This window comes from Mesocricetus auratus, unplaced genomic scaffold (genome assembly GCF_017639785.1).
Source record: "Mesocricetus auratus isolate SY011 unplaced genomic scaffold, BCM_Maur_2.0 Super-Scaffold_100029, whole genome shotgun sequence".
NCBI lineage: Eukaryota > Metazoa > Chordata > Mammalia > Rodentia > Cricetidae > Mesocricetus > Mesocricetus auratus.
Window position 1 is genome coordinate 1438962 of NW_024429210.1, and position 144179 is coordinate 1583140.

Sequence of the window (144179 nt, forward strand, 5' to 3'; positions counted from 1 at the left end):
TCTCAGTTTAACAATGTACCCCATTTTTAAATTGGATTATTTGGGTTTTTGATGTCTAGTTTCTTGAGTTCTTTATATATTTTTGATATTAGATGTTTATTCTGTGGCCTTCTGCTTTATCTTATTGATGGTGCCCTTTGCTTAAAGAAGCTTTTCAGCTTCATGAGTTCCTACTTATTAATTGTTGATCTTAGTGGCTGTGCTATTTGTGCTATGCTCAGAGAGTTGTTTCCTGTGCCAATGCATTCAAGGGTGTTCCCCCATTTTCTCCTCTATCACGTTCAGAACAAAAAGAAGAACTCACATTCAAAAGGAATAGACAGCAAGAAACAATCAAATTCAGGGCTAAAAAGCAGTAAAATAGAAACAGACAAATGAAAATAATACAAAGAATCAATGAAACAAAGAGTTGATTCCTTGAGAAAATCAACAAGATAGGCAAACCTTTATCCAAACTAACTAGAATACAGACAGAATATCCAAATTAATAAAATCAGAAACAAAAGGAAGTTATAACAACAGGCACAAGGAAAATCCAGAGACTCATAAGTACATACTGTTAAAACCCATACTCCACCGAATTGGAAAATCTAAAAGAAATGGATATGTTTCTCAATAGTTACTACTTGCCAAAGTTAAATCTAAAGCAGATAAACAATTTAAATAGACCTATAACCCCTAGTGAAATAGAAGCAATCATTAAAAGTTCCTCAACCAAACCAAAACAAAAAACCCTAGAACAACAACAAAAAACCCCCACAGTGCTAGACAGTTTTAGAGCAAAATTCTAAAGACTTTCAAAGAAGATTTAATGCTAAGGCTCCTCAAATTACTGCACAACATAGAAACAGATGGAACATTGCCCCAGATCATTTTATGAAGTCCCACATACCCTGACACGCAGATCACATAAAGACCCTGTAAAGAAAGAGAATTAGAGACCAATTTCCCTTATGATTATAAATGCAAATACACTCAATAACATGCTTGCAATCCCAATCCAAGAACACATGAAAAAAAAATCACCCAACATGCTAAAGTAGGCTTCATCCCAGACATGCAGGAATGGTTCAATATATGAGAATCAATAAATGCAATACACCATATAAACAAACTGAAAGAAAATATAAGCTACTCATCTCATTTGGCGTTGAGAAGTATTTGGCAAAATCTAACACCTTTTCATGACAAGTCAGAATACCCTTTCTTCGGAGCAGTCCCTTCAGAGCTCCAGCTGTCACCTGACTTCCCAATGAATCAGGTTACCTTTCCCTTCCAAGCTGTCCTATTGCAGATCCAGCCTCCAGAGCTGTCCCTTTGCAGGGCCTGGCTACCTTTCCCCCAAGAGCTGTAACATTTGCAGTAACCTCATGTATGTGATTTGACTTAAGGCTCACTTCACGAGATGGCATACTTGACGTTGCTTGGGTGACCAAGAACCTGAGACTAGATGGCCCAGGGTCCTAGGATAAAACCAAATTATACTCATCTAAAAACAAAACAGAAAATGTAGCAATAAAATGACTCCCAGTGATATTCTATTATACAAATGGATCAGTGCCTTGCTCAGCCATCATCAGAGAAGCTTACCTCGGAAGCAGATGAGAACAAATACAGAGACCCACAGCCAGACATTATACAGAGAGTAAGAGATCTTTCAGCACTCAGACCTAAGAAGGATCTCCAAATCCCTCCCCTCATAGTTTTGGGGACCCCATAGAAGGGGAGGGGAGGCAGAAAAAGCATAATAGCCAGAAGGGATGGAAGACACCAGGAGATCAAATCCCTCTAAATCAATGTAAGCAAAGTTCATGTGAACTCACATAGAGACTGAATCAGTGTGCACAGGTCTGCATGGGTCTGCATCAGGCCCTCTGCATATATGCTATAGCATTAAGTTGACTGTTCTTGTGGGATTTCTGAGTGTGGCAATGAGGGGGGTCACTGTTTCTTGTGCCTTTTCTTGGGCTCTTCCTTCTGTTCGTTTGTTTTTTCCAATTCCAATGTGTTAGTTTTTGTTTTATCTTTTTGTATTTTACTATATTCCCTCAGAAGTCTATTTGTGTGCTGGAGAGACTGCTCAGTGGTTAAGGGTGCTCTCGCAGAAGTCCTCACTTCAATTCCCAACAACCATCTGGTGCCTCACAGTTATTTCTGGTGAGATATGATGCCCGTTCTTGGCATTCAGACAGAGCACTCATATACATATAACACATAAATAAATACTAAAAAAAGTCTGTTTTTTAGTGAGAGACAGAACGGGCATGGATCTAGATGGGAGGGAAGGTGGGGAGGAACTAGAGGAATAGAGGGACAGGAAACCGTAATCAGGATATATTATGTGTGGGAACAAAGTGTTTTCAGGCTCTGTGGTTAAGAACACTGACTGCTCTTTCAGAGGACCTGGTTTCAATGCCCAGCACCTACATGGCAGTTTACAACTGTTTGTAATTCCAGGATCCAACTCCCTCACGCAGACAAACCTACAGGCAAAAGACCAATAAAGTAAAATAAATAATTTTAAAAGGATTGTAATAAAGTAGCTGGGTGGTGATAGCACATGTCTTTAATCCCTGCACTTGGGAGGCAGAGGCAGGTGGATCTCTTTGAGTTCAAGGCCAGCCTGGTCTACAGAGTGCGTTTCAGGACAGCCAGGATTGTTTCACAGAGAAACACTGTCTCAACCCCTCCCCCAAACCATAAAAACAAAAAAAGTATAAAGTAAATGAAAATAATCTTAAAAAACCAAAAACCCCACACAGCTTGTCTTTATGTTTATGACTTAAAATTACCTATGGTCTCATCAGGGTGTTATCGTTTCCAAAACAGGATCATAGGTATCCTTGGGTGTATCTATTTTAAATATTGACATCCATTTGAATTATTTTCTTCCACACATGTAATCTAAGACCTCTTGTTTGTTTGTTTGTTTGTTTGTTTTTTGCTTGACTTCTTTTAAATAGAGTCTTATTTAACCCAGACTGGCCTGAACTTGCTCTGCAGACAAGCAACCAAACTCCTGGTCTTTGGAGTGCTGCCAATGCGAGGCTACAGCACTTTGCCAGCTCTAAGCATTCTGCTCGTGGCATTCATTTCTAGCCCCGTGTGTACTGTGATATATGTGGGTTAATTTATGCTGCCTTAATTTGCAATTTGTTTTTACAATTTCTTTTGGTTCTTTGTTGAATTGATTACTTTCTTCTTATTTCAGGAGAAACTTAAGCTTGAGTACTTCTAATATAATAGTTTTTAGGGTGGTATGGAAAGGGAAACCAGAAATATAAAAAAGAAATATTAAAATCCCTCAGACCACAGATGAATGTGGATTTTCGGGTTGTTTTTATTTCTTTTTAAATATATAATGTTTTTGTTTCTTTTTAATGTTTAAGAGTTTTTTTTCCAATTTGTTTTACTTCTTTTGGTGCGTGAGTGTTTTGCCTGCATGCACTTATACACGCATGTGCATGCAGTTTCCCTCACAGGTCAGAAAAAACGTCTCAGATCCCGTGGACTAGACTTAGGTATGCTTGTGAGCCACCATGTGAGTGCTGGGAACTGAACCCGGGTTTTCTGCAAGAACAGTTAAGTTTTCTGAACCAGTGAGCTCTCTCTCCAGTCCCTGGACTTGTTTTGTTTTAAGGTAAGTTATTTCTATGTAGTTGTGCTGGAAATTTGTTATGTGACCCAGATTAACTTCAACCCAAAATCTTATTTATGCCTTTGATTCCTGAAGTCAGAGCTTACATATGTGTGATCTACAGCTGTAAGCTAGAACCTAGATTTTTAAAGTTAATTTTTCCATACACTATATTTTGGTCATATTCTTTCCCTCCCCCAATTCATCCTGGATCCTTCCCACCTCCCTACCCACTCAACATCATGTTCTTTTTCTCTCAAAAAATAAAAACTGAAAACCAAATCAGGGCAGGGCGTTGGTGGCACGCCTTTAATCCCAGCACTCGGGAGGCAGAGGCAGGCGGATCTCTGTGAGTTCGAGGCCAGGCTGGACCGACAGCCTCCAAAACAGAGAAACCCTGTCTCGTAAAAACAAAAAAAAAAAAAAAAACCAAATCAACCCACCAACCAAACAAACAAACAAAAAAAGCCCTGGTAAGATGCAAATACCCAAACAAAACAAATGAAACAAAAAACCCCATAAAAACATGGAGTCTATTTTGTGTTGGCGAAGTACTTCTGAGGACAGAACCTGCCCTGGAGTGTGGGTCTGTCAACAACCAGTGACACTGCACTGGAGTAAAAAGTTATTTCCCCTTTCCAGCAGGCATCAGTTGCAAATAGCTCTCTGGGTTAGGAGTGAGACTTTAGAGTCCACCCCACCCCCTTCCCAGCCCTGGGCTGGACTTGGTTTGTATTTGTTTTAACTGTTTCTTTTCTTCTCTGTCTCCCATTTTAAATCAAAGTTATACAAACAATTTCTACAGTAAGTCAAAAAGTTTTAGTTGAAAGTCTGGTGCCGCCACCTTGGGGCTGATCCCGATTTCCCTTAGTGAGCAAGATGAAATCTCAGCTGCTATGCACTGATATGAGATTTCCATGGTGTGATTACCTGTCAACTCCCCAAACACTGATTTTTGTAAGTGAAAAGCTTTGTTTTTTATAATCAAACTTACAAAATAAATTTTCCATCAGATAGTCTCGCGTTAGGTTCATATGACAAGTGGGAAAATCTTTGATTGTTAGCTAGTAATCCATGAGAAACTAGTGATTATTTAGGTTTCCTCCACCTCCTGGCTTGGTATGATGGTGTTCCTCTACCTAATCATGTGATTACTCAACTTAAATTATATTGAATTATATGTAAATAATTAATATATAATTATATATGTGATTTATATATAATTATCTATATAAAATAGATTTTTCCATACAATATATTCTGGTGTGGTTTTCCCTTTCACACAACTCCTCCGAGATTGTCTCCACACAAACTCGCACCCTTTTTCTCTCTGTCTTTCTTTAGAAAACAAACAGGCAAGCAAAACCTCAAACAAAATAAGCTTAAAAAAAGAAAAAATTAAAGACAAAGTACAAGAAACACACACACACACACACGCCATAAAAAATTGTAAACTTTAGCATATAAGTAAAAGGCCAAAAAGACAAAAAAAATGCTCATCATCCTATGAAACAAAAAAATCTATAAAAATACCATTGAGTTTATTTTGTGTTGGCATCTACTGCTTGACATGGGATCTACCCATTACTTGGTTAATATCTCCAGTGCAACTCCATTGGAGAAAACTAAATTTTCCTTGGCAAGCAGTTGTTAATGGGAGGTAGTTCCTGGGTTCAACCCACTTCCTCTCTCAGCACTGGGAACCCATTTGGCTTGAACCTATACTGGCTCTATGTAATGCTGCCACAGTCTTTGTGAGTTCATATATATATATATATATATATATATATATATATATATATATATATAACTCTGCACATCATCCAGTTGTGAATTTCTGTACTCCAAGAGTAAACTTCTCTAAGGATGGATGAGCGAGACACTCATCTATGGGTATAGCAGAATATTATTAAGAGTTATTTGATCGCTATGTTCCTTTAGCAGAACAGTAGTATTTGGTTTCCCTCTAGGCCTAAGGGCTATCTAGTCTCAGGTTCTTGGCCACCTGGTCAGTGTCAGGCATGGGTCCAAGCCCATGGAGTGGGTCATTCAATCCAATCAGATGGTTGCTAACTCCCACAACTTTTGTGCAACCATTGTACCAGTATACCTTAAGGGCAAGTCACATTGCAGATTGCAGGGTTTGTAGCTGGGTTGGAAGTTACATTTCTCCTCTGTTGGTGTGAAGAGTACCTTCCTATACCATAAATACTATTCACTAGGGATGAATGTTCTAGGTAGATACCAGTTCAACTTTTCCAAATAGGACCTTATTATCAGTTTGTGGAGCCCAATTAATAGCCTTGACAATAGCCTGAGTTGTTTGGCTTTTTTTTTTTTTGTGGGATCTCTTTGGCCAATGACTTAACTAGATGTATGTCATTCCTGGTTCTGTATGTAGGTAACTACAATCGGGACATTGTCTGCCCTATTGTTTGGGGACTTTATTTACATTTCTTTCACATATGTGCATTTTATAAGAAGATTCTAATGTAATAGGTTTCCATATGATCCCTCAAATGGTCCTTAGTGATAATTGTCCTTCCCTGTTTCTCCCTCCCTGTTTAATCCTCTTGCTCTAATACCCACCCACCATGTCTCTCCATAACCATATATTCTATTTCTCCTTCCCTGGGAGATCCTCCCAACTAGTCCCTTACTCTATGCCTAACCTATGTGGCTATGCTACTTATAGCATGCCTACCAAAGGTTGAGAGAACATCCATAGATAAGAGAACCCAATGAAATGATCTTTTTGGGTCTGGGTTATGTCAATCGGATTATTTTTTTCTAGCTTCATTCATTTACTTGTGAATTTCATAATTTGATTTGTTAAGATTTGAATAATATCTTATGGTGTTAATGCACTATGTTTTCATTACCCATTCATGTGTTAATGGGCATCTATGTTGTTTCAATTTCTGGCTACTATGAATAGAGCAGCAATGAACATGTATTAGTGAGTGTCTCTGTAGCTGGGTATAGAGTCCTTTGGGTATATGCCCAAGAGTGGTTCAGGAGGATCTTGAGGTAGATCTGTTCCTAGCTTCTGGAGGAACTACCTCGGATTCCTATGATTACTAGTAGTGGGTATACAAATTTTCACTCCCACTAACAATGGGTGAGTATTTTGTAATCCCACATCCACACCAGCATGAGCTGCCATTTATTTTATTCATCTTGGCCATTCTGACAGGTATAAGATGAAATCTCCCAATAATTTTGATTTGTATTTCCCTGATAACTAAGGATGTTGAACATTTAAGTGTTTCTCAAATGCTTTTGTTTCATATTTTGAGAACTCTGTTTAGTTCTGTACCCATTTTTAATTACATTATTTAAATTCTTGTAGAATTTTTAAAATTCTACACACACACACACACACACACACACACACACACACACTGGATATTAACCTTTTATTGGATGTGTACTTGGTGAAAATCTTTTCCCATTATATAACCTTCCATTTTGTACAGATGATGGTGTCATTTGTCATATAGAAGTTTTTCAATTTCATGAGGTTCTATTTGTTAATTGCTTGTTCTTTGCTTGTTTGTTTTTTAAGACAGGGTCTCTCTACATAACCGTGGCTGTCCTGGCACTCACAGTGTAGACCAAACTAGCCTGGAATGGACAGAGTTCTATTTGTCTTCGCCTCCCGAGTGTTAGGATTAAAGGTGTGTGTCAACATGTCAGGCCCTGTTTATTGTTTTCTTAGTGCCTGTGTTATCAGTTCCTGTTCAGAAAGCTTTTTTCTATACTAATGAGTTCAAGACTATTCACCACTTTCTCCTCCATCAGATTCAGAATATCTGGCCTTGTGCTGAGCTCCGTGACACACTTGGAGTTGGTGATAAATATGAATCTGTTTACATTCTTTTACATTCAGCCAATCAATTTGACTAAAACCTATTGCTGAAGATGCTGTCTTTTTTCTTGTGTATATGTTTGGCTTCTTTATAAAAAATCATTTGTCTATAGGTTTGTGGATTTATGTCTGGATCTTCAGTTAGATTACATTGGTCAATGTGTATGTTTTTTATAAAGGCAACATGCTGTTTTTTATTACTATAGCTCTGTAATACAACCTGAAATTGAGGGTGGTGATGTTGCCAGCAGTTCTTTTATGATTAAGGACTGTTTTAGCTATCCTGTGGTTTTTGTGTTTATATGTGAAGTTAACGATTATTTTTTTCAGTTTTTATGAGATTGTGTTGAAAGTTTGAAGGTTATTGTATTGAATCTGTAGCATGATTTTGGTAGGATGCCTGTTTTCACAATATTAATCTTACTGATTCATGAGCATGGGAGATTTTCACATCTTCTGATGTCTTCTTTAAATTCTTTCTTCAATGTCTTAATTTTTTATTTAGTCATGGATTTAAAATTTATTGAGCCAGCCACATGTATGTAATATGTACATAGTATGTATGCAGTAGTTGTATTAGGTAGTATTTACTGCTATGAACTGTGCAGATTATAGAGCTTTTCTATGGATGCTGGATTCTCAACTGGACAGAGGTAATAAACCTATTGTAATCCTATTCATACATCACAAACAGAACTATTTGGGAGACTGTTTTGTAGGTGGAATTTTCCTGATTTGATTGCCTGCTCCCAAATAACTGGCAGCCACTTCCCAAATAACTGACTCAGAGACTTAGTATAAATTATGAATGCTCACCGAATAGCTCACTCAGGCTTGTTACTCCCTAACTCTTATGTTTAAATTAACCCATATTTCTTAACTGTGCTTTGCCTTGTGGATCATGACTTGTTTCCTGCCATCCTGCTTCCTCAGTGGCTGACTGGCATCTCCCTGACTCTGCCCTTCTCTCATCCTTCTCCTAGTTTGGTTATCCTGCCTGTAATGCCTGCCTGGCTATTTGCCAACCAGACTTTTAGCAAAGCAATTCGATTGAGAAATCTTCACAGTGTACAAAGGGTTGTTCCACAGCACTGCTCTATATTGTAGAATTTGGAACCATCCATTTATACTTCTGTGAAGTTCCACCTGTGTGCCTCAGGCCTATAATAAAAATGACCAACTCAGGGGACATTGCTTAGAGTGGAGCTGGTTACCCCTGTTTAAACACTCTAGGTCTGGGCTTGAAGCTCAGAGGACTTTGGAGTTGATCTATGTGGAGCCCAGAGAACTATTTTTATATTGTTGGTGATAAGTACTGAGGGCCCAACTTTAATATAACAGTGAAACCCTTTCCACTTACCCTTTGTTTTTGAGGGTCGCTTTCACTGTTTTGCCCAGACTGGCCTGGAGTCAGTTCATGTTCATGTGGGAGCCATGCTACCACACCTGTCACCAAAGCACCCTTTCCTTTAATTGACTGATTAATTAATTTAAAATTCACTTTTATTTCATGTATTTTTCTTGCATGTATGTATATTTACTGCCCGTGTGTCTGGTGCCTACAGAGTACAGAAAAGTGGGCTGGATCCCCTTAAACTGAAATTATGGGTGATTGTGAGCCACCATGTGAGCTGCCAACTGAATCTAGGTCTTCCGCAAGGGTTATTTATTTATTTATTTTTTGGTTTTACGAGACACGGTTTCTCTGTATTGTTTTGGAGGCTGTCGGTCCAGCCTGGCCTCGAACTCACAGAGATCCGTCTGCCTCTGCCTCCCAAGTGCTGGGATTAAAGGCGTGTTCCACCACCGCCAGGCTGCAATGGCTCTTAACAACTGAGCATGCTTTGCTTTCCTTTTAGTGTGTGTGTGTGTGTGTGTGTGTGTGTGCGCGTGCGCGTGCGTGTGCGTGCATATGTGTGTGATGAGGCCAGCGTGCTAGGCTAATGACCTACTGCGGGTCTGTGACCCCACCCCGGGGAACTAACATTTTAGATGATTTAAGGAGGGCAAAGAGAGCTAGAGCATTTTTGCTTGGGGTTGGTCAAGTTGCAAAGTTAGAACAGTGTGCTGGTTGGCCTATTGCCTTTGTTCTTCCTTTGAAGCTTTGGATTTTTCAAACTTCTTGCCAGACTGGTTTTTGTCTCATCTGAACCAACTAGTCAAGTGAAGATGGTGGAGGCCCACTTCGAGCCTGTGGCACCTATGACTGTACAGCCGCTGTGGTTGAAACTGATTTAGAACCGCCCAGGGTGGAACACCCATGCCAGCCACTTTCTTCATCTTTACATCCTGCCCTTGACCTTAGGAAAGTCAGAGAAGCAATTTCTGTTTATATACGAGGTGAGCAGGCAAGATTGGCTCGTGCACAAATGAGTTCATCACAGGGGAGGCTTGGGCTTTTTGAGAGAAATTTGAGCAAATCAGCTACTTGGTGTCTCTCTTCCTCCAGGCCCTCTCGGTGTCTTCCCTTGAGTGTTCATCTTCAGCAGTGTTAGCTGTTCTCATACTCTGCACAGACTGGACTGACTCAAGTTCCAGATGCTCAAATTTTTGCCCTTTTGAATTTTTTATTTATTGCTTTTATTGTATGTGAGTGTTCTGCCCCTTGTAAGTGTGCAATGTGCATGCAACACCTGTAGAGGCCAGAAGAGATCACATGGTGCTCTGGAACTAGTATAGGGCGGTTGGGTCACTATGTGGGTATTGGAGAAGAAACCTGGGTCCTTGGTAACAGTACTGATGCCTGCCTGCCTGCCCACCCTCATTTTGTTTTTCTAGACAGGGTTTCTCTGTATTGCTTTGGGACTGCTCCTGGCACTAGCTCTGTAGACCAGGCTGGCCTTGAACTCATAGAGATCTGTTGAGTGCAGGCTTCCCGCCAGCCTGGTTCCAGAGCCGCATCAGTCCCAAATAAACACACAGGAGGCTATATTAATTATGAAGCTGTTGGCCGTTTGCTTGGTTTCTTACTGGCTATCTCTGACTTAAGTATTTACCCCATAATTGTAAATCTAAGTATTTTTCTTACTGGAGAAAGGGTCCGGACCTTTCTCTTTCCTAGAATCCTCCTTGATGCCTAGGCCCACCTATCTTGCTTCCCTATTGGCCAACAGTGCTTTATTCAACAACCAATAAGAGACAGATGCACAGACTGGCATCTCCCATCAGAGATCCACCTGCCTCTGCTTCCTGAGTGGGAGTGCTGGGATTAAAGGTGTGCACCACCAATGCCCAGCTGGTATCGATGTTCTTAATTGCTAAACCATCTCTTTAGCCCCTCAAACTATTTTTTAAAAAATGTCTTATTTTTGACTATCATACTTGGGCATTCAAGTATGTCACATTCCCTCTGCTGGACTTACACGAGCTTTTGATATGGGCGCTGGGAACCATACTTTGGAGCCATGCTCTTAATTGCTGACCGATCTTTCTGGTTCCAAACCTTTTTTTTTTTCCTATGTGTTTGCCTGCATGTATGTCCTTGTACCATTTGCATGCAGTGTTTGCGGAGGCCAGAATAGAGCATCGGATCCCCTGGACCTGGGTTTACAGAGGACTGTGTGCTGCCACGTGGGAAGCAAATCTAGCTCTCTGCAAGGGCAGCCTGTGCTTTTAACTGCTACATCTTCCAATTGTAGCTTAAATTTTATTAAAACTTTATTATTTTATTATTATTATTATTTTGGTTTTACGAGACAGGGTTTCTCTGTATTGTTTTGGAGGCTGTTGGTCCAGCCCGGCCTCAAACTCACAGACATCTGCCTGCCTCTGCCTCCAGAGTGCTGGGATTAAAGGCTGTGTCTGCCAGGCCTGGCGGTGAGCAGCTGGGTCCTAGTGCTTGACAGGTGTAAGCCGGAATGTAGTAGTTTCCGCAGCATATCAAGATCAAGGCTAGCCTGAGTTACATGCGATGGGCTCAAAACGCATACCGCCTCCATCTCAAAACATCACGTAGTCCAGGCTAGCCTCAAACTCAGACTCCATCTGCCTCTGCTTCCTGAGTGTTGGGATTACCTGTATGGTTTACCATGCCCAGCTTGGACATGGTTTTTCTGACTTGGTATACTCATGAACTCAGTCTTCGTAGTTCCCATTTGAACTGAGAATATAAACATTTTTTTCTTTTGCCAATCATATCTTCCTGAAAGTTTGGAGTTGGCGTCCTGTCCTGTGCTAAGTCAGGGTTATACAATAAGGCATAGGATAGAGCCGTTTCTCTCTTCTCAGAAATGTACTCAGCAAGGTGTTAAGTAACAACGAAGGAAAAACACACATAGTTTGATTTCGAATTTGAGTCTCATTACTCTTCAAATTTTACACAGGCAAGAATGATATTTAAGGCATTCATTTATCTGAACAAGTGCATCAATTTTAGTATGGCATTGATGGATTTAGCAACAGCTGCAAGTCTCTAATCTGCTTTATTGGGCTGTTTTGGAACTGGGGGAGAAAGCTCTTGCACAACTTGGCAGGGAAAAACGTGAGGGTGTGAGAAAGCCCAGAAAGTGTTTCCACACAGGATGGTAGCCTGTCTTACAGATCCCGGCTCAGCGGCCATAGAGGCGGAGCTCCGTGGGGCCAACCAGCTCCGAACTACAGTTCCCAGAAGGCCTTGCGAGCCCAGGAGGGAAGCGGGGCCGCGCCAGGAAAGGCGCGAGCGAGGAAGCGAGCGGAGGCGGACGCCGCTGCCCACCTCGGCGGTCCGGTTGGTTGCTGTCGGTGCGGCGGACTGATTCGGCGTAGCACCCTCGGGTCCCGAGCGCCGGCCGCCGCGAGCTCGCTCCTTGTCCCGCGGGCCCGGCCAGGGTCGGGATGTAGGGCGCGGGGCGCGGAGGCCGCGGGCGCGGCGGGGGCTTGGCGGAGGCCGTGCCGAGGATGGAGAGAGCGATGGAGCAGCTCAACCGTCTGACGCGCTCGCTGCGCCGCGCGCGCACCGTGGAGCTGCCGGAGGGTGAGGCGCCCCGAGAACGCGCACCCCGCTTTCGGGGGGCTGGCGGGCGGCGCGGGCGCGGGCGTCCCGGCTGCTCGCCGGAGTTGGGTCCGAGCGGAAGTGCCCGGGCGCTGCCCCGCGCCGGGAAAGGGTGCGGTGGCGCCTCGGACGGGCGCGGCTGGGCACTCTCAGTGCTTTCTTAAGCTGCGGATGAGCCTGACGGACTCGTCTTTTTTTTTTTTTTTTTTTTTTTGCTATGGGGCTATGGGGCGCCGCTCTGTTTTGACAGTAGACAAGGCTGTCAGACACCTGACAGGTATTTCTGACGCGCTGTTGGTGTAGTTGGCATTCCTTCGGGAGGCGTTGCCTGCCTTCATCAGTCAGTCATGAAGACGTGCTGAGTGGGCTGGGTGAATTCACACAGAGGAATATAAGAACTGTTCCGGACTTTGGCTTTGGAAAACTCCAAATAAAGGAGATTGGGGGTGGGGAAGCCAGATTGTTTGCTGTCTTGTGAAGTCAGGCGTTTTGGTGACCGTGGGAGATGTTTATAGCCCAGGCTGGCTGCAAACTTGGGAGCCTTGCTGCCTCAGCCTTGCAAGTATTGGGATTTCAGGCATTCGCTTACCCTTCCTTGCGTAGTTTGTTTTAGTCCATTTCCTCTAAAAGTTTGTTTCAATTAGCTGCGGAGAGTGATGGGAGAAATGTGGAATTGGCGAATTTGGAGGTAATTTTCTTGAAAAATTTTGTTCTCTGATTCTGAGTAGAGAAAGCTTCTGGCAGCATTTCCCCAGAAGTTTTTATGTATTTGTTGCTTTTCTAGAATGAAGCAATTGATTTAAAATAGTCCCGATTTTAGGAAGCAAACTTCAGCATCAACGTCCTCTATGTCCACCTGTGAATTCTTTCACTCAGGGCTGCTCTCACTTTTTTCTGATGTCAGCTGATAAAAGTCTGTGTGTGCTGTCTATTGACATTGCTGTTTGTATTGCTAACTTGCTTCCAGTATTTTGCATAAATGTTTGATAATATTTCCTGGTTTTAAAATTAGTATCTATTTGTAGAAATTTTTGATAATTAAAATAAAAAATCTTCCATTCCACTCCCCGTAGTAAACAATGTTAGCTTTTTCTTTACATATTGCATACAGTATTTTCATTTAGAAAACATCACAGGTGTCTACCCCTAAATATGTTTAATGATTTGACAGGACATGGTACGATGCATGAAACAAAACTTGCATCTAATTTTTCTTAAACTGACTGTATGAGGAACAGCTTTTTATTTAAGACTCAGTCTTCAACTTCCTTAGTGTTTGTTGAGCAGGATTTTAATTATATAATCAACATTTAAAAGACTTTAATTATCCATTTCTTAGCCTGTTCTTTGGGAAGTTGTAGTCAGCAGTCTGAGTGCTTGGAAATTTGAATACTACAACTAAAAATAAAGTGTTTTCCCTTGTTGCTAGGCAAGAATGGTATATTTCTTACATCGTCTCTGTGATTACAAATGTTCATTTGATTACAATGAATTTGTTCATTTTGTTCCTTGAATTTATATGTCTTTCAGTTTTGATGAATCTTTGAGTTATCATAGTTTGGCTCTTTCAGGTAGATCATGCCTAGGGCATTCTATTTTTCAGTTTTTCAATTTTTTATTATTATTGTTATTTTTCATATCCCAACTGCAGTTTCCCCTCTCTCCTTCCAGTCCCTTTCCCCTCCCTCCTCTCTGTGGTCCCCCCCCCGTTTCTCTTCAGAAAAGGGGAGGCCTCCCATGGATACCAACCAAACGTATATTAAATTCTAGTAAGATTTGGCACCTCTCCTCGTATTAAGACTGAACTGGGCAATGCGGTATGAGGAAAAGGGTCCCTGAAGCCAGCAAAAGAGTCAGGGACAGCCTTTCCTCCCACTGTTCAGAATCACACAAGGCAAACAAATTACACAGTTGCCACATATATGCAGAGGACCTAGCTCAGTCCCATGCAGGCTCCCTGGTTGTAGGTTCAATCTCTGTGAGCAGTTTGTGAGCCCAGGTTAGTTGATTCTCTTCATTTTCTTGTGATGTCATTGACCCCTCTGGCTCCTATAATCCTTCCTCCCCATTTCCGGAAGGTTCCTTGAGCTCAGCCTAATGTTTGGCTGCTGGTCTTTGCATCTAATTCCATCAGTTGCTGAATGAAGCCACTCTGATGACAGTTGGGCTAGGCACCATCTGTGAGTATAAAAGGCTATGGTTAGGAATCATTGATTTTTTTTTTTTTTTTTTTTTTTTTTTTTTGCCAGTTCTGTTTGGTTCTATCCTTGGTCTGTAGGTCGGGAGCGGGGTAGGAAGGATAAGAACAGGAGGGATCAGGTGGAGGGAGAATGGAGGGAGAGAATATTAGGAGAGACAACTGGGATTGGTGGGGCATCTTGGGGACAAACTAGAAACCTGTGCAGTGTAAACTCCCAGGAATCTACAAAAGTGACCCTAGTTGAGACTCCTAGCATTGAGGGATACGGAGCCTGAACCAGACATCTCCTATGACCAGGCAAGGCTACCAGTTTCTGATTATTCCAAATAAAGCTGCTTTGAACATAGTTGATCTTAGTGCCTGTGCTATTGGTGTTCTGTTCAGAAAGTTGTCTCCTGTGCCAATGAGTTCAAGCCTATTCCCTACTTTCTCTTCTACCAGGTTCTGTGTGTGTCTGGATTTATGTTGAGGTCTTTGATCACTTTGAACTTGAATTTTGCACAGGGTGATAGATATGAATCTATTTGCATTTTTGTACATGCTAACGCTCAGCTAGATCAGCACCCTTAGTTGATGATGGTTTCTTTTTTTCATTGTATGCTTCTGGCTTTTTTTTGTTGTTGTTGTTGAAAATCATGTGTCCATAGATGTGTGGATTTATGTATGGGTTTTCAATTCAATTCCATTGATCAACCAATATCATCTGGTTTTTATTACTATGGCTCTGTAGTAGAGCTTGAAATCAAGGATGGTGATAGCTCTAGAAGTTCTTTTATCTTACAGGATTGCTTTAAGTATCTTGTTTTTCCTCCATATGAAGTTGAGTATTCTTTTTAGATCTCTAAAGAATTGTTTTGGAATTTTAATGGGGATTGCATTGAATATTTAGATTGCTTTTAGTAGAATGACCATTTTTACTGTGTTAATCCTATCTATCCATGAGTGTGGGAGATCTTTATTTTTGTGTATCTTGAGAGTGTGCATAAGTGTGTTCGAGTGGCCTTGAGGGTCAGAAGAGGAGGTCACATCACTTGGAGTTAGAGTTAGAGGTACTTGTGAGCCGCCTGACGTGGATACCAGGATCCCAACTCTGCTTCTTCTGAAGAGCAGTTGCTGTTCTTTACCCCCGAGCCTGCTTTCCATTCTGTTCCAGTTTTATTTTTTTCATCTTTACACTACTTGGTTTTGGTCGCCTCCCTCTTCCATCCCCTCTCTCCCATCTCCCTGCCCTTTATCCCTGCTTAAGTCAGTCCTTCCCCAGTATTCCTCCTTTTATTTTCATAACTCATTTGTTCTTTTGCCCTACCTACTCCTGTCTCTTAAAACCTCCTTTTCCACTCCTCTGGCTTTTGTCCTTTGAGAGAAAAGGTTTCACTCTGTAGCCCAGGCTGGCCTGGAGCTCACTGTATAGCAGTCCTCTTGAGTACTGTGATGATGGGTAGATCCACCATGCCTGGTATACATTTAAGAATTTAAAATTATTTTAGCACATACACACTTTTATGAGAAGAATGGTATGTGTATGAAATGATTGGTTGGCCCTCAGAACTCTTAGCCAACCCCAATCTGCCTGCTGTAAACCTCCTGCCTGAACCTTCAATACCAAACTATGCTTAATTACAATAAAACATGTCTTTAAAAATAGTCTTTGGTAATAAAATGTCACTTTTTAAAGTTACAGGAAGTACTAGGTCTCCAATTTTGTCTTTAGCTTGTAGACCAGCTAAGCTTTTCTTTGACAGTGTAGAAGGCACAGGCAGCAAGAGAGACAGAAATTCTGTGTTGTGAAATCTAGCCGGGCGGTGGTGGCGCACGCCTTTAATCCCAGCACTCGGGAGGCAGAGGCAGGCGGATCTCTGTGAGTTCGAGACCGGGCTGTGTTGTGAAATCTTCAGTTCTACATTCTTCCCTTATCCAGTCTCTTTACTTTTTATGTGCAGCTAGAAAACTAATGGTTTGTGCCATTGTTGCAGAAGTAGGAGATACTTTAATTCTTCTTATGTTTGTTTTTACTCAGATAACGAAACTGCTGTTTACACATTGATGCCAATGGTTATGGCTGATCAGCACAGGTAAGGATACAGCCTTTCTAATTTATGCCATCATGCTTTTCTCTTGTTGATTTTGAACAGGGCTGTATTAGTTGTCATTCATCAGTTAGAGAACTGTTGGGATTAATAACTCTTGATAAAGAGCTCTTAACTTGATTCAATATGTTCTAAAAATGTTTTTACTATTTACATGTCAGTTCGTCTTTTTATCTTCTTTTGGGGTATAGGTCTGTTTCTGAACTCCTGTCAAATTCAAAATTTGATGTCAATTATGCCTTTGGACGTGTGAAGAGAAGCTTGCTTCACATTGCAGCAAAGTAAGCCTGAGATTTGTCCTTACACTCTGGTCTAGAGCAAGAATGTAAGCCTTGAATCTGTCTTGACAGATACAAGCTATGGGGAAAAAAGGGAGTTGGCAGCCTTGTTCACCCTTGGTGTGCTGTGTACCCCCTTTGTAAATTGTGAGCTGTGATGTGGAACTCATGCCTCATGCTCATGTGATCTAGCTTGTTTTAGGTGAGGCATAGGGATTGTCTAGATGTATAGCATGTGCAGTCACCAGCGATTGCTTTCCCTTACCACTGGAAGGGATAGGCCTGTTGCTCAGCTCTTCTATTCTTACCAGGATCGGAGTATTGTTTTTATCCACATCCTGGCACTGACTGACCAGGATCTGTCTTGCTTTCAGGACTGAGGTGGCAGTCTTGAATCTAATTGTTCATGATTAACTAGCTCCCAGAAAGTCAACAATATTGTATAGTTTCTTTTAGAAACTAATTGTGTTTTTGCATTATTTGAACTTCATAGTAGAATGTAACATCTTGAAGGCAGAGGATAATTAATTTTTGTTATGAGTTAAGTAGGAGATAAACTGGGACCTTAAAAATAATGATTTTGATAGATTTTGTTTTTAAATTTTTGTCTAGAATGGCTGTTTGTTGAATGTATCTGCTTTTTAATATTGTTTTAGCTGTGGATCTGTGGAATGCCTGGTTCTTCTATTGAAGAAAGGAGCAAATCCCAACTATCAAGACATTTCAGGCTGTACACCCCTTCATCTGGCTGCTAGAAACGGGTAAACTTCATTCTTCATTCTTCACGCCAACAGTCCTGACTAAAGTATTCAAGGATTTCATTCTTCTTTTAAGGACGTATGCTTACTTTTTCTCTTTAGAAATATTAAATTTGTAAATGATAACAAGATAAATCTTGTAAATGGAGGGTTGTTATTACTTGATAAAAGGACAATCCACTTTGTGTTTTTCTCGTTAATCTTTCCACTTTCCTTGGCCTATTTCTAAAACGATTTAGTTAATTTTATTAGTGGATTTTAATTATTAATATATTACACAATTTATAGTTGTTGGAGAGTGAGTTATATAAGAGTAATCTTTCTAGTGAAGGGTAACTCTTAATACTAAAGCTATTCTTTATTCTGTTATTTACTGACAGTGTAGTAGCTATATGTCCAACCACTGATCTTTATCCTCACCTCGTTTCTCATTTCTCTGTCATCTTAGTTGCTCTTCTTGCTGCCCTAATAAAGTGCTATGACAAAAGCAGCTAAGGGAGAAAGGGCTTACTTTGCTGAGGGTTTTAGTTTCTCCTGGTGTGGGAGTGAAGGTGCAGCTGGAGGGGCTGATCACATCACATCCATAGGCAGGAATCGTGATTTTAGTCAGAGTGCTGAAGATCTTCCACAGGATTCTAGACCAAGTAGAGTTTGACAGCTGAAGTTAGCCATCACAGCCGTGAAAAAGTTTCCTAAGTAAAAGCGTTAAAAGGAGATAATAAAACTCACACAGTACTAGTATTTCCAAATGTGAAAACCTAAAGATGGTATATTAGGTACATTGTTGGCTTCTTCTTGATAATTCTGGTCATTATTGATTTATATCATTGCTATTGTGTGCTATTTTATGCCTTACTATGCCTTTTATGGTGTTTTCTTGTCTTTTTGGGCCTGTTATTTCAGGTGTTACATCTCTTTGCCTTTATCCCATGTGCTGGTTAGTTCTTTGTCAACTTGACACAGGTAGAGTCATTTGGAAAGAAGAGAACTTCAGTGGAGAAAATGCTTCAAACATACTGGCTTGTAGGGAAGGCTCCAGGGCATTTTCTTGATTAATGATTGTTGTGGGAGGAACTACCCCACCGTGGGTAGTGCCAGGGAAGGGCAGGTGATCCTGAGTTGTATGAGTAGCGTCCCCCCATGGTCTGTTTCAGTTGTTGCCTTGAGTTACTGCTTGGACTTCCTCACTGGTTGATTGTGACTGAGGTATGTCATCCAAAATAACCCTGTCATCCCCAAATTGGTCAGCATTTTAACAAAGCAGTAGAAAGTGAACTAGAACACACTGGTATTTATTTGCTTATTAAAATTCTGTCGGAATAAGAAATGGTATCAAAATGATGGAAATAAAATTTAAAATGAAAACAAGCAGTCTTTGATCTAGGCCTTGATGAATTTAAATTTATAAATCTTTTTCAAACGTTGTAAATTTTCTCTGTCAGTATACTTGTTGTATATCTTTAATCTTACAGATATTTTTGTTTTCTGTTCTGGTCAGGAATTTTATATAATTGAAGTAGCTACAAATATGAAATGGCTATGGAGATAAAATTGTCTATCTTATCAACTTGAGGCCGAATTTTTTCATATACGTGTATATATTGAACCAAGACAATACGAACCATAGTTAAATCTAGTTTGGGTAGGGGAAAGGTATAGTAGTTGATCTAAAGTGTATTTGATATGCCCCACATCATGAATAAGCCAATTTTATTGTTTACCTTTTGGATAGATAACAAAGGACCAACTTATTTGTATATTAGATATGTTGCAGTATGTCATATCCAAAGTCATAAAATTATTCATTACCTTTTAGATACATTAATTATATTGGTAGGATAATGGCAGAGATCTTTCTTGAATGGCTACATATCTTATAGCGTTTCTGAACAACTACAAAGGAAAGGATAGCTTGGCACACAAGAGGGATGAAAACGTTCTCTCAGACACACAGTGTGTGAAGATCGTGGAATAGGTGTCAAACTCAAAGACAGAATGGTCTTGGTCTTCTAGAAAGAATATTCAGGTACAGCTCTTATGAAGTAAAAGCCTTGTAAGTAGAACATACAAAGAACTTTTGATCATTCTTGTTAGCAGTAATTGAAAAAAGTTAACATTTTGAAGGTTCAGAAGTAGGGCAGATAATGCATAATTCACTTAGCAGTCAGCAAGATGAAAAGTTGCGGACGACTTATTCTCTACTTTGGATGCCTTCCTTATGTCTACCAAGAATACGTGTGATGTTCAATACTTTTCAATACTTAAATACCTTAACTTTTATTGCTCATTGAATATCTGCCTTGCTCAGTATGGAAGTGCTTACTGAGTGTTTGGTAAACCACCGAGTATTCAATACTTCTGGAACAGTAGTTTCAGAGATAGCTTTTTACTATAATTGTATTATGAAATCATATTTGTCCATATTGAAGTATAATGAATGTAAGAATTTTGTCTTCTTGGCTGGTTCAGTTTTCTTTTGCCTCCTCAACTGTCGATGTGAGATGCATAGTATATGTCTGTTAGTCTGCTTTAGTGTTTGTATTTCTTCTGTCACCATTAGTGCTGTCTTGTATTGCCCCTCTCCTTTTAAATACAAGATCTTTGTAGCTCAAGCTGGTTCAAATTTTCATCAATTCTCCTGAATTAGGCTCTTAAGTAGTAGGATTGTAGGTGAGAGCCATCATGCCCAACAGCTTTCTAATATAAGTCCCATTAATCTTTTTATAGGGCTATGTGTCACTTAGGTCACTATAAGCTTCCTTAATTTATTATCTGTGCTGGAAAATAGTTGTCTCTTTAAGTGGGAGATCCAGGCTTACTCACGATTATATGAAAAATTAAAAGGAAAGACTTTGAAATAATCATTTATCTGTAGGTTACAGATTGGTCAGATTTGAAACATGATTTTAAAAACATTGGAAGGGTAAATTATGAGTTCATAAAGAGCAAAACTAGCATTAGTATTTTAACTGTAAATTTTAGCAAAAGAACTGCTCAGTTGTTGGGTTGTTTTGACAGAGACTGTGGAAAGTAGTGATAGTGGTTATTAAATAAGAAAGGTAGGATATGTTTTCCTTCTGTCTTGTCCTGTACCTTCTGCAATTTGGTTTTAGAAGGGGGCACATTACTCATTGTTACTTTGCTTCAACAAGCCCACCTTAAATGCTCTTTCCCTGACCTGTTTCCACCCGACTGCTTATTTTGGAGCTATGCCAGCAGTCTACATTGGAGTCTGGATAGGTTTTAGAACTCCATCTGGATGAACATAGTCACAAGCATACATTTGGAACAGCATTTAAAAAAAATAGTAATTGTGGTTGGACTTTCTTTGGATCGCCAGCTCCCAAATAATGACACAGAAACTTATTAACTTTGTCCTTAGCTTAGGCTTGTTCTCAGCTTGCCCTCATAACTTGAATTAATCCATTTATGTTAATCTACCTTCTGCTATGTGACTCCTCACCTCTCCTGAATGTAGGGTATATCGGATTTCCTCCATGTCTCCCTCTTCATTCCTTTCCAGAGCTCCTATTTTTACTTTGATGTCCCTCCTATCTTCTCCTACCTACCTATTGGCTGTTCAGCTCTTTATTAAACCAATCAAAAGGTGTCTTGGTAGAGACACATATTCCCAGTATTCAAAAAGATTATCCCACAACAATTTTATTATTTTGAGAATTTTGTACTTGAGTACTGTATCTTTATCATGCCCACCCCTCCTCTTTCCCATCCAACTCCTCTCCTGTCCGCTTACCAAGTTCATGATCTTTTAATCATTGTTATTACATGTATATACATACATGTGCATAATACTAACTAGGATTGGATCAGGCTATAAGGAAGTTTTGTGAGCAACCTCAGGTTAACTGAGTTCATTTTGCTTTGCTGTATGCATGGTTGTTCAGTGCTGAACACTCATCTCTTTAGGAGATTGGCTCTGTCTCTTTGCAGGCATTGACCACCTGTTAGCTCCTCATCTGAGGTGAGACTGGAATTTCCCATCTACATTGTCATGTCAATTGGTATTGGCACTATGCTGGTCTTGTTTAATTGTTGTTGGTCATAGATGTAGCTTCCTTGTTATATACTGAAGACACTATCACATAGAAAATACTCTGTTTTTTTGGCTTATGTAGTCCTTCTATCCCAGTTGTGTGAGTTTCCCTGAGTCTGAGATACAGGGTTTTGCATATGTGTCAATTGGGGTTGGGTATTAGTCACTTAGAGCTGTCAGATGCGTTTCTTATGATTGTGTTTATTATGAATTTCTAAGATCTTTACAAACAATGTTTAGATAGAAATTGTGAGAATAAATGCAAACTTCAACATTTATTCAGTTTTATTTTCTATTTCTTTGCAGAAATAGAAATGCAGATTTTTAAATGAATTTTAGCCTTGTTTCAAGAGGCAGAAATCAAAACAAAAAAAGTAGTTGTTTTGCTATGCAAGCTATTTATACTCAGGTTGAAGGTTTATAATCAATTGGTAAACTTTTATTAAGAATTTATATGTAACTGGCTACGTTTGGCACTAACTTGATTGAACAATTATATAATCCATGACACAAAAAAGTATTTGAACTAGTTGAGTAAATATATGTTATGTACTGCATATGTTTGGTATACTGCTATATATATCAAGCAATACATACATGCTATATTATGACTTAGTCAATTAGATTGTAAATAACTTGATGTTACAGGTTATAGCATAGCTTCTAAATTCAGTACTGAATATCTATCAGTTACCTGTGTTTCTCTGTCTCCTAAGTAGAGTGCCGTGTGAAGGATAGCAGTAGAATGAATCTTTAGAAAGCATGTGGTTCCATCATGTTCACAGGAATCTTGAGCAGTCATTAGTGGGGGTGAGTTGAAGATATAAATATTAGATAGTAACTAGGAATGGATAAAGTTACGGGGAGTTTTGAGAGCAAAATGAAGTGCGTAGTTAGTTAAATAGACACCTTCAAGGACACACAAAGATCAAGGACACACAACGATCATTGAGTACATGAGAAGATGCTTAGCATTAGCATGTACTGATATTTTGTTTATGATCTAACAAATAAAGCTTGAGTGAAGATCAGAGTACAAAGCTAGTCACACTAGTCATCTATGGATGCCAGGCAGTGGTGGTACACACTTTCATCCTAACACTTGAGAGGTAGATATCTGTTAATTCAAGGTGACCCTGAGCTAAAAGAGAAACAGAGCTCACACAATGGTGATGTCAGCACTTGGGATCCCACGCCTTTAATCCCAGCACTAGAGAGGAATATAAGGCAGGAGGAGACAGGAGCTCAGTGCAGTCTGAGGAGCAGTGCAGTCTGGAGATGCAGTCTGAGGACAGGATCGCCCTGTCGATCTGAGCATTGGTAAAGGTGAGAGCTCTCTAGTGGCTGGCCGCTTTGCTTCTCTGATCTTCAGCTTTAACCCCAATATCTGTCTCTGGGTTTTTATTATTAATACCAATTAGAATTCATGTTACATCACTAGTTAGGAAATGAAGAACTAATGAAGTACCAGCTGTCAAAGAACACAACCATGAAAGAAGACATGGCAGGCTGTGGAGAAATTGCAGCCCATGTGGTGGCAATGTAAGGTGGTAAAGCTGCTGTGAAGAGCAATGTGATAGTGCCTCACATTTCACAGTAGAATTTCTGTGTGGTCTAGCCCTTTTACATCCAAAATACTCAAAATAATCAAAAGCAAGCGCCAGAAAGTTTTGTTATTGTATGAATGTCAACATTGTGTATAATTTTAAGATATGGAAGTAGCCAAGTGCCTATCAGTTGATGAATGGATGAGGAAAATTTAGTATATACAGATAACAGAATATTTTTCAACCTTAGAAGACATGATAATTAAAATACCGTATAGATCTGTACACTTAAAAATGGTTAAGATGAACTGGGCGTGCCTTTTGCCTTAGTACTTGGGAGGCAGAGGCATGCAGATCTCTGAGTCTGAGGCCGTCCTGGTCTACATGGTGAACTGCAGTCCATTCAGCCAGGGCTGTGTATTGAGATCCTGTCTCGAAGAATCAGTCAATCCATCAAGCAAATAAAAATGGTTAAGATGATAAATTTTATTTAGATATGTAATAATTTTTTTAAAATGTAGGTAGAGAGGGGGACATTTTACCAATACTCTTGATTATGTTTTTTAATCTTACTGGGTATCAAATCCAGGGTCTCAAACATGCTAAACAAATGCTTTACCATCATGTTATATTCCCAGCCTGATCTTGTGTTTATAATTTGTCTTAGTATTTTAAACATTTTGCAATCAAGAATGTAGGGATACAACAATGTGGTATTTTGTGGTGTCCATTGTATTTCTTCTTAAATTTCAAATGAAGATTGTTACTCCACTTAGTTAGCCAAAGCTTGAAATTTCTAGTAATTTGATTTATTTAGTCAAGAGTAGAAATTCCTCAGAAGTTTGGATGATAAATTTGTTTCAATGAAATAAAAAACGAATTATGTTGTTTCTTTACTCTGTTATTTGGGTAGTTTTCTATTTTATTTCAAAATAGTGTTTATTTACATATTGAATCTGTAGTTTGAAACTGTCGATAGAGATATCTGATATTGATAGTTATAATCTGATACTGTTTCTATGTAGTATTTCAGTCAAATAGTTGTCATTTGTACATTTTTCATCTTAGTTATCTGTTACTGTTTTTTTTTTCTTTTCAGACAGAAGAAATGCATGAGTAAATTACTGGAATACAGTGCAGATGTCAACATTTGTAATAATGAAGGCCTTACAGCAGTATGTACTATCAATTTTATCTGAAGTTTTAAAAAATACTCTAGAAAATAATGGTGAATGTGCTGCTAAGCAAATTATAGTACAAGTGTTTCTGCAGGTTACTTCTGTAAAGTGCTTGTGAGGTACGCAATGAGTTTACTAAGAAAAGTAATATTCACTATGTTCATTTCTTCTCTATATTTATAGCTTTCATTTATTTTCAAGCCTTATTCCTGTAGTTCCTGTCAGTGACTTTTAAGGGAGTTTTTCTGTGTGTATTACCAGCTGTACTGGGCATGGTGGCGCATGCCTTTAATCCCAGCACTTGGGAGGCAGAGGCAGTTACAGCTCTGTGAGTTCAAGTGTGAGACCAGTCTTGTCTACATAGTGAGGTCCAGGATAGCCAGGATTACATAGAGAAACTATGTCTCAAGAAATCAAATATAAAGCAAAAAAAAAAAAAAAAAAAAACAAACCCAGGTATTTTACCAGTTCATTATACAAGAGTTATTTTCCATATGCCTTTAGGTAACAAAGAGAATAGAGTTCACTATATATACCTGGTACTCTGATAAACACTATTAATCCATATCCTTTCAGGTTTGTTTTATTGTAATTAAAACAGTAGTTTTTAAAATCTGTTTTGCTGTTAATCATTTTTGATGCAAAAATAAGTTAGTATACTTTTGGTTTATATACTGGGAAATGGTATTAGATACTGCTGAAGGGATTGTTAAAAATCACAAAATTTTAATCAAATAATTACAATTCATTTGAATAGTATTTATTTTTGAAGTAGAGATAAAGTAATGTGATTACTGCGGAACTTCTTTGAAGACATAGCAGAAGGTATGGCTCAACTCCCATATGTTGGGATTTCAAAGGTGTCCTACCATACCTAGCTTTTATTACATTTTTTTTTTAACGTGTGGCATAAGAGAAAGCTTCCGTGAGACTTGAAGTGTTAGTGGTTTAGTATAGAGTGGAACCAGTCATGAACAGGAATCAGCAATTCCTGTGAAAAAAATCCCAATTTGTATATATTAGCAGTATAATAGCATCTACTCATAAGGTGATCTTGCATTTAGAATATAGCTTACGGAACTTCTGTTTCTCTCTTATCTTGATGGGCAGGTTCCTTCAAAACTGCTCTTTTGCTGTTATTTCAGTGGGGGTGTGTTAAAGCTGAAAGATATGTAATCAGTCTGCACTTTAAAGACATGGAAGTATACCTTAATATTTGTAATGAAAAAAAAAGTCAAGTGAAAACTGTGTGTAATATCTAGTCTGAAATTGTCGGCCCCCCCACTCCAAGTTTTAGTTCTGAGGATTGAACTTGGAGCCTGTATGTGCTGAACAGGAGTTTAACAATGCACCATGATGTTGGTTTTTGTGCTGCTTAGTTTTTGTCAACTTGACACCCACAAATCAAAGTCACCTGGCAAGCAGGACCCTCACTTAAGGATTTGCCTCCATCAGACTGGACTGTGGGCGTGTTAGAGGAGGCGTTCTTTTATTTTAAGGATTAAAATAAAAAAAAAACCTGATGTGTACGTATGAGGGCAGTGTCTACAGAATCTGGAGACACTGGATCTCTCTGGAGTGGCCCCATGTGGGCAATGGGAACCAACTTTGGGTCCTCTGTAAGACTAGTACACACTCTTCACTACCAAGCCCTTGCTCCAACTCCAATACTGCCCTCCCCCTCCGTCTCCTCCTTCCAAATCCTGCCATATATCCTTCTCTGTTCCCCTTTTAATTCGTGGCCTCTGTTTTCACTAATTGCTATTGCATGCATATATGTGTGCCACCCACATAAGGCCACTCCGGAGAGATCCAATGTCTGTGGCCTCTGTAAACACTATACTCATATACACATCATTTTTAAAATTTAGATTAAAAATAAGAAACAGAATGCCTCCTGACATCCTCACAGTCCAGTCTGATGGAGGCAGATCCTGAATTGAGGGTCCATCTTGTCAGGTGATTTGTGATTTGCATCAAGTTGACAAGTAAGCAGCACAGACAGCATTACCTGTAGCCTGCCTGCACACACACACACACACACACACACACACACACACACACACACACACACATGCCTCTTCAGTCAGTAGGATGTTACTTGTGTGCATGTTTTTAGGACTGACTGTTTGGCATTGGACTACCTGTTGCTGTGCCCTTCCGTGAGGAAGACTACCACTGCTTCCTCCTGCTTTCCTCCTTTGCCTGTATTTCTTTGTGGACAGATGAAGTCTAGCATCTTCTTGATTAGGGATTGATGTGGAAGACCCAGCCCACTGTGGATAGTACTGTCCCTGGGCAGGTAGACCTGGACTGTAAGAAAAGTGGAAGAGCCCGGCAAGGGAAGCAGGTCAGTAAGCAGTGTTCCTCCATGCTCTGTGCTTGAGTTCCTGCCTCCAGGTTTCTGCTTGGGTTCCTGTCTTAACTTCCTTCAGTGATATGGAACTGTGAGCCAAATAAATCCTTCCCTTGCAAGTTGGTTTAGGTCAGTGTTTTATTACAGCTACAGAAAAGCAAACTGGAATAGTCCTTTTTGAGACAGGATTTCTTTCCTTTTTTGAAACAGGGTTTCTGTATAGCCCTAGCTGTCCTGGAAATTACTGTGTAGACCAGGCTGGCCTGGATCTCAGACAAATCTGCCTTCACTTTGCCAGTGCTGCTATTGAAGGTGTGTTCCTGTTACTGGGTTCCTTGTAAATTGGGCTAGCCTCAGTTTACTACATGGCTAAGGCTGGTTTTGAATTCCTGATCTTCCTGCCCCTACCTACCAGTGCTTCGGTAACAGGTTTGTTCCCCAGCTTCCTCTATTTTTCCTAATTGGAAATTTAACATTCTCTTTCAGTGGTGTAAGTATTTTATAGTTCTTTTTAAAGGTATTATTACATATTTTATTATTAGTGTAGGCTATATTTTCTGTTTATAACTACAGGAAGTATGTTTTATTTGAATGTCCATTTGCTTCTGGGAAAGAAAGGATACTGTTTTCTCCAGCAACAGCTGTGTTTAGAGGCCAGTGTCATCAGAGAAACAAAGTATTTGGTGATCTACTGTTTTGAGTCCTTCAATTCTTGGTAACATCTTGATGCATTTGTTTTGTTTTTCTCATTTAAAAGCAGGAAAAAACTGTTATAGTATCTTTTTTGAATATTGTATTCAGCAGAGAAGTAGCATTGTTTATATACTGACTTTTAAGGAAACACTGTTGCACAAATGCTAATAATGAGATGACTTCACAGATTCACTGGCTGGCTGTGAATGGGAGGACAGAGCTACTCCATGACCTTGTACAACATGTCAGTGATGTGGATGTTGAGGATGCGATGGGGCAGACAGCACTGCATGTAGCCTGCCAGAATGGGCACAAAACGGTAAATTCCTCCCTGAAGATATTAAAGAAAATGCATATATTTGTTTTAAAAATTTTTGAATCCATGAATTTTTCATTTTGCATTGTCGCAAAATACTGTTTTCTATTTTGTATGGCTTTTTGATTAACATTCTATCTGGGTGAAGGCAATAGAAAATAGTGCTTTTGCCTTTGCTCAGAATAGTTACAATTTTGATTTTATTTCTGGTATTGTTTTTAGTAAATGACTATCTTTTATTATATCTTTACATAATAAAAGCATATCTTTGCATGTATTTTAAACAATTATGTTTAATCTCAGCCTTAACACTCTTTCCTGCCAGCTGCCTGTGTCCCATCGCTTTTCAGCCACCAAATAACACACGAGACAATATATATATTATGAAGCTGTTGTCCATTTGCTATGGTTTCTTAATGGCTAGCTCTGACTTAATTATTAACCCATAATTACTAACAGACATTTTTATAAGGTCTTATCTTACCGAGGACACAGCCTCATGTGTCCTCTCTTCCCGGGATTACATGGCGACTCCCTACTCTTGACTACATTTCCCAGAGTCCTCCTTGACTCCTAGTCCCTAATTATGTGTTAATTATGGAATCAGTGAGGTGAATATTGATAATGCTTTGTAAGATTTCCAGTTGTATTATCATACTTTCTGTTTTCTCCACCTGATGGAAGTAACTTTATGCAGATTTCTGTAATTCTGCATTTGTTCTGTTGTATTACCTTCATGTTGTTGTCTAGACATTTAATTGGTAATAGTTTTTTCATTAGGAAACTGCTGCTTTGTATAAAGATGGAGAGCTTAAGGTTCTAGATTTTCTATTTTACTGTATTTCATGTTCTGTTTATGCTGTTTTTTTCCCACATTTAACCTTGCTAGCTAGCCATAACATTAACAAGATGAGCTGCAGGCAAGTCATTACCAATAACTAAAAAAGTTCATTTGTACATCTACATGTAGGTGCATACTTTTATTTATTTCATTTTGTTTTTGAGACAGACTCACTATGTAGCCCTGGCTGGCAGGGGCCTCCCTATAAAGATCAGGACTCAGAGTAACCTCCTGTGTCTGTCTCCTGAGAGGTGGGATATGGGCATAACCGCTGTGCCCATTCACATGTGTTCATTTATTTTGTTCCAGTTCTCAGTCTTACCGCTTTCGTTGGGAGACAGTACCGAGATGTAGATTCCCGTTTCTGTGTGTGCGTGCATGAGTGCATGCAACCCCTTTCTTTGACTTTGAGTTAGGGTCTTCCCTTGGCCTCAGTTCACTAAGTAGGTTAGGCTGGCTGACCATTGAACCCAGTTGATTTGACAGTACATGCTTCCCAGGAGCTAGGATTACAAACTGCGTCATCACACCTGTCTGTTTTTCACCAGGTACTGGCCTTTTTTAAGATGGTGAGGCTGAGGTTAATTTGTGTTTAATAAGACCTGGGGAAAAGAGGGATGTAAGATCTTTTTTTCTTTTTCTTGGAATGTCTTCTGAATAACATTGTTTATCTGTAGATTTTTTGTTTTTAATCATCTGAAAAATATCCAAGCATTTTTAAGTAGCATTTCTTCTCACCAGTTCATCATTTCTTCCATTCTCTCATCGATATTATTGGATTTAAAAAATATATGTGAAAAAAATGAAGTGTCTTGATTCGAGTGACTCAGCCCCCACGGCCTTGTGCATGTAGTGCTCATTGCCTGAGCTGTGTGCGCAGTCCTGGGGGCTGGGTTTTAGAGGAATTACTGCATATTAGAAAATGAGTCTCTGGTAGCCCCCAAAGGATAGGAAAAAGAACTGACTTTAATGTCAGCATTCTGCCATACCAGATGAACAGTGTCACTTGCTAAGACTTAGAAACTTCATATTTATTTAGGAACTCCTGGTGTTAGAACTGGAAGAAACCCACAGAAGCTAGCTTCAGCAGTTAAAAGTTAGTGTAGAAACAAGAGTTAGTAAGAAAATCTTGATTTAAAATATACCTGGAAGCTGTATTAAAAATTTAGGCTTTCCTTTTAAGGTTATTGAAAGTTAGGTTGTGTAGCAGTATTCCATGTGACTTCCATGCTGAAGCAGGCATTGTAAACTGATGGAGAAGTCCTCGTAGCCATTGACATTGAGTGGTTGAGTGCTCAGAGGGTTCGGAGTGCACCTGCATTCATTGGGTCTAAAATACTCTCAACATTCTAGGAATGTTCTTGGCTGTTAAAATAGTCACTTTCTTTTTGCATTTCTAGGACAGACCTGACTGTCCAGGAACTTTACTGTAGACCAGGCTAACCTCAGAGATCCTCCTGCCTCTGCCTTCCAAGTTCCGAATTAATAGTGTGTGCCAGCTGCCCCTGGCAATGTATATGTATTATAGAACAAAATATAAAACTTTAAAGGGGAAAGAAACTCTATTAAAATATCTTTGAAAAATCTTACCAGCTATTTCAAATTGAAAAGAAAATAATAAATTTCACTGTAATTTGCCCTTTAATTTCATTTTAGAGTAAATCACATGAGTTGATGACAACATTTAAATAAATGCCAAAGAACTCAAAAGCTTGTGGAGTTTACAAATAAATATGTATTCTTATCTTTTTGAAAAGAAATACTTTTTTTTTCAGATTTATACTCTTTTTCTAAAGGATAAAAGACTTGGAAAACAGTTTCATTTTTTCCATGATTAGGAATTTGGGCCTGGTGTTGGGGAGTTAGCTCAGTGGTTAGGTGTAAAACATTGACTTTGGTTCTAAGCTCTGATGGGGTAAAAGCAGAAAAGCATACTTTATCATGGCTGCCTATAGATGTAGCTGTTTCACAGAGGTAGCTGTACAAGTTTCTTCATCCTCTTAGTAGAAAAAAGTGCTTGGAGGCAGTACATTTTCCTTTTTGTCCTTCCGGCGTAAAGTACAGTGATTTTAAGTATCTTCTTTCCTATTTAAGATGACCAGATGAAAGAAATAAGCATAATTCCTTAATGATTTGATTTTTATATGAGTTTTTTCCTCACACTAACTCATACATTGTGTTATTAGGTATGTAATATCAGTTTCATTATTTTGAACATTAGTTTAAATATGGTCATTATGTTGTCTTTGTCAACTTTTCTTCCCTACACTAGTTCTCTTACAGTATTTCTGTCTAGTAATGACGTAATTAAGGACAGTGTTATGAACACTTTAGAGGACACTTAGAGAAATAATATGTGTTGCTATTACCACCATTAATATCCATGACGTGATTATGGAACAGCCCAAAGAGGACTGTCTGAATCCTTTACCTTACACAAGAAGCTAGGCTCATTGTGTAATCATTTGATTTGTTGTCGTTGTTGGTTGTTCATTAATTTCATTACTAGAAGTGACAGTAAAATTTTTGTCCACATACAAACACACAATTCACTCAGATTTTTCTGTTCAAAAACTGAACTTAACTTTTTGGTAAGCTTTTTGTTATTGGGTTCTTTAAGATTTTTAAATGTGTTGAGTTGCCATAAATGATTGATTGGAAATTTTTGGATTTAGAAAACCCATGAACTGTTAGTCTAAATGTACATATTAGAATATAAAGAGGATTAAATACTAAACCACAATTTGTTTCAAAATAAGTTCTACTTTTAAAAGAATAAATTTTAATCCCTAAATTTGTACAACCTAATACATGAAGCTTCTCAGACAATATAAAACTATGGCTAAGCCCTTGTTTGGGTGGATTTGTGCTCATGGAACTTAGTGATTGTTTGATACTGCTGTGTACAGACTCACTTCCAGACTTGTTAGGCTTCATTGCCACTTTAGTTTGTTCTGTTGGTATCTTAAGCCGGCTTCCAACTTTCCCCCATCTACCAGACAGCCATGCATACTTCGTTGGAAGAATTTGTAAAACATTGATCTGATTTTGCCTTGAGGAATACATTGGTAGGAGGACCAATGTTTCAGAATATGTTTTGTTTATTCCAATGCTAGGATTCTCCTTTAACTGCTGACACTGTTTTCTTACACAACTGAATAGTAATGACTTTAATTGGTTATCAAGTAAGAGTCAAAGAGCTCAGTAGGTTTAGAAGGACAGGCTTGTTCCATGGGACCAAACTAGGCCCTCCATATGAAGGAGACAGTTGTGAATCTTGGTCTATCCGAGGGGCCCCTGACAGTAGGACCATGATCTACCCCTGGTGCAAGAACTAGCCTTAGCCTGTTAGAGCCCATTCCCTATGAGGGGGATGCCATGCTCAGACTTAACGCAGCAGGGAGGGGCTTGGTCCTCATCCAACTTAATGTGTCAGACTTTGTTGACTCCCCATGGGAGCCCTTACCTGTTGGGAGGAGTCGATGCGGGACTGGACGGCTGGGGGGAAGGTGATGGCAGGGGGAGGAGGATTAAAAAGAAGGACAAGCTTGTAAAGAAGCTATGAAACTTGTCACTGAGTATGGAACTGGCAGTTTTTCTTAGCATATAAATTATTTACCTTTGCTGTAAATTATATTAGAATTATCTAGTAGAAATGGTGCTTTTGTGGTTGTTTTATTCCTTTTGTAAATGGTAATATTACAGCTTAGATGTTTGCGCAGTTTTACTGTTTAGTATCTGTTCCCATACGGTCTGATCAGTGTTATTTCTGAGAGTTGGATGATAAAGCAGAGCTGTTTGGATTTCTGTGACTTGCAGTCTGTCAGTATATTGGGTACAGATGATCTCATTACTACCTTAAATTGCATGTTAGTGTTCTTCTTGGAAGGTTATAACGTCTCTTAAAAATGCTTTTCTTAAGGATCCCTTCCCATATGGGAATCCTTTCTTTTCTCCCCCACTTTCCTCTAAGCAGCTTTTCATTCTATAAGGGGAAGGGACCTATGGTTTGCATAATCAGGGACTACGAGCTGAATAGGTTTTTCTTTTTTTACACAGAGTCTTTCTGTGTCTTGGCCTCACTGATCTAGATATCAGACTGGCCTTAAAGTCAGAGATCCTAGCCTCTGCCTCCTGGGGTACATGCATGCACCACCTACCCAGAAAAATTCTAACTTTAAAAACAGTGTTTGTGTGTATGTGTCTCTGCGTGACCATGTGTGTGGAGATGAGCGGACAAGTGTGAAGTTAGTTCTTCCTCCTTATGTGGGTTCTAGGAACTGAACTCAGCTTGTCACGCTGCAAGAACTTTCTCCACCAAGCCTTCTCTCTGTCCCTGAAACTCTTAACTTTTTAAAGAGCTTACTTATTTGCTGCTATAATTTTGACACGCAAAAAATGACTTCAGTTGAGTATAGTTTAAGAGTTATATTTGTAAAATTAACTTGGAAATAAAATATATAGGCAAGACATACTCTAAAGTAAAGGGAACTCCGGTTTATTTTCTGGGTGGCACTGACCACCACTTAGCATGCTGTGCATTTGTTTATTTGATGTCTTGGTTTCTTTTTCCTCATTGCAATGTAACTTTCACGAAAAGGGTTTTAGCCGGGCATGGTGGCACACGTCTTTAATCGCAGCATGGAGGAGGCAGAGGCAAGTGGGTCTGGAGTTTGAGGCCAGCCTGGTCTACATAGTGAGGTCCAGGCCAGTCTGGGTTGCATAGTTAGATCTATCTCAAAAGATGGCATTTTCCCTTTCTTTCTTGTAACTCTGGTATTTAAAATTGTTTATAGCAGGGTCTCTTTTTTGAGGGTGTATAATGTATAGTGTTACGATAAAACTTGAGGGGAACCTTGTCGATTCCATGGCAGGCAAGGGTGACTGAGGTAGAGGGACAAACATGCCAGGCAGACAGAGCTTAGTGAGAGGTTTTATTAGAAAGGGGAGGGAAGGGGGAAGGAAAGGCAAAAGAGGTAAAGAGACACGGAGACAGAGAGAGGACAGAAGGGAAGAGGAGATAGGAAAAGTCCTGTCTGCCCCAGGGGAACAGCAGGAAAGGGAGAGTGAAAAGAGAGCATAAGTGGGCAGGATCTTTCTTTTAAAGGGGTCCTTTGCACCTGCGCACAGACTACTGAAGCCATGGAACCCTGGGCTGACCAGGGTACTGCCTGAGTGCATTGTGCCAGGTGACAGGGGCAGGCCAGCGTAATGCTTGAATCCTTATATACAGTGTAAATGTAAATTACTGTCTCTGCATGTGTTCATGTATATGTGTTTGCCTATATGTGGAGGCCTGAGGTTGAGATTGGGCTATCTTCCTTGATTAGTCTCCCATTCTGTTTATGAAACAGGGTCTCTTGTTGAATCTTGATCCACCAATGCCAGTTATTTTGCCTTGGGAATCCCGTGTCTACCTTCTGAGTGCTAGAATTTGTAGGAGTGAATGCCACAAAGCTACCCGCCCAACGGGGGCTGGAGAGATGGCTCAGAGGTTAAGAGCACTGACTGCTCTTCCAGAGGTCCTGAGTTCAATTCCCAGCAACCACATGGTGGCTCACAACCATCTACAATTCAATCTGGCGCCCAACGTGGGACTGTAGGAGTGAATGCCACAGGAATTCAGTTAGCTGCTATGTACTTTTATGTGGGCTTCAAGGGATCCCTCCAATTTATCCATTGAGCCATCTCTCCAGTCCCTAGCAGGTTTTTTTTTTTTTCATTCCATTTGCAACCTTTCTCAAAAGCCTGAGAAATTTTTACACAACCTCTATTATATCATTACATAAAATAGGTATACAATTAAAATATTTATTGATAATAAATAGTAAATAAAGTTTAAAAACAATTCTTTTATATAAATAAAATTTTACTGTTTATTAAGATGAAGGCAGATTTTTGTGTTATTAAGGTGAATTTGTGTTATTAATAGTTGGCTAGATATTTAATACTACATGATGTAGAGCATCTTCAGTATTTTTTCAGAGTTAGTATTTTTCTGTACATTCAGTGTTGAGAATGCTGTTTTGCATGAATACATAGTACAAAATGTCAGAAGTATATTTAGGGCCATTTCAGAAGTTATCACAAATCAGAGTTCATTTAACTTTCTCTTTTTAAAACAAAGCCTTTGAAAGGATATTCCTTTTTGGGGGGTTTCTTTTTATTTTCTTCCTTTTTTTTTATTTAGGTTAGAAACAAGCTTGCTTCACATGTCAATCCCAGCTCCCTCTCCCTCACCACCTTCCCCACCCTCCCCACCAGGCCCCCCAGTCTCCCACCCAATCTCCACTCCGATCCCGGGGGGGGGGAGGAGGCCCTCCATGGAGGATCTCCAGAGTCTGTTACTTCATCCAGGGTAGTTGCAGTCCCCAAATAACACACAAGACACTATATTAATTATGAAGCTGTTGGCTATTTGCTTGGTTTTTTATCTGCTAGGTCTGACTTGAATATCAACCCATAATTACTCATATATATTTTACAAGAACTTATCTTTGCTAGGACCCACTCCTGCTGTGTCCATTCCTCCTAGGAGTCACATGGCGACTAGCATCTTCACTACATTTCCCAGAATCCTCCTAGACTCCTGGTCCCACCTATCTTGCTTCCCTGTTGGCCAACAGTGGTTTATTGACATATACACAGGACTCTCCCATCACTGAGCTACATTGTTTGAGCCAGTTTTGGTTGTTTTAGCTAGTTTTATGGTAAGTGCAATGCTGTGTGTTTAGAAGCGAGGTTTCAGGGAAGTTATATGATTTATCATGTTCGAGTGCTTCCAGAAACAGCTCAGATTCATTACACATTTAAATTTGAACTAATATTTGGTCATCGCACATTCAGAAACCTTTTATTGTGGTCAAATTTTTCATGATTCCCTGCATCCAATGAATATGATTTAGTCTACAGAACATAATAAGCAAGAATTTGATTGTTCAATGGAACTTAAATGAAGTGGCATTTTGTCCATTATTTTCATATATGATTATTTATCATTTTGTCCCTTTTGTATCTTTAAGTGGAATAGATATTGGTATCTTCTTTTCTTTTTCTTTGAGTGGGGTGGTTCATTGGGGGGTTTCAAGATGAGGTTTTTCTGTGTAGCTCTGTCTGTCTTGGAACTTGCTTTGTAGACCAGGCTAGCTTCGAACTGACAGATCTTCCTGCCTCTGCCTCCTGGGATTACAGGCTTTTGCCACTACCACCCAGCTAATTTTTAGTGCTTTTATGACTGTTGAGTCTTGAAATGTTGCTAAGGCTGGGCAGCAAATACGTCAGTGTAATTTTATGTAGGTTTTATTTCCTTTGATATTTCACTTCTAGATCATGAGAATACTTTGTTAGCAAGAAAAAGAGTTTGCTGTTGCAGTTAGGCATTTTGCTTTATCATTGACACTATATTGTCTCTGCATTATTTAATTCAGGCATAACAAGGGCTTCAGGAAATCTCACCTCCCCATCAGGGCTCAACAGGACCTGCCAGAACTGTGGTGTGTGCCTTTGTTGCCCTAAGTTCTTCTTAGATCCTTTTACAATTGAATTCTCTTTACTTGCCTGCAGAAGAGTGGTGACTGGAGAGTTAGAGAAACCCTGTGATTAGGTTACTTCTGACTTTCTTGCTGCTTTTCCTATTATGGTATGGAATTAATAGTTGATTGAGTTTTGACTGTCATTTCCCTTAATGTTTTAGAGCTTCCATAAAAAGAGATCAGCAAACAATTAAGAAAATTAGTGTTTGATGACCTTTCAGTCACTTTAATGCTGTAAGAATTAGAAGAGGAATTTTTTGTATTCAGATTATTATGTATACATTTTTCCCTTCCTGTTAGACCAAGTAGTTTCCCCCTATTTTTCTGTAGGTAAGATTTACCTACAAGTGAATCCTTAAAACCTTTCTCCTTTAACAGTTGCATAGCTGCCTGCTGTGGGTGCTTTGAAGTGAATTTAGGTCTTCTGGAAGAGCAGCAAATGTTCTTAACCACTGAGCCATCTCTCCAGTCCATACTGAGGATATTAATTGGTATAATTTTATTAAATAAGGAAGAAAAATACCTACCCTGATGGAAAAGAAAATGCTAGAATAAGCAATTACCACTACCTTAATCAAGTGTGTTTTGTTAATATTTTTCTAGGACATGCAACGATATAGCAAGTACATAAGAAATGAATGAATTTTTAATGTCTGTAGGATATTCGAGGATATGACAGGAACATTGACAATTCGTGTTGCAAGTCTTGTTTTTTTGCTATGATTTCCTTGAAGATAGTCTAACCACTTCATTCAAAATAGTACAGGAATATGTCTATGGATAAATTAATTTTATCCTGTAAGCTCTATAGTATAAATGAAAAAGTAGAAGCACTGTAAAAGTGTATGGCATTAGAAATGGCTTTATTTAAAAACCAAATAAGCAACTCTTTAGCTCTTAGTTGGCCACTCTGTAGACACTGGTAAGGACTAGTGCATAGGCACGTTCTTTTTTGTCTTACACTGCTGAGATGAACCATCCTGACAAACAATAGATGAAGTGAGCAGTGATTTATTCAGCTTATGAGTCCAGGTTGTACTCATTACTTCAGGAATGTCATGGCAGCAGGAGCTAGAGACCTCTGCTCACACCATCTCCGCAGTCAAGAGCCGCTCACATAGTCTCCACAGTCAAGAGCCGAGGGAAGTGCACCAGTCCAGCTTGCTTCTTCTCAGCCACCTTTCTTCACTCCCCGCAGTTCAGGACCCAGCCCATGAAATGGTGCCGTGAATATTCAGTGTGAGTCTTCCTGCATTAATTGGCATTTAAGACAGTCCATCACAGACATTTCTACAGACCAACCTGGTAAAAGCAGTCAATTGAAACTCTTCCCAGGGGATTCTAAGTTATGGCAAGTTGACATTTAAAAGTAAATAACATTCTATAATCAATGTAGTTTATAATGATAAAACTTTGGAGTAATATGAATTCATAAAACATTGGGATATTTTGCTTCCTAGAAGATAGGATAATGATTTGATGATGGGCTTAGGTTTTAACCTCTGTGTTATTGTGTGATAGAGTACAAATTATCTTTTGGGATACAGACTATCTTACAGAAGTGGCAATATTAAATGAATTGATAGGTGTTTGGGTACATGTTAAGGTTATTCAATTATTATACCATTATGTAGTTTTAACTATATGTATATACATAAATAGTACATTTTGATATTTTAGCTTTTATGTTGTTAGGTTTGAGGTACATGTGAACCTTTTCTTTCCATATGGGCATTTTGTCTGCACATATGCCCGTGCAACACATGCATGCCTAGTGCACTAAGAGGGCGTCAGTTCCCCTGCACTGGCTTTGGAGATGGTTGTAGTACTGGGAATGGAACCTGGGTCCTCTGGAAGAGCAGCCAGTACTCTTAATCTCTGAGCCATGTCTCTAGGCCCTGAATATGTATTTTCAGTGTACTTGCTTTCATCACTCTTGAATCTTCTGGGAGATTGTTCATTTTCTGTAATTCTGTAATGTAGTGAACACTAACTGCTGCCCATCTCACTCCTGCTTTGAGATCAGATGCAGCTGTTGGGGTAGAAATACGAAAGTAGAGGTTTTGGCCAAAATGCTCATATAAGCCCTTTCTTGATAAGCAGGGACCCAAATGTGCATGCTGTGTATACTTATGCATGCTTACGTGGAGGCCAGAGGAGGGTGCAGGTAAAGCCATCTCTTACTGCTGTGTACCTTAGTTGTCAGGTAGACTGGCTACCTTTAAGTCTTTTACCAAAATCTTTAAAAAAAAATCATGATAGTTCCTTAAACTCTCTTTCTTTTAACCAAGGTCACCGGAAATGGTGAAATTCAAGTTTTAAGCTTGTCTTTGGTGCATATAATAAGTTGATATGGCTGTTTTTCAGCTTTTGACACTTGTATATTAATTGTTTCTTTATGGATTTACACATTTTCTTTAGGCAGTGTTAGTTTATATATTGTTAAGTAATTTTTTTTGCTGATGAGTCAAGTTGTAAACACTTTTAAAAATATATTTTATTGGAAAATTATTTTTCGTACAATATATTCTGATCACAGCTTCCTCTCTCCTAGCTCCTCCCAGATCCTTCCTACCTCTGTGCCCACTCAACTTCACTCCCTTTCTTTTTCTTTCTTTTTAGAAAACAAACAAAGCAATTGGAGAATAACAACAGGAACACAAGAAACACAGAATGCATGCACACACAAAAGCAAAATTCATAAAAACACTGTAATATGTAAGCGAAAGCTCAGTAAGGCAAAAAATATCCCCAAGAAGCAATTTGAGAGTAGACATCTATAAAAATACCATTGAGTTCATTCTGTGTTGGTCATTTACTGCACGGCATGGGACCTATCCTTAAGTGGTTAATATCCCCAGTGAAATTTCTTTGGAGAAAACTAAATTTTCTTTGGCAAGCAGTTGTCAGTGGGAGATAGCTTCTGGGTTAGGGTTAGGAGCTTGTGTCTACTTTCCTTCCCAGTGCTGGGACCCCATCTGACTTGACCCCTGTGCAGACCCCTGTAATTGCTGCCAGTGCCTGAGTTTATATGTGCATCAGTCCTGTTATGTCTGAAAGACACTGTTTTCTTGGTGCTTTCCATCCCCTTGGCTGTTATAGTCTTTTTACCTCTTTTCCTGAACCCTATGGAGAAAATTTGATAAAGGCCAGTCATTAGACTCTTCAAGTTAGTAATTGACTTTATGCGTCTGTGTCTGTATGTTGTATGATGTGTTGTGTGTGTCTATGTGGTGTGCTGTATGATGTATTATGGGTGTGTCTGTGGTATGTTGTGTTATGTGTTGTGTGTGTCTGTGTGGTGTGCTATATGTTGTATTATGGGTGTGTCTGTGGTGTGTCATGTGATGTGTTATGTGTGTCTCTGTGGTGTGCTGTATGATGTGTTATGGGTGTGTTATATCTCCCTGTAATGTCACAGTGCTGTTGTCTACAAAGACAAGTTTGTTAGATAACTTGCCAATTCTGTTTTTTCCCTAATCTAGAACATTTCTGTGTTGAATTTTTTTTAAATTTTGGTTTCTATATAGTCTGCTTTTTGTCTTAATTCCTTTTGGGGGGGTAGCAAAGGGTCCCCTAGCTTCTACTTTTGAGAAAGAAGTATTTTAGTTATGAAAAAATAATATAGGCAAGTACATTTTGGCCATATATTTGAGTATTAGCATGAATGACTAGAGATTTATACTTTTGAAATAATTTAAAAACTTGAAGGTGCCAGGTGTTGGTGGTGCACTCCTTTAATCCCAGCACTTGGGAGGCAGAGGCAGGTGGATCTCTGTGAGTTCCAGGTCAGCCTGGTCTACAGAGGGAGTGCCAGGAGAGGCTCCAAAGCTATACAGAGAAACCCTGACTTGAACAAACAAACAAACAAACAAACAAAACCCCCCAAAAAACAAAAACTTGAAGGCTTTAAAAAATGATTCCAGTGTTACATTTATGGAGTTTAGTATTAGTCTGAACTTCCTACTAGGGATTTCACATTGATCTTACTTTGCTACAGTTCTTCAAACTTGTTCACACCATATCTTTCTAAATGTTAGTGGGATTGCTATTTCTTCTATAAAATTGTGAATTTTCTTGTTTTCTAAATTTCCTACCCTTGTTCCATGGTTAAAATCCATTTTCTCCCCTTTAAAGTGTATCTTATTCCCTTCTCCTCCTCTTGTCCCTCTCTCCCTCCATCCATCCTGCCTTTTTGAGACAGGGTTTTGCTATATAGTTCATGCCAACCTCCAACACTTGCTTTGTAGCCCAGGCTGGCCTCACACTTGGGACAGCCTAGTTCACCTCCTGAGAGTTGAGGCTGTAGGCATGGACCACTTGGTTAGGCACAGACATTTTTTTTTCTTGTGGCTCCCTTTATTTTCTCTATTTTTCTGAGTTTTGTTTTTATTTGATTTTTTTTATCTCCAGGTTTGACATTTGTTTTAGTTGTATTTTAAATATTGTCTGTCTGTTCATATTTAATAGTAAACTACTAAGGGGCCTTGACTAGGAACATTGTATGCGGAATGAATTTATTATTGCCTGGCTTAGCTGTAACACCGAGGTGTCTAGTGACACTGTCCATATTTTGTTCTCATTTTTTTGTGTGTGTGACTGCTGCCAGCAAATGGTGTAATTTTTTTCTATATTCTGATGTTAACTCACTAGCTAACCAATAGCATCCTCTCTTCCCTAGTCATAAGAATCAGAATATCTCCTGGTATTGCCAGATGCTCACAGTGGACAACTTGCTGCCCGGCTCACTGTGCTCTTGTCTTCTTTCTGCTTTCTCCTGTGTGGGTGTACATTGTGATTTTGTATTGATTTAGGACTAGGGTTTGGAGCACCAATATGTATGGCCAATCCACAAGGAATATTAAAAAGCTTTCATTCCAAAGCTGTGTCATTTTTAATGTCATTATATGCTTTCTTTGTCCTGGCACCCACCCTCCTCCCCCACCAGGAGAAACTCAAATGAGGACCATAGAAGTAAAATTAGAAAACATTAGTTTTGAGGTTTTTCAGGCGGGCTTTGTTCTGTCCTGAATCTCAGTTGGGTAGTTTTATGATTTTGTGTGAACTCCTTTTCTCTTGGTAGGAGTCAGACGACTATAGGGGAGAGGGTACATATGATTGAGTTTCAGAGAATTTGAGCCAGGCTGGAGTCTTGTTGATTGGGAAAGGGCTTCTTTGCTTTTAACATGTTGTATAACAATTATACTCGGGCTTTGGGAGAACTGCAGCTCTGTGTCCTTTTTTTTTTCTGCAAGAGGTAAAAAGTTTTAGTTTTAAAATTTAGATATCTAAAAGTACGTGTCCAGATAGCTAGTCTTACATAGTTTGCAACATTAAATAGTTATAAATAAAATTTCACTTCCTTGGTTTCACTAGCCACCTTTCGAGTCTGAGTAGTCCAGTGACTGTTGACTGTCCTATGATTGAGGGTTTTCCAGGCAGCACATTTTGTGTCACACTGACCGTTCCACACAGATCATGGAGTACCCAAGTGTCAGTGAGCTTTTTATAGGGTTGGGTTTGTTCACCATCACACATCATGAGACTGCACATTCATTTTCTTTTTAAAGCTTCAAATTGTGGAAAGAATTCTTAGGTGTATTAAAATTCTAGTAACTGTGTCTTTGGTTTGACTCCGTGGCTTTACTTTTAACCTTTCCCCCCACAGACGGTGCAGTGCTTGTTAGACAGTGGTGCGGATATCAACAGGCCGAACGTGTCAGGAGCCACTCCACTGTACTTTGCCTGCAGGTATGACGCTTTGTGTTTTCAGACATGCTGTCCTTAACTGTATTCTCACACAAATATTTGTGTATGTTTTCTCAAGCTCTCTTATTTTCCCACCGATGCTTTGCTGTCATTGAGCATGATAAATACTCTGTTACTTAATTGCAGGAGAGAAAGCATTTTCTGTTAATGTCATCATTGCTATTTTGTGATAAGATCTTCTCTATAGCCCAGGCTTGTGTAAAACTCTACAGTGTAGCTCATAGCTGACCTCAACTTCAAGTCCTCTTCCCGTCTCCATAATGCTGGGGCTAAGTGTGAGTCATTACGCTCAGCATTTCATTTGGTTGCCAGTGCCTTGATCTTACTGGTAGAGCTGTTTTTCTTTACTTGACTACTTCAGTTTTAGGACTGAGCAGTAATCCAGTGAGTTCCATAGCTGATTAAATACCTAGATCTGTTCCCTTGGCATAAACTGTTGAATATGACTTGGTATGTGTAATGTATTCTGTTTTTTCACTACTTCTTGGTTATTTTTCTTCACCTGCTCATTTGTTTTCTAACTCTAGTAAAGTCTTGTAGAGGACTTGCCTAGCACTGGCAAGGCTGTTCTATCATTCTCAGCACCAGGGCAGTGAAAAAGCCAACCCAACACCAGCAACACAAAGCAAATCCTGGGGAATAATATAATAATTATATATGTACACTTGTACCCTTTCAAATATACCTCTATGTGCTTGTAATATGTCATAATAGATGTAGTTTGTAGTTAGGAACAGTGTAGAGAACTACTACAATGATTCTTTTTGCTCTATAGTCCTATAGTTGTCCCTTGGTATACTTGGGGATTGGTTCTAGAACAACTTCCCTCCCCTGATGAATAGCTAAATCTAATATAAAGTTCTTTATGTAAAACGCCAAAGTATTTATATATAATCTTTCTCCATAGCTTAATCATCTCTTATTATCTATATCTACTATAAATGTTGTGCAGATAATTCTACTGTGTTGTTTGAGTAATGATAAGAGATAAGTTTGTACATATTAAGTACCGGTACAACTGTTATATGTGTGACTGTATTTTCAGTCTGTCAATATGGCTAATTATATGTGACAATGGCTAATTACATGTCAGTTGTAATATTCACTCATTTAGATTTTTATAGAGATTCTAGAAATTTCTCACCCTTTTTTATATCAATTAAAATTATTTATTTTTATTTTATGTGTATGGGTGTTTTGTAAATGCTTGGTATCTGAGGAGCCCAGAAGAGGGTGTCCCATCTTCTGGAATGAAGTCACAGACAGGTGTTACCTGTCATATGAATGCTGTGAATTGGACCTGCATCCTTTGCAAGAGCAGCAAGCACTCTTATGTTCTGAGCCATCTTTATATCATTTTGCTAGAAGTTAATTTTCAACAGAAAGATGTACCTTTTTCTTGTTTCTCCTTGATGTCTCTGATATTCCCTTGATCAGACTGATACAGATCATCTATTAATTTTAATTTTATCAATCTTAATTGTGTGTCCGTCCATGGCGGTATGTACACATAATGATAGGTGCCTGTGGAGGTCGGAAGAGGGTGTCAGATGCCCTGGAGCTCTAGTTAGAGGTGATTGTCACTGACCTGCTGTTCTGGAAATTGAATTCAGGTCCTCTGCAAGAGCAGTACATACTTTTAGCTACTGAGCTTTCTCTCCAACATTCTGAAACCCTTTATATGAGGCTGTTTCCAAAGCACTGTAGTGATTCTTTTATATATTTTATATATATATATATTATTTTTTAAAATTACAATCATACAATCATATCATTTCTATCCTTCCCTCACTCCATCCCCTCCCATGCAACCCTACTTGTCCTCTCTCAAAAACAATGGCCTCTTTTTGTTTGATTGTTGTTACACTCTCTCTCTCTCTCTCTCTCTCTCTCTCTCTCTCTCTCTCTCTCTCTCTCTCTCTCTCTCTCTCCACCCTGTCTCTTTCCTAAGTATGTAAATATGACCTCTATGTATATGATCTTTTAAATTTAAATTGTGTGAATTGTGAAACTTAATGAAGCTGTTATATTCAAGGGGCTTTTATGTACAAGAGGTTTTTTATTTTATTTATTTATTTTTCAGTTTAAATTTAGATAAGAAACAAGGTTGCTTCACAAGTCAATTCCAGGGCCCTCTCCCTTTCCCTCCCTCCTCCTGTGCCCTCCCCCAACCCCCCCCCCCCATTATCCCCTCATTTCCCCAGGGAGGGTGAGGCCCTCCATGGGGGTGTCCATAGTCTGTCATTTCATATAGGGCAGGGCCTAGACCCTTTCCCAAGAGTTCAGGGTGAGTGCATCTCACATTGTTGGATGGGAGTCCAAAGTCCGTGTGTATACTCGGGATGGGTACTGATCTGCTGCCCAAGGCTCAATAGATTTCCTAGGCCTCCTCACTGACACCCAGATTCAGGGGGTCTTGATCAGTCCCATGCTGGATTCCCAGGCTGATGCCTGGGATTCAAGAGTTAACCTTTGTCAGGTCAGCCGTACAAGAAGTTTTTTATTTTTAGTGTTTTAGTTCATGTCTGAGTTCAGTAGTGTCTAATTCTTAAGATTTGATTGGCTGATAATCAATTCCATGATGACATGAATTTATGGAAAATATTTGCTTGGGTTTCTGGAATAATATTCTACCTTTTAAGATTAAAAATTTTTGAACATCTTATTTATGATTTTTTTTTGTATGGGTGTTTTGCCTGTATATCTATCTATATACCATGTGTGTGAAGTGCCTTGGGAGGCCAGAAGAGGGTGTCAGATCCCCTGGAACTGGAGTTACAAACTGTTGTGAGCCACCATTGGGTGCTGGGAATTGAACCTGGTTCCTCTGGAAGAGCAACCAGTGCCTTTAACTGCTGAGTCATCTCTCCATCCCATTTACTTTTAAAAATTTTCCCAGCCGGGCATTGGTGGCGCACGCCTTTAATCCCAGCACTCGGGAGGCAGAGGCAGGCGGATCTCTGTGAGTTCGAGGCCAGCCTGTTCTACAAAGTGAGTTCCAGTACAGCCTCCAAAGCTACAGAGAAACCCTGTCTCGAAAAACCAAAAAAAAAAAAAATTTCCCATATTCTATCTTGGCTGTTTATTTTTAGATTAGATATTCCTTTGAAGCGCCCGATTTGATTGTTAACAGGCCAGTTGTATTATAAAAATCTCAGACTTTAACATGGCCAGAATATAGCATCTTAGTTTTCTCTTTGTATCTTTCTTATGCCTGTTGACATCCTCCTTATTTATTGCAGAAGTCAGATCATTATTTATTAGTACTCTCCGACTCTGAACTTGGACCCTATTCTTAATAGTAAGTTCTTTAAAGTCTGCCTTCAGAACAGGTTCTGTGTCTCTAGACTCTCTTTAAAATGACTTTCAAATCTACCTAGGCTCTCTGACTCCACTTTTGCTCCCCTTTAGTAAGTGTCTTCCTCAGCAAAGAGATCTTTGATCCAGACTGGCCTCAACCTTGTGATCCTCATGCTTCTGCCTCCCTTGTGCTTGGATTACAGACCTGTATTGCCAAACCTGGTGTCACGGTGTGGTTTTTGTTGCTGTGATAAAACACTAAAAGCACTTGGGAAAGAAAGGGTTTATTTGGTTTACATATGCTGGGTCATACAGTACATTAAGGAAAGCCAAAGAAAAATGGGAGGCAGAAAGTTGGAGGCAGGAACTGAATCAGACTCTGGAGGAGCTCTCTTTCCTGGCTTGCTCTTCATAGCTCACTCAGCCTGCTGTTACTCGCCACCTGTGGCCAGCAGCCCAGGGTGACTCTGCCTATAGTGAACTGCACAGGTCAGATTCGTATCAATCATTAGTTTAAGATGATGCCCTACAGACTTGCCTACATCATATTTAATGGAGGCATTTTCTTAATTGAACTCTAGCTTGTGTCACATTGACAGTAAGAACTGACCAGAACACCTGACTTTAAGTGGCTTTTTAGAAGCACAGTTCTGATCAATTTAAATAGATCTCTTATCAAATTTGCTGTTGTTGTATCATAGTATTGTCTTCAGAGCATTTTGTAATTTCCACCTACTTATTTACTGTTTGTAGTCTATCTCCACTTCAGTGAAAGCAAAAAGAGTGTTTTTTTGTGCCCACCCTTTCTAACATTTGTAAGTATTTTGTACTGAGATATGTGTGTTTGTGAGTGAATCCTTCTAGTTACATGCAAAACAATGAATTAAAAAAGTTAATGCAACATTATATTAGCACGTAGAACTGAATACTAGAATATTCTTAAAAGATTGTTTTAAAATTATTTATTCCTTGTACTATCATGTTCTTATAAAGAGTATTATCTCAATCAGTATAAAAATGAGTCTTTCTAGGGAGTGAGTTAGTTTTCTTTAACGGTGTGACCCCTCGTAGGCTGACTACTTTGTGCTGGACAGTTCCACACCCAGAGTATGTCGTTGGCACATGTTGAACTCAATGCGTTATTGAAATAAAATAACAAAAAGAAAAGAAAAGGACATGAAATTTCGGGGAGGGCCTGGAAGGTTTAGGAGGAAGATATGTATTAAAGTATAGAATTAATAGAAATATTGTATATCCATATAAAACTACCCTTAATTTTTTATAAAAAATAATTGCTTATTCAGTAAACTTCCCTTATTATTTGGCTTAAAAATTCTTTGTGCCCCCAAATAATGCTAAAATATAGTCAACTGTTCAAAACATCAACCTACTGGGGGTAGAGTGTGTGGGTAACTTCAAAATACACTGCAGCGCTTTCCATTGAGCTTACTCTTACTCCATTCGTATCTTAGCTACAAAGCATTACATATCATCTTGTGTGTTTCTGTGTATTTTAGTGGATATAATTGTAAAGCTGGATGGATACAGTTATAAAGATGGCTATTAAAAACAGCTGGTAATTAAAAAAAGCTGGCCATGATAGCGCTGGTCTGTAGTTTCAGTAATCAAGAGGCAGAGGCAAGTGGATCTCTGTAATTCAAGGCTATCCTGGTTTACAAAGCATATTTCAGGCCTTTTGGGGCTACATAGTGAGACCCTGTCTCAAAAATTAAAATATTCTTTCTGTATCTCTTAATTGGATTTACAACTCTGCAGCTCTGTCATAGGATAGTTGTAAACTGTTACAGTTTTACATATATGGCACTTGGAGCACTAATTGCTCTTCACATTTTTTATGTTACAAGCAGTTGCTTTTTGGTTTTAATCCATGTTTGAAATGAAATGTCACTGCATTGTAAGTGTGATCGTTAGGTAGTTTTAGAAATTCAGCTTTCTCAAAATGTTGTAGTGGCATTTTGTTTTCTTTTATGCTAGGTATTCTTTTTTAAAACAAATTATTTCTATAATTTTCTTTTAAAAAGATTTAAAAATTTTATGTGTGTTTTGCCTGCTTCTATGTGTTTGTATCATGTGAGTGCCTAGGTCCTAGGTCAGAAAAGGGCATTAGATTCTCTGGAACTCCAGTAACAGATGACTGGGAGCTACTATGTGGGTGCTGGGAACCAACCCCCGATCTTCTGCAAGAGTGGCCAATGCTCTTAACTGTGGAGCCATCTCTCCAGCCCCAAGATTTACTTTACTTTAAATTGTGTGTGTGCCCACATACATCACCAGAGTGCTAGTGCCTGCAGGTACCATAGGTGTTGGAACCCTCTGGCCCTGGAGTTCCAGGCATTGTAAACCAGCTGACATAGGTGGCCTGGGAACCGAGTCTAGATAACTCTTAGCCCCCAAGCTGTCTCTTCAGCCCTCATGCTAATAGTTGGTTTTGCTGTATGTGGCAAAACATTTTATATGGAGGCTTTAAGAAACAAATTGATGTATCTACTATTTAATTGTTGTTCTTCAGCAATTGCATTTTCTCTTGAAACAGTGGGTGAACCTTTTCAAAAGAAACTTAGGCAGATCAGATTAAGCACAGTTGATTTGCACAGAGAGCACTTCATAAACTGGATAGTACTCAAACCAGAAGTGATTCAGAGAGCTGTATGCTACCAGTGTCTGCACAGTGAGCTCTCAGGCTAAATGTGGATGATGACCTGAGTGGCTGCAGCAGTGCTTTGGGCTTATCTGAGCATGATTGGATGGATTGGCTGAAACCTAATCTGTGAATATGGGGTAAAACACAGTTTGTCCCACTTACCACACAGATGAGGCGTTTTCCTCCCCACCAGGAGCCAACACTTGATTATGCAGTGGCCAACAGTTGAACAGGTCTTACACCAACTATTGGCTGACGGTGTCTGATCCTACAAGTGTGGGCTCGTCCCAGTAGAATTCTCTGCACTTAGGGACTTGGCACCATATGCAGTCTCTGAATTGGCTGCTGGCTGGGCTTCCTAGGACTGCCTCCTTGGGTTTGGGTAATTTGCTAGAGTGGCACAGAGGACTCAGGGCAACACCGTGTTTGTGTTCTGAAAGGTATTTTAAGGGACACAAGTAAGCACCAGGCACAGAGACCCGGAAGGCAAGGTCTGGAAGCTCTCAAGCGTAGGTGCTTCAGTTCTTGTAGAATTGAGAGGCACTGTCCTCAGGGCACTTGGATGGCTTCTTTGTCAACTACCTTCTTCTCGCTAACCATAAGTTCTTCAAGTCCTGACTTTTTCTTTTAAATGGAAACTTCATTGTGTTGGCAAGGTTGAAACATGGACAATGAAAGTGTTATTGGCCCGAAAGGACTGTGACTTAGTATATTAGGACACGGTGGCAATCCCAGCAGGGTGTGTCTGTGTAGAGTCTTCATGGCCTTTTGGAGAGCATCCTTTTTTCTTGGGTAACAGCTGGGCACCTTCTGAAAGGGGATCTTGTGCTGGCTCCTTGCTCAAATAGAGCAGAAAAATGTCAGAGCACTAGTACAGGTTTAGCTTCTGTGACTCACCTAGGGAAGTTTGCTTTTAGGAAACAAGGAGCAGGGTTAGGAAGGGCCATAGAGTACTGAAGAGCTTTGGTCCCAGCATTCTAGCAAATAAGTGCCTTTTACTTGATTGTTCCAAAACTCCTTCAACCTTACTTTTCTAGTTATTTAAGATATAACAAGGAATTATGTAAGAACTAGGAAGTGTGGATGAACACATGTGGTGCGCGTGTAAGTGCACACACACACACATCCTGTCACATCTGAATATTTGTTATGACCAGTGCACTTGTACTTGCTTATTTACTGTTAGGTTGCAGTTTGTTTCCTAGGAGCTCAAGTACAGGTACAGTTTTAGGATAATGGTTTCCTGCCTATTTGACAACTGTTAAAGAAGTGTCCCTGGAGACAGAGGACTGAGACAATATTTGTGACCTGCTATATTATAGGAAGTTGTTTTAGGTTTCTACTTGCTTTTCTGTATCATTCATTCTTTAATGCTTGTCTATCAAGTGTATGAAATACTAAGTTAAAGCTTATAGTATAATTTATAGAATGTGATGTGTACATGTTATAAGTCAACTACCATTCTTGATGTTGTTGAACTAGTGACTCTTTAGATATTGACAGTTCAGGGGCTGGAGAGATGACACAGCAGTTACAAGCACTTGTTCTTACAGAGGACCAGTGTTAGTTTCCCAGCACCCACATGGGGGCTAACAGCCATCTGTAGCTCAGTTCTGAAGGATCTGACTTCCTCTTGACTTCTGAGGGCACAAGGCACATACATGGTGCACACATATATGCAGGGAAAACATACATACAAAATAAATGTAAAAAAATTGAAAATTGACAGATTAATTGGAAAGATTGAACACATGGACATTAATCAATTGTAAAATTATTGAAATTTGATAACATTTATAAAACCAATTATACTACAGAGAGTCACTGTCTTCTAACATAGATTAATCTTACCTTCATTACTTTCAGGTTTTATTTTTGGGCATGATAAAGAGCAGGCTAGCATAGGACAGCATGAATTAACCACTGTTAAAATAGCTGTGTAATGTTTTCCTGGCACTACCAGTTTAATAACACTGATGCCTGATGAAGACTTCTGAGCCTCCTGTTTGAGGCCTGTTATGTTACAGATGTAAGACTGAGACAGAATTGCCCTGAGTTTGGGACCAGCCTGGAATATAGAGTGAGACTCTTCTTGTTGAACATTAATAGTAATGCTAATTACTGTTGTTTTCAGAGGACTGATGTACTGTCTTTTTTTCTTGTATGTTTTGTGCACTATTATTTAAAGTTTTATTTATTTATTTTATCTATTGGGTGTTTTGCCTGAATGTACATCACTATACCACTTAAGTGCTTTGTGCCCACAGAGGGCAGAAGAGTGTATTGTGTATTGTATCCCTTGGACCTTGGAACTGGAGTTTCACTCAGTTGTGAACCTCTATGTAGATACTGGGAATTGAACACAGGTCCTCTGGAAGAGCAGCCTAACTGCTGAGCCATCTCTCTAGCTAGCCCTCTATATGCTATTCTTAAGTTAGCTCTGGTCCCTTGGTACATATATCAGCGAAGGTAGTTACTGTTATAGATTATCAACAGAATAATAAAACCTATTATAATTGTTCTTTGTGGCACTAGATTCATAGTAGGACACCATGAGTGTTTAATTCAAATTGGCTGTAAGTTATTTTTTTTACAGTAAAATTTAGTTGAAATACAACAATGAGGTTGTTTTTTAATTTGTTTCCATTTTTGGAAATCTGTGTAGTCTTTATTTCTGTGAAGCAATGTGCCTCTGTAGAGGAGACTAGTGATCTCATTTATAGAGAACAAGTAACAGAGAGGGAGGACTGATGATCAAAGGGATTAAGACTGGGCTGGTTTAACCCCCAGAAACAGCTGACCAGACAAAGGTTAACTCTTGAATCCCAGGCATCAGCCTGGGAATCCAGCATGGGACTGATCAAGACCCCCTGAATCTGGGTGTCAGTGAAGAGGCCTAGGGAATCTATTGAGCCTTGGGCAGCAGATCAGTACCCATCCCAAGTATACACACGGACTTTGGACTCCCATAGAACAATGTGAGGTGCACTCTCACCCTGAACTCTTGGGGAAGGGTCTAGGCCCTGCCCTATATGAAATGACAGACTATGGACACCCCCATGGAGGGCCTCACCCTCCCTGGGGAAATGAGGGGATAACGGGGGGAGGGGGGTTGGGGGGAGGGCACGGAAGGAAGGGAGGGAATGGGAGAGGGACCTGGAACTGACTTGTGAAGCAACCTTGTTTCTTATCTAAATTTAAACTGGAAAATAAAATTTAAAAAAAAGATTAGATTTTTAATTTGGTTCTATTTCCATGCAGTCATGGTCAGAGAGATACTGCACAGATTCTTCTGTTACGAGGAGCCAAATATTTACCAGATAAAAATGGAGTAACCCCTCTAGATTTATGTGTGCAGGTATGCTTTTAATATATTATTATGAGCCCATTTATGATAGAAATTATAAATAACAAATCATGTTTTTCGTAAATGAGAGTGCAAAGATGTTTGGCCTGTGAAAATTATGATATTTAAAAGTTTGTTTTTCAACGTGAGTAATTGTGAATCTTGCTTTTAGGGTGGATATGGAGAGACTTGCGAAGTATTAATTCAGTATCACCCAAGGCTTTTCCAGACTATTGTTCAAATGACACAGAATGAAGACCTTCGGGAAAACATGGTAGCTTAAGTTTGCTATTAGGTTGCAAATGAATAATAGTAATTCTGTTGTCATGATTGTTTTAGTAACTTGAGTTTGTTGTACATTATGTAACTATGAATTATAGTTAGCCCTTAGTATATGGGGATTCGGTGGCCAAAAATCAATCAATTGTTGATCAAAAATACTATAATTAATCTTGGATAGACTCTTTGCCATTATTTCCTAAAGAATATGATATAATAGTTATTTACATAGCACTTTCATTTTATTAGGCATGATAAATTAAGTGAAGGTGATTTCAAGTTAATAAGAGAATATGAACTAAATATATGCACTTATATAAAATACTTGAGCATCTATAAGTTTTGGGTATGTGGGGACAAATGGTAATTGGGTACCAGGAATTTTGAGTAAGTGTATATAACAGTGTATCTTGTCTGATGTTTGGCCCTCTGGATCATTTGTCTGGCTCTTTGGTCTCTCCTTAAGATAACTCTTCTTCATGGGTAGAGGAAAAGGAAGTGAAGGAGGAACGTTGTGTAATGACCAGTGACCACTTGCTCACTGAGCTCGTTTTCCTGTTGTTTTTGTGGTCCTGTGATATGAACCCAGGGTCTCCTGAATTCTGCTGAGCTACATCCCCAGCTCGAGATTAGTGTTTTTAATAGGGTTACTCATGGAAAAGTTGCAGACTTGGGAACCTTTGTAAACATTAGAAGTTTAGAATTAAATTTCTGCGTATATATTTGATTTCCCTTGTGTATCTTTTTAACTGGATAATTTAAAAAATTTTTCCTTATTAGCTCTTAAGTTTATGTAAAGCAAACTAACTGTAAAGTTCCTGATTTTAGTTTGCTGGTTTCAAGGTATTTATTAAACTAGTATATGTGTGCATTTTGAAAGAACTTAATGATGTGTAATCACTTTGTTTTTAATTGATATCAAACCAGTTACGACAAGTTCTGGAGCACTTGTCTCAGCAGAGTGAAAGCCAGTACCTAAAGATTCTGACAAGCCTTGCTGAAGTGGCTACAACAAATGGTCATAAACTGCTTAGGTAAGCATTTCTGTAAAGCAGTAGAGAGTAGTGTCTGTCTGCTTCATCTCCTGAATAATTAGATATCTTTTGTCATTGGTGAGGTGTTTAAAATTTTTGCTGACTTACTATATTAGTTAACTTTTCTAAACTGTGATGAAACACCATGTCTTTGGCAACTTAGAGAAGGATTTACTTGGGTTAAGGTTACAGAGGGATAGGAGTCCATCATGACAGGAAAGCATTGGCAGCAAGCCGCAGATGAGCAAGCTGGAGCAGCAGCTCAGGGCTCACACCGTGGCTTGAAAGCAGACGCTGGAGCAGGTTCTATATGCACTGTTAAACTCCCAGAGCCCCCTCCAGCTTCCAACTTCCCCAAAGAGCCTCCAACTCCAGACCAAGCATGCCAAGACTGTGCGGGATCGCTTTCAAACCACACACTGGCTGTTCTTTGTTTTGCTTAAAAAAGGCCTGGATGATCAGCTCTTGTTCAAGAGACTTTTAAAGAAACCGAGAGCATATGAATTTTGGCATGTGTGTATGGAATTTAATCCAAATCTTGGGTGTGGTCATGCTTCCTTTCAGTCCAGGCAAGTGGGAGGTGGAAATAGGAGGGCCCGGAGTTCAGGGTAGTCTCAACTACGTAGTTTGTGGCTAACCTGGGCTACATGAGAATGTGAATGTGAATCTCTGATTTAGCAAAATTGGCAACATCCCATTATTTAACCTTTCAGTATTCCTTCATGTTTCATTATAAAGTTGTTTGTTTTTTTTTCTGCACTTTCCCTCCCCCTACTCCAGGTCTTAATTCTTTTAGAGGTTAAATGGTTTCAATAACTTATTGCTACATCTAAGGACTTAAGCTTAATGTTACTTGACTTTTATATGTAGCTTATATTTATGCTGTACTTCTTTGTATGCAATTAGTACTCCAATTAGGGGAACAGGCAGCTATTACCAAGTACTTAGTTTGTTACTGTTCCTTAGCGTATGGATTTGACCCTCTTCTAAATTAGATGCATTCTTTGTATTTCTACAGTGACAGTTTTTGATAACCTTCCACCTCCATAGTTGCTACTGAACCTTTTACTTTCCAGCCCCATATAAAAGATGTGAATAGAAAGCTACATTGTCAGGTTTACTATTACTCATTGTTCCTGGGAACGTTTTGTGTACCTAAGATGAAAGTCTTTCTGCCCTAGCCCCTGCCTTCTTTTTCTGGATAGGGTCTTGCTGTGAAGCCCAAACTGGCTTTGAACATGTTATCCTCATGTTTCATGCCCTAGTGTAGGAATACATCTGGGAGCTACTTATTTCTAGCTACTTTCTGTGCCATACCCTGTACTTGAAAGGCCTTCTGCTAATTCATACGACCAGCTTGTTTGTTTGTTTTTCCTAATTTGCTTTTGATAACCTCTAGGAAGCACTTTTAGATTCTTCACCTATAAGACTCATTGAAGTTGAGATTACCATAATGAGCTCTTTTCACTTTATTCTAGTTATTCCCAGTATCTCTTGTATTTGATGAAACCTAAGTTTTAGACAGGCTAATTAAAACACAGTACAAAAGAAGTGGAGGGGGAGGAATGGGGACTGTATTTGATCAAAGTACATTGTGTGCATATATGAAATTCTGAATAAAAAGCGTATGTAGTTATTTCTTTTCAGCTTCTTTATTATATGAGTTATAATTTGTGACAAAATAATAATTATTTTTTATAAAACAGAAAACAAAAAACATGGTCTATGGGCTTTGGAGTCAGCCAAATTAAGGTGTAAGTTCAGATGGTGTTTACTAACCGTGTGATCTCAGCAACACACTTTTTGGAGTTCCCTTCACTGTTCACCAGTACATCTGTTGCATGGTTTTGAGTGCCTGCTGTTTATCAGGCCGATTGTTGGGTGATTATGAATAAAACACATGATGTCTTCCTCTACTGAATTTATACTTTAGTTGAGATTTTATTCCATTTTTTAAAAAGTCAATGTTAGAATGAACTGAGATAAATGTATATGGAGAAGGCAAAGTAAACTTGATGAGTAAATTTGCACAAAAGCGTTCTCTTCTGCTCAAAAGTTTATGCAGCTTTTGGTCTTTTATTTCTTTTTTCCCCCCTCTGTCCCAGTAGTTATAGAAGATGACTGATGTTAGAAGTTCAAAATAAATTCAATTTCTGAACACAAAATCTTATTGTGATTCTCAGTTTGGTTTAATGTTAGCTGAATTGGTCTTTGATTTTCATGGTTGAGAATATTTACAATGTTGATGTAGTTATAAGACAATCCACTATATAGGTAATGACCCTGGAGCAGATGATTGGTAACATTAGCATACAATTTGTGACTTTGTGTGAATTCTTCATTCCTACTAGTCTGAGGGAATATAGAGTTATGGATAGAGTTATGGGGCTTCAACCTCTCAGTTAAGATGGTTGTATTGTGTGTTGACCTAGAATGTAATGTTTATATTATTGCTCCTCTGGGAAATATTTCCAGAGTTCTAAACAATTGGTTTAATTTATAGGTATACTTTTAGACATGAGCTAATTGCTAAAGTTTGTATCCAAAGATACCATCTATTTTGTCGGGGTAATTTTCTTCATAGTTCGTGCTGTGATCATTGGTTATATTCTAGGTGGTTACAAACTAGAAACCTGTTTATTGTTAACACAAATAATATATAGTTAATTAGTATATAACAACATATTAATACTATATTTCTGTTCAACAAACCATTCTGTCTCCTAGAATGGAAAGAGATTATGCCACAGATAATTCATAAAACCGATGGGTGGTAGGCTAAATATACTTTAAAATAAGTATTTGATGATGAATTTTTTTGACTGCACCTAATCTGTTTATGTTTTAACTTTTTTCATTTTCAGCTTATCTAGCAATTATGATGCTCAAATGAAGAGCCTTTTAAGGATTGTGAGGATCTTTTGTCATGTCTTTCGAATTGGCCCCTCATCTCCCAGTAATGGAATTGATATGGGCTACAATGGGAATAAAACTCCAAGAAGCCAGGTGTTCAAGGTCAGAGAAGTAGTTGTTAGTAAGGTAGATGTAAAAGAGATGACTGTAACACAGCCTGCATTCCTTAATCAGAACCTCCTGTACAGGATTTAAGTTTGCTTCATAACTTGGGTCACATAGTTTCTCTTCCTTCTCAGTCTAATGAATAGGATTTAATTGGTAAGTTCTTTAATATTTTTCTTACACATAAATTGATCTCATTAATGTTTTTTTAATGATAGAGATATTTAGTATTAAGGTAATTGCACTGAATCTCAGGTTTGCTTATTTATTTTACACAGTATAAGATGTTGACATGAGGGCCATCTTTGTGCTGTAGAAGCATGTGACCTACTGAATTAATCCTAGCTTATGTTTTACTTTTTACTTGGAGACAGGATCTCATTAAATTGGTTAGACTGACCTGTTCCTTGTTCTGTAGCTCAGGAAGGCCTTAAACTTGACCTCACCCTGCCCCTCCTAAATAGCTGGGATTACAAGATATAACCACCAGGTCTGGCTCAAATAATGAGTTCCAATGCATAATGTAAGCCATCATTTAAAAAAAGTCTCACTAGAAGAGAAAGCAACCTAGTTTTGTTCAATTTTATTATGAATATGCTATGTGTTTGTGTTTGTATTTTAGAAGAAAGACTACTTTTTAAAAAAAAGATGTATTTATTATGTATACAGCGTTCTACCTGCATGTGTGCTTACAGGACAGAAGAAGGCACCAGATCTCATTATAGATGGTTGTGAGCCACCATGTGGTTGCTGGGAATTGAATTCAGGACATCTGGGAAGAGCAGCCAGTGCTCTTAACCTCTGCACCATCTCTTCAGCCCTGCTTCTTTTTCTTAATAGTTCTGTTAACAATTTCTGGGATTATTTTCATGAAGAATATTTGGGATTAAAAAAATGATTTATTTATCTATGTACCTTGGTGTTTTGCCTGAATGTATGTCTGTGTGAGGGTGTTGGATCTCCTGAAAATGGAGTTACAAACAGTTGAGAGCTGCCGTGTGACTGCTAGGAACTGAACCTGGGTCCTCTGAAAGAGCAGCCAGTGCTGAGCCCTCTAGCCCATATTTGGGATTTTTTTTAAAAAGTAATTTACATTACTTTGGCTGCCTTTTTTGTTTGTTTCTAAGATCTATCTATCTTTATTTAATATATGAGTGCTCTATCTGCATGTATGGCCTTTATGCCGAAAGAGGGCATCAGATTCCATTATAGATGGTTGTGAGTCATTATGTGGTTGCTGGGAATTGAAGTGAGGTCCTCTGGAAGAACAGCCAGTGCTCTTAACTGCTGAGCCGTCTCTTCAGCCCTGTAGGCTTCCTTTCCTAATACAAGCATACATGTCATTGTTGTTACCCATGTCAAATTATAAGTTTATAAATTAACTGCCTATATTGCTATTATTTTTTGCTATATATTTAATAAAAGACCATGGCTTGTAGTAGTAACAACAAAAAAGAATATCTTGTGCACAGCAGTGTTCCACTGAATGCCTTTTATTTTTTATAATTTTTACGGGTACTTTTTCTCAAGAGGTTTCTGTACTATAAACTTTAGTTCTGAGGTTCATGAAGACATCATTCTTGCAACAATGTTTAGGTTATTGTTCCAAGGAGCAACACAAATGGTTTTTTTTAATATAGTATCACTTAGTTGAAAATATTTATTGTCTATAAAATTTGAGTCTGAATTAGTTATATGCTAAATAATTCTGACCTATCTTACATGAAACTTTTGATACACTTAACAGATGAGTGGTTTGCAGGCATTTAAAAATTATCTGTGTATTATTGTTGATGATGAGTGTATTGGGATGCAGGCTTGTGTTGGTGAAAAGGCGACTGACTCTCTCCTTTCTGCCTTGCTGTGTGTTCTGAGCATTGAGCTCATGTAGCAAGCACTTTACCTGTTGAACAGCTTGCTGGTCAACCTTGCATCTTGAGTGCTAAGAGTGGTGGGATAGCCCATAGGGAGAACTGCCTAAGTGTCTTTATCCACTGTTTACCCCCCCTTTTGAAATCAGAACAGAAAAGATGCTTTTCAGCTGTACACATTTGTTTGAAATCAGAACAGAAAAGATGCTTTTCAGCTGTACACATTTGTTTGAAATCAGAACAGAAAAGATACTTTTCAGCTGTACACATTTGTTTGAAATCAGAACAGAAAAGATACTCTTCAGTTGTACACATTTTGTTTGAAACCAGAACAGAAAAGATACTCTTCAGCTGTACACATTTGTTTGAAACCAGAACAGAAAAGATACTTTTCAGCTGTACACATTTGTTTGCAATCAGAACAGAAAAGATACTTTTCAGCTGTACACATTTGTTTCCTTTTACTTCTTTCCCCCTCCTTTGTGCCACCTTGTGGAAGAAGGGAATGAAGCATTTTTTCATTCAGACTGGATTTCATGTACAACTTCCTTTAGTTAGGACTGCCAGTTTACTTTTTTTGTAACATTTGACCTAGGTGAACCATCTGCTCTTTTGTCAGCGTTGTTTTAAGTGAGTTGCTCCACATCATAGCATATGAAGATGTTCTTAATGTATTCTGGCATGGCTCACTGTATTAGGACTGATTCTATGCCTGATTTTACTTTCTACTCATCTGTAATGATAAATAGAAAAATCATACTAGGTATAGGCAATAGTCATTGTTCTCAGTATAGATTTTTTTTTCATTATTCTTGAAATTTGAGTCTGTCTTGCTAGTGGGCTCTGTGTAAGCACATGACACTTGGTTTAATGCTAGTTTTCTACATAATCAGTACAGGCTTAACTAAAAAATTATGTCAAAGGTATTGTTTCCCACCTTGTGTCTTTTCAGTGTTTTAAATATAAGACCTCATATATGCTAGGTGACATGTTTTTTTCTTTGTTTAATGAAATCCAGACTTTGTATTTTGTCATATTTATTGGTTTTCTTTCCTTTTATGTTATTTTGTTGTAGTGGGAAATGACCTCAGGACCTCATATATATTTTAGGCAAGCACTCACTAAGCTGTATTCTGATTGCTTAATCTTTTTAATTAATAATTTTTTATACAGAATTTTGATCGTGTTGCCTTCCAACTCCTCCCAGATCCCCCCATATAACTTTATGTTCATTATCTTTCTTCTTTCTCCCCTTCTTCCCTGTCTTTCTCAATCAAATAAAAATCAATAAATCAACAAGAGAAAACATTATAGAACAAAAAGATCCCCCCAAAAACCCCAAAACCCAAACCAAACCGAAGTTTGTTTTGTGCTGACCAACTCCTCCTGAACATGGGCCTTCCCTGCTGTGTGATTGATAAACCTAGTGTCACTGCATTGTAGAAAACTGATTTTCCCTTTCACACCAAGTGTCAATTGCAGATAGCTTCTTCATTAGGAGTGGCACTCCATGTCAACTTCCCCCTCTCAGTGCTGGGATCCTGTCTGGCTTATACCTATGTAAAGGCTTGTGTATGCTGCTGCTGCAGTCTCTGAGTCCAAGTGTGTGTCATTCCTGTTGTGTCTGGAAGACACTATTTCCTTGGAGTCATCCATTACCATTGGCTCTTCATGTATTTTTGCCTTCTGTTTTGGACAGATCCCTGAACCTTGAGGGGAGGGTGTTGATGGAGACATCCAATTTAAGAGCTGAGTTATTCAAGAACTCTCATTCTTTGTAAGTGTTTGATTGTGGGTCTTTGTATTTGTCCCAGTCTGCTTCAGGAGCAAACTTCTCTGTTGATGATTGAGCTAGGCACTGGCCTATGAGTATAGCAGAATTTCTTTAGGAGTCATTTTATTGCTGTATTTTATTTTTGTTATTATTGGCTTTTTTCTTTTTTTAGAACAGTATTATTTGGTTTTATCCTAGATCTCTAGGCCATCTAGTCTCAGTTTTGGTCACTTAGGCAGTGTTGGGTATTGGTTCTAGATCATGAGTGGGGCTTAGGTCAGATCAGATATTGGTTGGCTGCACCTATAAGCTTGGTGCCACCATTGCCATAGCCTATCTTGAAGTCAGGATATCATTGTAGATCAAAGGGTTGGTATTGGCATTTCTCTTTTGGGAGCCTGCAGAGTACTTTCTCTTATCAAAGATACTAGAACATAGGAATGAAGATTCTGTGTAAGTACCAGCTCAACTTTTCCGTGTTCAATGAATGCTGTAGGTGTTTTCTTCAACAATAAGACCTTGCTGTCAGTCACTATGTAAATAGCAACCTCTAGTTTTGACAGTAACCTGGTTTGTTTAATGTTCCCTTTTACCAGATGCTCTAATAGATGTAACTCATTCATGATACTGGAAGTTTCATTTGGTGACAAGAGATGGCCAGTTGAACCCTGTCTCCCTCACTATTTGGCAGTTTTATTTAGCTATCCATCATAATGTGTATATTTTAGCTGTGTTAGCTTTCTGTCCTCATCAGATGGCACTTATTTTTAGCTCTCTCTCTTATTCCCCCAGCCCCTTTCATCTCCCTGTTCCCTTCCCCTCTTTACTCCATCCACCTATACTCTTCTCCCCTACCTGCATCCATCCACAACTATCTATTCTGTGTCCCTTTCCTAGGGAGATCTGTCTGTTCACTCTAGTTCCTTACTTTATGTGAACCTTATGTGGCTCTATGGATTGTAGCTTGGTATCATTGACCCAGCCATTTAAAAAAGTCATGAAATTCACATATAAATATGGAATTAAAAATTATCATTTTGAGTATGATAATTCTGGAAAGACAAATATGGTTATGTATTTGAGATGATCGTGTGGTTTTTGTTTTCCTGTTTGCTTACTTTTTTTCCTCCTTTTTTTAAAAAAATTAAGTTAGAAACAAGCTTGCTTTACATGTCAATTCCAGCTATGTTTTTCAGTTTGCATATGTTGAACCAATCCTCTGTCTCTGAGATGAACCCTACTTGATCATGGTGGTTATTATTTTTGATATGTTCTTGATTTGGTCTGCAAGTATTTAAAAATAAAATGTATTAAAAAATAAAATGCTATAGTGTTTTAGTTAGGGTTTTTATGGTTGTAAAGAAACACCATGACCATGGCAACTCCTTTTTTTGGGGGGGTGGGTTCAAGACAGGGTTACCCTCTGTAGCTTTGAAGCCTGTCCTGGAATTAGCTCTTATAGACCAGGCTGGTTTCAAACACAGGGATCTGCCTGCCTGTGCCTCCCAAGTGCTGGGACTAAAGGAGTGTACCACCACCGCCTGGCTGACCACGGCAACTCTTATAAAGTAAAACATTTACTTGGGGTGGCTTGCTTACAGTTCCAGAGGATCAGTCCATCCATTATCATCATGACGGAGAGTGTATGGTGGCGTGCAGGCAGATGTAGTGCTGGAAAAATAGTCAAGAATCTTACATCTTTCAGGCAACAGGAAGTCAACTGAAAGTCATGCTGTGAGAAGCTTGAACAAAAGAGATCTCAAAGTGTGCCCTCACTGTGACACACTTCCTCCAACAAGGCCACAGCTCCTAATATTGCCACTCCTCTTGGGGACCATTTTCTTTCAAACCACCACATATAGAAATTAAGTATTAACTGTTAAAGTTTCTGTTAGTCTTTTTACAGCTTTATGAATTAACTTTCCCATCTGTGAGTGATAGGGAAATCATCTAACTTCTTGTGTATATAGATAAAGTAGAAACTGTATGTTGCTCTCCATTCATGTGAAGTTTGTTGTGGGTGATCAAGTTGTAAAACATTTGTTAAATTGTAATGTTAGACTGGATACATGTTTTAAATTTACTACATTCTGTGATGGCCCCTCCAGGTGTAGATGGGCTCAAGGCTCAAATATTTGCTCCTCATGGCTTAGTGCTCTTTCCTCCCTCTCTGTGCGGGTGGGGCCGTGGCTCAGGTGGTCTTTCCTCCCTATTGGTGCAGGTGGGGCCGTGGCTCAGGTGGTCTTTCCTCCCTCGCGGTGCAGGTGGGGCCGTGGCTCAGGTGGTCTTTCCTCCCTCGCGGTGCAGGTGGGGCCGTGGCTCAGGTGGTCTTTCCTCCCTCGCGGTGCAGGTGGGGCCGTGGCTCAGGTGGTCTTTCCTCCCTCTCAGTGCGGGTGGGGCCGTGGCTCAGGTAGTCTTTCTTCTCTCTTGGTGCAGGTGGGGCCGTGGCTCAGGTGGTCTTTCCTCCCTCTCAGTGCAGGTGGGGCCGTGGCTCAGGTGGTCTTTCCTCCCTCTCGGTGCAGGTGGGGCCGTGGCTCAGGTGGTCTTTCCTCACTCTCGGTGCAGGTGGGGCCGTGGCTCCAGAGATCGTTCCTCTTGGAGCAGGCAGGGTTGAGGCTGAGGCTATGTCTTCCGTGTTCACATAGTTTCTGGAAGCTGCTACTATGACTGGAGCCCATTGCACTGCTGACACTGTCTCCCGTCAAGGCCTGGGCCATCATGGAACTGGCATTGTTTACTGGCACCTGCGAGTCTCTTCTTAAGATTGTTTCTGGAAGCTGTCGCTGTCAATGCTTCGGGGCCACTGATGTGATCTCCCTCTCTCTCCCAGATTCTGGGTGGACTGCTCTGCTGCTGATGCATTCGCTTGTTCTCTCTCTCTCTCTCTCTCTCTCTCTCTCTCTCTCTCTCTCTCTCTCTCTCTCTCTCTCTCTCTCTCTCTCTCTCTCTCTCTCTCTCTCTCTCTCAGTGTCTCTTTCTCTTCTCTGTCTCCGTCTCTCCTTTCTCTTCTCTCCCTCTGTCTCTGTCTCTGTCTCCTCTTTCTCTCTCCGTCTCTCTTTTCTGTCTCTGTATCTCTGTCTCTCTTCTCCATTTCTGTCTCTGTCTGTATCTCTCCTTTCTCTTCTCTCTCTCCTCTCCCTCTCCTCTTTCTCTCTATCTCTGTGTCTCTGTCTCTCTTTTCTCTTCTCTCTCTCCTCTCTGCCTCTGTCTCTCCTCTCTCTCCTGGACTGCCGGCTTGGCTGATGACATGATGATCTCTCTCTTACACCCGGTTTCTGGACCCTTGAGTGTGTTTTTAGTCATTATTAATTATCTGATTTGTTTTAAATGTCCTTTACATTAATCTTAGCACTGCACTATTCTTTCAGCGTTAAGAGGTTTTTATCTAGTGTCCGGCAACTTTGGAATATTTGAGGGTGAATGTTGTTTTTGTTGTTGGACTAGTGAGCATTGGCAAGAAAGTTAGAATTCTCATGTGCTGATGTTCCTTGTTCTTCCTGTGAGTAGTAAGCTGTGACTTAAGTTTCATACAATTGTAACTTGAAAGAAGTTTTCAGAAGTCAAGAAAAAATTGAGTAATTTAGCTTATAGCTTAGAGCTTTTTTGGCATTTGACATTATCTAGTTGAGAACAGGACTTGAAAGTGCTAAGATATTTTTGAATTTAAATTGGCTTTCCTGTCAGATCAACTTTACTTCAGCATATCTTGACATCAAAAAAGACTCCCAGTAAGCTTGGGGTTATGTATGTATCATATATAATGTGTATTATTCTTAGTGTATAAATTAAGGTTGTTTGTGAATCACATGATTATGTCATATCAGTATTGCTGTGCATAGAAATGTAATTTTGTGGTTGTAATTTCTCAGTTTATGAAGTGAGCAGTTATTTTGATAGTGCTTGATATTGTTGGATTTTCCAGCCTGGTTCCACAGTTGCTTTACCCTAAATAAACATACAGAGACTTAGAATAATTTAAAAACTGTTGGCCGATGACTAGACTTCTTACTGGCTACTTCTTTCTTGATTATTAACTCATAACTGTTAGTCTATGTATTTTCACGTGGTCTTGGCTTACCAGAGAATGTCAGGACCTTTTTGGCGGCTACATGACGTTTCTTCTGGCCTCCCTTTTTCCCTCCGTCTCTGTCTCTTCCTTCTTCTCATAACCCTACCTATACTTCCTGCCTGGCCAATCAGTGTTTTATTCATCACCCAATAAGAGAAACATATACAGAAGGACATCCCCCATCAGCTTGACATTTCCTATTTATTTTTATTTTTTTATTTTATTTTTATTTGATTTGTTTCTTTAAAAAATTACTCTGTGTGTATGGATGTTTTGTCTGTGTACCACATACATGCCTGGTATACACAGAGTCCAGCAGAGGGTGTTGAATCCCTGGAACTGGAGTTGTGGGTGCCTGTGATTTACCATGTGTGTGCTGAGAACAGAACCTGAATCTTCTTGACCATCTGCCAGTGCTCTTACCTGCTGAGTCATCTCACCACCCCAGCTCATCTTTGCAGCAGCAGTTGGTATACATGTTTTGTATCCAGTGTAATTTGTTGTCTATAAATAAGTATTGCCAGCACAATAGTTATGTCATGTAGTAGTTTATTTAAATTTTTTATGCTCAGAATCAAGCCTAGAGCCCTTGTACCTACTAGACAAATGGTGTACCAGAGAGCTATACTCTCAGCCCCAATACCTTATTTCTTATTTTCATATTATTCTCTTTTTTTGCCTGTGGTTATTTATTATAGTTAGAGATTTGTTATTTTCACAATGTTCACTTTATTCTTCCATTTTTAAAAAAATTTCTTTGCTGTAATACTATATTTCAGTCTCTAGCTTTTCAATATTTTTGTCATGATCATTTTGATTTAGAGGCCAGTTACTCTTTTCTTGTGTTGGAGTGGTTTGACAGGGTCCCTGTTCTTCCACTTGGAAGTTCACTTCTGAAGGAAGATTAGGTAGTTTGCTGGCATAAAGAGATGAAAAAGACTGGATAGATGGTTTAATGTTTTATCATGACGAAAAGCTCTTGGATTGTGATTAGAACCCTAAGATACTTTCAGTGATGACCTCATGTTGTTTGTGTCATCTGGTTGGTTCTTAAGGAGCAGGGATTCTAAGTCTTCCAACCATAAGGGCTAACTGTTGAAAACCCTCTGTAGGGAGAGGGCACCCATTTCACCTTCATTGGAGGTAAAATGAATTTCACTATAAAGAAGATGCACTGGTCTCCTTCATACCCTGAGCATAGTATTTATTGAGTTAGTAAATCGGACTTTTGTTTGGTGTAGTTGTAATTAATTTAATTTTGATTTTTGTTTCAGTAAGTAAAATTCTCAGGTTTACAGAAAGCTGTGTGGTGAAGATATTGTTATTAATAGATACCGTGAAGATTTCCCTGGCAGAGCAGGCTATTTAAACATTTTCTGAGGTTGCAAATATGGTTGGTTCCTGAAATCAAGGGAACTTAGTTGTTACTTTTTAGGTGAGGTATTTTAAGGGGAGTTCTTTTTAAATGCTTGACCCAGTTTGTAGTGTCTATAATTATTCAGTATTCAAAATGATATGAAATGTTCACTTGGAGAAAGACAGATGATTATTTTTTTGTTTTTTTGTTTTGTTTTGTTTTCAAGACAGGATTCCTCTGTGTAGTTCTGGCTGTCCTGGAACTCACTTTGTAGACCAGGCTGGCTTTGAACTCACAGAGATCCACTTGCCTCTGCCTTCCAAGTGCTGGGATTAAATGCAGGCATGTGCCACCACCTCCTGACTACAGGTTATTGTTAATAGGAATATTTAAAATACTGTGTACAATGATGGGCTATTTAACCTATACTTTCAGTAGCTGGGCATGTATATTTTTCTGCATTTCATAAACTAATTGTTATATGTCATTTGTATTTCATCTCTGATAGCTAGTCTGTCATGACATGGTTTAAACAAAATGTAATATATGATTACCCAAAAGAAAACATTTCACTTCTCAATAGGAGTATTCAGTATTTAGAAGTAAGACCCAGTTTATCTCCAGCTCCTGTTTGCCTGTAATTCTAGTACTTGAGATGTAAATGCAGGAAAATTTGTAGCCCAAGGCTGTCTTGACTATATATGTAGTTAGAAGCTACCCTAGGACTCTGCTTCAAAATTTAGGAAAAGGAGAACAACAACAATAATAGTTTGCTAAGGACTAGGTAGAGGTGCAGGATAGCAAAGTGTGTGCTTAGCATGCTTGAGATGCTTGAGGTGGGTTTGATATCTGGTACCGGGGGAAAAGAATCCCACAATATCCTAGTATGTCTTTTTAATATTGAACATTCATTTTAAAATTTTTACTACCTTTTAAAAATTGTGTGTTCACACGTGTGCATATATCCATGTGTGTGTGCCAAGGTATGTGTATAGAGATTAGAAAAGAACCTTCAGAGTCAGTTTTCTCATTCCTATATGTCCTAGGAATTGATTGAATGCATGTTGTCAAATGTGGTGGGAAGTGTCCTAATTTGCTGAGAAATCTTCCTGTCCTGTTAAGTCTCTAAGTTTGATAGCTCAGTCATTATATTTCATGTCTTAAAAATTCCTGGTTATTGGGGCTAGAGGGATGACTCATCAGTTAAGAGCACTTGCTGCTCTTCTAGAGGATTCCAGTTCAATTTCTAATACCCACATGGTAGCTCACAATCATCTGTGACTCAAGGCCCAGGGTATCGGACGACCTCTTCTGGCTTCATTAGGCACTGCATGCACGTGGTACCCAGATATGGATGTAGACAAAACACTCATGCTAAAGTAACAATTCTAAAAAGTACTAATTACTAGAGGTGAATTGTATGTGTAAGTATATCTTAATATGTACATATTATATATTATCATATTATAAATTATAAAAATAGGAATACTTTTCAAGAAGTACTGAATAGTTCATTAAGTTCTTTTGGAATTCTCAGGTTTTTAAATTAAAATAATACTTCTGTTTGAAAATTATTGAAATGATAAATGTTAGGGGATTATTAAAGCAGTAGGCAGTTTAAAATTATGTATTTGAAAATGATTGCTTATAAATTTTTGTTAGATTTTATTTTCCTTGTTTTCTAAGGAATAATACATATACAAGTTTTTCTGTAAATGAGTAAATTTATTTATTTCTTATACTCTCCATCTGGATATGAGATTTTAGTTTTTGTCTTTTTTCTTTAAAAATCATGCACTTTAAGAATAGTGTTTAATAAGCCCATTTCTTTTCTTTTTAGCCTTTGGAATTGCTTTGGCACTCATTAGATGAATGGTTAGTTTTAATAGCCACAGAGTTAATGAAAAACAAAAAGGACTCAACGGATATCACTTCTATTTTACTGAAACAAAAAGGCCAGGATCAGGGTGCCACTTCCATTTCACCATTTGACCCTTCTGGACCTGGGAGCTGTGAACACCTGTCCACAGGCACAGGGGACTCTGCAGCAGATGTGCTCTCAGGGAGTCAGGAAGCCCGTGCAGACTGTCAGGATGTTGTTGCTATGACAGCCAACCGACTAAGTGCTGTCATCCAAGCTTTTTACATGTGCTGTTCTTGTCAGATGCCTCCAGGGTAAGAAAGTTTTGACTTAATATATTTTTCCTTTGCTAGATGAAGAAAAGCTGCAATAATTTTGTAATTTTAGTAAAAACAAATAGAATTTGTTGGTTTTTTTATGCCCTATTCTCATTGTTTTAGGATACTTATTGCACTAATATAAAGCTAGTAAAAATATTTAAATTTTGTGAAAGTATATGTATTTATTTTTATGTAAATTTTGAATGCTACTTCATAAAGGGCTGCAGAAAAATTTACAATTTCCAGAAGTCCCTTGTTTATATCATTTGTTAACAACAAGTTGCCTGTGTTACTTCATTGTGCATACTGACTTGGTGACCTCAGTTGCAAAGGAATATGTGTATCTAAGCTCTTCTTTTGGTCCAGGAGCCAGTCCCACTTTATATGTACTTACTGATTTGGATATTATATCGCTACCTTTGTCTTTGTATTCTGATTGCTTTTCCCCTTCCCCACCCAGAATGACTTCTCCTCGATTTATTGAGTTTGTCTGCAAACACGATGAAGTGTTAAAATGCTTTGTGAATAGGTAAGGCTTTCTAGGATTTTCTGTCTTGGCAGCCTTTTCTCTCTGCCTTTTTTATTTCTACTTATATATACTTATTTAAACAGAAAAAAATAATTTTGTTGCCTTTCAAAATGTGGTCACCAACAAAATTATAGCAGGTAGAGGTATATATGTTCTTTCCTTGTACTTGAGTATTGCATATCTGAGTTTATATTTCACTCAATGCTAATTATTGTTCTTTTTATGTTTCTTTTAGAAATCCCAAAATTATATTTGATCATTTTCACTTTCTTCTTGAATGCCCTGAGTTGATGTCAAGATTCATGCATATCATAAAAGCACAGGTACAGGCATTCTTTATCTTGTTGATATAATAAAATAAAATATTTTTATAAAATAAATTATTTATAAATTATTTTTAATTTTAAAATTCTGGGTTTGTTTTGTTTTGCTTTTTGGTTTTTTTCTAGAAAGGCTCCTCTGTGTAACAGTCCTGGCTGTCCAGGAACTCACTTTGTAGATCAGGTTGGTCTTGAACGCATAGAGATTCACCTGCCTGTGCCTCCTGAGCTGGGATTAAAGGCAAGCACAACCACCACCCAGCTAAAATGCTGTTATTTTTTTTTAAAAGTGTTATTTTATTATTTTGTGCATATGGGTGTTTTGCCTGTCTGTATGTCTGTTTCATGTGGTGTCTGGTCCTGTGGAGGCCAGAATTGGGTATTAGATTCTCTAAACTGGATTTATGGACTGCCATGTGGATGCTGGGAATTGAACCCTTGTCCTCTGAACCGCTGAGCCAATTTTCAGATTTTGAGTTTTGTTTAGGAGTTTTCTTTGGGTGTTGCAGTGAGAGGAGATTTCAAAAAAGGAAGAAGATTTTTAAGTAACTTTGGAAAAGTTGAAAGATGTGTGAAATTTTAATTTGCGTGAAAGAGGATGAACATTTTGATCACTGTTCAGATCGGTGCATGGAAATAGGAAAGTGTGTCGTGTAGGTGAGAAGAAACAGTTCTAAAATGCACATCTTGCTCATACACTACAGAGCTTTGATGGAGAGGTTAAAAAAAAGTCTCATTTGTTTCCTGGACTGTTTGTTAATCCCACTACCACAATTGAAAGCCAAATTTGATGCATGCTTTAATTAAATACGGGCCAGTATTTAAGGTTTCCGGAAGATGGTCCCAAATCAGGGTTTATAGCAGATTACGTATTTTCCATCAGATCCAACCAGGGGCAAGGATACATCCTGATGTATTTCCTGCCTGTGAACCTCCCACCCACATGTGATCAAGAACATCTAGTGTCAGCTGTGTCAAACAAACTTGTTTAAGGGAGTAAAGGACAAATGGCTTAATTTCTCCCATAAACAGTAGCCTCCAGTGTTTCAGGAACTCTCTGTCCTTGACTTGTTGGTCAGAGATATTTTTGTTTCATGAATTTCTTAGGCATAGTAGTTAAAACTTCAAATGTAACTTTGGCTCTCAAAGTTAGAAGTGAGTGCTTCAGGAAAACGAGATTATCCTACTATACACATGTACATGTGTACCCCCCCACACACATCTGATTTCAAAAGCTCTCCTTAATAGTATTTGTACAGAAATATAAAATCTCTCCCCTCGTTAACCACTGGTCACCTGGAAACCACAAATGGAAGAAGTTGGCTATCTTTTAGTAAAGGTAGTTAGTAATTATTAATTGTTGTTTTTCCTATTGTTGCAAGAAAATACCCTGACAGGAAGTAACTAAGATAGGAAGTGTTAGGGTTGCTATTGCTGTGATAAGACGCCATGACCAAAGCAAGTTGGGAAGGAAAGGTTTATTTGACTTACACAGTCACATTGCTGTTCATCAGGACAGGAACTCAAACAGCAGGAGCCTAGAGGCAGCAGCTGATGCAGAGACCTTATTCCTCATGGTTTCCTCGGAACCTTTCTTACAGAACTGAGGACTACTGACCCAGGCATGGCACCACCCACAATGGGCGAGCCTTCCCCATCAGTCACTAATTAAGAAAATGCCCTACAGACCTCCCTACAGCCCAATCTTATTGGGGTATTTTCTCAATTAAGGCTCCCCCTTCTGAAATGACTCTACCATGTATCAAGTTGGTTAAAAAACATATATGAAAATCTTCAAGTATACTTCACATTTCACTGTTAATAGTAGTTATATATACACAGATGTTCACATAGTTAGTGTATGTATTATATACACGTATAAAATCAGTGTATGTTACTCCAACAAATATTTAGCTCAAAAACTAACATTATAGTTTAGCTTGAAACCCAGTATTTAGTATAAGTGAAGTGAAGAGTTTTGATGATACTTTGAAAGCTGCTGGAAGAATGTCCTCCTTTGGGTATTGATACTGGCCATGTTTATCCCTTCCCACCTTGGGCTCTGTGCTCCTGCACCACCTGGAGCTTTCCTTTGACTTCTCAAGTTGTATGAAGAACTTGCCAAGCAGATCCTCAGTCTTGCTCTCTGGTCATGACATCTTCCTTCTTGTCTTGTGCTCTCTAGCAAAACCCTCATCTCTCTCCATTGCAGCTTGGTTCATGGTTGGTCAGTTAGAGAACAGTTAGGTGTTTATTTCCAAGCCCCTGATAATTGTATTTCACAGCAATTTTAAATTCAGGATAAATAGCACCTTATTGTCTTTTCACAGTGCCTTCTGGGAGTGTAGCATTAAGTTGTGGGGGCAAAAGTTCACCCCAGCATGTGTCTGTCAGTAAGTTCTATCTCTAGCTTTTCACTGTCCCTCCCGCTGCAGAGGTATACGTCTTTCAGATTGACTTGGCTATTCTTCCTTCCTCCTACAAGCAGGACCCCATCACAGCTTCCTGTACACTCTTCCTTTAGACTGTGCTCGCTTTGATTACCTTATTTGCCTTGGGTCCTCTAACCAAGTGACCACACGAGTGGTAATCTGGAACAGGAACAGGGTTCTTGACCTCTTAACCCAAGAACTGACAGTAAGAGCCTGCACATATTTGCAGAAGTGTCAAGACACCTGTGTTAGAGGGAAGTGATAGTACAGATTGTAGATGGATATACTGTCGAGATTGACTGTGGACCTCATCAGTTGAGAGTACTTCAGAGTCTCATTTATTGTTAGTGTCTTCCTCTTATGGAGTTTGGTTGCTAAGGGACCATGGCAGTTCTGTTTTGATTAATAGTTCAGAACATATAGTCAATTTTTATGTTTCACATGTCTCTTCCCATAATGTATCTGATTTTAATCAAATGCTTGACCAATTATACATAGGCATAAGATGGTAAATAGGGGACTTTCCTGAAAACCTTACTTGAGGAAACAATTACTGCTCATGTGCCTAAAACTGGTTCAGGCCAGATTTATTCTATTTTTTGTACTGGATATATTAGGAGTGCACCTGAATGAAGTCTATACTGGAGTGCATATAGCTCAATATAGGTGGGGATTTTGAGTTGTTTCTGAGGTTTCTTGGTGCATTGTTTGGAGAGACGTGTGTGTGCATACTATGTGCAGATGAAGAACTAGGCTGTTGAGCAGTTAGTAGGGATATGTATGCATAGGCAGAACTAAATAAGGTTCCAGACTGAAGTGTCTCCTACACTTGATTGTCTCAGCTCCTGTATCTTTTACATGGATCTCACTGCTGCTAATTATGTGCTTAGTTCACTTTCACATCATCCCTCCTTCAGCATGTTAGGATGCAGCTCCAGTTATGCCAGTACCTTTGCTGCATCTCCCGAGGGACCCAGTTCTTCTGTGCTTTTCTCTTTATCTCCCTTAAATTGATGTGCCTGTTTTCCTGTGTCCTGAGCAAGTTCTATCCAACTTTACATCATAGTTCAAACTGTGATCCTGTGAAGCTGCTGTCCTCATCCTTTGCATAATTTTTCAATCTTTAGTAACTTTGCTTGACACTGATGAGAACTTGGTATTGTGTACATATTATTTTCTGTATTACCTTCTTTTTTAACTACATCAAGAAGTTCTCATCTGAAATTAAAATTTGCTGCTCTTATATACTCAAGTAACCTGCAGTATTTGCATATACTATATCTTTAATATTAATTTCTGATTAATCATAAAAATTAGAGATGATTTGAGTTTGCTTTCTCTGGCAGATGAGTAAATGTAGTAAAATTCTCAAGAGTTTTTAATTTTCTGCTTTTAAGGTAAAGGAAGGGAAGGCTGAAAGATACTAAAATATCCATTGCCTAAATTCCTAAGGGAATAAAATAAGAATAAGCTAGGCATAAAAGATGAATCTTAAAAAATCTTTTAGTTATGTGTATGTGTGTATGTCTGTGTTGTTATGTGCATGGGAGTGCAGGTGCTTGTGGAAGCCAAAAGAGAATCCCCAAGGCTGGAGTGACTGGCATTTGTGAGCCATCTGGTAGAGTTCTGGGATCTAACTCGAGTCCTCTACAGGAACTGAATGTACTTAACTACTGAGCTATTTCTCAAGCTCAGAAGTTTAATATTTGAAAAATTAAATGAAATAGTAAATTTTTGGGTATGAAAATGTATTCATATAAGCATTATTTGGCTTAAAAGGAATTTAGAGTATATTACTTATATATCTGATGTTGAGTTCTTTGATATAATTTATCAGTTTTTGTTGAAAACATAGGAATTAAATAATTAGGTAAGGTATTTTAATTAATATCACTTCTTTGTGAATGTTTATTGAAAAGTCAGAACACTAATGATTGCATTTTTCCCCTCTGATCTGATAATTAGGTGGTTTAAATACTGATAACATATTTTTAATGTCATTTTTTGGGGTAGCCATTTAAAGATCGCTGTGAATGGTTCTATGAACATTTACACTCAGGACAGCCAGATTCAGACATGGTACACAGGCCAGTGAATGAAAATGATATTCTCCTGGTTCACAGAGGTATGTTTGACAAAAAAAAAAACCAAAAAAAAAACAAAAAAACTGATAGATGGATAAGCCATAAAGTAGTTATTATTGTAAGTTTTAATATGTTAAAATTAACCAATGCTACATATTTAGATTCTATTTTTAGGAGTAGCTGTGAAATTGTGTCAAAAGCAAATTGTGCAAAGCTAAAGCAGGGGATTGCTGTCCGATTTCATGGAGAGGAAGGCATGGTGGGTATATAAAATATCCTAACACACTTACAAAGTTAAATATTTATCTGATAAATTAAGTCATTGAGTATCATTTAAATTTTGGTATTATTTAAGAGAAAATGTTTAAGTGCAGTATATTTCTATTGTTGCTAAATTTTATTTTCTTGAATTCAGGGTCAAGGTGTTGTGCGTGAGTGGTTTGATATTCTGTCCAATGAGATAGTCAATCCTGATTATGCACTGTTTACCCAGTCAGCAGATGGTAAGTCATGCTGTGACCTTTCTGTGACTTCCATGTTCATCAAACTATGTCAGAGAATTTTGTCTTTGATTCCTTTAACAGTCCTGTTGTCCTGGTAGATGCTGCCATGTCATTGAAGAGAAAACTTGAAGTTCAGAGTTTTGTCCTCACATAGCCTTCTTCTAAACAGTTTCCAAATGCTAGTCTCAAGGCCCTGAAAACTTCTTTAGAACTTTAAAATTTGTTCAAGAGTTGTCTGTTACTTTATTACCACTCTTAGTTAATGTTTTCTTGTATAAAATGGTAGTAGGTAGACTTTAAAGAAGTCTTTATTTGAAAACAAGAATTGCTAATCCTATTTGTATTTCCAAGTTGTAAAGTCTATTGATAATGAAAATCAAAGTGTAGTATTTGTGATGTTACATCTTAATTCATTTCTTTATACTGGCATTATTTTAAGTCCTTTTAAGAGATTCAAGTCAGGCAACTCAAAAGTGTGCACTTTGGTTGGAGAGATGGCTCAGCCCTTAAGTCTAGGCTCACAACTAAAAATAAAAAGCATGTATTTAACCTTATAAGATGAACCACTTATTTTTGGAAATGGTTCTTGCAACCTATGTAAAGATATAATTTGATACTGCAAACTAAATGCTAGTTTGAGAGGTATATTTGAGAACTATCTAACTTAATAAAGACATATTTGAAGTGAAGATAGATTTCAGTTTTCAAATGCTTTGTATGGTTGCTTATTTTTCCTGGAAATATTTTTCTCCTGTATTTGCTCTTGTGGAAGAAGAGAATATCTTACTATTTATAACTTTTGACTGCTCCACCAAAGTGGCAACAAGTGCCTATTGAATGATTAGTGTTCAGGGAAGCTCCAGATGGGCCACAGGGAGGGCAGAGGGTATTTGCTGACCCGTGCCTCTGGTACACCTGGGTTAATGGAAATCACGTGGGGATGTGAAACTGCCTGCTTCAACTCTGTTACCTCTGACTGTTTGCTGTGAAGTGAATTTGGTGTTCGTGATTTTTATGACGAGTTTAATAAAACAACAAGTTGAATTATATAGGCTTTTTTTAAAGCTACTATAGACTTCTCTGTGTAGTATCTTACTCTGAGTCAGTTGAGTTGACATGTGGAGTCATTAGAAGTACTTCCTAAGTGATGCAGGGGAGAGCAGAGTGTGTGTAATCATACAGACAAAGGTTTTGATGGGTTCATTTTGTAATTCATCCAAGTCTTCTCTTGGGGGTTAATAGTAGTAGTAACATAAAAGTCAGGTAGAATATTCCTTGTTATTACGTGTGGTTGTCATGAAGGAATGACATTTGGGATTTAAGAATTCTTGATGTGGGAATTGTTTAGTTAGACCTAATGTCTTTAGTATTGTTTAAAAAACTTGTTTTCTTATCAAATTAAGATAGAGACACAATGTAGTTCAGTTATTAAGTTTGGCCTCTGCAATGATAGTAGATGTGAATCCTGGTTCAGTCACTTTGTTTCCTGTGAATATTGGGTCAGGAACTAAACCATTCTGAACCTCAGACTCCTCACCTAACTAATCATGATGAGTTATCTGTATTTAGAATAAGAATTTAGTAAGGTGATACATGAAAACACATTAGAGTGTGAAGTAAATATTAGATGTCTTACTTTTGTTTTTGAGATATTTTCTCTTGTGTAATAGAATTTCTATCTGAAAAATGTTCACTATTTCTTGAAAAATATAAACCATTTTGTTTGAAAAATAATCAGATTTTAAATTGTTTTTAGATTTTTGTTTTTGTTTTTGGAGACAGAGTTTAACCCTGGCTATCCTAGAACTTGCTCTGTAGACCAGGCTGGCCTCAAACTCAGAGATCCGCCTGCCTTTGTCCTCCCAAGTGCTGGGATAAAAGGCATGCACCACCACTGCCGAGCTTAAAAACTTTTTAGATTTTTAAAAATTATTTTTAATATGTGTATCTATGTGGGTATGTTCATGCAAATGCAGATGATCATAGATGCCAGAGGCATCAGACTTCCCTGGAGCTGGAGTTACAGGCAACTGTGAGCTACCAGATGTGGGCTCTGAGAACTGAACTCTGGTCTTCTGGAAGAGCAGATGTGCTCCTTACCACTGAGCATCTCTCCAACCTAGTTAAACAGTTTTTGATACTGAAACTAAGAAGCTGGCAGGCTCACAGATATATTTAATTATAATGTTTAACACAAACTTTATTGTTTTAAGTAGTTTAAGTAAAAAAATTCTTTCCTGAAAATTTTTGCTTATGTAATATTTTTAAATTTTCTTTTATCTATTCTTTTTAAGAACCTAGTTTTCTCAGAAACTTGTTAGTGAAAGAATGTGCAGAGGTAGGAGAAGAAAATAGAGTCACCAAAATCTTTGCTGGTACATCTATAATCCATTACTTAGCCAGGAAAAAATGATTATTTTCAGCATATTTTATAGAATTATGGTTATATTTATCTTTGAAGTCTTTGCTACTGTTGTCACATCTTGCCTTGGGATAGGAAATTATTGTGAGAGGCAGCTCAGAGTGAATGATGTGTTTTGCTTGCCTACTAAATCATTCAAGTATAAGTTTCCAAATTTGTTACTTCACAGCTATAGACAGGTCACAGCAGTTTTGTCCAGTGTTGCATGGGCAAATCAAATATTTATAAAAACACCAAGTGAATTGTTGTCAAAATAAGTATTTGAAGTGATTAGACATTTCATTTTCTAATACCTACCCACGTTTCTTTGCTGCTATTTTATTAGTTTTATCAGTTAGGCTTCGTTTTAGTCTTGTGGTCCAGAATGGTAGTGTAAAGCGTGAACTCACTGTATATGTTACTAGATGAATGAGTAAATTTGTAATCCATGTTAATGACCAGAGAAAAGTATTGAAGAAGCAATAAAGTCAAGATGTGGCTTTAGATCTTGCCATTGTACTAGTTGTTGTAAAATATAAAATTCACCTTCGAATACATTTGAAAGTAGATCATGTGCTGGTATTAAGTACATTTGCTGTGCTATGCATCTGTCTTTTCCATCAGCCGAAGGAGAGACTCTGTACCTTTGGTTCAGCTCCTTCCAGTTTCAAGTAACACTAAGTTATTGTGACGTTCTAAATTTGTCTGTTCCATATAGTTCATAGAAATGAATCACACTGCTATGTAGGTTTTAGCAGTAATCACATCCTTGCTGTAGTTGTCTAAACTTGATTATTTGTCTTTTGAAAGATTTGGATGAGTTTTAGATGTAGTAGATTTTCTGATTGTTAGTAGGCATTAATTGGCATCACATTCACTGTTTAGGTCTATTACTAAAGAATGGCTATTTCCATCGTAATGTGTATCATAATATGCAAAATCTAGTGAGTACTGGGCATGTATAGATGAATGAAGTAGTATCTGCCCAAGTTTATAGCTGAATAGCTACTGCCACAGTACCTGGAAAAATTTATATATATGTGTGTGATCTTTTACTGTGTTTTACCAGGATCTCTTTGATATAAGACAGATATTTTTATAACTTTCTGTACATAGATTATTCTGAGAAGTGTGAATTAATGGTTTTCTTTTATACTCCAATTTTCTGTGTCTATACATTCCACAAAGAACTGCATAATGTCACTATGGCCTTTGAGTTAGGTATGGATAAATTTACCTGCATTGAATTGTTCTCTCTTGTGCATATGGATCATACTACTTTGTATTTATTTCAATAGGAACAACTTTTCAGCCCAATAGCAACTCCTATGTCAACCCCGATCACTTGAACTATTTCCGGTTTGCTGGACAGATCTTGGGATTAGCTTTGAATCACAGGCAATTGGTCAATATTTACTTCACGCGATCATTCTACAAGCACATTCTCGGTATGGGTTTATTCCTTCCGTGGACATTCGCATTGCTGTTATCACAGCTTTTTAAAGAGAACTGATAAGCATTGCCATTTTTGTTGAAATAATTGCTGTTCTGATTTGAGGCCATATGTGTTTCTAAGATATCTGGGGGTTGGAGGGAGAGGAAAATGTCCTTTTAAGGAGGAGCACTTTTAGACTTTTCCCACTTCCATTTGAGTGTGGATACGCTTATATAAAGCATCCATTTTTATGTGAGTGTACCTGAAGTAATTGTCAATTCTGAAGCTTATAAGAGGTTCCTAAATAGCTGTTCCAAAGAAAGACTGCATTGTAGCAATGTAGAAGGAACAGCAGCTTCATTTAATGGACTTCTAAATTTAGAAATTAGTGTCCATTTAAAACATGCTCAAATTTGATTAAAGTTTGCTGTTTTTCAGAGTATCTGTAGAGGGCAGCATTTTACCACTAAATACATAAAGGAAAGTCAGAAACATGTATTCTAACTGTTGGTTTTGCAATTTTTTTTAAGGTATTCCTGTAAATTACCAAGATGTAGCATCTATTGATCCAGAATATGCCAAAAATTTGCAATGGATTTTAGATAATGACATTAGTGACCTGGGTCTAGAACTGACTTTTTCTGTTGAGACTGATGTGTTCGGAGCAATGGAAGAGGTGCCTTTGAAGCCTGGGGGTGGAAGTACTCTTGTGACACAAAACAACAAAGTGAGTATTGGCAGTTTTACCTTAGCCATTCCTAACGTGGTCCCAGTCACCACGTTCTCTAAATTATTCCAGCATTTTCTGGAAGATATACTTTGTCATTGCTAGTAGATGAAAGTACTTAAGTTAACCAAACTATATCACATTGAAGACTCTAGTTAGAAGACTGTTTCCTTCTAGTGCTGTGATGAGATGGTTAGCAAGGCAGTCTAGAACACTAGTTGATTGTGGAAGTTAGGCTGCTGCATTCTAAAAAATTTGATTGAAAATATAAACTAAATGATGGTAATATGTGCAGTGATCACTATTACTAGATAGTGTTAAAAGTTAGATGTTAAAGCATTTTTATTTGAATGTATGTATATGATGGATGCATGTGTGTGAACAAGCGTGTCTCCAGTGCAGATACATGTATATATATACTATGTGACATGTATATATATGATACTTTCTAGAGTCCAAATTCAAAGAGAAGGTGAGTGTGGGTTAATGTGTGAAGTTGGTTTTAAGCTCTGTGGAGCACATTGACTTCCTCATATGTTTTCAGACACCCGAGGACAGGCCTGCAGCAGCACAGGGAATATCTTCAAAGAGAAAGGGATGGCCGAGAGGGTGCCACTTTTATTCTCTCTGTGTGTCTGAGTGGTTGGCTGACACTGTTTTTGTTGTTCTGCACACTTTGTGAGACAGTATCTCAGGGAACCTGAGGCTCACCATTTTGCCTACAATTTCTGCCTAATGAGTCACCTATGGCTATCCCCACAAGGTTGGGGTTACAGATCCACACCTCCTTTCTTGACTTTCATTTGCATTCCAGGGGTCTGATCTTGGGTCCCTAAGCTTATGTGGCAAACACTTTTCTCACTGAACTGTCTTTTCCGCACCAGATTAAAGTGTTTTGACACAGAAAAGAAATCTCAGTGTTTAAACTTTGTGTGTGCTTTCATGTTCCAGTAAGTACTACCTCTTGATTATATATATATATATATATATACATATACCTTAATTGCATTTATTATATGCCACCTATACAAGATACTTGTTTTCAATTTGACTTAAAAATCGATAACATTTAATATAATACAGTTTTATGTTGCTGGATATATCTGTCTTAGTGTTTCTATTGCTGTGATGAAACACCATGACCAAAAGCAAGTTGGAGAGGCAAAGGTTATTTGATTTACATTTCCACATTGCTGTAATCACTGAAGGAAGTCAGTACAGGAACTCAGACAGGGCAGGAACCTTGGAGGCAGAGGCCATGGAGGAATGCTGCTTACTGGCTTGTTACCCATGGCTTGCTCAGTCTGCTTTCTTATAGGACCCAGGACCAGTAGCCCAGGTACAGTTCCACCCATCATGGGCTGGGCCCTCCCTCACCAGTCACTAATTGAGAAATACCCTAAGCTGGATCTGAAGAAGGCACTTCCTCAGCTGAGGCTCCTTCCTGTGATGACTCTAATTTGTGTCAATTTGACATACAAAACTAGCAGTACAATATCTACTGAAATTTTGTAGCCTGTAGATTTAGTAAAATGTTGAGTATTTTTAGAAGACCCAAAGACAAAGGCACATCTTTTAAAAGTGTGCTTATTCTTTGAGAGTTTTGTGCAGTGTATTTTGATCATCTCTTCCACTCCTCCAAGATCCACTCCCACCTTCTTTCGCTCCATCAAGCCTTTCTTTCTAAAATCAATTTCTGCCATCTAGTTCCTCCTTTACCTCAGGGAGTGGGGCCATCTGGTGGTGTCTGGCTCACCTGTCAGGAGCTGTACCCTTAAAGAAAACCGACTGTTCCCACCCCCAGCCCCAGAAGCCATCAGCTTACAGTAGTTCCTTGGGTATGGCGTGGCTCGTAACCCTTCCCATCTGTATTAGACACCACTGCTGTGAATTCAGGAGGCAGTAGTCCTGTCATGTTTACAAGGAATGTTTGATTCGATTAACCCTGACATCTGGCTCTCATGAATTCTGCTTCCTCGTGATCCCTGAGCTGTGGGGAGGGGTGTGATATAGAGTTTATGGCTGCGCCCTCCACTTACACTTACTGTCTGCACTCTGACTGGCAGCCACTGAACCAAGAAACTTAGCTGATGAGGTATGAGAACTGCACCTATCTATGGCTAGAGAGTGATACAAAATTAGAGGGCAGTTTGATCCTGTGTCCATTTAGAAAAATATTAGTAGTAGGTTCATTCCTGGGGCCTCTGAGCTCCCCAAACATGAGTTCTTTGCCAGACTTAGTACTAGGCTGTACTGTGGAGTGGGTCTTAACTTCCTCCTGTGGAGTGGGCCTTCACTGCAGTCAGGAAGTGGTTGGTTTCCCCCATGACATCTATGCTGTTATTGTGTCTGTTAGCAGAGCGTCTCATGTTGCTTGTTATTATAGCTCACAGGGTTCAGAGCTGAGAAAGACTGTTGATGACTCTCACCCCCCAGGAGCACCTTCCAGTGCTATGAAAGCTAGCCAGCAAGGAGGAAGCTCCCTGGTCACTACCCATTTGATTTCTCCATGTACTGTGCTCAGTGTTTGTGGTGTTGTCAGCAATAGGGACTTAAATCAGGAGCAATTCAGTAGCCTGGACTGAACATAGGTCTCAGGGGTATGTTGACCTACAACTTGAGGGGAACTATCTCATTCCTTGCATTGGGCTTTTTTTTGTCAATCATGGTCACATTTCAATACTCACTGACTTTAATAGTCTGTCCCATTGAAATGAGAATATGAGAGAGAATGATAAGTGAAAAATTACAAAAATTGGTTGTTTTGGATAGTAGTTTATAAAATATATTCTTAGTTTTACATAATTGTGACTTGAAAACTTTAGACTTTATATTTTATCCTCACAAAAAAAATCAAGTTCAGGAATTGGAAATAAAATTGGGAGCTGAAGCTTTATTCATACATACTTAGGGATATTTAGAGAGATTTATACACAAGGACATGGAAGCCTAAAGCCACAGACATGGCATCCCCAGTCAGCCAGCTATAGGGTAACTCGGTCAGTGCTGAGCAAGACAAGAGCTTTTTAGTAGTGTTTGTATCCATGACTCAGCACAGCTAGCCCTTGGGCAGAGTGAATGTTGAGGCCATGGCTTATCACTCAGGATCTGGAGCCCACAGTTCCAAGTTCAGGACCTGAGCAGCTCTCGATCCTCCTTCACTCTTTGATGATGCAAGTGGTGACTGCTTTGCCTACCAGGAGGATACCCAGTCCTAGGAGGCTGCTTTCCTTGTGTCAGGTTATACATGGTTGCCAAATGAGGTGGGGGGGAATCGTGAGTGTGGACTGTGATAGCTCTGTAGCCTCAGGGTCATGGAGAATTCCTAGCCTGATGTTGTATAAACATGCTGGCTTAGTGCCTTAAAAACAGTATGAGATAAATGCCAGGACAGTAGAAGGAAAGGGATCCTATTGCTGAGGCAAAAACCAAAGAGGAACCTGGAGGAAAGGGTCCTCTGGCTTTCATTACAGGCCATCGAGAAGGAAAATCAGAGCAGGATGCTGGTGGCAGCAGCTGATGCAGAGAGCACAGACTGCTGTGTACTGGATTGCTCCCCAGGGCTTGCTCAGCATGCTTCCTTATACAACCCAGGACCACCTGCCCACGAGTGGCTTCACTCACAGTTGCTGGGTCCTCCCACATCAATTATTAATCAAGAAATGCTCCACAGACTTGCCTACCTGATGGACACATTCTCAGTTAGTCCCGATTCTCAGATGATCCGGCGGTGTCATCATCGCAGCAGGCTTTCTTCATTCCTGGGGGTGAGAAGTCTGTGTAGCATTTGCATCATAGGTTTTAACTCAACAAAATCAGACTTAGAAGCACTTAACAAAAAAAAGCCATAAATGATCTAACATCTGATAGAGTTTATGTACACATATGATAATTCTGTGCCAAACACATTTTTTATTACTTGCTGAATTTTAAGTGATTCTGTTTCCTATGAGCAAAATGTGATTTAAGAGAAGATGCATTGTAATTCTAATGTTTAGGAAATTGAAGCAGGAGGATTCTAATTTTAAGACAATCCTAGGCTACCCATTTCAAAAGAAAACAGGAAAGTAAATTTAAAAAACAGATAAAGTAAGCCTTTTTGTTTGCTTGGTTTAGATTTTTAAGACAAGGTTTCTCTGTGTATCCCTGGCTGTCCTGGAACATGCTCTGTACACCAGGCTATCTGCCTCTGCCTCTGAATTTCTGGGATTAAAGGTGTGGGGCCAGTTTTCAGTAAGCTGCTTTAACTCAAAATTGAACTGTCTATGGTAAAATTACCCAGGTTCAAAGTATTCACAAATGTATTTGATAGATGTATACATTTGATTTATAGCATACTATTGAACATAAGGTAGCAACACCTTTTTTTTTTTGCATCTTGGAATATATGTTGGTAAAGAAATACTTTCCTTTGCCTTCAGAGATACTACATTCTAGTGAGGTACTTTGTTCCAAAGAACTGAAGTGTAAACACACTGAGACCTAAGCAGGCTGCATTTGGGGAATAGCCGAGTGGAATGGGATGCTGTTAGCACCAAAGTAGAGTCAGGATTATTTATGGCCTTAAAGACTAGGAAGTATATTTGAATTTTATTTTCGACTCCCAGGAAGTCAGTAAGGAGAAGAGCAGTGTGACTTTAATGTATGCCACCTATATATATATATATATATATATCAGTTCACTCTGGCTGTGGGGTGGAGAAGTAGCAGTTGAGTGGTGCAGTTGGGAACAGGGATGACTGACATGTCCAATAATCTGGTGGTGTGCTGGAGTTCTACAGAGCCAGATCGAGAGTGCCTATGCATGGTGTGCAAGAAGTCATGGGAATAGTTGCAAAGATTTGGGCCTGATGACTTGGAGAGTGTGTTTAGTGGTTTGCTGAGGTTGAATATTGTGCCAAGTTAATTCTAACCCTTTGTCGCTTACATAAGAAACAGCTGTATCAGTACTAGCTTAACTATATGAAATTTAAAATGTAATAATGATCACAAACCTTTTTTATAGGCGGAGTATGTCCAGCTTGTTACTGAACTTCGAATGACAAGAGCCATTCAGCCTCAGATCAATGCTTTTTTGCAAGGTTTTCATATGTTCATTCCACCTTCCCTCATACAACTGTTTGATGAGTATGAATTGGTAAGGAAGAACGTGTTCTTTCTTGTTACACTAGAGCACAACTCCATTTAATGTAATTCAGAGATACTTTGAGGGGTGATGATGTAATCTTCTGGTACAACACTTGTCTAAAATATACAAGAAAGGGGTTTCATTCCCAGAACCATAGAAAATAAAAGCAGAAGTAATTTTGGACTATTGAATGGAATTTATTTAATGAGGCATTAGAATTTATTCTTAGAAATTTGTAAGCAGATATGTGGTTTTACTTCTCTTAAGCTGAATAACCATATTAACAGTTCCTTAATGTAAAATGTGGTGAGGTGGGATAAAGAGAAAAATAAGTTTTTAATGTCTTTGGTGTGGAAGATGTGGAAGGCCTATCTTTCCAGTAGCTGTGTATTCCATGCTGCTTCTGAAATTCTAACTTAGTCAAATGGAGGTGAAGGATGCTATTCCTCGCCCCATGCTTAAAGAATTAGGGGGGCTTTTTTTATTGTTGTATTTGTTTGTCTTCTCTACTTTCCTATTTTAGAGAGAGAGAGAGAGAGAGAGAGAGAGAGTGTGTGTGTGTGTGTGTGTGTGTGTGTGTGTGTGTGTGTGTGTGTGTGTACCATTACCATGTATATAATTTTATAATGCTCTATTTCCATTCTTAGTGTGGTCTACTTTCTTTGTTCATGTCCCCAATGAAGGTTTTGTTTTGTTCTTCAATTTTCCTGCCTTTTACTGTGACCTAATAGAATTTATACTTTTATATTACTTATGTCTGATTTTTGTCTGTTTCCTTTTTGTTGTTGTCTAAACCCTTAAATAGACACAGCATTTTAGTGAGTATAGCTGCTATAGTAGTATTTCTCTTACTACTGAGTATCTGACAGAGGAGCTTAAGGGACGAAGGGTCTAATTGGTTCATGGTTTGAAGGTGTGTGTGTGTGTGTGTGTGTGTGTGTGTGTGTGTGTGTGTGTGTATGTATGTATGTATGTATGTATGTATGTATATTTCATTATGGTGGGGAAAGCAAGAGCAGGGCTGCTCCTGGCTGTGGTCGCATGGGGCATTAAAGATGCTTGTTCACATCTTAGTAGTTACACCAGGAAGGAAACACCCAGAGACAAATTAGACCGAGTGGCCTTACATTGGAGCAACTGGACAAGGATTGGTGTTAGGTCTTTAAAGAATTCCATCTTGATGCTTCCTATAGAGCTGTTAAATTCTTTATCTCCTCTTGTTTTAACTTTGGTAAATCATGTGTCTAGAAATTTCTCTGTTTCTTCTAGCTTAACCAACTTAGTATAATACGTTTTCAAGGTATGTCTATGATTTTCCAGATTATATTGGTAACTGTTATAATGTCTTTCTTTTCATCTCTGATTTTATGAATTTTAATCATCTCTTAGTTTTGCCAAGGGTTCCTTTATTTTATCTGTATTTTCAATGAATCAACTCTTTGTTTCATTGATTCTTTGTATTTTTAAAGTTTCTATTTCAGTAATTTCTGCTATGATTTGATACCTGGTATTTTTAACTTTAAAAATTATGTTTGCTTGTCTGTCTGTCTGCTTGCTCTGGCATGCATGTGAGTGTACATGTAGAGGGCAAAGGACAGCTTGTGGAAGTTGGTTCTTTCCTTTGGCCACTTGGGCTTCTGGGATTTAATCAGGTCATGAGGTGTGGTGACAGGTGACTTCACCTGCTGTCTCCAAATTCCTGTTTTAAATGTAGGTGTTTATAGCTATGACCTTCTCTCTTAGGGCTGCTTTCATTGTGTCCTGTAGATTTTGCTGTAGTGGTTGTTCTTTGAATCCTACCTTTTTTTTGTGTGTAGTTTCCCTTGCACCTTTTTTTTTTCTGTTGTGGTCAGATAGAATGCAAGAAGTTAATTTAGTTCTGTGTGTTTGTTGAAACTTGCTTTGTGTCCTAATATGTGATCTTAATAAATGTGATATTTATACTATGTAGGTTACACCTAGTTCTAACAATTGTTTTGTATGTGCATCTATGAGTATTCACACACATTTGTGGTTTTTATTTGTGTTTGAAGACAGGGTTTCATGTAGCCTAGGCTGGCCTCAAAGATGCTGTTTAGCTGAGGGTGACTTTGAATTTCTAAATCATCCTGCCTTCACCTCCAAAGAGCTAGGATTACAGGTGTAGACCACTTTGTTGTATCTTAAACATTTAATTCTTTTATTGTATTGTGTCTTGGTGATTACCTTTTAATCCCAGCATCCAGGGGGCAGAGGCAAGCAGATCTCTGTGAATTCAAGGCCAGCTAGGGATACACAGTAAGACCCTGCCTTACCATCCCCCCAAAAGCCTCAAAGTTTAAAAAAGGAAATAAATTAATTGGAACTTAACAGTATTTTTACTATATGTACTTTTTATTGTGAATTTCCCTTTTGTTATGTCATCCTCACTTTTTCTATAGTTGTTACCTCTCTAGAGGTGGTGGGACCTGGAAGAATGGAGCCCATAAATGAGGTGGATAAAGTCTCATGCAATAACCAACTTCATTCTGAGCATCAGACAATTTATATTCTAAGTGCTAAGAGGAGTCACATGAATAAAGTGTATAATCAGAGTCACACATGGTGTGCAAGTCACACATGGTGGGCAAATCACACATGGTGGGCAAGCCACATGCAGCAAAAATCTTTTCTATAGAGGGATATAAACAAATAATAATAGCCAGTTGTAGTGTATAATCTGAAGTAAACTCACTCCTTTCCACTACACCTGGGAGGAGCATGAAAACACATGCCAAGAACAAACCTGTGTTTTGAAGAAATCGAGGTCACAAGACTCTTGTCTTGGTTTTTTGGCATTTTTCTCAGAAGCATTCAGAAATGTCCGTATATAGCTCCCTTTTTGTACTGTGTTCTGATAATAAAATAATAAATAAACCAATGTTTATTAAGTGTGAAAAATAAAGCAAAACAAAACAAATCTCATGCTGCCTTTAGTTCTTGCATGGAGACAAGAGGCCAGTGGATTTCTGTGAGTTCCAGGCCTTTGAGACTCTTGTCTCAAAACAAAAAAGAAAGAAAGAAGAATAGGAGAAAGAAAGTTTTTTTCTTTCCTTAAATTATAACAAATGTGATATTCATAAAATAGTTCCTATTTCTTAAGAGTGCAATTGCAATAATTATTTCATAGCTTTATTCATAATTATTATGAAAGAATAATGATATTAAAGCTTATCTTTAGTCTGAAAGGGAGGATGATTAAACTCAGGAATTATAAGAAACATGTAAAATTCACTCCCTTGCTCTTTTGCAGGTCTGTGTCAGCCTGCCAGGGAGCAGAGTTTTCTCAGGTGGTTAAGTAAAGAAGTCTTAACAAAGGGACTATTATATCAGTGTTTTTAAGGAGTAAGGGAGATCTGGAGACAGTAGTAGGAAGCTTTTGTTGTGACTACTGTTGAAAGAGACAGCTCAAGAATTGCAGTGAAGGGCCATGTGGGAGAGTGAATCGCCAAGGAGAGGCTCTGTGGTACTGGTTACAGTTTAAGAGACAGGGTTACTACAAAACCATAGCATTAAAGCAAGAAGGGAACAGAGATCTCCTTACCTGTGGGCCTACCTGCTTCTCTGTCAGTCTGCAGAGAGTATGTCAGGAGCTAAGGGATACACACCAACAGTTCTAAATCCTGTGGTCTTGGGATGATCTCTTATACAAGAGCCTTTGTTTAAGTGGGCTGTTACACCAGTGGATAGTTGCTGCATTTGAATTTTAAATTAGAAGTGAGAAGTGCTTTATTAATTGTTAACATGAATAACATTTAGAAATGAAAAATAGTTCAAGAAAAGTGACCCCATTTTTGTAAATTTGTGAAGTCTAAAATAAATTATTAGATTCTCATATCTGCTTCTGTTATGATCAGTTGCACTTTGTTATTTGGTTGAACTATGTGAAGAAAATCCAGTTTCATATAGAAAGCATGGAAAAGCAAGACTCACTGGCCTACTGAATAGATTTCAGAACTCCTCAAGTTTCCCAGACTGCCCTGTGTTAGTTCTGCTGGCACATATGCTGCCCTAGCTATTGAAAATTATGGCTGAAGTCATTCCCTCATCTCACTGTATGGATTCTAACTGTGAACCCTGGACTGACTTACTGGAATACTTGTTGATGGATGTTTGGGCTTCCTTGATTTAACTTTAGTTATCCGGTTTAGAGTTGTGTGTTTGATAATTTTGGAAGAAAACCAGTCAGCTACTTAGGAGGACTGAGGGTGTTGCTTTGTGGTCGTGTGCTTGCCTAGTATATACAAGGCCCCTAATATCCATGCCTAGCACTGCAAATAAAGCCACTGGGAAATACTGCTTTTTTATTACCATGGAGAACAATAACTTCAAAAGATCTGAATCACTCCAAAATAGAGAATTCACGTGAGGCTGAATCTTTTTTTAATAAAGAAAAAATGATTATTTTTGATGAGCTTTCCGTTTGTTTAGTATTCAGGCTTTTGTTGTCACTTTCATGTTGAGAGTATGATCTCGTGGAATTAACATATTTGTAAAGAATACTAAAATAAAAATAAAGTGAACCAGATAGAATACTTAGAAAATTATTGTATATAGAAATTTTTGTTGCATATGTTTGCTATAAATATACAAGCTACCACTCCTTTTATGTTTTAGATTATATTAAAGTGGATCCATCCCCTCATGTCAAGTTTGAAATATCACCATGGAGGGTTCTGCCTTATGCAGTGCTTATTATTGATGGCATGTAGAAACTGTCACAGAAATAAACCAGGTTTATATGGGATTAGTTTCTAATTAAGGCAAATTTACTATTTAAATGGAATGACTATTTTTTTCCCCAAGAAGATTAATGAAATATTTTTCTTCTTCCCCCAAGGAGCTACTGCTTTCTGGCATGCCAGAGATTGATGTGAATGATTGGATAAAAAATACAGAATACACAAGTGGCTATGAAAGAGAAGATCCAGTCATTCAGGTAACACCCCTCTGGAGCTTAGAATGAAGTTAAGCTTGCCATTTAATTTTGTAAGCTCTTCAGCTGTATTGGAAGGGAATCCACATCCATTAACAAAATAAAGATTTTGCATAAATTCTTCTTTGGGGGATATTGCATATGAAAGTCTTGTGTGAAATCATCTTTGATAAATGAGTTTCAAAGAATGAAATGTGCTTTATGAATATTGCATAATCTCTGTTTCTAATAAGTCTACATTTGCCCTGAAATGTGAGCTAAATTGTGGTTATTCTTGTAGTGGTTCTGGGAAGTTGTGGAAGACATTACTCAGGAAGAGCGAGTTCTTCTCTTGCAGTTTGTTACTGGCAGGTAAGAAGTGCTTTCATGTATTGCACTTCATTTCTAATGGCCAAGACAGTAATCACAGAGAAAAACAACCAAAATGAAGAATCAATACTCTGAATTTGTTTCTTCCCTCTCTGTCCATATTTTAGATATTAAACAAGTGATTATTTGCATATTGAAAATAGAAAACATTTATAATAGTGCTAAATCTTTAATATAGTTCAGAAACTTTAATTTTTAATGTATTTTATAATTTTGGTTGGTTTAACAGTAAAGACACTCAGTTTGCGTGGTCACACACACGAATACACAATTTCTCTCATACACAGTATCTTAATTTTGGTTTCTGTTGTGTGACAAAATACCATGACCAGAAAGCAAGTTGGGAAGGAAAGGGTTTATATGGTTTACATTTCTACATTGTAGTCCATCATTGCAGGAAATCAGGACAGGAACTCAAAGAGGCCATGAACCCAGAGGCAGGAGCTATGCAGAGGCCTTGGAGGGGTGCTGCTTACTGACTTACTCCATATGGCTTGCTCAGCCTGCTTTTCTATACAACCCATAGCTACCTTCCTACCCCACAGTGAGCTATGCTCTCCCACATCAATTGATAATCAAGAAAATATCCCACAGACTTGCCTACAGGCCAATTTGATGGAGACATTTTCTTATTTGACGTTCCCTCTTCACAGATGACCCAACCTTGTATTAAATTGATAAAAGCCAACCAACACAAGTGTGATTCCCTATAGTATATATGTATTTTTTTAAAAAACATTATTTTCTTATTTTAAAAGTTTTATACAGCCATTTTAGACAGTTTAAAAAATGGAGAACATGAAAAGAAATGAAGTTCCCATTAGGTAACCTCACCATCCAAAGGTAGCCACATCAGTGGATCCACCTTCCATGCTCCATCTTTAAGCCATACAGATAGAAAACTAGTTGAAGTCATTCTGTAATCAGGTTTTATTAAATTAGTAAGACATAGCTGTTGACAGATTATAGACTAAATATATGAAAGAATGCCTTGTTAAATTTGTTTTCCTCTGAGTGCTAAGAAATATTCAGAAATTTGAATAATTTATTTAAAATAATTAAGAAAGCATTATATTATTTAAGTCTAGATGGCTTATATTGATAAGCAAAAAAAAACCCCAAAAATAAACAACCTAATCACCTCTAATCTCAATCCCTAAAGATAACCAGTTAATATTTGTTATTATTTTACATATGTAAATTTTAATTTTTTAAAACATGTTTCATGACTTTTTGAATTTTTCAGTGTTTCTTTTATAGATTTATTAATTTTTTGCTTGTCTTTCCTCAATTTTTAAGGCAATTTTTCATTTCCTCTTTATGGGCTTCTATCATATGCTTTGGATATATGCTTGAGAGTGATATAGCTGGATTTTGAGGTAGATCTATTTCCTGAGGAGCCACCACACTAATTATCACAAAGGGTATACACAAGTGTGGGTATACAAGTGTGCACTACCACAAACAACATTGAGTGTTCCTCTTACCGCACATCCTTAACCACAAGATCTGTTATTTGTTTTATTGGCCATTCTAACATGAAATATTAAAGTAGTTTTTATTTGCATTTCCTTGATGACTGAGGATTTTTGAACATTGAAGTGTTCTCAGACATTCTTTTGAGAATTCTCTGTTTACATCTGTACCCCACTTTTTTAGTTGGGTTATTTGTTTTCTTCATGTTGTTTTGTTTTTTTGTTTTTGTTTTTAGTTCTTTATATATTTTAGCTATTAACCCTCAGGTGGATGTGGATATGTGGGGTTCTTTTGTTTTGTTTTTTAGATTTAACATTTTGCTTAACTGAGGTATTCTACCTTGTTCTCAAAACCTGGGGTTCTCTCTCTTATCTCTTGTACTCAGATAAGTAACACTTAACCTCTGATATTTTGTTTGACTTCCTATGTTTCTCCTATGACTTCCCCTCAGTTTAGGTTTTCTTTCGTGATTCTATTTCTACTTTCATGTCTTGAACTGTTTTCATTCCATTATTTGTGTTTTCATAGACTTCATTAAGATGTCCATTTCCCCTTAGGGTCCTTGAACATGTTCTAACACCTATTTTGAAGTCCTCATCTTGTGCTTCCTCTATATTGCATATCTCATGTCCAAATGTAGTAGTGTTGCTTGGTTCTGGTTCAGACATACTGCCTGCTACTGATTGTGTTTTTATGTTGGTGTCTAGGCATCTGGATTTGGGTGATTGTAATTGTAACCTTTGGTAGTTGGTCTTGTCTTTTTTGGGTGGTGTTTTGGTCCTTGTTTTCTGCTGCCCTCTTAGGTCTTAGGATAGTGTGGAGTGCTTGTGAGCTGCCTGGGAGGGAGTGCTTTTGAGTCCCTACCTGGTGTTGCCACTGAGAGTCCCTGGTAGAATGTTTTTCTAGCTAGTGGGGGTTGGCAGAAAAGAATAGGGATGGATGGCCTAGAAGGGGTGCCAATATGGTGCACAGGTAGGAGGAAAGTTGGGTGTGCCTTGAGGCTCACCTGAATTCCCGGGAGTGGAGCCAGCTAGGAAGGCTAGCCCCTGCAGGTGGTCTGCTGTGGGGCTGGGTATGAGACTGGGGAATTGGAAATGGGGACAGTAAGGAGAGTGAAGATCGCCTGCTTGATTCCCAGTCCTCTGGCCACCATCGCCAGTCAGTTCCCAGCTAGAGAGTCTTTGGTTTTTGTTGTTGTTTTTGAGACAAAGTCTCACTATGTAGTCCTGGCTGGTCTGGAAGTCACTGTGTAGACCAGGCTGGCCCCCAATTCACAGATATCCATGCGCCTTTGCCTCCTGAGTGCTGGAATTAAAGGCATGCACCACCTCGCCTGGCTGACAGTCTTTACTTTTCAAAGCAGTCTCACCAAGTCTCCCCAGCTGCTCTTGAACTAGAAGGAGCTCTAGAGAGCTGGGATTATAGGCCTGTGCCACCAGCCTTGGCCCAGGACTCTTCTTTCAGTATTTCTCATCAATGCAACATTTAAAAGCAATCAACCTATTTTCCAACTAGAAATGAAAACTGTCATGTTTAGGGATTTTTTAAACTTTGGTAAGCTATTTTGCGTATTGCTGACTTTGAATAGGACATCCTTATGGACATTTTCCAGTTTGTGTGTGACTTGTGAAAAATGCACAGTATAAAGATGATTATTTCAACTGCTTTTAGGTGTGCACTTTTCTCATTAGGTATATTATTTACAATTATAGTAACTAGCATTCATCTCCTGATTTTTTTCCTCTTCTGGTTCTCAGCTGAAACTTTATCTGTGGGTGCATTGCTTCTCCTTTTTAGCCATGGTAAAGAATGTGTCTGTGAACATGGATATGCAGATATCTCTTTGAGTCTTTGTCTGTAGTTCCTTTGAATATATGCTTAACAGTGGAACTGCTGAATCATATTGTAGCCTCCTTTTTTTGAGACCGTGTATCCCAGGGTGGTGACCCTGAAGTCCCGATCTTCCTGAGTGCTGGGAATGCAAGCACACACCACATGCCTGTTTTTATGTGGTTTTGGGGATCTAACTCAGAGCTTTGTGTGTGCTAAACGAGTACCCTACCAGCTGAGATCCATCCCCTGCTCTGGGGCTCTGTTTATTATTTTGAGGAATTGTCATACTGTTTCTTACAGGGACTGAACTGTTGTCACTGGTGAGTTCTTCACATTTTTACTAGTAGTTTGTTTAAAATGGAAATGATATCTTATTGAGTGTGAACTGATGCTTTATTGTAGGTTAGATTTCCATTTCTGTAAAGATTGATGATGTTGAACTTGTGTCATGTGCTGAATTGGCCATGTGTGTATGTGTGAAGAAGCTAGTCCAGCCCCCTGCTAATGTCGAGCAGCCTGGGTTGTGTTGTTAGGGATTCTGGGTATCAGTTCTTACCTCTTCTTCTAGTAGATGTTCCTCTGTATTTTCTTCCCGTGTTCTTGTAGTTTAGTTATAATGATGTTTAGGTTTTTTATCTGTCTTTAGCTAATCTTCCTATGAGGTGCAAGTAATAGTTCAACTTCAATTAAAATTAGTATAACAAATAATCTAGTTGTCAAAACACATCTTGTTGAGTGAGTACTTTTCTCCATTGAATTTTTTTTGGGGGGGAGGTGGGAGGGGGATTGAGACAGGTTCTCATGGAGACCATGAGACCAGGCTTCCTTTGAACTCACAGTATACTGAGTTCTGATTCTCTTGTCTTTGTATCCAAAGAACTGGGATTTCAGCTGCTGTGACTGGTAATGTACAGTATTAAGGTTTAAAAAAGGGTCTCCTACGTGCCTCTTGCATGTTCTTGACAGTTTTGTAAAAAAAATAACTAGATGGTGTTTGGTGGAGCATATTTCTGGGTTTCATTTATCGATCTGTATGTCTGTCATAACACTCATGACTGTACTTCTATAATACATTTAAAATCAAACTGTGTGCATCTTCATGCGCCTCCCAGGATTGTTTTTGGCTATGGCCAGTCAACATGTTTTCAAATTGTACTGAGTTACATTGGTACCATGCTGCCCAGACTGATTGTGAACTTCAGTTTCTTTTGCCTTAGGTCTTATGTTCCCAAATAGCAAGGACTTAAGCAGCACACACCTGTATGCTATGACTATGTCAGAAAGCTTTTAAGTCTGGTCACATTTGACTCATCCTAGATGCCCATTAAAATAATTATAAAGTTTTATGTGAATAGAATGAAATTTTACTCAGAGCTGCAAAGAAAGAAAATAAATCAGAGTTAAAAGAAAATATCACGCCGGGCGTTGGTGGCGCACGCCTTTAATCCCAGCACTCGGGAGGCAGAGGCAGGCGGATCTCTCTGAGTTCGAGGCCAGCCTGGTCTACAGAGTGAGTTCCAGGACAGCCTCCAAAACAATACAGAGAAACCTTGTCTCGAAAAACCAAAAAAAAAAAAAAAAAGAAAAAAAGAAAATATCACATGACTTCTCTTATGCAGGATCTAGATTTAAATTATGTTACACATGTATGTATGTTGGCCATGAAAGTAAAGAGTACCATGGGAGGGAGAAGAAGTCTGCAAGGAGAGGAGAAGGGAAGCAAGAGAAGGCAATAAAATTCTTATGTAACGTGGCAGTGGGAGGGAAATGAAGGGGACCAGCAAGGAAGAGGTGGTTATGGGGACAAAGAACTATGGGGAGGGTAAATGAAAACAAAATATAATGAAATCTATGTGAAAATTCTATAATGAAGTCCAGTTACTTTATATGATACCAATTAAAACATGAAAAGTACACATTTAGTATTTATACATTAAATGTATATCAATATTCTAATTTATTCTAGAGATACTATAGCATGTCATTGTGATTTAGTCGTTTATTTCCCATATTTTTTGTGGTGCTAGGGCTCTCAGGGTTAGTATTCAGGCATCTGTACTGGCCTGTCCTTGGGGTTCTGACAGGGTATGCTCTCAGCTGCAGGCACTAAGAGCACCACCTGTGCACATTCACTGTCTTCCCTTTTAAAAGGGCCCTGCCCACCTCCCATCCTGTCCTCTCTCCTGCTGCTCCTGTCTCTGGAGGCCAGTCTCTCCCCTTCCCTTTTCCCTTGTTATGATTCATTTCCCTAATGAAAAGCCCCTCTACTTGAACCCTGTCGAATGGTGTCTCTCTCACGCTGCCAGCTCACAGCAATACATTTCCCCTCCAATTAATTTGTTTAATCAAGACACATACACAGAGTAATTTGGAATAAGAATTTATTTTAAAATGCATAGAAGTTGAAAAGTTATAATTATACTTTCTATAGGTGTCTACCCAGCATTAAAATTTTTAGTTGGTGTATTATGCATTAAATTTTAGACTTCTTGTGATATTAAATTTTGTGTACAACAGTTAGAAAATATTTGAGAGCAGGGAAGATGGTTCATGATGAACCACTTGTTATACAAGTGTGAGCACCGGCGTTTGGATCCTCAGAACCCATGTAAAAGCTGGGTGTGCTAGCATACGCACATAACCCTGGTACCAGTGCGCAAAAGCAACCAGTGTAGAGGAAGTGATGGATTTCAGTTTCAGCGAGAGACACCATCTCAGAAAATAAGATGGCAAAGAATAAAGGCCATGCCTGAAATCACCTCTACACATACATGCGCAGGGTGAGCACACACATGTACCACAAACATTGTAAGTTTGCTCTTCTCCATATCCGGAAAGATGAATGCCTGCCAGTATTTGTTGTTGTTTTCTCACTGTGAAAAACAATAGAGAAAAAATGCTTTGTGTCTAGGTATTTTTCACAAAGAAGGAAATCATTGAATTGCAGCATGTAAGGAGGCAGGACTTTTTTTGTCCCATAGTTCGAGGAGGGAGATAGTTGATCATGGTGGAGAAGATGTACATGGCAGCAAACAGAGAAATTACTGGGACAGGAACAGGAAGCAGGGCCAGGCTATAAACTTCAGGACCGACCCTCACTGACATACTTTATACTTTCTCCAGCAAGGCTCTACCTCCTAAAGCAGTGGTTCTCAACTTCCCTAATGCTATGACCTCTTAATACAGTTCATCATGTAGTGGTGGCCCCTAACCATAATTTTCATTGCTACTTTTTAACTGTATTTCTGCTGCTCTTATGAACTGTAATGTTGAGAACCGCTGCCCTAAAAGTCCACAGCACTCCCAAACAGTAATGCCAGCTGGGGAGCAAGTATTTAAACACATGAGTTTATGGAGGACATTCCACATGCAAACAACCACAATCCATTTATTCAACAAACATTTAACAGCTATGAGTTGCCAGGCAGTTTTGCTAATCCCATGGATACAAATCCCACGGATGCAAATATAAAATAGGACGTGTTTGAGAGTCCTAGTTTCATACAGAGGCACACAAAGCAAGCCTTTTGTCTTAGCGTTTCTGTTGCTGTGATAAATCACCATGACCTTAAACAACTTGGAGAGGAAAGGGCTTATTTTGCTTACACTTCCACATTAGAGTCGGTCAGTGGAGAAGTCAGTGCGGAACCTGGAGGCAGGAGCTGATGCAGAGGCCGTGGAGGGAGCTGCTTGCTTAGCCTGCCTTCTACCAGCACCCTGTCCCACCAGTCAAGGGGTGGCGCCACCCACAGTGAGCTGGGCCGCCTTTAATCATCAATCAAGAACATGCACCACAGGTGTGCTTACAGCCAGCGTGGTAGGGACATTTTCTTAATTGAGATTCCTCGTTCCAAAATGACTCTTGTGTGTCAAATTGACACACTACCAGCCAGCATATTATCATAAACACATCAAGTAGCCAGCTGATGGAAGCATAGAGAGGTTTCTTCTTGGGCACTTATAACTGGCTATGAAGCAACAGACAAGAATGAGTTGGGAGTTTTCAGGCTAAAAAAATGATATTCTGTCATTATAGAGTTGAAGGTATTCTTATCCTGACATAGAACATGTGTCTTAATCAGACTAGGATTTTCTTTCATGGTCACAGCTGATGATACAAACTCTTAGTTCCAGGGTCCCGCATGGAGGTTTTGCCAACATTATGGGTGGAAGTGGTTTGCAAAACTTCACAATTGCTGCTGTGCCATATACTCCAAATCTTTTACCAACTTCCAGCACATGGTAAGTTAAACTAACTTACTTAAATGAATTGTGAAACAGTTTTATTAATTTTAAAAGATCAAAGGTAATTGCTGTACTTCCTATTTGATGGTTAAAATGTTCAATTTACGTATATTTTACTATAATAGAGAAAAAGAAATAACAAAGCCTTCAGTAGTTACATTGAATTGCTTTGTTATGATCCTATTATCCTTGAAAAGGTATTTTTTTTACTTCATTAAAATCTAAAATGCGTAAATCCCCCTTCTACCTCCTGTGCCTCCCGTATACTCCTCCTCACTCCCAAATTCATGGAGCCTCTTTAATGTTGCCATGTACACATGCAAATGAATGTTGAGGTCTGTTCAGTATTGATTTTCTGTGTTTCTAGGGTTGACTATTGGTACTGGAAAACCAGCCAGGGAGGGAATTCCTGGGAAAGACTTAATTCTCTCTCTCAGCAGTTGCTTGCTTATAACTCTTCATCTATGGGTAGAACCTTCTACTTGGGATGCCAACTGTTGTTGGAATTGTTTAGGTCTTGTTTAGACAGCCCTATTGTTGAGATTCGTGACAGGCTGCTTCCTTGTTATAGCTTTATGTCATAGTCTCACAGCAGATTTCCTGGTTCCTCTGTCTCTTCTGGTCTTTCTAGCCCCTCTCTCTTGATATTCCCTGAATCTTAGGTGCAGGAGTTGTTAGTAGATGTATCACTTGGAGCTGAGCACTCTACAGTCAGCTGTTGTCTGCACTGAGACTAATGGCTTTCTGTCATGCTCTCCATCTGCTGTAAAAAAAAAAAAAAAAAAGCAGCTTCTTCGATGAGGGGTGAGGTCTGCACTTACCGGGGTCTGTGCCACATGTGTTGGCTGTGGTTCCTGGAAGAGAGAAGGTCTGAGGTCTCAGTGACTCCCGCAGCAAAGGAGATGGAATGAGAGGAGGGCCTGATGCTGGCAACCGTGGCAGAGCTATGGGAACCCTGGCTGCCTGCCACACGTGGTCTGCTGTGATTCCATAATGAAAGGAAACTGCACCATAATCTTTCTCAGAATTTTGGAGCTACAAGTGAATCAGTGGTTACATAGTTTTGCTCCTTTTTCAGTAGGGACCATTTGGGAGGGAGACACAAACCCCCTGAAACTTAATTGAGTATCACTGAAGTTAAAATGGCGTATCAGTGCATCATCACTTGTGTGTATATCACCATGACTTTTAAAGCTGAACATTTATTTTCATGCACTACATTTGCATTCTGAGAGGAACTGCATTGCAACAGTTTTTTTCCTTCCTTCAGGGGTTTCCAATTTCAATGCAAATTTGAGAGAGTGGTTTTATGTTAATTATGAGCAGTGTTTTCACTGCTAGATAAAACAACAAGAAATTTCAGAGATTCTCTGTTTAATGATAGTACTTTTTTTTTTAAAGCATCAACATGCTCAAGTTACCTGAATACCCAAGTAAAGAAATACTCAAGGACAGACTCCTGGTGGCACTGCATTGTGGCAGCTATGGTTACACAATGGCGTGATGAAGACGAAGAGCTCACCTAACTACTGTGCAGAAACAGAGTGGCAGAAGTCATTTAGGGCATGTGGGCAGAAGCAGCCTCAGTGCAGCCCACAGACAGAGCTCCTGTTTAAATCCATAAAGGACTGGACTTTCCACTTTACGTCTCTCCTTGCTTTGTTTTCTCTGTTCGTGTTATAATAAGAAAATACAAAATCATAGTAGACTTCATTTTTAAAAATGCTAATTGGAAGTAGACTATTTTTAAAGAGTCTTTAGTCTTACCCCAAACTGTATTAAGGCAGAATATTTTTTTACATTCCACCTTTGCTGTGAATCGTTCTCATTTAAAGGGTATTTTCTGTATATTATATGAGGGCATCCAGCTGGTATGTTCTATCGCATGTAAAGTACCATTTATATTTTGGAAAACTGTTGTATAGAATGGATTAATTTAGATTGTGTAAAGCCACAAAAATGTATTTTCCCACACTATACCTATATCCAATGGGTTTTATTTTTTGTTGTTGATTAGCTTTTTAGTATTTTGATATATGATGTTAAATTTAGACTAGTGTGACTAACAATGGGTAAAGTGACATCTAATTTATATATTAAAGCTTATGCTATATGAATTGTTTGCATCTTTCTGTGCTCAATTTCATGTGTATATAGTGTGTGGTCTCAGTTTTTTCTTATGCCTTAATTTATAATGAAAATAAAATTGAAATATATTTATCATATTTCTTTTCATTACTTGATCTAAACTTGATGACACATTTGAAAAGGTAATATAATGTGCAGATTATAATTTAAATGTGTAATGTTGTCTTAGATCTGCTTGTATGATTAAAATGCTATGTTTAAGTGAATCTGTCCGATAGATAGCATTGAACAGGCATTTTGGAAAAGTCACACTGGCCCCGGTAGAGCATGAGTAGTTATAACCTGACTTGAAGGGGGAGGCAGGAACATACATACAGATGTGCTGGTGGAGGTGTTTCTGATGTCTAGAGCTCTTGACACTGGGAAGCAAATAAAAGACCTGGTGGCATCTTGGATAAAATGACACATGAAACGTTTCTCATTAAGCAGACTGTATTTGTGCAGTGATATTTGAAACAGATACATTGAAAGTAGCAAATTAGAACTCAGAATACACACACAAAAATGTATCATTTGGGGTCTTGCTTTATGCTTTATTTGGTTTTTCAAGACAGGGTTTCTCTGTATAATAGTTCTTGGCTGTCCTGGAACTCGCTCTGTAGACCTGGCTGGCCTCGAACTCACAGAGATCCACCTGCCTCTGCCTCCCAAGTTCTGGGATTAAAGGTGCCCAGTTTATTTTTTTTAATTTTTTTTAATAGCAGAAGATAACACATTGCATTAAATAGTCTTTTAAACTTACAATTAGCTCTAAAATTAATATTCAAATACTTTTTTCCTAATTACATAAAGGCCACACTACCTTGTTAAAACAACAGACTTAGCTTTTGAGACTGTAACTGACTTTATTTGTGATTCTATAATCCAGTAGTTCTCAGCACCAGGACATAGACCAACAGTTTTGGTGTGGTCTCTGCACGATGCTCTGGTTGGAACCAGAAAGAGCTAGAAGCAGCTGTCCTTATAGCTCTGCATTTGCTGTGTAGGACAATTTAAGCAGTTTAAGTGTCTGGCCCCGCAGTTGACCACAGCTCTACAGTTGGGATTCTGTTGTTTGTGTCCTGAATTAGGGTACTATTGTCAGTATGGAGTTAGAGTACAGACTATGTGGGGGTCACAAGATGGATATAGTCTAATTCTCCCTCTCAGCTATCTTATAGCTGAGAGATTGCCAAAACTTACAGGCATTGTTCCTTTTGTCACCATCATAAATGGACTTGTTTGATCTTAGTGTGGACTTCAGTGGTCAGTATCGTAGGGATTGAGTAGGGAAATATAATAGTTATCAGTTGGATAGTATTCTTATGATGTAGGTGATGTGAGGCCATTCGGCAGTCAGTGAATGCAAGCATTTAAGATGTGACAGAGTACATTTCATGGGACTGTTATGGAGGATAATCCTAAAAGACTAGAGCTTTCTTGACAAGAGTAAAGTGAACAGTTGGCACAGTATCTGATCCAGTCTACGCAGAGTGTGATGGTGTTATGGTAAAAACGGATCTTATGGACTATTAGGGCTGAAATGAGTTTGGGAATGCTGTGGAGGTAAGTAGCTTATAGCTGGCTGTGAGACAGCCTGGCTGACTAGGCAAGAGGAAAGGATGGCGCCATCAGAACCCAAGTCCTTGGTAGCTTCTAGCTGTTTCCCATGAAGCCCCTCTTGAGCAACATAGGGAAAACATTGCCTTTCTCGTACTCTCAATGGTAGATAGAAATGGCTTCTAAGAAGCTTTACCTATTTCAGGAAGGAGAACACCTTAGGCTGCCCTGCAGACAGAACTACATACGAAGTAGCCAGGAAAAACTGCAGCTCCCTCTTGGTAGTGATGGTAAGAGCAGTGCACATGAGGGTGGATGGTAAATGCAAGTTGGCTTCTAGTCTAATTAACAGCTGGCAGACTTGCCAGGGTGCAACACCTGCAAGGCCAGTCACTGACAACAGCCAGGATTAACTGTGAAGGAGCCATCCAGAGATGGGCATGACCCCTCTACTGGGTGAGCAGTGCATGGTCATCTCCCAGGTTAGGCTAAGAGGATGCGTCAGTACCATGTGGACCCTCTTCGACTTGGCTCATCATATGCCCAGGGAATTAGTCTCTCAGTACAAGGTATCTGCCTAGTTTCTGCAGTAAGTCCTATAAAAAAAAACCTCTAGGTGAACCATTCCATGGGCAGTCCCTCTTCAGGAACACTTCAAGAACAGGCTTTAAGGTGTCCTATGTAGGAGAAAAACACTGCCGCCATTAACCATGTGACTTACTAGAGGCACATACCGATGAGGTAATAAAAGAGCGGTTTACCACACCACTAACGACACCCACTTTAGGCATGACTAAAGACGTATACGGACAGGCGTAAAGACGTATACAGACGTAGACGGTGAACTACGTCACTAGCCAGGCCCACTTTTGGTCATGGCTAGGGACGTTACGGGGGGGGGGGGGGGGGAGAGGGGAGATATAAAAGACTGAACAACGGAAGTCTTGGTCTCTCTTTTTCCGGCTTTTGGCTTCCAGTTCACCGGCGGAAAACTACTCGGCTCATCTGGGTTACTTGTTTGGTATCTTGTGAGTAATTTCTACAATAAATACTTAGTTTTACTTTCAGTAAGTGTGCCGTTTATCGTTACAGCATCAGTCGTATATGCACAAGCTATGCCTAGTATGACATACAGTTTCTTCTGCTGCCTGTGGATCAAGATGTAGAACTCTCAGCTCTTTCTCCAAGTCTGCCTGCATCCTGCCATGACAATAATGTACTAGACCTCTGAACTATGAGTCAGCCCCAATTAAATAATTTTCATTATAAGAGTTGCTTTGGTCATGGTGTCTCTTCACAGCAATAGAAAGTCTAACTAAGACACCAGGTGAGTGAGCTGTGTTGTAACAGGGAAATGATGGCTGTATCACATTTCTCCAAGAATTCCTCCAAGGGGAATTCTAAACAACTCTTCTGTTGGTGTTGTAGCATGAAACTAATTGTACAAGATAATCAGGAAATATGCACTAAAGGTAAAACAACCTACCGGGTTAGAAATTTACCTATTATCTGTCCAAAATTATAGGTTTGACAGACCAAGCATTGACCATAAATCATTTTAGCAGTTTTAGAAGTCACCACACTATTTATTCATTTATTTATGTAATAGTTTGGACCATTTTATCTCTAACGATGGTCACTTGAAGGACTCAGGCTGTTATTCTCACTCTCAGGGATTCCTGGATTAGTAGTCAATTTCTATCTTAAATGCAAATTTTACTATTCAGTCCAGAGTCATGGGACTGTTTATTCAATAGGTTATCTTGAGTAATTTGACTCGGACTGGTCTTAAAGACTTGAGATTTAAATTCTTTGACTTCACATGTGCATATTATACAGTTATTTCAGAACAAAATTTCACAACAAAACTGTAGATTTTTTAAAGATGTCTTACTTTCATTGCCTATCAATTCCCAAATATTCAATAGAATTCATGATAATCTTAATTGATAGTGAAAACTTAGGAAGTAGTTTTGAAAAAGTGTGGGTGTTTTGCCTGTGTGTATGTCTGTGCACAGTGTGTGTGCCTGACACCTGCAGTAGCCAAAGACAGCATTGGATCCCCTGGGCCTGAAATTACAGGTGCTTGTGAGCTAACATGTAGTTTTTGGTAATTGAATCTGAGTCCTCTAGAAGAGCAGCTATCTCTCCACCTCCTTTGGAAGTGATTTTTTTCTTATCTATATGGTATGCCAGTATTTTATGAATATATATATATGTGTGTGTGTGTGTGTGTGTGTGTGTGTGTTTCCTAATGTAGAGACTCCTATTCTCCTAGATGAATTCTATTCTATTAGTTGTTGTTTGGTGGTGATGAGAGTCAAACCTGGAGCCTCATATAGTTTAAGTAAGGATGAGCTTTCCCTGGTCATTTTATTCCCATGTGCGACAGTAAATACATTTTTGCCTTAAAATATTTACTATGATGTATGTGGGTGTTTTGCCTGCTTGCATATCTATCCACGCACCAGATACATTCTAGTGTCCTCACAGGACAGAAGATTCCTAAAGGACTGGAGTTAGGGATGGTTCTGAGGCACCATGTAGGTGCTGGGAATTGAACTCAGGTCTTCTGGAAGAGCAGCAAGTGCTTTTAGCTGCTGAGCCATCACTTTCCATGGTTTCAGTTAACCTGTGGCTAATACTAGTCCACAATTACTAAATGGAATTTGTTCCAGGAGTAAATAATTCATAAGTTTTAATTGACTGCATGATAAATATTGCACCATTCTACTGTGTCATCTGGAGGTGAACCTTGATCCATCATTTGTTCTGTGTGTGGTACCCACTCATTAGCCACTTGGCTATTTCAGTTATCAAATTGTTACTGAACTTGGGGGTCACAAGTGTACCCCAACAACCCAATTAAAATAGCCAAATTTATAGTAAAAAGGAGATTGAAGAGATATAAGGACCCCCAGGTTCATCTCTGGGGTCTTGATATAAGAGTAGGGTTTAAGTAGAAAGTAAGAGATATAAATTAGTAAGCAGTCTGGCCAAAGTGTGGTCCCTTGCCCACCTCTGTCCCAGCTCTTAAGTCTTGCCTGCTGAGTCAACAAACAAGTTGTAAACCCTTCTCCAGAAGACATTTTATTTCTCTGGATGGCTCTAGGCCTTCAGTCCCATAGGAGATTCTCAGGAATATTAAAATTTCTTGGAGTCCATTCTTTCAGTAATCTGATAGCCAAAGAAGGAGCAAAGTAGTCTCTTCAGCACACTCCTGCCAGACAGGTGGTTACACAGTCAGCTGATATAGTGTGGCTACCAGAGCTAGGTGAAATGTATGATTGCTTTTACTGTTTTCACTCTTGAGGGAGAAAAGTGAGATAAGGTAACTATATAGCTAATGTAAACTCCAAATAAATTAATTGCCTAGGTGCAGAGTTGAGCCTAGGACTGGACAGATTCACACCAGACTTTATCAAATTTTTAAGAAATACTAACACCAGTGCTCTTCAAACTGTCCCATGAAATAGAAGAAGGAACATTACCAAACACGTTCTAATAAAACAGTATTCCACACAAGCTAGATAAGGACACCATCATAACAACAACCTTAACTACAAAGAAAATCACAGACCAGTTTCCCTGATAAATACAGACACAAAATTCTCAATAAGATATTTGCAAATTTAAAATGTATTCAAAAGTTCACCAGACCAAAAATGTTTTCATTCAGGATTCAAGATTGTTTCCAAATATGTCAATAGATAAATGTAACAACAAATAGCAGAAAAGGCGTTTGACAAAATTTAGTATCCCTTCATGATGAAAGTCCTAAAGAAGCTAGGAATAGATGGATCATGTCTAACCATGATACAACCTATTTATGAGATCCTACAGCCAATTATATTAAATGGGGAAAAGGTGAAAACATTTCCTCTAAAATTAAGAATGAGATGAGAGTGCCTACTCTCAGTGCTCTTGTCTTCAAAGTAACAGGAAAGAAATAGCGGTTATGTTTAGCAAGGGAGAAAGTAAAAGTACTCCTCTCCCCCTCCTCTTCTCCCTTTCTCTTTCTCCTAACTCCCTCTCCCCACCCCATCCCCATGCTCTCAATTTGCTCAGGAGTTCTTGTCCCTTTCCCCTTCTACAGGGGACCATGTATGACGCTTAGAGTCCTCCTTGTTTCTTAGCTTCTCTGGAGGTGTGGATTGTAGGCTGGTAATCCTTTGCTCTATGTGTAATATCCATGTGAGTGAGTACATACCATGTTTGTCCTTTTGTGACTGGGTTAAGGAGGAAAAACTCTTTTTTTTTCTTTATTTTTTTTACATGTGAATCCCAGTTTCCTCTCCCTCCCATCCTCCCGTACCCCCCACGATGCCCCCCCAGCCTCCCACCCTCTTGCCAATTCCTTCCACATAGGGGATATCTAGAGTCATTTCACTCAGGGTAGGGTCCAGGCACTCCCCTCAGAGTCCAGGCTGAGAGAGCATCCTTCTTTGTATTATGGACACACGATGTCTGTTGGTATTCGAGAGATAAACACTGATCCACTGCTCAGGGCCCCATAGGTTGCCCAGGCCTCCTCACTGACTCTCACATTCGGGGGTCTGGATCAGTCCCATGCTGGCCTTCCAGCTGTCAGTCTGAGGTCCAAGAGCTCTCTCCTGTTAAGATCAGCTGTCTCTTCTGGTTTTGCCAGCCCATTCTTTGCCAATTTGCTCATAGCTCCTCTCTCTGTGTCACTGGGTTCCTTGGGTTCAATCTACCACAAGACCCAGCAATTCCACTCTTAGGCATATATCCAAAAGAGGCAAATTCATACAACAAGGGCATCTGCTCCACTATGTTCATAGCAGCATTATTTGTAATAGCCAGAACCTGGAAGCAACCTAGACTCCCCTCAACTGAAGAGTGGATAGAGAAAATATGGTACATTTACACAATGGAGTATTACTTAGCAGAAAAAAAAAACAATGGAATCTTGAAATTCGCAGGTAAATGGATAGCACTGGAAGAAACCATCCTGAGTGAGGTAACCCAGTCACAAAAAGACAAACATGGTATATACTCACTCAAATATGGATTTTAGACATGGATCAGGATAGTGCCAGTCTGCACTTCCACTGACAGAGAGTCTGGGAAACAGGAAAGAACCTAAAAGATATGCATAGTACCCAAGAGAAGAGGAATGAGATAAGATCCTCTGAACAGATGGGGAACACGACGAGGGGTGGGGAGAGTGGGAGCTGGGAAGAAGAGAGGGGGAGAAGAGGAAGAGAGAGTAGGTCATGGGGGAACAAGAAGGTTGGGTGGGGGGGTAGGTTAGGGGGAAGAGGGAATCATAGGTTAGAAGACAGATCAGGCACCATTGTGACCTCTAGTGATCTAAAGGGATGACACCAATTGGCAAGCTAAGCAATAGTGGAGAGACCACCTCGAATGCCCATTCCTGATAATGAACTTGATGTCTATAACCATCCTGGAGCCTTCATCCAGTGACTGATGGAAGCAGAGGCAAACACCCACAGTTAAACACTGAACTGAACCCAAGGGAGGAAAAACTCTTACGAAAAGAGAAAGTTGTGGAATGCATGTGATACGAAGAAAGAAGGGGGGGCAGTCCATTTGATGAGAGTAAACACCTCCATTTGTAGTATTTCCATAAATTCACTTCTAAGCCTTTGAAATTCAACATTTTACCATCTGGAGAGTGTGTATATAATTGTCTTTATCAGCAACTGTTTGCCATTATTAAATGTTTATCTGTTTCAGAGAGATTTAAGGCACTCTTGTGTTAATAATGAATTCATTTTTCATGTGAAGCATGTTCCTGTCTGTGTGCTTTCACAGCAAAACAGTTCTCTCGTTTTTAAAATTATTATTTATTACATTTTTTAAAAATTAGAAACAATCTTGCTTCACATGTCAATCCCAGCTCCCTCTCCCTCTCCTCCTCCTGTACCCCCCCCTCAAGCTCTCCAGCCTCCCACCCTATCCCTTCTCCCTTCCCCATAGGGGATCTCCAGAGTCTGTCATTTCATTCAGGGCAGGGCCTAGGCCCTCTGCCAACAGTCAGGGCTCAGAGAGCATCCTTCATTGTGGTATGGACACACAAAGACCATTTGTACGCCAGGGATAAATACTGATCTACTGCCCAGGGCCCCATAGATTGTCCAGACCTCTTCACTGACACCCACATTCGGGGGGTCTGGATCAGTCCCATGCTGGCCTCCCAGCTGTTGGTCTAGGGTCCCAGAGCTCCCCTTTGTTCAGGTCATCTGTTTCTGTTGGTTTCACCAGCCCATTCTTTACCCCTTTGCTCATCACTCCTCCCTGTCTGTCACTGGATTCCAGGGGTTCAGTTCAGTGTTTAGCTGACTTTCATCCAGTGACTGATGGAAGCAGAGGCAAACAAACACAGTTCTCTCTTAGGTTCAACAGCAGTAAGAGAATTTCCAGTTTCCTTCTGTGGTGGGAGCTAGTTTTAATGTGGGAAGATCTCTGTTAGACTGTTCCTGGTGATTTTTTTTTTTTTTTGGTTTTTACGAGACAGGGTTTCTCTGTATTGTTTTGGAGGCTATCGGTCCAGCCCGGCCTCGAACTCTCCTGGTGATGTTTTAGGTACTAGGTTCACGTTGTGGCTGCGGGCCTGCTGGCCTGCTGCCAAATGGCATCACTTTATTTATAGTAAGACCTTTGATTTTACAAATGAGAAAATTGGAGCCAGACAAGCAGAGGCTTGCTTAAGGCTTCAGATATATTTGCTGCTAAGCTGGAGTTTGAAACCTAGACTTTTAACTTCTTAGTGCAGCAGGTGTGCCCTTGCTCCGCGCTGTCTCTTTTTGACATCGCTGCTTTGTAAAAGGACTTTTACAAAACACCTGCAGCTTGTTAGCAGCTATGTACAACAAGCCTGTTGAGAGGCTGTAACTCCATAAGCTGGTAGTTAGTCCTGATTAATAGAACCAGGTTTCTTCTGTCCTGCTTTGCAACAGCACACAGGGTGGGTATTCTATCATCTCCAAATGAGAAGGAACAGATGTATTGCCAGATCATACATCATGGCCAGCCATTAACTTTTATTATCTTTATAAAATTGTTCACTTTTAAGCATAACTGATATTAGGATGTGTGTTGCACATCCAATGCATTTCCAGTGTTTCTTTTTCTTTTCTTTTTTATTTTTGGCTTCTCAAGACAGGGTTTCTCTGTGTAGCTCCAACTGTCCTGGAACTCAGTCTCCAAATCTCTGATCTTGAACCCAGTGATCCATCTGCCTCTGCCTCCCAAGTGCTAGGATTAAAGGTGTAGCCCACCACTATCTGGTGACATCCATTGTTTTCGAACACTCTGAAATGAGTGTCTGATGACTATTGGTGTGAAAGGGAGACAAGGTAGTCCTAGGGGAAATCAAATACACAATTACTTCTCAAAACAATTCAGTAAATTCCCGTCAGTACTTCCTGTGCATTCAACATCGGTTTAGGAACTGTGACTTGGTAAGTTTCATTTCAAGCAGTGTCTAAAACTGTGCACTGTGGTAGGCAATTCTTCTGGTGTAGACACGTATCAGTGCAATGAGACCTGCATAATATGGTGTCGGTCAGCATTCCATCATGGACAGGAGTGTGGCTCATGGGACTTCACCCCTTCCTGAAGAGCTGCTGACACTAAAGATAGACAGTGGAAGGGAAGTCACTTGTATTAGTGGTATAGTCGCTGGTAAGTTGTCCATGCTCCAGTAAGTAACTCCTTATCTGTGCTCATTCTAGCAACCCTCAACCAGGAGGAAAACAAGAAAGAAAAAAAAACATAGAACCAACACAAGATACTAAAGTAGGTGGGACTTGTTAGGGAGAAGTGGGTTCTTTGGGAGTGGATGAGAGAGTAGTACTTGTAAAAGTGACAAAAATAAATTATATGCTTATATGAAATTGTCAAAGAATAATAAGTTTTTAAAGAGGAATGCATGAGTGCAGAGGAAGAGGTTAGAGTAAATCCATTGTCCAAGGCAAATCACTGACCTAATCGAATTCTTAAATTTTTCTCTAAATGTGAAGAAAATAAATTGATAAGGTCATTGATTAAACATTAAGTGGAAATGATAAAAATGATAAATGTGGTAAAATAAAACTGTGTGGCGGCTTCATGGTTCTCAGATTTTTAATTTGCAAATTATTAGTTTCTCGCTTCTGGGTTCTTGTTAGTCCTTGTTATTCCACAGGTGCTCTGGAGTTTTCTTGATTTGGAGATTGTTGTGCACTTGTGTAGTCATCTTAACTGATGGCTCATCTTCCCCTCCCCATTTTTCTCAAGGGAGTTGAAATATCTGACGTTATGGGAAGACCTTCCAGAATGGGGACGAACTCTTGGATGGCATTTGTACAGTATGCCTTTATAAAATGTGTCTCCTGATATCTAGAAATAGAGGGAAAAATTATATTCACATTCTAATGCCAAAATTCTGCCCACAGTGGCCATCATGATGCTGTCACCAGCATTCACGTCGTCAGGGACAGCTCTGCTTCTCCATCAGCACTGGCTGCCACCTCATCCTAATCTTCCCTCTCTCACATGAAGAAGTCAGATTCATCTTTCCATTTCTTTTATCTGATACCTGTAACTCTGGGGTGTTCAACCCCACAGCTCAGGATGGCTATGGACATGGTCCAGTTACAAAGCATAAACTTACTTAAAACATGATGAGAAATGTTTTGCTTCCCTTTTTTGCAATTTTTTGTCACCCAATTTGTGTGCTTCTTGAGTGTGAATAGTGATATACAAAATAAAATGTATGTATACATTCACTATTTGGGCTGGTATATGGCTTCCATTTCAGGGTGGTGTGTAACTTCCAGTGTGTATCTTCCAAGTTCAGACAGTCTAAAAGTAGCACCTGAAGGGGCTGGAGAAATGGCTCAGCAGTTAAGAGGACTGGCCACTTACTGTGGCTTACAATTGACTGTCATTCCAGTCCCAGGGAATCCAACAGCCTCTTCTGGCCTGGATTCCTAGCACCCACATATGCCGTGTGGGTATGGTAGGCTGCCTGGAATGTCAGCCTGGGGAGGTAGAGATAAGCTGAAGAAAACTGCTAGCTAGACCTGCTGCATTGGTGAGCTCTAAGTTTCAAGTGAGAGACCTTGCTTCAAATATAGGAGATGGTGAGACCAAGGAAGCCATGTAGCTTCATTCTCTGTCCTGTGCATACACATGAACTTGCACACACGTGCCTATGTACATGTAAATAAGCATGCACCTGTGCATACAAACCATACACAGGCAAAGAGAGTAAAATTAGAATCAAGTTATCCAATGAGCACTTGTGAACTCTTTGAGAATTGCAACTACTATCAAACGAAAATGCTCTTGCAACCATGGTGGAAGGAATAGACTGACTCCTACAAGCTTCCCTCTGGCCTTTACACACGCACGCATGTACGCGTGCACACACACACACACACAGTGGTACATGTGCCCCACCATCTAAATAAATAAAGTACAATAAAAATTTTTAAAACAATATTGATGTATTGATTTCTCAAATATGAAATACCCTGCCAGTTTTATCTTATTTTCTTTAAAATTATTTTTTTATACAATATATTTTGATTATATCCACCCTTATTACTCTCCCTAACTTCTCTCTCAGATCCACTCCCACCTCCCTTTTCCTAACTTTGTGCCTTTTGTGTTGTTGTTGTTGTTATAGACCCACCACAATCATTTGTGCTATCCCTCCTGGGTGAGGGACCATCCACTGGAATATGACCCACCTATGAAGGTTCATACAGTTTAAGAAAATAGACTCTTCATCAGACTCTTCATCTTATAACTACCAACTGTCAATGGTGCCTCAGTTACAAGTGTGGCCTCAAAAACCCCTTTCCCCTCCATGTTAGAATGTCAGGTGACTTGATCTTGCATCGATCTTGTGCAGCCATCCGCCGCTACTGTGAGTTCATGAGTGCAGCCATGAGTGCCAGATCCAGAAGACACAAGTTTGCTCCTGTCCTTCTTGACCTCTGGCTCTTACAATCTTCCCACCTCCTCTTCTGTGGTGAACCTTGGAGTGAGGGGGTGTGCTATAGATGTCCCACTCTGCACTTTGACCTGTTGGAGTTATTATGTTAACCACCAGCCCCTGCACAAGGAATTTTTCTGATGAAGTGAGAGAACTTTATTAGTCTATGGCTAGAGAATGATACAAAGTTAGAGGGGAGTTTGATCCTGTATCCATTTGGCAAAAATAATAGTAGTAAGGTCATCCCTAGGGTCTCTGAGCTCTGAGCCATGGGTTCTTGGTCAGACTTACAGTACCAGACATGTGTTTCCTCCTGTGGGCCTTAAATGCAACCAGAAAGTGATTGGTTAGCCCCTGACATATGTGCTGCTATTGTATTCAGGGTGTGATCTTGTCACATGAGTCATTATTGTAACTGACAAGGTTTACAGTGGAGAGGACTGTTGGTGACTTCTTGCCATCCCCCAGCAGCCGGCTTATCACCTACTTAGCATCCTCCAGTGCAATAAAAGCTTCCAGCAGGGATGGAGCATCCTGGTCAGTACCAGCCTGACTTCTCCATGGCCTGTGGCCCATTTTCATTTGTAATAATGCTTATTTTCTTTATTACTGATACTTGGAACCTGATCCACAATTTAAAAAGACCCTAGAGGACACTATATAATTAGAATTGTTATGTGAAGACTTTTTTTCTTATCTACAGTGGCAACTATCACAAAAATTATACACAGACCTTGATTTGTTTGTTTTTACTCATCAGCCTTTCTTGGTATTTGTGTAGTAACCCGACTTTGTATGGTTTCAGTTGGATCCAGCCTACTTGCCTAGTTTGTACATAACGGGGGGTGTGGATTGAGAAACAGCAGGTAAAGATACTAAGGAGAAAACAGAGACATAGGATAGAGTCAGGGGGCCATCCAGTGAGTACTAAATACCCATTTATTCTTCACAATTCTTATATACCCCAACCAAAAAGGGACATGACAAAAGACTTCTTTATCATGATACAAGGAAGAAACAGAGTTTCTTCATTAATTCTCCAAACATTTGGTAACCACAACTTAGTCTAAATCTCTCATTATCTGACCTTGAGGGTTAAGAGTAACCACTGTGTATTTTTATTGCATTATATAGAGGCACAACATGCATGCAGTTACCATGGTGGTCAGAAGAGAACATCAGTCCCCTTGATACTGGAGTTACAGTTGTGAGCTCCCATGTTGGGGCTAACACTTGAACCCTGTCCTCTGGAAGAGCAGCTGGTGCTCTTAACCACTGAGCTGTCTCTCCAGCCCTACCACAATTCTTCATCCAATGTGGCCTAGAGAAGCCAATAGTTTAGACACCTCCTATCTGGCTCACACCAACTATTATTGAATTAGTCATCTTGTACCTAAGCTGCTATGATCAGTCCTTGGACTACAACTGAACACAAAAGAAGAGCACACTATCATGCTAGTAGTACATATGGAGGCCCACCTTGAATTCAGTTCCAGCTTTTACAGTTAGCCATGGCCAGGATCACAACAGATCAAGGAAGAAAGGGGAGCTATCTGGAGTTAGAGTACCTGACGAAAAATCGGGAACAAAAGTGTTTAGCCTTTAATCACACACTGCAATGGTATAAGCAAGACACTAAAAGTGGAGACGACATTGTCTTCCTCAAGTCCACTTCCTCAGTGCAGCTGTGCACAGGAAGAGGGTGGATTAGCATAAGCTTGGATGCTTGCTGGCCTATTGTACAGTGCAGCTCTGCCGATGGGCATTTTGTTCTTGTGAGCTAAGCCAGATGCCTAGCCTTCATTCACAGTGATGGATTTATCAGGGACCGAGACCAAGTAGGAAAAGTGTTTTCAAAGTTTTTCCTTTGAATTCTTCATGAGGAGGCATTGGTAGAGGCACCCAAAGCCCTAAGCCCATGTCCTCAAGTTAGAAGATCAGAGATGAAAGTGCCTAGGCTTGGAAAGGAAATGAGCTTGTATAGCTGGCCAGACTTCCTGGTTTGGGACTGCAGCTCATTTCGAAGACAGCAGTGCATTTGCAGTGCTCAGGCTGTTGTGGGAAGGACAGTTTCCCCAGAAGAGACTCCCAGGCAAAGTCTTTGTGGTGGTCAGGCTCACCTGCATGTAACACACACACACGAGGCTCATTAGCTGTGTGAGCTTCAGAAATTTCATAACTGAATTAATGTTACACCCAACAAGAAGAAATTTTAGGGCAGAAGAATTAATTAGGGTTATGGTTTGAGAGACCACTGTCAGTCATGGATGAGGGAGAGGCTCAGGACTGTGCCAACATGAGCATGAAGCTGCTTGCATACTGGGCAGATCAGAAAGTACAGCAGGGGCAGGAAGCAGGCCAAGATATGTACTCCTAGTCCTGAACTCCAGCTGTCTAATTCCTCTAGCTAGGCACTACGACCTAGAGTATATACAGTACCCACACGCAGCATCACCAGAAATGAAACAAGTGTTGCAAGCAGTCTACAGGGTAGGGGAGCATTTTACATTCAAACCATAACACTAACCTTTCTATGCTAGTTTGTAATGGGAATGCAAAATGAGAATTGCACATTACATTAATTTCTTATTGCTGCAGTAGCAAATCGCCATGAATTTAGTAGCCGAAATAACACACATTCATGATCTCATCAGCTATGGAGTTCAGAAGTATGAGATGACTAAAATCAAGGTGTCGCCAAGGCTGTGTTCCTTCCTGGAATGGTATCCTTCCCACCTTTTTGGCTTCTTGAGGTCTCTTGCATTCCTCAGCTCATGGTCCCCTCAGGCATCAAAGCTAACAATAATAGCATTTGATTATCATATCCATTAGTTCTCCTGTTTCTCTCTCCCACATTGAAGGAATCTATGATTACGTTTGATCTACTCAGATACTAAGCCACTATCCCTCCACCTCAAGCTCAGCACATTAGTCACTTTAATCCTACACCTTTAATCCCCTTTGTCAGGTAATGTAACCCTTTTGAAGATTCTAGGGTTAGAGTGTGGACAAGTCTCATATGTGTAGGTTTGGGGGCTAAATTTACTTCAAGATTCTACAGTGTTAAGATGTATTTATGATGGAAGCATTTTAATGCATGGTTTCCCCTTTCTATTTATTTATTCATTTATTTATTTATATTTACTCTGTGTGTGTGTGTGTGTGTGTGTGTACATGTGTGTATGTCATGCATCATGGCATGCATGTGGAGGTCTGGGCACAACTTGAAGGAATCAGTTTTCTCCTTCCCCACTGCTAGTCTCTGGACTAGATCTTCAGGTTTCAAGTCTTCAGGCTTAGCTGGAAACGCCTTTACCTGCTGAGCCATCACACCCACCCCAATGACAGAAATCTTTTATCCCCTTTTAGAATTTTTTCTCATACGATATAATCTGAATACAGTTTCCCCTCCCTCTACTCCTCCCAGTTCCTTACCACCTCCTCTCCCTTCGAGATCTACTTCATTTCTGTCTCATTAGAAAAGAATAGGATTCTAGGAGATAACAACGAAACATAACAAAATATAAGATAAAATGATACCTTCACATTGAAGTTGAACAAGGCAACCCAAAAAAATGAAAAGAGCCCCAAGAGAAGGCACAAGAATTAGAGACCCCACTCATTCATACAGTCAAGAGCCCCATAAAAGCACTAAACTGAAAGCCATAACACTCATGCAGAGGACCAAGTAAAGACCCATGTAGGCCCTGTGCTTGCTGCTTCAGGCTCTGTGAGTTCATATGAGCTTTACCCAGTGTTAGAGAGCCTTGTTCTGGTGTCCTTCATCTCCTAACTCCTTCTGCCTTCTCTTCTGCGGGATTCCCTTGGCTCTAGGGGAAGGAGTTTGACGGAGACATCTCATTTACAGCTGTGTGACCCAAAGTCTAGAGAGACAAGACAGTGTGTCACTATTGTCTCTTTATTTGTTCCCATTCACTGCAGGAGGAAGCCCTTCTGGTGATGGCTGGATAAGGCTCCAATCAATGAACATAACACAATATCGTTAGGAGTAATTTTATTTTTACTTTTGTATTTTTTAAGACCAGTAGTATTTGGTTTTACAGTTGGTCTCTGGGCTATCTGGACTCTGGTTTTTGGTCACCCGAGCAGTTTCAGATATAGATTCTATCTTACGGAGTGAGCCTTAAATCAAATAAGACATCAGTTGGTTACTCCCACAAGGTTTGTGCCATCATTGCCTTAGCACATTTTGCAGACAGAATATATTGTAGATCAAAGGTTTTATGGTTGTATCGTTTAGTTTTCTCTTTTCGCAGCCTACACAGTACTGATCATTTCACAGACACTAGAACATGGGGAAATGGTTCAGTGTAGGCACCAGCTTCACCTCTATCCATATTTAATGAGTTGTGCGGGTGTTGTCTTCAGCCATGGGGCCTTGTCAGCTTTTGGAGGGCAGTCTGTTTTCTTGGCAACAACTTGGGTTGTTTGGGGATTTCCGTGGGACCCTTTCTGTTAATAACTCAATTGTATGAAGCCCAATACTTCCCAGTACTAGAAGCTTCATTTGGTGATAAGAGAAGGACAGGAGGGGTTCTGTGTCCCTCATTATGTGGAGGCTCCATTAGGATCACCTTCATGAATTATAGGACGTTTTCAGTGCACTAGGATTCTATATACCATTCAAATGTTCTTCAGATCTACTTGTCTCTCCCCTCATTCCCTCTCTCTATCCAATCTTCCCTCCCCCTCCCATTCTAATTCCCCCACCCATAAAATCTATTCTACTTACTCCTCCCAGAGAGATCCATGTGTCCATTATAGCCCCATCCTGTATGTCTAATCTCTCTGGGTCTATAGATTGTAACTTGGTTATCACTTATTTAATGACCAGTATCCTAATATAAGTGAATACAAGCAATATTTATTGTTCTGGGTCTGGGTTACCTCACTCAGGATGATTTTCTCTAGGTCCATCCATTTGCCTTCAAATTTAATGATGTTACTTTTTTTTTTTTTGAAGAGCTGAGTAGTGTTCCATTGTGTAAATGTACCACATTTTTATCTGTTCTTCTATTGAGGAATTCTAGGTTGTTTGCAACATCTGGCAATAAATATGGATGAACAGGTGTCCCTGTGGTTGGTGTCCTTTGGGTATATGCCAAAGAGTGGCATAGCTGGCACTTGAGGTAGATGGATTCCCATCTTTCCATGGTGGCTGTGTAAGTTTGCGCTTCCACCAGCAATGGAGGAATGTTTTCCTTGTTCCATATTCTCACCAGTGTAAATGTTACTTGTGTTATTGATCTTAGCCATTCTGACAGGTGTAAGGTGAAATTTCAGCATTGCTTTGATTTGCATTTCCATGATGGCTAAGGATGGTGACCCCTTGTTTAAGTGTTTATCGGCCATTTGAATTTATTCTATTGAGAATTTTGTTTAGATCTGTCTTAAATTGGGCCGTTGGTTTTTCATATCTGCTTTCTTGAATTCTTTATATATTTTTAGTATTAGCCCTCTATCAGATGTGGAGTTGGTAAAAATCTTTTCTGATTTTGTAGGCTGCTGCTTTGTTCTCTTTTCAGTGCCCTTTGCCATGCAAAAGCTTTCAGCTTCATGAGGTCCCATTCATTCATTGTTGATCTTAGTACCTCAGATATCTATATTCTGTTCAGAAGGTCGCATCCTGTGCTGGTAAGTTCAAGGCTATTCCACACTTTCTCATCTGTCAGGGTAAGTGTATGGATCTGTTTGGATTTTTCTACATGTTGACATCCAGGTAGATAAGCGTCATTTTTTGAAGATGATTTCTTTTTTTCCAGTGTATATTCCTAGCTTCTTTATAAAAAAAATCAAGCATCCATGAGTGTGTGGATTTATGTGACTGAAATCTTTTAAACACCCATATTATAGATGTGAAACCAAGGCACACACCAGTCATGTTTATTGAGGTCACACATCAGGTACAGAGCTGAAATTCAAACCCAGAGGGTCTGACTGAGAAATCCTCACCACAGTGCCACACTGGGTTGCTTTTCAAAGGCTGGACATCCAGATGACCCCATGTATATTAAGAGATGAGTGTTAATAAAGGGAATGTTGACTCTTTGGGCTAATGATACTTCAAGAACATCCACTTTTACTAACCCTTAATGAAATACTGCTGAATAAAATGGGGATACTTTGGAGCTGGTTAATCTTGAAGCAAATGTAATTTAGAATTTAAAAAGGGAACACATAAAAATAAAGGTGAAATGGAGACTTTGAATAGAACAAGCCAGTGTGTTCCATTCCTCAAAACAGACCCCCTCCCCAGTAATTGGGTCTGTTCATGTTCAGGCTTTGTGGATTTTTCCCCTGTGAACTGAGCTAGGAAAGTTTTATGGTTTTGTTCCTGGGACATAATTTATTTAGGTAGACTTTACTTTTTAAAAGTATAATTTGCTCTTCCTAAGTCATCAAACTGGTACTCTGCAGGGCAAAGCCTTGTTCAGCTCCAGTGTGGGCTCAAAGTCTGACCAGGTGCAGGCCAACAAGGTAACTGAAGCTGGTGGTAGTCCAAAACCTATCAGAATTTTTGTTCTTGCTCTTCAATCGAAATTGTTCCAGAAAAATCCAAGTTTGGCTACTGTGTAATTGGACAAAAAGTCCAATGGGAAGCATATGGACTTTACTGCTTGGAGAAGTCAGCCTTAGCCAGCTCAAAAAGCAAAAGCACCGAGAAGCTGGCACCTGGTATGTGCACCACATCATCTTGAGGACTTGTTCTTCCCAAGTGAAACTCAGGCCAAGAGGGTCTTATAACATCCCAGGGCTTGAAGCATGATCCTAATTAGTCTTAATAATAAAAACTCAGAGTCCGATGTTTGGGGTAAAAACTGAAAGATCAGAGAAGCAAAGGAGCAGCCACAGTCATCTCTAACCTCTTCAACTCCTCAGAGAGGGCCGAGCTCCTGTCTACATCCTGTCTTATTGCTTCCTGTCTACATTCCACCTTATCACTGCCTCTCTCCACCCAGCCATATCACTTCATGTCTTCTATCTGTACAGACCTTCAGAACTATATGATTAGCTAGTGGCTAGCTCCACCCTCTGATATTCAGGCAAGCTTTATTTATCAGAGCACAAAGAAAATATCACATTTCTCCTTTTTTGTCTAAAATAAAAAAGAGAAGGTTTTAGCTAACATAGAAAAACTATGTACAATAGTATACTAATTACATACAATATATGCAGGCAATAAGTACATCAACAATGTCCAGTCCATTAGCATTTGGCAGATTCAGAGAAAATAACTCCATTATCTATCCTATCCTGGTGAGTCCAAAATGTACCTAAGTCACTTTCTATACTAACTTGTATTACCAACTCAAAACTATCTTTTGATGTATCTCAACTTTATACACTTTATATTTCTTTTGTGAATTTATATTCTGAATTTTTTAATAAAGAAAACTACAACTATAACTGTCTAGTTTTCAACTCCCTCAGAGACCTGAGAAGGGAATAATATTTCCTGACTGAGCAGGAAGTACAAGCAAGCTACTTTCCAAAAATGTGAGAAATGACAGAAACACCTAGCTTCCTGGACAGTCACCCAAGGTTCCTCTGTAACATTGGGGCATCCATCTTTAGCCTACAGGCCTAGAATATTTGGCAGACCTTTCTGTGAAGCAGGATGTTCTGAAGGGCTGTCCTACCCTGACTTGTAAAAGTTCAGCAGTCATTTTTCTTGTGTCCTGCTTGTCCAATTTGGACAGCATATCATCAGCAGTCAAGACAAGGTAAGTTTCTTGCCCAGTGGCTAGCTTTTGCCATAAAGGTAATAAACTCTATATGGAGTTTCTTTGAGTTTCTTGTTAGTGTATTGACATATTATTTAAAAAATCCTTTTAGTTTAATACAGTTTTTGGTGTTTTCAATAAGAGGTTCAGTTGGACTACCTCAGTTGCAAAATTGCCCAAAATGAACGTTTCCATTAACAGAAGCTCCTTTTAAAGTTCTTCATTATCATCACAGGATAATTAGAACACAAGTTGAAGAATAAGTTTGTGCAGATAGAAAGCTTCTAACATTTATAAGCAGGCAAGGTAAACAAAGTCCCATTGCCTACTTTTCTCTTCAAAGTAATAATACCTATTTCATGAAGTTACCATGAGAATTCAATAAATAAGTATGCATAATGCATTTAGATTAGTGAAAAATATTAAGTGCTCAATGTATCAGCTATTCTAATATAATATAGTATATAACATATATCATTCTTTTATATAAAATAATATCATTCTTTTAGCCTTACCTTCTAAATGATAATCTGCTTTTCTTTATCCTTTGATAGAATTGAATACATGTTATTATTTCTCTTAAAACCACCTTCCAACTGTTAATAAGAGGAACCATCAAAGAACGCGTAGCCCATCAGAGAGGACATTCTCCTGAGCCCCCATGTAGACTGCATTCGTCACGGCTGCCTCTTCATCAACTCTCATTTTCCCATGTAAAGTCTAGTAGGCTTGTGGGAAGGCATGGCACAGCACTACCACCTAACTCACAGACAGGACTTTCAACACCACCATTTTCCCTACCTCAGTGGTATCCTGCTCTGTTTGATGTTGATGTAGCAAGATGTGAAATACTTGATTACCTTTTAAACAGACACTTATTTCTTGAGCTAGTAATGCCAAGATTAAGGCACTGAAAAGTTTGGTATGTGGTGAGAGTTGCTCACAGTTTCCAAAATGAAGCATAGATGTTATTTCTTGCAGCATGCAGGAGTGGGAGGGTGCAGATGATCTACCAAAAGCCCCTAGATTTATTTAAAATTATTTGAGCTTGTGTGTCTTTTCATGTGGGAATGTCCACATAGAACTCACATACCTGAAGAGCTAGAAGAGGGTTTTGGATTCCCAACTGTTAAGCCATCTCTCCAGTCCCCCTGGACACTTTTTTGTACTGTGGCCCTGATGTTGTAACCAGCAGAGACTTCATAATCCAGAAGCCTCTTTTTAGGCCCTACTTCCTAGCTCTATTGCAACTGAAGATGAAGGTTTAAGTTCTGGAGGTGACAAATGTCCAAGTTACAACCTAGAGACAGAAGCCCCAATAACACAACTCAAAGCATCAGGAATGCCAAGCTTGGAGTGATCAGAGCTCCATTTGTCAGATTTGTGACTTGTACCCATTGTAAATGGTGTTATTATCTAGTGGCCTCTTTATGCTATAATAAAAAAGATAACACACTTAGAAACTTGTGGTTACTATAAAGTTCTAAATTGCTACAGATGTTACTAAGATATTGGAGATCCTGTTGTAAAAGATAGGAAGTATTTGAACAGAAAGCAATCCCCTGTGCGTCTCTAGACTTCAGATTCTAGAGGAATCAGCAATACTGTAGATCAGCACTTGTGCTGACAGAAGCCAGTGCAAACGCGAGGCCTAGTTGCTGAAACATCATTGAACATGAATTGACATCACCTCATACTGCAGAGAGCTTCTTCACTAGCTGACTGCAATGATCTTTAACCTATGCATGAGAAGCTAGAGAGTGAGTGTCAACACAGAGTTTAGCTGTGTATACTTACTCCTCTAAGTACTTGTGACATGCTATGTCAGGAGTTCAGTGGTTGAGTTTCACACAGGGCAGTGTGACTCGTCGGGATCATTAGGATCCTCCAGGAATAACTTCCTTGAGTTGATTGCCTTTGACAGATCAGTTTGCTTAGATTAAAAAGCAATTGCTGCTGTCTAGTCAAATTTAAACACTTCAGCTAGAAGAAGCTGAACTCTAACGCTGTCCAGTCTATGGAAACACCTTGATGTAAAAATTACATAGAATGTAGTGAAGACAAAACTGACTTAGCAAGATCCAGGGGAACGATTTTGTAATAGCAAGAGTGAGCATCTACACTAGGGAAAGGATACCAAACAAAAGCCAGTATGGAGGGTGTGAGGAGGCAAGAGTTTTCAATAACAACTTTGCATTCAATGTGTTAAGTCATTACAGCATTTGTGATATGACTGCTTTGTATTTGTGTAATGCCGACCACATTAATTTGGGGGCAGAAAGGACTGGTCAAGATGAACAATGAAAGGTATTTCAGTATATAAGTATCTTCCCCTTAACCTTTATGAATGGGTTCAGGAATTTAATAAAAGAAACAATAGTACTGATGGAATTGAAATAGCAATATTCAAAGATCTAATTTCATCTTGAACAAGATCAAACAGAACATCTGGTTTAAGTGAAATTTAAACTTGTCTTAGGGTTTCTACTGCTCTGATGAAACACCATGGCCAAAAGCAAGTGGTCGGGGTTGTTGTGGGAACTCATTCCGCCTATGGTTTTGGGGTACCAGCCCTAGGGTGTGGTCTTGTCTGCTACATGACAACTGATGTGAGAATTTACAAAGGTATAATAACATATTTATTAAGGGGTGCAATGAAAAGACAAACTCACAGATACAGAGCAAAGCAGATACTACCACTGTTCCCGCTTCCTTTGTCCAGCCGTTCTTCCTAGGAGTCAAGAGCACCAACTGGGCCACCTCTCTACTGCTTGGTCTCTGACCATGCCAAGTGCAAGAGCAAGAGCAAGAGAGTGAGAGATCCTTCCCTCCCAGCTTATCAGTTGTCATATAGCAGACAAGACCACACCGTATGTCTGGTGCCCCAAGACCAGAGGCAGAGTGAGTTCCCATGACAGGTTTATTCTGCATACACTTTCATCTTGCAGTCCATCACTGGAGGAAGTCAGGACAGGAACTCAAACAGGACAGAATCCTGGAGGCAGGAGCTGATGCAGAGGATATGGAGGGTTGCTTACTGCCTCTCTCCCCATGGCTTGCTCAGTCTACTTTCTTATATAACTCAGGACCACCAGCCAGTCTGAGCTTGAGGTGAGAGCTAGTGGCTGGCTGCCTTGCTTCCCTGATCTTATGCTTGAAGCTTGAACCCCAATATCAGTCTCTGGGTCTTTTATTTTTCAAGTTACAACTATCTATTGCTAGGATAGAGTACATTTTATGTATTTACTCACCAACTATTGTAGACCAAAGTTTCTGCCCTCCCAGTCCTGCAGTTGTTTAGTCCCAAATAAACAACTAGAGGTTTATATTAATTATAAACTGTTTGGCCAATGACTCATGCTTATTATTGGCTAGCTCTCTCTTAATCATCAACACATTTCTATTAATCTATGTATCTCCAGGTGGTCTTGCTTACAGGTGACACCAAGTCCTCTTGTTTCCTCAGCAGCTACATGGCATCTCTCTCATGACTCACTCTCTGGGTTCTTCTTCCCAGCATTCTCCTAGTTGCCCCACTTATACTTCCTGCCTGGCTGCATCCAATAAGAGAAACGTATATTCACAGCATATAGAAGGACATCCCCCATCAAATTGTAGCACTAGGCCTTGTGAATAACAGTGTATGAACATTCATATACAAGTTTTTGTATGGAGAATTTTTTTGTTCATTTCAGACATATGATTTTTGGTTGTATGCTATGTGTCTGAGTTTTTGAGTAATTGCCTGTTTGTCAGTGAACTATACATCCCCAACAGAAATGTTTGAGGATTCCAATTTCTTCACATTTTTTATGATTGCCTATTATAATCCATCTTTTTAGCCATAACTATCCTAATGATCATAAAATATTATCTTGTTGTGGTTTTAATTGCATTTCCCTAGTGATGATGTTTTTGATTAAGCATTTTTCATGGGTATAGTAGTCCTGTATATATTTTTGTTTGGAGAAAGGTTACTCAAACCCTTAGTTCACTGTGAAATTGGGCTGTTTGTCTTTACTGAATTGAACATGTTCCCCATACTCCTTAAGTCTTTTTACCAGACACATAATCTTAAAATATTTTTTCTTGTCCTGTGATATAGGACAAAAATTTAATACCTTATGTAGTTCAATGTATCATTGTTTTTCTTTTGTGGCTTACAATTTTATTTTGGTGCCGTGTATCAGACGTCACTGTCAGATCCAACATAACAGTTTTATTTTATTATTTATTTGTGTGTATGTGTTCATGTATATGAAGCTATGTATGCATGAGTGTGCGTATACATAGAATGTGCGTGTAGAGGTTGAGGGCCAACCTTGGTGTTTTTCTCAATTGCTCTCCTTATTTTTTGAGACAGCGCCTCTCATGGAACCTGAATCTTTCAGATGGCTACAATGGCTGGCCAGTGATCCCCAGGAATCCATCTGTCTCTACCTCTTCAGCACTGGAATGACAAGGTGCATACTGCCAAGGCTCAGCTTTTACTTGGATTATAGGGAACTGAACTCTGGTCCTGATACTTGTATTGCAGGCACTTCAGTGATTGCACCATCTCTTCAGCCCAAAGATTTATACTTATGATCCAGGCATGTGGCTCAATGGTACATGCTTACTCTGATGTGTATTCCTGGCTATCAACTTGGCTATGTCTGGAATTAACTAAAACCTAAGGGGCTGGGCACACCTGTGAAAGATTTATTTTTCTTTATTTAAATCATGTGAGATGGGAAGACCTATATTTTGAGATAGGAAGATCTACCTTTAATTTGGGCCACATCTTCTGCTGGTTACCTATATAAAGGACATGGAAAAAGACTGCTTGCTCTCTTTGCCTGCTTACTCTATTTGGCAAATATTGAGATATATTAAACTATACAAAGTGGAGATGTCATATGATATTTTTGGGAGGAGAAGTCACTTACCTGAGATACTCCTGCTATTGTCCAAGACCGGACCGGAACTCCAAGAGAGAGCGAGCATCTCCCCTGCACAGCTCTTTATTTCCCATGTTCATATGCACCTGTAGCCACGACCAAAGGGGACGTGGTCAGTGGCATATGTCCCCAAGATCTCTCCCTACAATTACCCTTTTAGTCTAAAGAAAAGATTTAGCCTGGAAATAAAACTAAATTGTGTCAATATACAAAATGTCTCAAACATATATAAAGCATATATACATAGAAGATGATAAGGATATTTATACATAGAAAGAAAACTTTACATAGTATGATGAGTTGCAATAAACAAATTATAAATCACTAGAAAATATAATGATCTACCTATATCCCATCCTAAGCATATATATCCCATCTAAACCCTAAACTTATCTGAAAATGATGGCCAAGTCTGAACAATTCCTTCCAATCCCAACCCTAAACAATTGAAAACTAGCTCTAAACAGGTGTAAATTATTCTGTAATATCAACAATAGGGAAAGAGGGCATAGTAATGTCAGAATTACTTCCTGCTGAAATGGGTCGATAATAACCTCATGGGATCCTGTGTGAAGAAAATGTTAGAGTAGTGAAAGTCTCAAGTGGACTAGCTACAACATTTGTACCCAGTCTCTGTTTGGTGGGAGATGCTTGATTGACATTCTTGATTAAAGTTCTTATCTTGACTGAAGTTCTTGTCTGGGGCTCTGGCCAGAGTGTAATAAAAAGGTGCACCATCTCAGCTAGTTAGTTGTCTAGAGCAATGTAGTACCAAAATGTTTTCAGGGTGGTAATTGTCAATTCAGATGCCTCAAGTTAGATCAGGTGGAATCGATGAAGTGGGGCCCCATTTTCTTCTGGAGTGTCTGAAGATTGCTATTAGGAATTTCTGTGTTCTCTGTGGGTGACTTACCATTAATGGCAACAAAGAAATCTCAACTTTTATAGGTATGCATACCTGGAAATACAACAATAAGGAAGATAATAAATATGAGGGAAATTAGGCTTTCAGAGAAAGAACAGATCATAGACAAATGACAGTGCCTAGATTTTGTTTTCTTCTGTCTTACATCAATTGGTTTCTTGATATAATACAGAAACTCTGAATTTTATTTTAACAGCATGCTAGGATTTAGAACAGGAGAGCCAAATTCAATTCCAAAGTCAGCGTTGGTTTAAGTGAATTGGGACTAAAAGAGTACTAGGAAGTGAAGAGAAATAGATTTTTGCAAAGATATATGTTAAGAGAATTAGACATTGATAACAAATATCAGATTCTTCCATGTTTGATGGTTCTTTTTGCCTAGCCATCCTCTCTTTAGGTATCTACACGTTCAGTATCTTTTTGCTGTTTGGAGATGTGTTTTCCTGTTAAGACAAAAACAAAACACTTCCATTTCCTTTGTGATGTCTGTTTATGTGGCAGAAATATCTCTATTCTAATGTGATATCTTCTCTCTGCATCAAAATCCCTGAGGGATATTCTCTAGATTGTAAAGTAACTAGAATACAGTCTAGTTTTGGATCCACATAGTCCACATGTGCTTCTAGTATTCTCTCTTCTAACCATTCTAATTCTTTTTCAGCCTAAGCTGATAATATTCATGGTCTATTTAGGTCCTTGTCTCCTTTTAGGGCCATTTTTAGGTGTTTTAAATCATGCCCTTCTACTCCAATAATTGTCCGTAGTTGAGATGTCTCTTTTAGTAGTTTTTGAAGATCATTAAGAGTCTGGTAATGATCTTTTCTGATTTGTACTTTTGTGGTATAATTTTTTGTAGATCTATTTTGTAACCTAAATAATTAATAGATTCTCCTCTTTGTATTTTGTCAGGAACAATCTGTAATCCCCAGAGAGGTAAAATTTCCTTTACTGCCTCAAACATCTTTTCCAATGTTCCCTCTATCAAATCAGCCAATAGTATATCATCAAGATAGTGGTAAATTATGGATTGTGGAAATTGTTTGTGAATTATTTCCAAATGTCTTTGCACATAATACTGGCACAGAGTAGGACTATTGATCATTCCCTGTGGCAAAACCTTTCATTGAAATCTCCTAACTGGTTGAGAATTGTTAAAGGTAGAAGATGTGAAGGCAAATTTTTCCCAATCTTTTTCTTGTAAAGGTATAGTGAAAAAGAAATCTTTTAGATAAATGACTATAATAGGCCATCCTTTAGGTATCAGAGAAGGCAATGGCATCCCAGGCTGTAGATAGCCCATGGGAAGAATTACTTTATTGATGACTCACAGATCAGTAAGCATCCTCCATTTACCAGATTTCTTTTTGATAAAAAATAGAGGGGGATTCCACAGACTGGTAGATTCTTCAATATGTCCATCATTTAGCTGTTTCTGAACCAGCTTTTCTAAGGCCTCTAGCTTCTCAGAGGTAATAGGCCCAGACAGGTTCATCTGTTAGCCATTTTAAGGGTAGGGCTTTTGGAACTTCTGTAGGTTTGGCACTCACATTCTGTTTCTGTACAGCCTATATGGTTGGCATCTGTTTTCCATAGTGCCTTACAATATTTTTTCTACCACCAAGAGCTTGTTCATGATTCATATCTAATACAGGAGGAATGTTAATCTGGGTATTCCATTGCTGTAATAGATCACAGCTCCAGAGATTTATAGTGATGTCTGGTACATATGGCTTCAGTCTTCCTCTTTGTCCTTCTGGCCTTATACACTTGTGCTTTGTTTTACTTGATATAGGGTTCCAATCCCTAAGAACTGAATGTTTACCTCTTGTAGGGGGCATCTTGAAGGCCAGGGTTTTTGAGTTATGATGGTGACATCATCTCTATTATCTAAAAGGCTGATAATCACCATATTATTTATCTTAACTGCTAATTTGGGTCTGTGATCCTGTGTAGAACTTTGCCAAAATATACTTTTTTTTCCTCCAATAACATTGGACTCATCCTCAGTAGCTAATCTATCATCCAGAATGGTATTATTCTTTATAATAGGCAGTGTCTTCCACAGTGACTAGGAATGACTAGACTACTTTTGACATAGGGACCTTTGAAAGCCCCCCAGGAGTTTCCTGATTGTAAAGGGTTACATTGTTTGTCCGTGGTTGACCTACATTCTTTGGTTCATTGTTGGTCTTTGTCACATCTCCTACATAACCCTTCTGTTTGAGGGATTCCTAGGGGGAGCATTATTTCTTGGAATGCTTTGCCTACAACTTCTTCTTAGATGTCCTGTTCTACCACAGTTAAAACATTTGGTATTTCGATGTCTTTTTAAACCTCTGGAGATTGCCTCTCCTACCCAAGCTTCTATATCATCACAGTTAAGGCATTTGGCAACTTTGTGCCTCTTCAAACTTTTAGAAATTGCTTCTCTTACCCAAGCTTCTGTATCTTGATCTTTATACTCAAGGTTAGCTGTATAAAGGACCCAATCTTCCAATGGTGCTGATTTGATTTTTAATGGCCCAAGTACCTGTTTACATTGTGAATTTGCATTCTTGTAAGCTAGAGATTCTATAAGTATTTACCTAGAATCTGAATCAGTTACCTGTAATTCTACTTCTCTGGACAATCTTTCTAAGAATTCAGTGAACCTTTCTCTTGGTTCCTGTATCACTTTGGTTTAGTGTTGTATTTTCTCTCCTGGTTCTTATCCAATGCATTCAGAGCCGCTGTACAGCATAAGGACAAGATGTGTTCATCATATGCTGCCTGAGCCTTTGGGTCTACATAAGCACTCTCACCAAGAATCTTATTTTGGGTAGCTTCATAACCTCTCTTTAAGCCTTGAAGCTCTAGGGTTTTTTCTTCTTCCCTCCATAAAACTTTCCATTGTATTTGAGATGAATTTTCGAGCACCACTGAGGCAAATTGACTCCAATCCTTAGGGGTCACCCTATTCACACTTGTCCATGAGTTCAGAAGCTATCTGACATATGGCAAGTGGAAACCATAAGAAACAATGTATTCCTTGATTCCCTTCAATTACTAGCCAGTTGGGTGTTTTTTTGTTGCATTTTTTCAGTCATAGATACTGGGAAAACCATAGGAGAGGGCATGGTATTGAGAAATATTAAGCTAAACAAGGTAGGGATGTCATATGATATTTTATTGGGGAGAAGTCACTTATCTGAGACACAGAGAAACTAAGGTCAGTGCTCCTCATGGTTTCTGAGACCAGACCAGAACCGCAAGAGACAGTAAGCATCTCCTCTGCACAGCCCTTTATTTCTCATGTTGGTGTGCTCCTATAGCCATGCCCAAAGCAGCCATGGTCAGCGGCACAGGTACCTAAGATCTCTACCTACAGGCAAGTCCATTCCTTCATTACCATTAGAGTCTACTTCAGATTCTGACATATACTGAAGACCATCTGAGACACCCATCCTTGTGGACTTAACAGCTATTGGATTTTTGGACCTTCTGTGGGAGACAGCCATTATTGGACCTGCTGGACCAGTCTGTAAGCCACTCTAATAACCCCCCTTTACATACACACACACACACACACACACACACACACACACACACACAAAACACACGTGCTTCATTGTCTGCTTAACCAGCAAACCAGAAGTGACTTTCTTTGAAGGAGATACCAGGTAACAATGCTTCTGTGGTAGTTTGAATATAACTGGCCCCCATAAGCTCATAGGACATGACACTATTGGGAGGTGTGGCTTTGTTGGAGTAGCTCTACATTCTGTGGAGAGGGTGCTTTGAAATCTCATATATGTTCAAATCATGTCCACTATCTCAGACCACTTCCTGTTGCCAGAAGAGGGCACCAGATCTCATTACAGATGGTTGTGAGCCACCGTGTGGTTTCTGGGAATTGAACTCAGGACCTCTGGAAGATCAGTTAGTGTTCTTAACCACTGAGCCATCTCTCCAGCCCCAAGCTCTGTACTTTTAAATGCTGTTGAGACTGTGCTAAACTATGGGAACTTTTGAAGTTGGACTGAATGTATTTTTGCATTATGATGTAGCTATAGCCAATGGGGGCCAAGGAGAGCAATATTATGGTTTGAATAAGCATGATCCCACAGGTTCATATATTTGAATGTTTGGTCACCAGGGAATGGCACTATTTGAAAAGGTTAGGAGGTGTGGCCTTGCTGGAAGAAGTGGGCTTTGGGGTTTCAAAAATCCATGCCAAGTCCAGATCTCTCCCTCTCTCTTCATATAGATCAGGATATAGTTCTCAGTTTTTACATGCTGCTATGCTTCCTGCCATGATGATAATGGACTAAACTGTTTGTCTGTTTAGAATTTCTATTTCTTTTTGTGGCCTTGGAATTTTTCTATCTATTTTACCTCAGTTATCTAATTTATCAGCATAGTGTCTTCATAGTGTTCTCTTCAGTCCTTTTTATTTCTATAACATTGCTAACGATATCCTCCTTTGATTCTTAAATTTGGTAAATATAACTTTCCTTCTTCTTGTCCCTTGTTTTTAATTTCCAACAGTACTTTATCTACAAGACATTCTATGTTGAACTTGTTTAAATGCAAGAGTTAGTCAACAATAATGATACAAATCTGGAAGGCATTTTTCCTTGTTTCTTTATCCCCTTGGATGTTCCTCCCTCTTTTCTCTCTACCACAATTGTAAGGTCCTTTGTACATCAGGGTGCATTTTTATCTTGTATCCTAAAACCTAGTTAGGGGTAAATTGAAATGTTTCACTGTCCATTTCTGTTTGCATGTTTGGTATCTTTTGTGTAGCCCAAGAAACTCTAGGCCAGTCATTTTAACCAGTCACAATTTAGGAACTCAGTAGGCTTTGAAGAGACATTCTGTGTGTGCATTAGGAATTCAGATGCTATTTGAGTTCAGAGTTTACAACAAACTCAGTGCAGTTATTTTAGATGCTCAGAAATTTTTCCTGAAAGGGTTTAGAATGACTTAGCCTATGAACTGGGCAGCACCTAGTCTGTGCCAATCAATGGTGCCTGGAGGGAATGGGGATTTTGTACAGCTGTATCTTCTAGTCCACAAACAAAAGAAAACACAACTGCACCCAAAAGAAACTGATATCTGGATATTTGTTTGAAATTTGTGATCTTTTCATATGGCAGAAATAAGTTCAATGACTCAGCTCAGTGAAGTCTCAGGACAAAGTTTATTCATTTCTTGCTTTGCCTTTAGAGTGCTCCAAGATGGTTACAGACACTTCAGATTAGTTAGTGGGATTCTAGAAGACTCTAGGTTTCCCTAGATTTGAAGACAAGAAAAAAGGTTCTCGATTTGACCTTTAATTTAAATTTGACTCCTTGGAATCAGATGGGTATTAGGAACCTATGGGAGTGAACTTCCTTTAGATTTTTAAATGTAAAGCTGAATCTTCAAGAAAACTTTGATAGTCCTGCTAATTGTTGCTTCTCCTCCTTGGCTAGAAACTCAGGAGATACTTTAAAATAAAATGTCAAATTTGTTGAGCTCAAGTTTTATAGATTAGTGTCATTTTCAAGTAAAGTTCTCATTAAGAAGCATCCTGGGAAATTTGACCACCAAGGAGAATGGTGTGCAAAGCATGCCCAGACAGAACCTGGCACAATTATTGAAGGAAGAGCTCTCAATACTTGAAGCCGTACTTGGAAGTGACTGAAGATCTCACATTTTAAAATTTGAGCATAGGCTCTTTTTGGATAAAGATGATGTTCCTCGTGATCTTTTTCTATTTTTCCTTGGCTGGTCTCAAAATTTTATTTCTTTGTTTAAAAAAAAAGTGGTGGTTGAACATTTGCTCCCTGAGTATTTTTAGCTACTTATGGATCACTGGCATGGCCTGAAGGTTTCCAATGCTGTTTTTATTTAAGGCTTCCTTCCTGGGGAAACTATCTCACAGAGGAAGAATGAAGCCTCTGCCCTCAACTTGATGCTCTGGAGTGGGGCAAGCCACCCTTTGTAGGGATAAGCAAAGCACTGTTGGCTACTAGCACTTCCTTTCCACCTGCAGACATTGCAGAACAAGAGATCTTTGAACTAACATAGTTTGGTGTATAAATATGTTTTACCAACACAGAAACTTTTGTTTAAAAACTTTATTTTACTTATAAATATTTGTGCACATTAAAATTAAGCAGAGAAATAAAATTATAATTAGTAACATCAAGGAAAAGTTGCTTAAGTATAGATGACATTTCAGTGTCTTCCTTTTCTCTGGTCTTTTTTAACATTGAATTTTTTGCATATAATATATTCTGATCACCTTTCCCTCTATGTCTCCTCCCAGTTCCTCTTCACTACCTCACACCTTCTTTATCTCTCTCTTTAGAGAACGAATAAATCAGAATAGAACAACATACAAGCATACACACACACACTCACAGAGAGAGAGAGAGAGAGAGAGAGAGAGAGAGAGAGAGAGCGCAGAGCAGAGATATATACACAAGCATAGACATATGCCTGTACAGAAAGCACATAGAAACACAGAAAACCTATTGGAAACTGTGATGACTGAGGTTATGTTTTAAGTTTTAATTACTCTGCTTAAAATATCTATAAAACATAAGTGCCTCTAATCTGTAAGCCCTGTAAGCCCCACTTGTCCAAGGACAGATAACTACCTAGAATACTGAGGCTGTTGTTCACATAAGATAACAAATCATGTGTTTTTGCTACTGTAAATAAGCTTGGTTGTACCTATTGCATGAGATACACTTGATCGCATGTAGGTGGAAGGTATATAGGCAGGAAGTATGTCAGTATGTATGCTTACTCCTAACTGGATGAAGGTGGGAAGTACAGATCCTTGTGGGTTTTGCCTCTATAACTCTTGACTAATGTAATTTGGCACCATATTTTTGGAATCTGGGATATAGACCTTGCCAATGTCTATCATTCTGGCCAGTATTTAATAAAACTTGCTCAAAAATTCTGTCATTGGCCTTATTTTCACTCGGTGGGATGGAAGACAATTGAGGAAACCATGCCTTCCAACCAAACAAAAATGAGGACATGACCACTCCTAGGTATGGTTGAGAAGTGTTTTATTGTAGATATGAGGAAGGGTACAACCAGAGGCATCTGGTAGGATTTAGACTGAAGAGGGGAGAGACAGGGAGAAGAGTGAGAGAGGAAGAGTAGAGACATAGAAGAGGAGTGAGCAAATGGACCAAAAGAGTTGCTGGGGATTATGAGAGTACATGGCTGAAATAGCGGGCTTATATAGGAATCTGAAACTGTGGGAAGGGAAGTGATGCCAAGCCCCTTGGCTAGAGAGGTTAGGGTAGGGGGTAGGCAGGGTGAGAAGTGCTAGGAGGAGCCACAGGTACTGAGTGAGGCTTCTAGGTTTCTATGGGACCTGACGTCTTCCTGATACAACACAACCAGACTTATGCACATATGAACTCACAGAGATGGTGGCAGCATAAGCAGGACCTACACAGATCAAGACAGATGTGGTCCCAAGCACAGAGACGGGGAAAGGTACATGACCTCCCATCCCTAACCAAGAAGCTATCTGATGGGGGATGTCCTTCTGTACGCTGTGAATATATGTTTCTCTTATTAGTTGATGAATAAATGCTGACTGGCCAGTAGCCAGGCAGGAAGTACAGGTGGAGCTACCAGACTAGGAGAATTCTGGGAAGAGGAAAGTCAGAGAGTGAGTAGTGGGAGAGATGCCATATAGCCACTATTGGGAATGTAGGATGCTTGTACATTCCCCAGTAAGCCAAGACCAAGTAGAGATACAGAGATGAATAGAAATGGACTGTAGGATCAGGTGGGACAGCAACTCCATCTTCAGCTATCTCCACTTGACAACAACTTGCAAGGTAAAAATTAGTTTTCTCTAATGGAGGCTCACTGCGTATACAAACCACACTCAAGGGCAGTCCTTTTGGGAGGTGTGTGTGTGTGTGTGTGTGTGTGTGTGTGTGTGCAACATGAATTATAAAAGACCCAGAGACAAATATTGGAGTTCAAACTGAAGATCAGGGAAGCAAGGCAGCCAAGCTACCAGAGAGCTCTTACCTCTTACAGGAGGGGTGTTCCTATTCTCAACGTGGCTGGAGAAAGAATACGTGATACTGAGACTTTGCTCCAGTCTCATCTACATTCCTAATGCTGGGATTAAAGTCCTGCGATCCCAGGTGCTAAGAAAATCTTTGTGTGAACTGTTTCTCTTTGGGATTGTTTAGATCTGGGTGGTCTTGTACTAACAGAGATCTGTCTGCCTCTTAATCCTGAGTCCTGGGATTCAAGGTGAGCACCACCCCCTCCTAGCTTCTGGCTGCTGGTATAAAAGGTGTGTACTTGGCTTCTATGGCTTGTGGCTGACTTTGCCTTCTGAATCCTCAGACAAGCTTTACTAAATTATAAATCACATAACACTACAATGGAAAATATAATTGTCATTCTCTTTTGCTATAATTTCTTCCAGGGGCATATTATTATCTGTTCTGTAGTCAGAATTGTGTTAAAAATAGTCATCAAAAATAGATCTTACCAGTCAGTGGTGGGGCACACCTTTAGTCCCAACAATCAGCAGGCAGAAGCAGTTAAATCTCTATGAGTTTGAAGCTAACCTGGTCTATAGAGATAGTTCCAGGACAGCCAGGACTACACAGAAAACTGTCTCAGAAAATTCATTAAAAAAGGAGGGGGGCTATAGATTTCTAAACATTCTTGATTGGTTGTGACCTATACCTTTCCTCTGGGGTGCAGCAGAGTCTTTCTTGTGCAAATGATGAGGTCATTTTAAAGGATGAACAGGTGGGTGTATGTCTGTTCCTGACTTCCTTTCCCTCCTGCTATAAGTTATCTCAAGAAGACACCTTCATCCCCTTCTGAGAGCACTTCACTCTGTTCCATTGTGTTGCACAGCTCCAATGAATATTTATTTATCATTTTCAAGAGCTTCATAAATATCCATCAAGGTATTAGTTTTATTTTGTAAATATAACTTCAAATTATTATTATTCATTTGTACCATATAAATATCCTGTAGGACTTTAGTCTTCTGGAACTTTAGCAGGGTGTGGTTTCAATCTGCCATCCTCATGCCAAGTCTGAATGTGAAATGAAATGCTGTGGCTTGATCTATGTCATCTTCTCTCTTCAGGCTACGCTCTTAGGTCAGAGAGGGAAGGTGAGCAGGGGTGCACCCAGTCCTGTCTGAAGACTTCTTTCCTCCACTCTCTGGGGTTGCCAAGTCCCACCTGCTCTTGAGCATTAATTATGTGTTCTCCAAGCCTTTTGCTTTGATACGCAATGAAAAGTGTCTTTTGTGCAATGTTTCTTAATTTCTAATAGAAGTTTTAAGTGGATGTCAGGAACCCCTGCTTTTCAATAACGCTTTGAAGAGACTTTTTCAAAATTGCTCAATGTCAAAGAGAACTTGCAAGACCTGTGCTAAAGGAGGATACAAAGAAATTACATCAATGCAAAAAGAAAAGAAAAGAAAAAAGCATCCATTATTGCATTATTGAAGTCACTAATTGTTCACCAACAACAAAGGAGAGTATTGTTTTGGAGACTTCTTCCAGAGTCTCAACCGCCCTTAGCTGAATAGTCGTGGCCCATGGTGTGTGGGTCTCTGCCCATAGATGAAGTCTCTTTGTTGCTTGTGGTTGTAACTTTTCGCTCTTGCACAGTAAATCTAATCCAAAGACACCCCTTTCCTGTAAAACTGTCTCCTCTGGAGAGCTCGTCAACAGTACCTGCTTCCATTTCCTGCAGTGCAGCCGCTGTGCAGCATTCTGTAGAGAGAGCATATGCACTCAGAATCAATATGTGTTTTATTAGCACCAAGAGACTCGTTGGATTGATTTTTTTCTTTTTACCTTTATGGGCATTTGCTATAAAAAGGTAAATTAAAAAGTTAACCATCTGCTACCTCACTTTTCATTTAAAATCTTTTATTTGATTACTCTTTCCAGGTAATCAATGCTTTCTATTTTGCTATTATGCTGGATAGTGAATGAAGGTGGCATTAATTTATAGCTTTTATTTGTCTAACGGCATTGTCAGAGTCACAATCTTTATGCGTCCTATTAGCAGTCTGGGAAATATTTCTTACTACATTGAAACAGAACAAAATTCAATTTAGAAATATAATTTCCTGCCATGGAGACACTTGATAACAGGGGGAGATTAATGGAGCCCAGTGACAGAGACTTGATATAAAGCAGGAGATTAATACTGCTTTATCAGCCTACACTGCAAGTGAATTGGCTCCAATGGGGAAAAACCTGCTCGAAGCTGCTGAGTTGTCTGTTTGTCAGTAGGAAAGGTCTCTGAGCATTTATTTCGTTAGTGCCTAAGATTCGCTGTGTGCACGTCTATTTGACAACACGAGGACAAGCCTGCACACAGCAGTGCTCTTGCTTATTTTACAGTAGGAACATGTTTCTTATTATTCCTTTTGATCCCACAGGAAGTTTGAATGCTGCAGAGGTCAGCTGCAGAGCTAAGGGGATTATGTGCAGTAAATCATGTCAAAATTAACGAATAGAATTGTGCTGACACTTCAGTTTGGTTGGATTTAGGTAAAGTGTTTAAATGGTATTTTTAATTGTAAACCTCCTGTCCTTAAGTCCCATTATAAATATTTTTTCTATCCTTTACAGAAGTCATTAATTTCCTTTCTCAGCTATAGATGTGTGCACCTTCCAGAGGAATTGAGAGCAAATCTCCAGATTACTTCAGCAGGGCAAAACACCCACAATCTCAATTCTGAAACAAACTGCAGACATTATTGAACTGTTAGAAACTCCATGAAAGTATGGAGCCCACATTTTGGTTTGGGATTTAATTCAGGATATTAAAGTATTATATTTCTGGAATTGAACTTTTTTGAACTTGCTCTGGAGCCGTGAGAGTTTTTAAATTTTGAGTCTATCTAAGGAAGAGTTCGCACCTGATGGCTTCACAGCGGTGGTGAGGTGTTTTTTAGTAGCTTGAATTTTACCGTGAATAGCACACATGCTAATTACTTGGCTACAGAATTACTGGGGGAAAGAGATATATTTAACAACTCTTTCTGGCTTTTAACTGGCTGAAGTTTTGTAGAAGTAAATTGAAAAATATTTTGCATGAATTCTAGTATATTCTGTAACTGATAGTTTTGTCAGAAGTTAGAGTACAGGTTGTTGCTTAGTCATTTAAAACTTCAGCTTTAACATAGCACAGGGCTGTTGAGAAACACAAGTTAGGCAGCTTTTGCAAAGTGGTTAAATACTGAAAAGGCTCTAGGAATACAATCAACTTACTTAAAATAATAGTGGTATGTATGGACTACTTTAAATTCTCAGAGTTTAGGATGTTTTGGGAGAAGATTCAGAATTTCAGACTCATCTTTCTCAATTTTCTGTTGGTACAGCTGTGAAGCTATCCCGATACCATTATTCTTAGAGCTGAGTTGTTGGAGATGGTTTACACTTGAAAATAAGGAGAAAAAGAGCCCATGGTGCACCTCTCCGTGTAACTAACATGGAGTTGCTGATGTCAGAGAAATTTAGGAATGACTTAATTTGTTCACCATGGGCTCTCAATATACTAAAATATATCATAATGACTAATTTTGAAAATTGTCAACCTGGTGGGCAGTCCTGAGGACTCAGGCAGGTACCTTGGGAGGTGCTGCACTCCCTCGGCTGACCCCTTATGGTCTTGCTTGCACTCTGCTTGTTTGATGCTACCCACACAAGCCTGCAGGAAACACTAGTCTCTGGCAAAGCTTTCCTCTTGTCTTAAAGCACACAACAAACTCTCTAGCCAAAATCTTTAAGTGGATGAACCCTCACTCAGAAGGGAAGAGGCTTAAAATTATTCCTAACACATAGAATTTAGCATCGAGGAAAACTTGAAAGGGCTATTAATTTCGGTGATCATGCATCTGATTTTCTTCCTTCGTTTCACTGGTCCAGGGGGACCTTTGGTGAATATGCCCCTTTGACCTTCTCCTAGTCATGCAATTACCCTCATCCTGCCTTTTCTCTTGGCACTTCCTTTCCCAAATGGCCTTTCTTAGGAGATGCAGTGTAAATTGTGCAGTACTCACTCCAGACAGAGCCTCTTGGATTAATTTTAATCCCCTCCATCCGACTGCTGAGACATAGGCTGCCTTCTTGGAGTTTTGCCTGAGGGTTACAGCATCCCTGGACCCCTGGACATTTACAAACATTTTATTTTTCACCCTTGGAAAGACAGAGTATTCCCCCACTACACACACACCAGAGTATTCCCCCACCACACACACACACGCGCGCACACACACACACACACACACACACACACACACACACACACCTTCCTTCCTTTCTTCCTTCTTTTCTCTCTTTCTTTCTGTTCTCTGTGTAAGAATGTTTTTTGGAAGCAAGAAAAGGGTTGCCATGAGCAGCTCTCAGCTGTGGTTGTGGATTTGTAGATTAGTTACACCCAGCACACACAACATACTCTAATCTAACACGGCTCCCACTCAGCTTTCAAAAGACACAGGTTGCAGCCAGCCACAACATGGAGACATAGCATTGTCCCATCATGAGATGGCCCTGTAGATACCCCAGAAATATCTTATTTTATCCCCCACCTATATACAGCCAAGTGTGAGACAAAGCTGTGTGGGGCAATCTTGTGCCAGTGAGACCACAGTCCCTTCCTCACCAGCTTCATGTATGGTTTTCATCAGTCCTGAGGCATGTGCACCAGCTCATAGAGCTCCTGACCCAGGTCTTTGTTTCACACAATAAGGAGGGAGAGACAACTGTTTCCCATTTGTCTTACTCCACTGTTTCCAAGGAAACAGGGGTAATAGGGCACAAGGTCATTGTAGGCAGTCCTGCCTCAGCTGTGGCCTGATGTTAAATTAACCCTTTGTTCACACTCATATTTGCTTTTAAAGCTTCTGTAGCAAAGGCACTCTGAGAAACGTTAGTTCATAGCATCAAAGTGCCAATAGTGTTCTCAATAACAACTTCACCTCTTTCTTTTCTAGAGAAACACACACACACACACACACAAAGAGAGAGACAGAGAGAGAGAGAGAGAGAGAGAGAGAAAGAGAGAGAGAGGCTAAATAATCTCCACCATCACATTCTTCAGTCTCTTTGCAGCCACTGAATGCGTATCTCCTTCCTGATTCACCAGATTAGATACTTAGAGGCAAAAGTGATCAGAGCAGATGTACCCCAGGATAAAGCATATGTAACCCAGGATAGAGTACATGTACCCCAGAATGGAGCTCATGTACCCCAGGATGAGAACATGTACCCCAGGAACTATGGGCAGGAACTCTGACATGGGTTATTATAACAGGTATCTCCAAGTTCTGCATGGAATGGAATGACATAGAGCTCAAAGTCTCATCTGCCATGTTTTCTGTCTTACAGGTCTCAGCCAGCCTTTTCTGAGTAAGTCCATAGAGAATAGTGACCCATCTTCACAGTGATTATTGTGAGATGTAAGAAATGCCCTAAATTACTAAAAACCCCAAGAGAACCAAAATCCATCAACCCCCATGTCATCTTTATTTTACCATATTCTAGGCTCAAGCCTATGAGGGTCATCTTTGGTCTCTTGGCAGTACATTTATGTAATATCAGCTATCTTGGAAGGCAGGTGATAAAGGTTTATTGAATTAAATCTTGATAACACCACAGCAGCACCTCCAAATATTCAAGATATGGAAAAATAAGGCACACTTCATTCAAACCAGACTCAGGCATCTTGTGGCTTCCAAGAGTTCACACCTGCAGTCCTAGAAAAGGAAGCCCTGGCCTGCCCTAATCCTTCTGACTTCATGACTTAGGATATCTATTTGTAGCAGACAGACAGGCAGACAGACGAACACACATGCACAAGCTGTTTCTCCACTTCTGCTAATTTAGGAATCGTTTGTCATTGTGAGGAGAATCCAGTTTTCTTGTTGACTAAGAACATTATCAATCTTCGAATTTAGTTTCAACAAAGACAAAGTTGAGGAAACCAGCTAGAATGTGGATCAAAAGTTTCCTGAGTCTAAGAAGTCATGAACCCAGGAAAGTGTAAACAAAACAACCCAGAAGTTTTGTGTAACTGTGGCGTGGGAAGGAGGGATAACTAAAGGTGTAGGTAGTGGTCTAATAGCAAGGTGAGTAACTCCATCTAACCACTTAAAACACGTGTGAGCCAAAGAGGGGCCCAGCGGTTAAGATCACATGCTGTTCTTGCATAGGGTGAGTTTGAGTCCCAGTCCCCACACTGTGGCTCACAATCTGTAGTCCCAGTTCCAGGGGATCCAACACCCTCTTCAGACCTCCAAGAGTATGAGACACACACACACATGGTACACATACAAAAATGTAGGTGAGATATTCATACACACAAAATAGAACCCAAGACAAATTTTAAAAATTCATATGCATGTCTAACTGTTAAAATTAAACCCCTTCCTACAAAGCTGCTATCCCAATGCCTTCTCTTTTCACAGCTAGAGTGCTTACTGTTATTGCTGCCAGAGGATGTTTCCTTCCAAGCTTAGATGATTTTACCTTGTGCAGAAAAGAAACCTACCTCTTAAGAGAAATGAAATACGTGTCCAATACAACTTGCTTTTCCTTGTACCCCTGGATGTCTTTGAACTCACTCTGTAGACCAGGCTGGACTCAAACAGAGATCCACCTGCTTCTGCCTCCCTGAGTGCTAGAATTAAAGGTCCGTGTTACCATGCCGGCCCTAACACAACTTCCATCTGATTATGAAGTGTATTCAGTTCTTTGGTTTTACTTCCAGAGACAGTGATCTTATACCCATTTGGAAATAAATATTTCCTTATTTTACTTGAAACTGCAGCTTAGTTATCTTTGCTGTAGGACATATTTGGAATAGGGAAGCAATGGTAGGATGCTGTGATTTTTATTCTAATAAGCAACAAATTTACTTGCTTATAGGAGGGGCCTTTCTGACCATTGAAGTGAGAGCCCAAGGGTGCCAGGGACCTTCCCAAGAGAAGCATGCTGTGTGGTACTATGAGTAGACGGTAAATGTCAACACATGAATGACTGATGACCCTTGATTCCCCCCCCCTTTTCTTTATTGTTAGCTAGTTTTGACATGGCTGGATTTTATTACAGGCAACTTTGAGAAAACTGGAACTGACAGGTAATGAACATATAGCTGGGGCTATAGCAACAGCAATGAATGCATTTCAGAACCCACATAAAAGAAAGAAGTCAAGGTGTTTCAAGGCCCCTTAGAGTGATGAATGCAATTTACACAATAAGCAAAAAACATGATTGGGATAGACAGCGAAAGATCTCATCTAAGAGGCAGAGGAGAGGTGTCTGAAGGGGTGATATTGCTAACCTTAGAAGCCAACAGCAAAATTGGTTCTGAAAGTGCTAAAAACAGCAACAAAAAAGGCGTAAGAAACAAAATCTGAACCAAACCAAACAGAAAGAATGTGCGGATACAAGCCAAAGATACAAGCAAAGCTTGGGTTCTATGCTGTTCCACACCAGTTTCAGCAAGCAGTAGGGCTCCATCTGAATTTCGAGACCAACTGAATTTCTTTTAGATGGTTCTGGTTTTCACGTCCAGTTGAAGTGAACTGAATGACAGTCACATTGAAAGACACATAGAGACATTTCCACCATAGGCCATAGAACAAATGAATGAAGTTTATGATGACATGGACCTCCTGCATCTCTGAACTATAACACTATACATTTCTTTTTATTCTCCTTTTCCTTGTTTTGTTTTTGTTTTTTGGGATTATATTGTAATGGTATTTACTCTCTTTGCTTTCTTCCCTTCAAACCCTCCTCCCACATTCCTTCTTCTCTTTTAAATTCACAGCATCTGTTTTCACTGAATGTTATTGCATACATGTATATATGTATGTACGTATGCATGTATGTATATACTAGTGGTTTTCGACTTGTGGGTCATGACCTCTCCGGGGTTGGAATGACCCTTTCACAGGGATTTCCTAAGCACACCAGAAAACAGATATTTACAAAATTACAGTTATGAAATAGCAACAAAAATAATTTTATTGTTGGGAGTCACCATGACATAAGAAACCGTATTAAAGGTTCAAAAGCCTTAGGAAGGCTGAGAACTACTGAACACACCCACACACACACTCTCTCTCCCTCCCTCTCTCTGTCTCTGTCTCTGTCTCTGTCTCTCTGTCTCTCTGTCTCTCTGTCTCTCTGTCTCTCTCTCTCTCTCTCTCTCTCTCTCTCTCTCTCTCTCTCTCTCTCTCTCTCCAAACCAGGTCAGGTGATGGTACTTGAAAGTAAGAATCCTCTTTACCCTCAAAGGGGCTCTGCTTCCTCTTCCTACAGAGGGAGTCTTTCAGAAGCAATATATGTTTCAGAAGCAAAGCTGGGCTTTGGAGTTGTCAAGGTAGAGAGGATATGTACAGGGTGTTGGACTTCCCTTCGGCTCTAGCGCTCTGTGGCCCAGTTACTAACTTCTCTCAAAGTAGATATCCTCTGTTTTAGAACAGGACTGTGATTCCCTCCTTCAGAGCATGACAGTGAGCATTCCATATGATGATGCCCATAGGTCACAGAGTAGAGGTTAGCCATAGCCAGCCTGAAGCAGATGTTAACTTTACAAAGTTACTACTTTTTTCCCAAGTTCCCTATTGCTACTCCGACTCCATTTGGTGAAGGTGGAAAGTCTGACTCGTGAGGAGCCCCTCCTGATAAGTGGCCACGATCCCCTAACTCTGAAAACTCCATCAGAAGTTAGACCTACTTAAAGATTCAGCAGCATGGACATTTAAGAGACAAATAGACAAGGATCCTCATCACTCTTTTTACTTCTGCTTAATGATTTGAGTTGACATAACACTGCTTCATTGGTTACAGCTTGAGGCTCTACCCTGGAAAGCAACTCATCTGAATTTGCCTGTTTCTTGGGTACCAGGCCTGACAGCATCCTTAAATTATCCCTTTCTCTTTTAATAGCTAATAGAGAAAATGGAATTCTCTAAGTAAAGGCTTTACATCCATCCTTGCCTATTCCTGTCTTCTTTACTGAACTCGTATTTTAGGACTTCCTGGTAAAATGGTGGATTAATAGCTACCTCTGTGTAACACAGTGAGTGAGAAGAGACAGGATAACAAAGAATAGAAGCCGGGCAGAGTGGGAGACATGAAGAATCACAAAGGGAGTCGTAGGACAGCTGAAAAGTATGGGAGAGAGAAGGACAACTGGGCAACACAGAGTTCTAGCCTTGTGATACCACAATAGGAGAGGAGACTCGGAATTCCCTTTGGAGGCTAGAGTGATGGCTCAGGAGTTGAGTACTCGCTACTGTTCTCAGCACCCATAAGGCAATTTACAACTGTTGGTAACTCCAACTTTAGGAGATTAGATGTCCTCTTTCCCCTTCAAGGGCACCAGTTGCATATGTGGTGCATAGACATGTATGCTGGTAAAACACCCAAACACATAAAAAATATTAAGGTTTATTTTTTTCCTCTCTGAATGGCATTGAGGCACTAACCACAATAAAAATACCCAAAATAAACTGGAAGAGATATCTTCATCAACAGATGCACAAATCGCAACGCAGAAATTCAAGAAACACAAAAAGAAAGGCAACAGCCCCCCTCCCCACTGCTTTTCTTAATTGCTGAATTAAAAGATACAAAAAATGGAGAAGTGATAAAGAATCAAATTTTACTTGCAAAAATCAACAGTGACTCCAAAAGAGATACAACAATTAAATGACTTAAATAAAAAATGAAATAAATAAACTCAGGACTTGAAGAACAAAGTTAGGACGAGATGGATGAGAAAGTCAGAAAAGTGGATAGGAAAGAATATGGTAGAAGAAAACAGAAACATGGATCAAAATATCAGCCAAGTGGATGATAAGATCAGCAAGACACATGAGACAGCAACATGGATGAAACTCAGTGACAGAGAGTCAATGACAGAGAGAGTCAGTGACATAGAGAGTCAGTGACAGGGATGGGAGAGTCAGTGACAGGGATGAAAGTCACAACATGGATATGTCAACAGCATGTGTGCTAAAATAAGCAACATGGATTATAAAGTTATTAATATGGATAAAAGAGTCAATAACATGGATGAGAGAGTCAGTAGCACAGATGCTAGAGTCGCCTGCATTGATGAAAAAGTAACATAGATGAAGGAGTCAGCATCATGGATTAGAGATTGGGTAACATGAACTTTTTCATGTTAGCAAGGAAATGAAGATTTCAAAGGGGAACCCAAACTGAAGTGTTGGAAATTAAAAACTTAATACAACAAATAAATATAAGTGAAAAGTACACCAGGAAAATTAGCCATTCAGAACAAAGATTCTCAGAGGTGAAAGACCATGTTGAGAAATGACTGTACTTAAACATCAATAAGGAAAAAAATAAGTAACCCTTAACTTACAAGATCTCTGAAATATGATTGAGATGAGCTCTGAGATTCTATGGGGTGAAAGAAAGGGCTTTGTGCTGAAGAGGCAAGATGGATCAGCAGGTAAGGGTGTTTGCTGCCAACCCTGATGACCTGAATTTGATTTGCAGGAGTAGATTTGCATGGTAGAAGGAAAAACTAACTCTTGTAAGCTGTCCTCTGACCTCCACATGCATGCTGTGGCATTTGAGTACCTACATAAAAATAAGTAAATACAAATAGGAAGGAATTGAGATAAATACTAAAGGCATAGAAAACTTATTCAATAAAATCACAGCAGAAAATTTCTAAAATCTAGCAAAAGAAATGTATGTGCAACCACAAGAGGCATTTATAGCCCCCAAACAGACCTGACCAGAGAACTTCTTAATGACACGTTGTAGTCGATATCCCCAAAGTACAAAACAAAGAAATATTATTAAAAGTTAGAAGAGAAAAATGGCAACTCATTTAAAAAGAAATATGTCAGAACAACATCAGAACTCTCAAGAGAGCCCCTCATGGCCAGGAAAGCATGTGATAATATATTTCAAGCCCTGAAAGTAAACAGCTGTCAACCAAGATTGCTTATCCCCCAAGGTACCTTAAGAAAAGTACAAATTGAGGTATTCATGACCACCAACTCGGTATGGAAGAGGCTTAAGGGAATCCTAGACAGAGGAGGGAAAAAGAGTCTACAGATCATAATAACTCAGGAAAGAGTAATTTCATGAGAACAATAGGTGAGCAAAGGAGAAATAAGAAAGGTATACCACAAAAAACCTGCAAATCTATAAATACCAATGGAGAAAAAAGAAAACAATAATTTAACCACCAGAAAAACAACAAAATTCCAGGAGTCAACAAATGTCTTTCAGTAATAATACTAAATGTAAGTAGTCTCAATGTCCCAATTGAAAGACACAGATTAGCTGACTATATTAAAAAAAGATCTGCCTGCTATCACCTACCCCACTTACAACACTGATGGGGGACATACATAAACCATGTTTCTCTGTACACACAAACACACACACACACACACACACACACACACACACACACGAACTTGCCATGAAAAATATTATGAAAAGATCCTGTTCACAATAGCTTCAATCGAACAAATGAAACAAGCAAACCATTAGCAAATATAAAACAAAAAACAAAGCCAACAAACCCTCAAACACATGGAAATAAATCTAACCAAGGAGATTAAAGACCTCACAATGAAAACCTTAGGATACTGAACAAAGAAATGGAAGACTCAAGTAGATGGAAAGAGGCCCAATGCTTGTGGATTGGCAGAATTACCTTTGAAAAAAACAGGTATAATACAAAAGTGATCTATACATTCAATTAGGTTTCCATCAAAATATTAATTCCAGTCTTCATAGAATTGTAAAACAAATTATAAAATTCACATGGAAGTACAAAAGTCATGGGTAGAAAGAACCATGCTGAAGGCATCACAATTACCTGATTTCAATTATATTACAGAGCTGTATTAATAAAAACAGCATGGCACTGGCACAAAAACACAGGGGCCATTGCAATTGAACAGTGGACTCAGAAACAAGTTTACACAGCTACAGCATGTTAGTTTTTGACAAAAAAGAGAAAACAAAGAATTAACCCCCCCCAAAGAAAAAACAACCCCTGGAGGAAATGCAGGCTCTTTAACAACATTACTGGGGTAACTAGCTGTCCTCTGCTGAAGAGGAAAACTGTTCCCTATCTTTTATTCTGTTTTAAAAAACAATTCAGAGTGGATCAACATCTTCATGTAATACCTGACACAAAAATTATAAAGGAAAACATAGGTTACATGTTAAGATAATGGGCATAGGACTTTCTGAAAATAAGGTCAGTGACCAATCAATGGAATTACATGAAACTAAAAGCTACTACATAGCAAAGGAAGCAGTTACCAGAGCAAAGAGATGGTAACATATCTGGAAGGTTAGTGTGTAGAACCTGTAAACAGCTGTACACATTAAACAACAAACTCTCAGATTATTCAATGAAGGATGGGCAAAAGATGAAACAGTTCTCAAATGAAGAAATCCAAATCACCAATAAAAAATGAAAAGCTTTCAACTTCTGTAGTCATCAGGGAAGTGCAAATTCAAGCTATCTTGAGATTTCATTTCAACCTTGGTAAGCACCAAGCAAATAAACAAGGATCAGACATAGTGAAACACACCTGTCATCCCAGTCCTTCGGGAGGTGCAGACCCCCAATGATCAGGAGTTCATTGAGGCCAATGTACACTATGTGAAACCCTGTCTCAAAATCCTCTCCATGTAGTAACAAATGCTAGTGAGTATGTGGGGAAAGAGAAAACTCACAACATTGCTAGGGGAAATGTAAATTGCTGTAGCCACTGTTGAAATCATCAAGGAAGTCTCCTCAAAAATGGAAAATGTGGCTCCCATTTGATTCAGTCTTGGAAATGCCTTGGGTATACCTAAAGAAACTTAGGTCATCAAACAGCAGAGATCCCTGCAAAGCTGTGGTTTCTGGGGCACTATTTACAGCAGCCAGACAGCAGAATCACTATGTGCCTGTATCATGGAGCAATGGACAAAGAATGTGGTCTATACACAATGGTGTTCTTCTCAGCCACACAGAATGAAATCATGTCTTTTGTTGGAAAACGGATGACACTGGAAATCATCACATTGAACAAAATTAGCTAGAGTAAGAAGCACAGATACTGAATGTTTTCTTTCATATGGAAATCTAAATTCATACATATGTATAAATCAATATAAATATTCATGGATATAAGACAGGAAAGTAGATAATGAGGAAGGAAGAGGAGGTATAAAAGAGAGGTAGGCAGGATAAGAAAGGGAAATGCATGAGAAAGACAAACCATGGCATGATGTAATATAACATATTCAAAATTTGTATTGAATTAATTACACACACACACACACACAGCATGAAACCTAAGGGACTTACTGCAAGCAGTCGGGGAGAGGAGAACAAGGAGGGAGGGAGAGGATTGCATATCGAGTATTGGAGGGCAAATCTGAGAAAACCCAATGATACATATGTATGAAAATGTGAA

At 39.2% G+C, this 144179-nt stretch overlaps 1 protein-coding gene and 1 long non-coding RNA gene across 3 annotated transcripts; one reads left to right on the forward strand and one right to left on the reverse strand.

The window, feature by feature from the left end:
* Positions 1–12153: 12153 nt before the first annotated feature.
* On the forward strand, positions 12154–97638 carry Hace1 (HECT domain and ankyrin repeat containing E3 ubiquitin protein ligase 1). Of its 2 annotated transcripts, XM_013113604.3 has the most exons (25): positions 12154–12459; positions 16695–16749; positions 16956–17045; positions 17699–17803; positions 24501–24576; positions 26831–26929; positions 27816–27947; positions 41986–42068; positions 51310–51406; positions 51567–51668; positions 52601–52707; positions 55572–55722; positions 66637–66971; positions 67438–67506; positions 67742–67829; positions 72272–72383; positions 72504–72601; positions 72758–72845; positions 76545–76694; positions 77212–77408; positions 82414–82545; positions 87395–87493; positions 87771–87841; positions 95297–95410; positions 96815–97638. In XM_013113604.3, exons 1-25 carry the CDS (start codon positions 12384–12386, stop codon positions 96915–96917), a joined length of 2829 nt encoding a protein of 942 aa, XP_012969058.1. In that variant the 5' UTR covers positions 12154–12383; the 3' UTR covers positions 96918–97638. The 2 variants fall into 2 exon arrangements, with proteins under 2 accessions (XP_012969058.1, XP_005070468.1); XM_005070411.4 differs by lacking the exon at positions 26831–26929 and having other exon boundaries at positions 12155–12459.
* Positions 93533–96367, reverse strand: LOC121134653. The gene is made up of 2 exons (XR_005871764.1): positions 96235–96367; positions 93533–94041 (listed from the first exon to the last, which is right to left on the reverse strand). It is a non-coding gene; the product is annotated as an uncharacterized LOC121134653 (long non-coding RNA).
* Positions 97639–144179: the final 46541 nt, after the last annotated feature.

Coding starts and splice junctions, on each gene's coding strand:
- Hace1 (XM_013113604.3), top strand. CDS start 12,384: ATGGAGAGAGCGATGGAGCAGCTCAACCGTCTGACGCGCTCGCTGCGC. Junction 24,577..26,830: donor ATAATGAAGGCCTTACAGCA/GTATGTACTATC, acceptor CTTCTTGATTAG/GGATTGATGTGGAAGACCCA. Junction 77,409..82,413: donor TTGTGACACAAAACAACAAA/GTGAGTATTGGC, acceptor CCTTTTTTATAG/GCGGAGTATGTCCAGCTTGT.